The 144,179-nt window shown below is 40.0% G+C and overlaps 3 protein-coding genes and 2 long non-coding RNA genes across 10 annotated transcripts; 1 reads left to right on the top strand and 4 right to left on the bottom strand.

Annotated features, from left to right (window-relative positions):
* Positions 1–29,431: 29,431 nt before the first annotated feature.
* TTC32 (tetratricopeptide repeat domain 32) lies at positions 29,432–35,108 on the bottom strand. 2 transcript variants are annotated; one of them, XM_050754188.1, is made up of 3 exons: positions 34,262–35,108; positions 30,547–30,713; positions 29,432–29,804 (listed from the first exon to the last, which is right to left on the bottom strand). In XM_050754188.1, exons 1-3 carry the CDS (start codon positions 34,411–34,413, stop codon positions 29,665–29,667), a joined length of 459 nt encoding a protein of 152 aa, XP_050610145.1. In that variant the 5' UTR covers positions 34,414–35,108; the 3' UTR covers positions 29,432–29,664. The 2 variants fall into 2 exon arrangements, with proteins under 2 accessions (XP_050610145.1, XP_050610146.1); XM_050754189.1 differs by lacking the exon at positions 34,262–35,108 and adding an exon at positions 34,031–34,085.
* A 6,452-nt stretch (positions 35,109–41,560) lies between these two features.
* WDR35 (WD repeat domain 35) lies at positions 41,561–111,430 on the bottom strand. 4 transcript variants are annotated; one of them, XM_050754164.1, is made up of 29 exons: positions 111,270–111,430; positions 110,440–110,557; positions 102,973–103,044; positions 101,199–101,291; positions 98,905–99,033; positions 95,673–95,806; positions 94,621–94,786; positions 93,702–93,847; positions 89,684–89,809; positions 87,020–87,205; positions 83,231–83,263; positions 81,507–81,567; positions 75,668–75,812; positions 73,396–73,465; positions 69,783–69,836; positions 68,114–68,223; positions 67,441–67,651; positions 62,305–62,385; positions 58,835–58,971; positions 57,987–58,190; positions 56,477–56,623; positions 55,699–55,831; positions 53,634–53,744; positions 52,511–52,675; positions 51,497–51,637; positions 50,626–50,782; positions 45,431–45,671; positions 44,932–45,096; positions 41,561–42,594 (listed from the first exon to the last, which is right to left on the bottom strand). In XM_050754164.1, exons 1-28 carry the CDS (start codon positions 111,291–111,293, stop codon positions 44,946–44,948), a joined length of 3,546 nt encoding a protein of 1,181 aa, XP_050610121.1. In that variant the 5' UTR covers positions 111,294–111,430; the 3' UTR covers positions 41,561–42,594; positions 44,932–44,945. The 4 variants fall into 4 exon arrangements, with proteins under 4 accessions (XP_050610121.1, XP_050610120.1, XP_050610122.1 ...); XM_050754163.1 differs by lacking the exon at positions 41,561–42,594 and having other exon boundaries at positions 44,627–45,096; XM_050754165.1 differs by lacking the exons at positions 41,561–42,594; positions 83,231–83,263 and having other exon boundaries at positions 44,627–45,096.
* A 53-nt stretch (positions 111,431–111,483) lies between these two features.
* LOC126933910 (uncharacterized) lies at positions 111,484–126,322 on the top strand. The gene is made up of 3 exons (XR_007718766.1): positions 111,484–111,765; positions 120,452–120,523; positions 125,547–126,322. It is a non-coding gene; the product is annotated as an uncharacterized LOC126933910 (long non-coding RNA).
* MATN3 (matrilin 3) lies at positions 113,410–134,284 on the bottom strand. 2 transcript variants are annotated; one of them, XM_050754183.1, is made up of 8 exons: positions 134,002–134,284; positions 127,265–127,831; positions 124,691–124,816; positions 123,488–123,613; positions 121,660–121,785; positions 118,395–118,520; positions 115,569–115,679; positions 113,410–114,465 (listed from the first exon to the last, which is right to left on the bottom strand). In XM_050754183.1, exons 1-8 carry the CDS (start codon positions 134,225–134,227, stop codon positions 114,410–114,412), a joined length of 1,464 nt encoding a protein of 487 aa, XP_050610140.1. In that variant the 5' UTR covers positions 134,228–134,284; the 3' UTR covers positions 113,410–114,409. The 2 variants fall into 2 exon arrangements, with proteins under 2 accessions (XP_050610140.1, XP_050610139.1); XM_050754182.1 differs by having other exon boundaries at positions 113,410–115,679.
* A 5,145-nt stretch (positions 134,285–139,429) lies between these two features.
* LOC126933909 (uncharacterized) lies at positions 139,430–142,250 on the bottom strand. The gene is made up of 2 exons (XR_007718765.1): positions 140,904–142,250; positions 139,430–140,421 (listed from the first exon to the last, which is right to left on the bottom strand). It is a non-coding gene; the product is annotated as an uncharacterized LOC126933909 (long non-coding RNA).
* Positions 142,251–144,179: the final 1,929 nt, after the last annotated feature.

The raw sequence follows: 144,179 nt of genomic DNA, 5'->3' as shown, positions 1-144,179 counted from the left end.
GGAGAACTACCCCTCCCACTAAGTGTCCTCATCCTCCCTCAGCCACAGCCTGAGATGAGCCCAAAGGACCTTTCCACTCAGTGACTTTAGATAAGGAGAAACAGAGGCCTGGAGACTGTAGGGGAATTGCCCAAAACCACAGAGCAAGTAAATGGTAGCAGCAGGTGAAATTGTTTAATATTATTTTATTTGACCCAGTATATCCAAAATATTATCATCTTGACACAATATGAAAATGTTAGAGGTACTTTACATTATTTTATTTATACCAACTCTTCAAAATCTGGTATATCTTTAACACTTACTCATCTCAATTTGGGTGCTAAATTTTCATCGAAAATACTTTATCTGTATTTAGATTTCATAAATTTTGCAGTGGCAGATTCGCATATGTTAAACGTGAATTCGTTGTTCCAAACAAAGTGCTCACATGAAGTGTGAGTTCACTTCACCCACTCCACGGCCCTACCTCAAAATTTTTTAGTAACTGAATTGTTGGCGTTGGGTTTGTTGTTGTTATTGTTGTTGTTGTTGGAGATAGGGTGTTGCTCTGTCACCCAGGCTGGAGTGCAGTGGTGAGATCATAGCTCACTGCAGCCTTGACTTCCCAGGCTCAAGCAATCCTCCCACCTCAGCTTCCTGAGTAGCTGGGACCACAGGCGTGCACCACCATCCCCAGCTAATTTTTTTCTATTTTTTGTAGACATGAGGTCTCACGATGTTATCCAGGTTGATCTTGAACTCCTGGACTCAAGTGATCCTCCCACCTGGGCCTTCCAAAGTGCTGAGATTGTAGGTGTGAGCCACTGTACCCAGCCAGTATTTTTTATTTTAAATGAATTCAAATGAGAAATTCATTTCCTCAGTAACACTCGTGACACTTCAAGCGTTCAGTAGTTGCATGTGCTAGTGTCTATCAGTGGACAAGCTAGCACTAGATCTTTTTGCAGAATTCTTAAATGAGACCATACCCAGATATACAGCACTTAGAAATCCATGCCTTGGCCGGGCACAGTGGCTCACGCCTGTAATTCCAGCACTTTGAGAGGCTGAGGTGGGCGAATCACCTGAGATTAGGAGTTCGAGACCACCCTGGCCAACACAGTGAAACCCCGTCTCTACTATAAATGCAAAAATCAGCTGGGCATGGTGGTGCCTGCCTGTAATCCCAGCTACTCAGGAGGCTGAAGCAGGAGAATTGCTTGAACCTGGGAGGCAGAGGCTGCAGTGAGCCAAGATTGTACCACTGCACTCCAGCCTGGGCAACAGAGTGAGACTGTGTCTCAAAAAAGAAACGAAATCATGTCTTTTCTTGTCCTGTCCAAGAACTCAGTTTCTACAGGCTTCATGTTGTAGGGTGGTGTGTCCCAAATCCCTCCAGCTAATTTATGGGTATAAGTAACAGTTAAAGCATCAAGAGAAGTAGCAACCAAATAGAAATGAAAGTATGGTACAATTTCTGTTCATGTAGCCACTACCCCTAAAGAGGCAACACTTGTAAAGCATCCATGGAGTAAAACCACTCTGCAGATCTCAACAACTCAAGGGCGCAAAGCAGAGACCATGGAGCTGCAGCAACAGGATGCTATTCAGACTGTTGGGAGGCCCACATGTAACTCATTTGAGAGCACAAGGTTAATAAGTGGCACAGCCAGAACTAGAGGCTCAGTCATTGCACTCGCGGTCTGAGCTCACAAAGTGTGAGCTCACTTCACCCACTCCATTCCTACAGCCTCAGAGTTCCCCGTGGAAGTCTCAGGTGCACACCAGAGAGGCCTCTTGGGTAAAATGTTCCACCTGGTCTCATAGCCTAGGAGACAAAGAACCCTGGATTAGGATCTCAACTCTACCCTGAATAAGCCTGTGCCCTCATATCCTTCCCACCTACAAAATGGTGGCTGTGTCCCTGTTCTAGGCCCGCTGCAACAAAGCATCACAAACTTGGTGGCTTCAAACAACAGAAATGTATTCTCTCCCAGTTCCGGAGGCCAGAAATCTGACATCAACTTGTGGAAAGGGCCTCCAAAGCCTTGAGGAATCTTTCCTGGCCTCTTCCAGCTTTTGGCGAATCCAGGTGTTCCTTGACTTGCGGCAGCAGAACTCCAGTCTCTGCCTCCGTCTTCCCATCGCTGCTGTTCACTCCTATCCCAAGTCTCCCTCTGCCTTTCTCTTAAAAGAACACTTACGCTGGATTTAGGATCCACCCAGATAATCCAGATAAACTCTACTTCTCAAACTCTCAATTACTTCTACAAAGGCTATTTTTCCAAATAAGGTCACATTCACAGGTTCTAAGGGTTAGGTAATGAACATATCTTTGGGGCAGAGTTGGGGGTGTAGGGGGGAGGCACACTGTTCAACCCATGGTAAGGAGTTTGGACCACGTGAATTCCAGGTCTCACTCGCTCTGAAAACACACAAAAATGGCAAAGGGCAACTATCTCTACCACATAAAGAATGCATCCAAGTGTGTCAGGTCAACATCAATATCCCAAGAAATGGACAGTTCACACATACAATTAGAAGATGCTCTAATTAGCAAGCAGACACACGTGGGAGTTTTGCCTTTCTAACGTCAGAGAGATGCAAACTAAAACAAATCTTAGATTTTTTTTAATCTCAGTAAACTAAAACCCAATGCTGGCAAGGATGTGATGAAACCAAGACTTAAACATGGATCTGCCATTTATTCCCTGGGACTGGCTCAGGGTAGGCACCTATTGATTTGACCTGCCGATGGATGGTTAATTGGCAAAACTCTTTCTTTGGGGGAAAACTGTGGCCATATATTCCAAGAACCTTGAAAATAAAGATGGCTATTGGCTGAAAATTCCTCATCTGTACTGAGAATTTATCCTAAGGAAATCATCCTTGTGAACAAATATTTGTCTCAGCATTATTTATAACATCTAAATAGTGCAAGCAACCTAAGCATTCAAGAGAATGGGAACAATTCTGCACAGAAGTTCTGCAGCCGTGAAAATGATGTTAAAACCGGGAGAACAGATCAGGTTAGTTGAATAAATTAGGACCACTGAGGAGGAGGAAGGGGAGGTTTAGGGGTGCCAGCGATGCTTTGATGTGGGTGATCAAGAACATGATGTGATTGCTGTAGAATTATTTCCTTAAACTGCATTTGTATTACGCATTTTTTATGCTTAAAACACATTTTAGGAAAAACCGAAGATAGATTTTTTTCTTTTTAAGAGTTGAATCCAAGAACCCTAGGACACTCTTAATTTGTCCCAGAAGTGTGAAGTCCACCTAGGGCATAGCAGTGAAGGGCTCCCAGAACCGTACGGTGAGTTTTGAGGCTGGGGTGCCAGGGTGAAGTGCAGCTCATCCTGGCAGAGCGCACCTGGCCAGGCTTCCACACCTAGTGGAGTACCTGGCAGGCCTCTCGGATAAAGCCCCGGTCAGCGCGTGCCCCGCTGCAGCCCAGGTGTGGAGTCCCCACTGCGGCCCCTTGCTTGCAGGGCAGGTGTGGCTCAATCGTCCCACTCCCCGCCCCCTCCTCCTCCTCCTCGCCGTGCCCAACCTGCCCACTGCTCCTACGTAGGCTCTTCTTTCTGCCCCTGTGGCCATGGCCCCAAGCGACCCTCTCGCTCAGCCCAGGTCAGTGAAGGATGGGATGCAAGTGCTCGCCAACCCCCCTGTTTCCAATGTGGAGTTCCCAGAGGGCAGCAGGGAGGGGCCGCGCCTTCTCTAACTGACCTGAACTGACCCAGGCTTCACAAGTTTGTGGAGAGCAGCTGCCCCACCAGCATCTTCCGGATGAAGCTCTCTAGACAACAAAGACTTCTACGCGGAAGTTACTGGTGACAGGGGAAGGACTCATGGGTTTTTGCAGCCCAATGTCCTCATAACAACCTCCTGGCCCCCAGCCCACCCAGTTTCCCTGCCAGCCCGCCCAACCCAAAAAGGCCTGCCTGGGGTCCAGCAAGGATAGAGAATCGAGCAGCCGCCCCCCACAGCATGCCTCCCAGCATCGGTTCTCCCACCCATCTGCCCGTCCCCACCCGCCATGAGACACCCTGGGTCTGCTTCCCTAGGATCAGCTCTCACCGTTGCCTTAAGTGATCCTGGTGCCAAGGACTCTGAGGACCTCCGGGCTCCTCCAGGCTGGCAGGTGACCATACTCCTTCCACTGCAGACCCCTAGATGCCCAGCTGTCCCACCCCGTGGCCCCCCGCTGTGGCTACGTGTTGTCTGAAGACGCCTGGGGAAACCCTGTGTTCAGGGCCGCTGTACTGGCCTGTCATGTGGTCAACCAGGTGAGCAAGCTCCTGAGATGCCCTGTTCAACTGCCCCAGGAAACAGGTGTCAAGACTCATATGGAAGAAATCTGGCCCTGCCCTCAGCACTGAGGACATCTGGGGAATCCAGCATCCCCTCCTGGATGCAGATCGCTTCCGTTTGGCACAGGCTGTCTTCACAGCTGCAGAGTCCTCTTGTGTCTAAGAGCAGAGACCACAATTCTATCTTTGCCTTGCTGGGGTTGACCTCTAATGAATGCAGCACCTTTGTGAAGTGGACCAAAAAAAAAAAGGCACTTCCAGTTGGCTGTAACTGACAGCTGGGGACTGCCAAAGCCTGGCAGGAGGCCCAACGCTGTAGCAGTTTAGAGGAAGCTGCCTGCAGGCACGTTGCACTCAGGTGAGGTGTGGGGTAGAACTGCAGGTGAGAGCAATCAGGAGCCTCAGGTGGGATAGCAGGGTTTAACCTGGCTACAATGGCAGCAAGGTGGACAGGGAGATTGGAGCCCCAGCTATGCCTGGATTTAGGAGTCCAAAGGTGTAAGGAGCTAGCAGGAGCACTTGAACAGAACAGAGGTGAGATTAGCGTCAGATCACTAAATCCTGAGTCTCTTCTGTGCATCTACCTGCTCTATTTCATCATGCTCCCTTCCCTGCACACCTCCAGCTGTCTATCTACTAACCAGAGCCAGGTGGGACTGAGCCAAACCTCCCTATTCAATTCTTGCCTCGTCTTCCCTGGGACTTCGGTGCTCTTTTGCCCGTCTTCCAGGATAATATATGGTTTTCCCTCAGTGTGAACATCAAAGTGTCTGGGTACATGGAACCTGGCGAAGAAACCACCTACAGCTATACCGTGTCCTGTCCATATTTCACATGGGCCTCGAGGGAGATTCTCTGAAGAGAACTACATGGCGGTGAGCACAGGTAACCCCAGCCAGAATGCCGGGTCTCCTGGGGCCAAAACTACCTCCTTCATTCTATGAAGTGAGGCCACACTTGATATTTTCATGGAACCAAGTCCCTTAGTACTTAAGCCTTATCAGCCATAAAATAGACCCTTTTCTGGAAACAAGATCTGATTAAGTTAAAAGGAAAGGAAATCAGAATGTCGAAGAGATCTCTGCACTCCTATGGTGATTGCAGCACTCTTCACAATGAGATGGAATCCCCCTAAGTGCCCCTCCGTCCCATGAATGGATAAAATGTGAGATAGATATATTAGATACACACACATACACACAGGAATACCATTCAGCCACTTTTAAAAAAAATGAAATCCTGTCCCTTGCAGCAACGTGGATGAACCTGGAGGTCATTATGTTAAGTGAAACAAGCTGGGTACAGAAAGACAAATACCACATGACCCTACTCATTTGTGGAATCTGAAAAAGCTGATCTCAGAAGTAGAAACTATAGAATAGTGGTTCCAGGAGGCTGGGAAGTGTAGGAGAGAGGTTAAAAGGTACAAAATTACAGTTAGGAGGAATAAGTTCTAATGTTCTATTGTACAGTAGGGTGACTATGGTTAACAATAGTATATTGTATATTTATAATTATATAAGAGGATTTTGAATGCTCTTACCACAAAGAAATGATAAAGGTTTGAGGTGATGGATACACATTACCCTGACTGGATCATTGCACATTGTAAACTTCACACTGTACCCCATAAATATGTATAGTTTCTATGAGTCAATTAAAAATACAACTTCAAGTCTTGATTTAGGTTGGCAGGGGAGTGTTTCAGGCAAAGCAACAGAGGCCTAAAGGTAGGTGGGCTGCACACAGTCATCACCCAACCATGTGGCTCATTGCTGTTGCCCTGGGCTCAGAAGTAGCATCAAAGCTGGTGCCCTAACCGGGCCCTCGGCCCTTAGGATATCTCAGGAGAACCTTGGTCCCAATAAGAAAGGCCATTCCTATTAATGATGCGATCTTTAGGCTGCATCCCTGCTCCAGGAGATGTAACTGGGTCTGTGTGGTTATCTGCTGGACCAGGTCCTGGGAATCTGCATTTACAACCATGTAGTGGAGGGAGCCCAAAGGAGAGGCTAAGACCCTCGTAAATGGAAGAGGGGAGGGGAGTCAGCAGACAGAGCTGCATGAAGAGCCTGCTTGTTGGCAGGTGTCTGTGAGGATCAAAGTGCTCGTGGTTTGTGAAGCCCGGGACCCTAAGCAATGGATATCAGCGTTGGCTGGATGCACTCCCCATGGTAGGACTGAGGACTGACCAAGCAATCCCTGGCCAGCCCAGATGGACCTGCCCACCACTCCCATACAGTTGCAGGTAGCCTGCAGGCGACATCACAGTCTTCAAATTCCCTGTAGCCTATTGAGATCCTGGAGACAGGAGCCCCACCTGTCTCATCTTGCCTACCTGGGGAGGTGCCCCTGTCTTTGCCAGTCTTGCCTCCAACTGGGAGCCTCTTCTGCCAGTCCTGTCCTCTGACCCCTGCTCACACCGAGCCAGGGGGTGGAGGGACAGTGAGGGTTGCTGAGTACAGCTGTGTAGCTTGTACAGCCTGCATGACTCCAAGCAGTGGCCCTGTGTCTAGTATTTTTGGGGGGAGATTCCAGTCAGCCTTGATCTTTGGGCCTTTTAGTGTTCTCTTATCAACTTAGTAAAAGATCTGGTTGCCTTACATTTGAGAGGAGGTGAGAGAAGCAAGTACCTCTTTTTTTGTAAGAACAAGTGAGTGAACAAGTCCCTTTTTCCTGCCTTGCATTCAACTCCTTAGATCTCAAACTTGATTGCATGGTCAACCCTGCTTCTGTCTGCCAGGCTCAGGAACCACTTACAAGCTGTAGCAGTTGGTGTTCCAGCATCCCACAGGGAGGAAGGTTATGCTGGTGATCCACGTGGCCGATCTGGGCTATGGCTTCAACAGCTCTGGGGTCTGCATGTTCCTGCATTAGCCCTACTCCAGCAACGAGGCTGAAGTCACCTGGGTGAGTTTCTTCTACCCCACTCTAACCTTTGGGAGAGCGAGAGAGGAGACAGATCAGGAGGACGTTCTTTAACTGACATTTGTGAGCTCTGAGCACAGATTACTATTAGGTTGATGCAAAAGTAATCTCAGCTTGGTCAAATAGCTTAAACCTGCTTTTATCTTTATGAGCAATTCTAACCAAAATGGCCATGTCCCAGGGAGCAAATAGATGAATGTTTTCAGGATTGAGGCATCTGGTCTTACAGGAAGTTTATTTCATCTCAACTCCTCTATCGTCTTCTCTAGGTTTTAACGTAACTCGATACCCGCCTCTCTCTAAAGAGTGCCCCTGGGTAGGACCCAGGTGTGATCTCATGGGGTGGTATAACATCACAACTGTAACTCCAGCTAGAAATTTGTCTCAATCCCAACTGGGTGGCCAGCGATGGTTTTCTAGGGAAGGCAGTTGGCGAAGTGCCTCATCCACAGTGCACCTCTCATCTGCTGCCTCTTTGTTTCTCCTAGAGTGACATCATGGTGTCTGTGGTGCAAGCTATAGCATCCACCTACTCTTGGAGCACAGGTGGTCACTGATTGGCATGTGACCAAGTTGATGGTAGTCAAAACAGAACGCCTTTCATGCCCACAAGGTTCAGTGTTACTATGTTCCCTGCCACTTTAGCTGAAGGCATGCAGGCTTAGGATGATCCTTTGGTGTGAACTAAGCCCCAGAGAGGACCATGGGGAGAGTGCCTGCTACATCTTAGTGTGCACAGCAGGAATACTGACTTGGCACAGAGGCTCAAGTTTTAGCAAGTACAGCCCATCCCATCTGGGCCAGCTTCTACCTTTAGGCCTCAATATGCCCATAGACTGATTCAGTTTGAGTTCTGATCACTTGTAGGCTGTAACTAAGGGCTGGGTACGTGGATTCAGACTTCTGTCAAAAGTATGATCTTGATATTTAGAAGTAAAAGCTTCAGAACATCAACTTTCTAGCCTATCATCTAAATAAAGCTTAAAAACATGATATAGACATTCCTTTAGAACTATTATTCAGGCTGGGTACAGTGGCTCATGCCTGTAATCCCAACACTTTGGGAGACTGAGGCAGGCAGTTCACCTGAGGTCAGGAGTTTGAGACCAGCCTGGCCAGCATGGTGAAACCCCATCTCTATTAAAAAATACAGACATTAGCTGGATTTGGTGGTACACGCCTGTAATCCCAGCTACTCAGGAGGCTGAGGCAGGAGAATCACTTGAACCCAGGAGGCGGAGGTTGCAGTGAGTTGAGATCATGCCACTGCACTCCAACCTGGGCAACAGAGCGAGACTCTGTCTCCCAGCGGGGGGAAAAAGAACTATCATTCAGACTCTCATGTGATTGGATAACTTTCGGTCCTGAGGAGAGACAACAGTAGTAAGGATTCTTTTGACCTCCATGAGCCTATAATCTACACAAAGAAGACTGTGGTTAGCCCTCACATGCGAGCTTATTTTTTTATGTTCAGCTACTTAAGCCAACATACAAAGGGACAAAGCTGGGTAAACTGCACTCAAACCTGGGATGGAAAGGCTAGTATGTTAGTGGTTATTTGCATGAGGAATGGCTGACAATTCTTGACCCATGCTGCTGGGTTGCCCTCGGGTTTATGAATGGGCTTATGTTCTCACAATGGCCCTCGCTGATCCCATCCTTCCTGTGGCTCCCCACTCGGCCTTGTTCTTGAGTTACTGGCTAAGGAAGAATTGACTCTTTAAGAGACAAGAGCATCTTTGAGGGGATAGGGGAGAAGATTATCGAAGGACACAGACACCCCTAGTCCTTTCTAGTCCCTTCACATGAAAGAGAAAACAGGATGCTCTTAGCTCTGAAGACTTAATTAAGGGAGACTGGGAGAGTCTGTTGCCGGTAAACCACAGGCCTGTAACAGATGAGAACTTCCAACAGACATAGTCCCTGGGCAAGACTCTTCAGCATCACCTTTGGAGCTGTCTTCCCTGGTGACCAGTTAGTGGCAATAGGGATCAGAACTGTGCCCTATCCTATTTCAGAAGTGGATGAACCTGGGTATAAGATTTGGGAAATTCCCTTTCCAGATGGAACACAAGGGTTTGTGCTTGAAGTGTCCTTGATGACACAAATGTGATTAAAGAGGTAAGCTAGTGCTCATGTCCATGTAAGAAGCTGTCAGTTTGGACAGATCCTCTGCCCAGCAGACAGCTTACCAGATAGTGTTACCTGCTGGGCAGGTAACATACTTCATAGGCAGAGCTCTCACCCACCCCACCCTCACAGGTCATTAAATTACATGAGCATGTCTTATCTAATCCAGCTTGGCAGGCTGGAGCAGTTTGAAACGCTGTAAAGGAGAGACCAGTAGCCACTCAAGTGCGTGACCAGAGTGGACATCCTCATCGGATTGAGGTCTCAAGCCCCCCATCCAGGTGGTGGGCACACAAGGACAGGGCCTACTCTGCTATGCTGTCCAGCCTGAGCAGATGCTGTAAGGGGGTAGGAGACTGTGCTAGGGTCACTACCCAGAAGTAGCTTTGTAAATTCAGCAGCCTTTTGCTCAGCATGGCTCTAAGCTATTTTCAACCTGAAATAATTGAAAGGATCAGAATCCAGTTTTAAAGAGTTTATTCAAGCAAAAAGCTGGGAATGATCATACAGGAAACAGACTTCAGAGAAATGGAGTAAGTGCTCCAAAGTTAAAAGTTAAGGTCTTGCTTATATAGGCAAAAAAGAAATTTAGTAGGATTTTATCATTTTCTATGCAAGGCTACTGTATGAGTTACAATTTAGTTTGTTTTCTTTTAAATAAGCTTGTTTTCTTTACAGCTTGTTTTCATTTCCTTTCCAATTTAAGAGTAGTTAACATTCCATCTTAGACAATCCCATAGCCACGAAGTCTTTGTGTGGAAGAGGAAAGAGGGAAGTTAGTCTGTACCAAATATCAACAGTTAAGAGGGAAGTGGTCTTCCCTGGCACCCTTTAGTCGTTTACAACATTTTACAAAAGTGTAGGTAAGAAAAATGACCAATCTGTAATCAGAAACAAAGGTTACAGCTGCATGTATGTTTCTGTGGCTCAGGTCCTATAATCACATTCCCTTAAGGCTCAAAATGTTTTAAGGTTCTAACAGCTTAGATTTTGAATTACTTATTTTTACTCTATCCATCACTTGCAGACTGTTCCTGTGATATCTTCTAGTACATGAACAGGAATGAAACCTACTATGTCCTCTACGTGAACTATATACTGAGCGTGGGTGCAGATGGGAAACCATTCTCCTATCCTGCAGAAATGGAATATACTTTCGAGGATGTTGGTAAGTACACCACGTAAGGTGCTGGTCCTGGACTCATAGATGGTCTTGGTGCCCAACAAATTGCATTGGCTCTGCCCAAACAACAGCTGTGGAAGCCCCTCCCATGGGGGGGCTCCCACTGGGGCTACACAGAACTAACTCCTCACAAGTGGCTTGTCTGCACGCTGGGATCGGAAGCCCAGTATAGAAGCAGCTGTTGGAAGACACATAAAGTAATAACAGAGAATGGGTGGCTGCTCATACAATCAGCAATTAGACTTCACTTAAATCATGCCAGGAATGACATGAACAGGACTCAAGGTGCCCCACACAGTCTTCCCTCCCAGGTGCCACCACCCCTGAAATGTTAACCTTGGTAGACTTCTCATGTCAAGGTCATGGTAAGGGTAGCCAGTGGTATCAAGACCTTGGTATATATCAGACATGGCCTTCTTCCCAGCAAGGTCATTAGGTACCCAATGTAGAGATAGCAGGGAAAGGATATAAGAAGAACAGGGAGGTTCAGGTGAGTCATTTTTTGCCTACGACTAGGCCTCTGCCTATAGGTTTTACATCTCCAGGAAGTAACAAAACAGGTGTATTGTCTTCCTTCCTATAGCTCTGCTAGGTGTCATCCTCTTAAGGTCACTAGGATTCTAGTGTTGAAGGCTTGCTGCCACACAGATGGCACTGTTCTATCCTCCAAGCACTTTCAGGGTGCCCTCTAGTGGGTCTGAATCCTGGTTCCACTGCGAACTTTAGGCAAGGAGCTTAGCATTATCCAATCCTCATTTTCTCCAACTACTGGCCCCCTCTAAGGAGGCTGAAGAGTGAAAGCATGTTGAACACCAAGATGCTCTCCAAAGATGGAGTCCTTCTCTTCTGAGCCCCACAGCTCTGCAAGATGGGTAGAACTCAAGGTGGCATTAGGCTCTGAGAGGAGCTCCATCACACAGCTGGCATGGTATGGAGCTGGACCAGAGCCCAAGTCCCCTATCTCCCCACTGTCTTAACCAAAAGCTTACACTTCAGAACCCAAGGCTGACAGCACAGACCTCACACAGCTGTGACCCGAGAAACTGCCATTGCTGATCTAGTGCCAGAACTGCTTCCCCATCCCTGGCTCTCCTACTGACTTCCCACGAGATAAGCCTTTTGTTTAAAAAAGCGGCCTTCTCGGCCATGCGCAGTGGCTCACATTGTAACCTCAGCACTTTGGGAGGCTGAGGCAGGTGGATTACTTGAGGCCAGGAGTTCGAGATCAGCCTGGCCAACATGGTGAAAACCCATCTGTACTAAAAATAAAAATAAAAGGCAGGGCGTGATGGCACACACCTGTAATCACAGCTACCCAGGAGGCACAAGAATTGCTTGAACCCAAGTTGCAGAGGTTGCAGTGAGCCTGTTTGTACTCCTGTACTCCAGCCTGGGTGACACAGTGTCTCAAAAAAAAAAAAACTTTGGCCGGACACGGTGGCTCACACCTGTACCAGCACTTTGGGAGGCTGAGTGGGGTAGATCACCTGGGGTCAGGAGTTTGAAACCAACCTGGCCAATATAGTAAAACCCTGTCTCTATTAAAAATACAAAAATTAGCCAGGAGTGGTGGCATACATCTGTAGTCCCAGCTACTCAGGAGGCTGAGGTGGGAGAGCCTCTTGAACCCTGGAGGTGGAGGTTGCAGTGAGCCGAGATCACGCAATTGCACTCCAGCCTGGGCAACAAGAATGAAACTCCATCTCAAAAAAAAAAAAGGAGGCTTCTTGGGCTGACCAAGGTGGTTCCTATAGTCCCAGCACTTTGGGAGGCCTAGGCAGCAGGATTCCTTGAGCCCGAAGGTTCAAGACCAGCTTGGGCAAGATAGTGGGACCCTGTCTCTATAAAAAAAATTTTAAAATTACCATGGCATGCTGGTACACGCCTGTAGTCCCATCTACTCGTGAGGCTAAGGCAGGAGGATCGCTTGAGCCCAGGAGATGGAGGCTGCAGCGAGCTATGATTGTGCCACTGCACTCCAGCCTGGGCGAGAGTGAGACACTGAATCAAAAATAAAAGCCATCTCACTTAAGGGCCTTCACACTAGGGCTCCAGTGGAAAAGTAAAAGGGCCAAAGGGGAGTGATGAGAAATGAATACTTGGGAAAGAATAGGCCTCCAACAAGATTCTTCAGTCTTGGTATGCCAAGGCTGGACAATAAGGAGAATCGGACCCCAACCTGAGTCCCATTTACCCCTTCTGTACTTTTCACAGAACTTCCCCAGGTCATTGGCACCTGTGACAGTGAGAACCTATACTTGACCATCCCAGTAACTGACCTGCTCTCCTGTTGGGAGCTCTACATGGGACACCAGCTGCCATGCATTTATCCCTCTTCAGACCTCACTGGTGAGAAGCCGGGCTTCTGGGTCCCCATGATGCTTTGTCCCACCTCCCAACCCTGCTGATCCCAGTCTAGAACCACAGCACCGCCCCCATCCTGCATGAAGAAGGCCTTGTGCATCTGCCTTGGTGAGATCTTCCCGGGCTCACTGGTCTCTACCCTCTGGGGAGATGATCGAGACCAGCTCACACTGCTGTGTGTCACATCCATACCTTCTAGGGGAAAACTAACCCCCCTCACCTCCTATGTGAAGTCTTAGGCTTCAGAGCCCATTTCAAATGCTGTTTCTCCTATAACCACATAGCCTACCAACCAGAGGATTTCCTTTCTGGTTCTTCCCTCTCCCGCAACTTTTTCCTTTTGAACTCTCGTAATCAGAGCCATAATCATATTCTGCCTTCCACTAGTTACTTGTCCTTGACTGTTTCTTTATTTTCCCTTCTGAGCTGACTTTCTTGAAGGCAGGGCCCCCAGCCTGATCACCATACCTCATGTGGTAGTATCCAGGTTTTGCCTTCTGCCCTTCAAATAATACATATAAAAATGAACGAACTTCAATATTTATCCACAACCTAGTTGATGGCCTAAGAATACATTTTAAATGGGTATGTCTGAGGTCACTTGTGACAAGCCCTGGGGTCAGGAGCCAAGTCCTACCTCAAGGAGCAGCATAGAGGCCTAGTCCAGCCTAGTCCAAGGACTGCCAGATAAAATAGAGAACAGGCTTTGATCAAAATATGGCTGGAAACAGGATGGTTGTGAGAACTATGGTTGTGTTCCTAGTGTGCTTCCCTAGTGGGACTGTGGCCATCTCTACCATGATGGCCACAGACCTTCCATTGACATGTGCAAGGCCACACTGAAGGACCACACCTGTAAGCCAACAGAGTCTAGCAAGAACCAAGCTGCCTTCCAGTTTGACATCACCAGCCGTGTTATCTCAGTGAGGGTGAGTAAGGCAAAAGGGCCACCTGCTCCTGCCAGGCCTTAGTGTACCATCTAAGCTTTTGCTTCTCAGTCCTGTGTTATTGTTCCATTTTCAAACTGCTGATAAAGACACACCTGAGACTGGGCAATTTACAAAAGAAAAAGGGTTAATGGACCCACAGTTCCACGTGGCTGCGGAGGCCTCATGATCATGTCAGAAGGTGAAAGGCATGTCTCACATGGCAGCAGATGAGAAGAGAGAACTTGTGCAGGGTAACTCCCCTTTACAAAACCATCAGATCTCATGAGACTTATTCACTATCACAAGAATAGCACAGGAAAGACCTGCCCCCATGATTCAATTACCTCCCACTGGGTTCCTTCTACAACATGTGGGAATTGTGGGAGCTACAATTCAAGATGAGATTTGGGTGGAGACACAGCCAAACCATATCACCCGTGTTCTCCATATGCTCTAAAATCCTGGGTTATTTAGTTTGAAGGTGACTTTATTATATATGAAAAGGGAATCTTGTATGAGAAGGAAACCCTTGCTGTGAAGGGCTGGCCCACAATTACAAGCTGTCCAGACTACAGGTGAGATGGCCGCTGTATGAATGGAAGTCACCTGTGCCCCTGAACTTCATCTCACTGTTGTCCCCACCCCCCTCCTCAGGAAATTCCGGCTGACTAGGGAAGAGAATCCCAATGTATAGTTTGCAGCAGGAACTCAAAACATCAGTGACAGTGCCCCAAAATGCTTCAGTTTCCATGTTTTTTTTCATTTTTGATGTCCTATTTTACTTCCTTACCTAATACTTATTATATTGGAGGTATGATGTAAATTGGAGTAATATTGACAGACCTTCTTCTTTGATAAAGCAATGTTGCTAGAAACAAATCATCGCATAACTAGATCATGATCCACCATGCACATAGCCCACCAACCAATGGAGAAGACCAGCAGAACAGATAGTAGACTATCTCTTCCAGCCTTAAGCCCCAATGCTGTCATTCCGAAGTTGAGACTTTGAAGTCTCTTTGTCCCCCTGGTCCAGAGTCTCTTTGCCTCATCTTGTCCATGAACTAGAGTTCCCTTGAGTCCTTTCTTGCTCTGCAGTTCTACAAACCAGTGAGCCTGATCTTGCCTCCATGCTTGCCCTAGGCTGATGCTGCTCTGCTACTACTCAGTTAAAGAAACATTGGCCCAAGAGGACAGGCACAAGGATGGGTGGAGGAAGAAAGCTGTTGTGCCACCAGGAGATGGCACGGTGGTATGGCAGTCCCAGATCCGAGGTCAAGGGGTGGCTGGGGAACAGAGGGAGAACTTTGAGTATTTCTGCCTGGGTGCCCTAGGCTTGACATTCTCTCATTCAGCAGGGCCTCGGAGGGAGCAGACAGACACTGGAGATCCAGGCAAGAGTAGCTAAAGGTAAGGGGTGTTCTGGAGTTTACTTTGGGGAACAAAGGGCAGAAGAAGAAAGTTGTCCATGAGTTCACCAAGCCCCTCCTCTCTTAAGATGAGCCATTCAGTTTCACCATGGGGAGATGGTCATTGTGAATCAGCCATAGTCAACACTCTTTGAGGCAGAACTGATGAGCTTTGCAGATGCCTCAGCAGAATTACTCCTGGACAAGTGTTGGGTGTCAGAGTCACCAGAATTTGATGGCAGCCCCCAGTGGAATGTCATAATAAATATGTATCCTCAGCTAGCAGCTGAGAGGGCAGAACTAGAACCCCAATCCTACCAGATATAGCCCAAGATTCTGTAAGAATATCTTATGTGCCAGAGCAAGATCCCCAAAGTGAGGACCTGATATGGTTAGGCTGTGTCCCCACCCAAAATCTCATCTTGAATTATCCCCACAATCCCCACATGTCAAGGGTGGGACCAAGGGTGGAGGTATGAGGGCAGTTTCCCCCATGCTGTTCTTCATGATAGTGACTCTCACGAGATCTGATGGTTTTATAAGTGTCTGACATGTCCCCTGCTTGCACTCCCTCCGTCCTACCACCCTGCGAAGAAGGTGTCTGCTTCTCATTTGCCTTCTGCCATGATTGTAAGTTTCCTGAGGCCTCCACAGCCATGCAGAACTGTGAATCCATTAAACCTCTTTCCTTTATAAATTACCCAGTCTCGGGTATTTCTTTATAGTAGTGTGAGAAGGGACTAATACAGGACCCAGTCTCCCAATAGATCTGAGTGTCATCTGAGCCTACCAAAAGAGACTTCCATCACTTCTGTGCAGCTTCTCAGTTAGGAACTTCCCCTGACTTCTAATAGCTCAAGCCCCTGCCCCAGTCCTACTCACACTTCCTTGTGTATAAGAAAGGGTCAGCTAGTCCTCACCAGTCCTGGGATAACTACTGGAATGGACACAAGGTTTCTCCAGAGTGCCTCACTCCTTGTTTGTCTCCAAATTCTTCCTGACAGCTGCAAAAAGAATAACCTGTTGGAGGTAGACTTTTCCCCTATCTCCCAGGGTGAGAGGGTCCTAAACCCCTCATTGATCAAGAAGCTGGTGAAGTTTGTGGCATCCAGATTCAAAGAGGTGAGATCTCAGAGAACCAGAAAGGGCTAAATAGGAACCTAGATTCCCAGTTATATGGCCAGTATGAGGACACTGAGCAAAGTCCCTGGGAGCCCCAGGTCCCAAGTACTTCCTAGACTTTTATAAAGAGATCTGGATGACAGGTCCTGCTTGGTGACTTGGCATCAACATTTAGAAGTCAAGTCTGACAGATGGCAACTGGTAACCAGATTAAGCATGGAGGGTGGGGACAAGGCAGTGTAGCATGAGTGGGACGCTAGCTGATCCTCTGCTTAGTCAGTTGTTGCCTGTGTGACCTAAACAGGTCACGTCTCCTTTTTGAACCTTACCACCTTCTGCAAAATGGAGCATTAACATTAAAGTCACTGAAGACTTCAGAAGTAATAGTAAAGCATCCAGTAAGTAGACTTCCTAATAGGAAACGAAACTGACTCATTCCCGACCAACACCCTCAGAATAACCCCATTTCATGCCTAGATGCAGGAGGAAGCTCATTGTCTTCCCCATCCCATTCTCACACTTTAACTCCTCCTTTTGTCTCCTTGAAGAAAGCCTGCCCTCTTACTAAAGCCAGGTGGGATGAGGTCCCATAAGGCTTCTGTCTTAGGACAAAGTGTGGGTGGGAAGGAATTGGTGTTGGGTCACTCTTGGTTTCCCAAGGCCCTGACATGGGAACTTTTGTTCCTGCTAGAACAGAATGGCCTCTGCCTGCACAGAGCTTGAGATGCTGTGGAAGCTTCCAGATCCTTGGCCCCTTAAGGTTTGTCCTGCTGTAATGCTTAGTCTTCTGCTGTTCACCCACTTCTATTCTCAGGTGTATCTGTACCACCTGACCCAATCCTGCCTACACTTGGACCCTGATGGGCATTGTAGTGGCCAGTACTATCCAGAGGAGAGAGGAGGAGGTAAGAGCAGGCCCCTAGCCACGTATCCAGTAGCAACACTGAGACGTTTCGCCCCAAAGGTCCTGCCCACAAAGTCCTCTGCACTTTCTCCCTCTGTCCCTCCAAACAAAGTCAACCTTCTGAAAGCTGCCTCAAGTCCTGACCAGATGGCACCCTCCTGCAGAAGTCCTGAACAGCACTCTGCACATCATGCCTACGTCTCAGCCTGAGGAACTCTTGAAGAGGCCTTTCTTCCAGAGCTGAGTGAGTTCTAAGAGCTCTTTGGCCAAAAACCCCTGGCTCTTGCCCATCACACTTGCCTAGTGTCTGGCTATAATTTTCAGGCGTTTTATGAAACATTTAACAAGTCTGATTACCCTTCTAGGAGACAGTCCTAGAATAGAGGTCATATGAACCCAGATCTTAGTCCTCCTGCCTCAGTGACTCCCTCACTCCATACACACCTTGAACTCAGGCCACAAGAGAGCACTTGACCATCTGGCTCTGGTTCCAGTGACTCCAGGACTTATATGCCCATACGCCAGAAGATCAAGATCTGAGTGGGAACTGTGGAAAGCATGTCACATGAGCCCCTGCCGCCCTTGAAACTCTGCCTTCCTCCTCCTTAAGGAACAGTACCTGAAGGTACTGGCGGTGGCCCTGGCTGGCCATCTTGCTTCCTGGTCATGGTGATGGCCACTGTGCTGGTCCTGTCCAAGATGACCTGTACATCATTCCATGAATGACACGTGACAACAGATTCCCAGTGTAATAAGCACATTTAACCCAGCACATGTCAGCCCCACTGTTCTGTTGGAAGTGTTCTATTTCACTGATCTTGCCTCTCCTAAAACAAGGGACAACTCCTGGCACTCTGCTGCAGAGGCCCTTGAAGCCTGTTGGAATTTTAGTGAAATGAGATGCCTGACTTAAGCGTGTTGCCTGGCTTCTCAAGTACCAGCAGACCTATTACTAGCAAGGAAGAAAGCAAGAATGGTTATTGCATCCTAGAGGCATTTAGTGGAGGAGAAAACTGCCCTGGTACCACCGTAGCCCTAAGTGCTGCCCAGAGTTCTGAGCTCTCAATGAGCACTTGGAACACGTCTGCCTGCAGCCTCCCTACCCTTTCTTATGACTTGTCCTACTTGTCAAGCCCAGGTTGTCCCACTTCTCCACATGAATCTTTCAGTGACATCTGTGTGACCATCTCCACCCCCTGGGTAAATGCTCTGTGCTGGGAGTCCATAGAACACAGTCTGACTTAGAGATTCTCTGGCATGACTTTCTTCCCCATTGTGTGCGCTGATGGCCTTAGATGTAGGCCTCTTGTTTGGGGCCCTTCCTGGCCAGACCCTGAGGCAGCCTCCAAGGAGGGTGGTAAGAATGGTTCCCTAGAGCCCAGTTACGGAGTCTGCCTCCTTTCCAGATCATGCTGTAATGGACTGAGATCTCAACTCGGCCCACACTCTTTCCTGGCCTACACAGCCGTCTCAGAAGGGCAATGTTTCTCGCTGTTAAAGCGGGTGGTCCCTCTTGCTAACCTAGCTGAGCAATCAGGTACTGGTTAGCTGTAAGGCCTGGGAAGTGGGGGGTGTACCCATTGGCCTTGGTGATGAAGACAGCCAGGTCTCCAAGTCCCAGCCGGGACTCCTGCTGGGCCATAAAGGCTTCAATATGCTGGCTTCTCCCCCACTGAGGACCTCAGGCCCCAGTTCATTATCAGGATTTTAGAAATACCAAGAGCATCAAAAGAACAGAAAAGAGGCCCTTAAGGGACCCCTAATAAGATAGAATTTGCATGTCCTCATTGGACTAGAACCCGAACTGCTTTAAAAAGCAAAAGGCCCTTGGTACAATCTGATGGATGTGAGTGTACAGAGAAGAGAAAACACCTCTGAGAGGAGTGAGAGGCCTCAGTAAGGAAGTTGCAATCTGGAGCCACCTGGACGGGTCAGAGCTCTATAAGCAGGAGAAGCCAAGGGCATAACACACAGTAGTGCAGGTGTCAGCCAGGAATCAAGGCTATGACAGCTGGAGTCCGGGGCCAAGAACTGCGGGGGGGAAGGAGAAATGCTTGTTCCCCCAACTCCTATCTCCTGCCATGGGTGTGGACCTCTACTAGCTATGACATTCCTACCATCTCTCTGCCTCTTCCCTCTCTCTTCTCTCTGCCCCACCCTGGGGCAGACACAGTGACTTCCCTGATGCTAGGGGGAGGGGATGGTGTGGGTTAGTGTAAAAAAAAAAGAAGAAAAAAACAAGCTGCATAGCTCAGCCCCTTCCTGTCTCCCCTCACTCTCCTGGGGGTGCCTGCTTTCAGAGTCTGTGCAGCTCGTCTCCTTCTTACCATAAACCTTACCTGAGCAGCAGCAGCTGCCACCCACACCCTCCCCTGCCCTCACGGCAGTGCCTGCCACATCCAGGACCATGTCCGAATTCTGAGGCTCTGTTGTTTGAGTTCCCCCTCTAAGCTGCATCCTGCAACCCAGTCCTATTCCCAAAGAAGCCCAACATCCCCTCTGGATCTGGCTGTCTGCATTACCATTTGGTTCAAAACCCAATGCTGTTTACTGGGCCTCTCAGGACACCAGAGAGGCTGGGTTGGGGAGGACTGGTGGGCAAGCAGTCCCCTCCATTCTGCTAATGCCTGGGACATGAAAGTTGTTCCTGTTTCCATGAAACTTGTATCCTTAATGTTCCTTTTGACTTGAGCTAATTCTGAGTAAGTTTTTGACCCTTGCACCTAAATTTGGCCCGAGGCAGAAACAGCGGGGATTGGCTTCTCTGATGGCTGAGTCACTTGTCTTCCTGTTTTCTCCCTCATGTTCCACTTCTTGTAGGCGTGAATTAAAGTAGAACCAGGCAGGCAGCACTCTCCTGTTGGTGACCAGCGTTCCACAGTAAAATGGGGTGTGACAGCAGCTGGCAGAGCAGCAGCCTGCCTGGGGCTGTGGGCCACATTCCCCCCTCTACCCCAACCAAGCAGCCAGCCCTGCCCTGGTGCCAGGCGCCAATCAGCTGAGCAAAACAGGCTGAACTCAGGCCCTGCAAGGCCAGGACGGTGCCTGTCAAGAACTCCTATTCCCTCCAGGGCAAAAAGAGGGAGGACCAAGGCTTGCGCTGAGCCGAGGGGCTTCCCAGGATGCGAGACTTTGTTTCAAAACTGAGCCCTGGGCAAAATGGGGCAAGTTGGTCACCCTCCACGGAGCTTAGGTTTAAGGAAAAGAATCTGGGACCCTCTAGCTTTGACTCCAGTCTAACATAACTCTGTGATTGTCCCTTTAGTAAAACAGAAATAATGTCAGTCTTGAAAGAATGTCATGAGGCTTACTTGGGGACACATGGAAATGGCAGGCATTTGTCTTGCTGGAAGGTTCTCCAGTTTCCCCACCCCCTATTCCAGGTAGGTTGCTGTCCTCAGTACCTGAGGTTTTGTGTGAAATCACCATTCTCCTTCCCATGATTGTAAGTCAGATTACAAGCAGCATTTGAAATGTGATTAGGTCTATGTCCCTTGTCCCAACATTCTTTATGCCAGCTTTCATTCCCACAGCTCCAGCTGGAGACATGCACCCTGCAACTTAGCTGCACCTTGGGGTGTCCTGTCTACTGCAGGATGTCTTCAGTGCCTGTAACATTCTTCTCCAAATTAGGTTTCTGGGCCTTTGCATATTTCATCACAGGGCTGGGCCCATGGGACTCCAATCTGGGAGGATGATCCTGGGCACAAAATTGAATCTTGAAATAGCTCTAAGCTTTGCCATCAGGATTAATGAAAGTAAGTGTACACTGGGGAATGCTTCACTAACTGGAAATCACTATTATTCTTAAACTGAGAACCGGAAGGGCTAGATGTGGTCATAATTCTGTTAACCAACTGCATAACCTTTAAGCCAGAACCTTTACCTGTAAAATAAAGAAGTAGATGATTTCTCTAGTTCCTTCCCACTCAAGTGTCCTATGACTGATTAAAATTGTATGTCCATTAAGCAATTCAAAAGAAATTATGTCTGGCTATCTTAAAGCTCACAGCCAGCCCAAGGAGGAAGCGCACTAAAGGCAAGGCCCGGCTACTCCCCAGCCCAGGACTGCTTGCTGCTGTGTTAATTGACGATGATGGAACAAAGCGCATTTTATGAGAGTTCATGAGTAGGAAGTCCAAGGAGCCTATACATTAGTCACGTCTGAAAATCTTCCTTGCTGGTCCTGCAAGCCAGAGGAGCTGGCCACTGCTACTTGCCCAGATGAAGGACATATCGATCCAGAAAAGGGAACAGTTAGCCAACATTGCTTTATTTGCTCAATCGCAATAAAAACTTTTTCCAGGGAGAAAACCCACATAAAACTATTGGAGACAGAATTCTGGATCAAGTCAGGCCACAACATAAAATTACATGGTAACAATGGTCTCCAATTTGAGAGAAGCAGCATAATGTGCCCCAACCTCCCACAAAAACCTCAAACCCTTGAGAGACTCGGGAAAACAAAAGAAGGTCATCTTCCATCAGCCCTTTCCTCCTCTCTCCTTCTCCCCAGACTCCCTTGTGCTTGTACAGGGCAGGGAGGGGAAAGGAAAACTGATCAGTTACCCTGGGGCGTCAATCACCCTGTTGAAACTGGTCTGAGTGCCAGAGAGACAACCAGCATGGCTCCTGCCTTCAGGGTCCACATCTTGAAGAGGGAGACAAACACATGAAATGGAAAAGCATCCTGGAATTAGATGCTGGGCCAGATGAACTGGAAGTAGTGCTCAAATTTGAGTGTGCCTTAGACTCCCCAGGGGCCTTGTTAAAACACAGATGGCTGGATTCACTTGGTTTGGGGTAGGGCCAATATTCTGCAGTTCTAACACCGTCCTAGGTGCTGCTGGTCCATAGATCATGCGCTGAGAACCAGTGCTACAGACAGTGCTCCCCATACCTTAATGTGCATACGAACCACACTAAGTCTGGGGGCCTGGGTAAAGTATAAGCTGATTCAGCAGGTCTGGTACAGGGCTGGGGGTCTGCATTTCTAACAAGCTCCCAGGTGATGCCAATGCTGCCAGTCCATGGTCCCCATTCAGTAGCAAGGGTGCTCCATCTAGACCAGAGTGCGATGGAAGTTAGAGAATGAGATGAGTTTGGGTTGATATTGGCAGGGAAGGTTAATGGTAGTTCCTGGGACTTGGGCTGGTCCCTGAAGAATGAGCACGATTTAAATAAATGAAAAGGCTATATTCTGGGAGAGAAACTTGAGCACAGACAGGGCAGTGGGATTGAGAATAGCAAGGATAGAGGAGTGGATACTGGCCATTGTCACAGATGAGTGACAGACCGAGGCTTGGGGCCCTGCATGCAGGCGCCTCACTCCGTCTGCCTCCACCCCACCCTCCCCAAGCAAGAGGCTGGTGCAGTTCCAGTAAGTCTACTGGCAGCCAGTCTTCATAATGGAAATAATTATTGTTCTGCGAGTCCCAGACTGACAGCTCCCAATCCTGCTTGCTCAGCCAACTGGGTTATTTTTTCACCTGGCTTGTTAGTAATGGTTTGTTGTTCAGCAGCATGAAGTGACTCCCACTTTTCCTTTCCAATCTCAAGTCAGAGAAGCCTCAGTTCTCCAAGAGTTGAGTGTCTCGAAGCCACATAGGGTGGTTATGAATTTCTCAGCAGGCAGCCAGAGCAACGAGCATGTTCTATACGGTGCTTAGTCATGGGTTCCTCTCCTGATCCAGTGAGGGCCATGATCAGATAAAGGAATAATAGCCCCTTCTTTCCCCTCCCCTGCCTCGGAAGTCTTTCGTTTTCAGGTTTGTTCTAACAAAAGGCTCACCTTTTCTTCAACAGAGTTGCATTTGTAGGTACAGAAACATGAGAGCTCATGTGCAAAAAGCCTGTCATTTGAAAATGAAACTAATATTTATTGGGTTTCCCAGCAATGCTGTAACAAGGCACTACAAACTGAGTGGCTTATAACAGAAATTTTCTCAGTCTTGGAGACTGGGAAGTCCAAAACCAAGGTGTTGGCAAGGCCATGCTCCCTCTGAAGCCTCTAGGGGATGGACCTCACCCCTGGGGAGCTGGAAACCCTTCCTTGTTTTTTCCAGTTTCTGGCATCCCTGAGTGTTCCTTGGCTTGTGGCAGAACCACTCCAGTCTCAACCTCTGTCTTCACAAGACATTCTCCCCAGTGTCTGTGTCCAAATTTCCTTTTCCTTGTAAGGACATCAGTCACACAAGGTATCTGTAAGGACCCACCCTACTCCACCTGCATCTTCTTAACTAATTAGATCTGTCATAACTTTATTCCCAAATAAGGTCACATTCTGAGGTACTGGTAGTTAAAACTCCAACATATCTTTTTGGGGGGCCCAATTCAACTCCTAACAGGTACCTTCATAGTTTATAACGTTATATTATCTGCTGAATTTGACCTTGTCTTTTAGAGGGGCTTTTTCCTCTAAACTAGAATAGCCACTCAGGTGAACAGAACTAACAGTAATTTTTTTAAGATGTGACTAGCAGCAATAGGAAAGGGAGCCTTTAACCCTTTGTTTCTAGTTATTCTGGCTAAAAATGGTTAGCTCTAGAGAAAAATATGAAAGGCGGGGGGTCTTTTTATTTATACCTCCTGCATTTTTTTATTACCATAGCCATGTATTAATTGTATATCAAGAAATTGGCAAGCACTTTTCATGCGGCTTTAAAATTTATGTGTCAAAGCAGAATAAGGTAGACTTCTAAGTTCTTACACAAAAGAATGTTCAAAATAATGTGATTTAAATTACTAAATATGTATACCATAATTCTGTGCATATACCTGCATACATGTGCCCATGTATTTGTACAAAGAAAAAGGCCTAGAAGGATAGACAGGAACTGCTTTTTACCTTATATTCTGCAGGTTTTGCCACTTTTAAAAGGAGTACTTTTTGCATGTGTTTAAATTTAATGTGATGACCTTCCCTATACTTCAGCCAGAGCTCAATTAAGCCTCCACAGACTCCAAACAAGAATTGTTGAATAGTTTAAAGATATAGGCGGGCCGGGCACGGTGGCTCACACCTGTAATCCCAGCACTTTGGAAGGCCGAGGCAGGCGGATCATGAGGTCAGGAGTTTGAGACCAGCCTGACCAACATGGTGAAACTCTGTATTTACTAAAAATACAAAAATGAGCTGGGCTTGGTGGCACATGCCTGTAATCCCAGCTACTCAGGAGGCTGAGGCAGGAGAATCCCTTGAACCCAAGAGGTGGAGGTTGTAGTGAGCTGAGATCACGCCACTGCATTCCAGCCTGGGCGACAGAGCAAGACTCCGTCTCAAAAAAAAAAAAAAAAAAAAAAAAAAAAAAGAAATAGGTAACAGAAAAAAAAAAAAAAAACTGAAGCTTTTCAGTCCCCCTTGGCTCTTATTCCTGCTAGAAATAATGTGACTATGTAATAATAAATTCTGCTTAAGGGTTGTATTAGTCCGTTTTCACACTGCTATAAGGAACTGCCCGAGTCTGGGTAATTTATAAAGAAAAGAGGTTTAATTGACTCACAGTTCAGCATGGCTGGGAAGGCCGCAGGAAACTTACAATCATGGCAGAAGGGGAAGTCAGACGCCTTCCTCACAAGGCGGTAGAAAGAAGAATGACAGAAGGAGGAACTTGCCAAACACTTAAAAACCATTAGATCTCGTGAGAACTCACTCACTATCACGAGAACAGCATCCGGGAAACCGCACCATGATTCAATTACCTCCACCTGGTCTCTCCCTTGACACGAGGGGATTATGGGGCTTACAATTCAAGATGAGATTTTGGGTGGGGGCACAGCCAAACCATACCAAGGGTTTTTTGTTGTTTCTTCAGTAGTAGGGCCAAAATGTTTTTTAAAGTTAAGCATGATTCTTACAAGAATATAGAATGAAAACCTGAAAAATGTTTAACTCATTAATAGAGAACCGCCAGCGTGGTAAAAGAGCATTAGCATAACTGAGTACTTATGGCCCATGAGGAAAGAATTTGAGAATAAAGTTGCTAGGTTAAATACAAAACTGGTTAAAGTTCTTCAGGGCAATACAGCCAAAACCTTCGGGGTTATCTTTTCTACCAGAGTTCATTTGCATCTCCTCTGGACAAAAATCTGCAAGTTATATGCAACCTCCCAGAGTCTGGGCCCTAATCAAGAGTAAATAGAAAATCAAAGAAAGGCACACACACGGCCCCCCGAGAGAATTAAACAGTCGTTGACTGGGTCTGCTGGTATGATATTGAAATGACATGCAAATCCTTTTGCCTTATTTCTAAGTATTGGATGCTTTTTTTGACGTAAGATAAAATTTACATATTGGCAGCTGTAGCAATCTAGTTTCCAAATGGAGTTTGCTCTTAAAATTAATCTGCTTTTCACCATATTTTGTGTCTGTTTTTAATAAGAAAAATGACCACCAAGCAATGTGGGCATTGCAATAACATTCCATTATTTAAAAACGTATTTTAACATTATCTTGATTCTCACTTTGCTGGGTACTAAAACATTTTATGAGCAATTTAAATTTTGTATCAGTACCAAAAAAAAAAAAAAATAGTCCACATATCTGCTGTGAGTTGATGCCAGCAGCAAAAACATTGATACCCAAGGCAGTTTCAAATATTTATAGGGATTTTGGACATAACCTTGCACAAGTTACTGAATTTCTTAGCTTCATCCTCTATGCAAAATAAGACCTTCACTAAACTGCTGTATTTATAATTTTGTGATGACACATATAAACCTGGAATCACACTGCTGTGTTCCTATTTTACTTTTATATCCACATTCATAATTTGAGTTTCAGGGCTTCCTTACAGGTTGCTTGCTTTATAATTTGTCTTGCTACGTGATGTGTTCTTTTACCTTGTGATTTTAAAAAGGATAAACTATGTGTTTTAATTGTATCAATTGCTTTGTTTTTCCAAAAACAGAAATTATACTTATCCTTCTCTCCTTTCTGTAGAGTGAAATGGTGTCCTTTGAAGTCCCCTAACATTAGATATGAAATTTAACAAATCTCTCTCTCCTTCTCTTACCAACTGCCATTTTAAATTATGGGCATTCTGTTCTCACAATTTACTGTCACTTTTAAAAAATACAGAAAACACCAAAATGTGAACTTATATAGAAATTGTTAAAATTACACACCTAGCTTAAATAGCAAATATTCAGTCAACTTTTCACTGTGCTCTTGAAAAGCTATTCCACGTTTGTCAACAATTTGTTTAGCATAGCAATATGTTAACCTAAACACACTAAATTCAGCATCCATTTCAGGCAGAGATGAGCTGTCTGATTTACTCAACACGTTTCTAGTTAGAGAACATCACATGAGACAAAGTGGAATCGTGCCACATATTTGGATGAAGCCAGAAGCAGCACCTTTTAGGATTCTTAGATCTGTTTTGTGCATGAGCTGTTTTTGAAGCACTCTCATGTTTAGTCATTAATTTGCATAAAATTTTTTCTGTGTTGTAACTTTAAGTGCAGTTTGCATTCAAGACCAGGATACCCAAAAACCTTGAAAAAATGGTGCCGAAACTCTGTATTTACCTTCAAACCACTGAACTGTATACTTTAAATGGGTGAACTACATGATATGTGAATTATTCTCAATAAAACAAAAAACTGCATAGTAAACATTTATGCTCAGCCTAGGCAATGTGGTGAAACCCCATCTCTACAAAATATACAAAAATTAGCTGGGCATGATGGTGCATGCCTATAGTCCAAGCTACTTAGGAGGCTGAGGTGGGAGGATCACCTGAGCCCAGGGAGGTCAAGCCTGCAGTGAGCTGTCATCAAGCCACTGCAATCCAGCCTGGGCAATAGAGTGAGACCTTGTCTCAAAAAAGAAAAAAAAAAATCATGCTATTACGGTTTATATAGGAACTGTTTACTTTCAAGTTAAATTTTTAAGGGGGCTGGACTTGGCAGAAAGGGAGACACTGAGACACGAATCAGTGTAAATGCTGAGTGGTAGGTGGGGTTGAAATATATCAGGCCCACCGAGAAAGATTTAAGACCTGCAAAATGGCAGGGAGCCAAGACTACATTTAGGATTGAGAGGGTAGAGAAGCCAGTGAAAACAGAAAACCAAAAAAGAGCAAAAGAGCAAGTAGATAATGACTAAAGACTGACTTGGATATTTGCTTTGCTATCATAAAGTAAAGGGTTTTATTCAGTTCCAAATTTCAGGAAAAAAATAGCTCCACACTTTCCAACTACTGTTAGGAGTAATATTCTAAACTCAAAAGTAACTTAAATCCATTTTATCCTATCTTACCTCACTTTGTGAAAGAGAAACCTTAAACCACAATTCTTTTGTTTTTACAAAGGAAAAAAATGGAAAACATACTTTTCTACTAGAAAAAGGAAATAACAAATACTGAAATGTGGGAACTATGAATGGTAATGAATGTCTTTTAAGGTAAATATCCAGGGTATTATTTGGTCAGTCAGAAACTTAGAATCTGAATAATGCCTAAAGTTTCAATGCTAAACTAGGTAAATGAATTATTCTTTATTTCCAGTAACAAGACAAGAGAAAATGAATGCCTGGGTCTCCAATCAGCAACTGCTGATTCTAAACTTCAGTGACTGTTTTTTTTTTTCTGATAAAGGATGAAGAAATTTTGAATAAAATCTAACCACATGAAAATTTTAAACAATTTTTCCTTTTCATATTCCATCTGATCCCAGTCAAGAGTAAAGAGAATATGAGTCAAGAGACAATAAAATTAAACATTAAGCATTTGCTTCTCTGGGTGGAATGGCTTAAAGCTTTCCCTCCCAAGGTCTAGGGAACTTTTTAAAGAGTTTTCCTAAGAGGGATTTTTCTACATTTTCATGCAATTTTAGAACTTTTTTTAGATTTCCAATATAAGATAAAGCATTTTGGAAAGTGTGAATAATTCCAGAAACACACTTTATTTCTAGGCCATGAAACTTAATTTCCTCTTAATATTCACTTACCTACAGCCCAAATTCTCCATGTATTTTGCCAGATATTGCTTATGAGCTACAAACAGGGCAATTACTTTTTCTGCCTCATGAGATTACTCATACACATACAAAAAAAAATATTTTAAGGCTGCTGATGATTACATCTGAGGCCACAGAAGTTACTCTGCGCCTTCCTCTGGAGACACGAAGCAAAGACACTTTCCTTTCTCCTGATTAGGGTAATTTCCACTACAGAACAGCTTTTCCATAGCAGTAATAAACTAGTTTGGGAGATCTGAGATGCAGGGTCTAAATCTCTGGAAGCCAAACAATAAAGAACAAAAAATATAGATAGCATATGGCTGCCTTTAGTTTGTTTTCCCTTCAAGTTCTTCCCGGTGTTTGATGGCCTCATAAGGGCCTAATTGTTGGCAGCACCCAAATAAGAGATTTTTTTTAAGCTTTATATTTAGTAAGTGCTTTTTGTCATTTCCTCACTTTTTTATACATTCCTACCTGATCACCAAATTATTATGATTTGAACAGTGCTTGGCTTATAGTATTCAGTAAATGTTGATAACAATTGCCATTATCCAGAGACAGAAAACTATGTTCAATATTTAAATCTTAACCCATTTTATCAATGATTACTTGAGAAAATCAAGTGTAATTCAAGCTGAACTCTTTCAAATTGTTCTCTGGTAGGACATGTTTATTTTTAACCCTAAATATTATGTCCCTCTAGCCTAGCTATATAAAACAGCCTTACTCTCAAAGCCAATGCTAGGGGGAGAAAATGGACAGGTGACTAGATTAAAAGAACTGAGAGAGACATTAAAAATAAAAAATGCAATGAAACCTGATTGACTCTAGATCCAAATAAAAATCTACACACTTTGGAATATGGGCTGGATATGGCTGACATTACAGAATTATTCATTTTATTAGGTATTATAATGGTGTTGTGGTTATAAAGGAGGATGTCTTCAATCTTAGAAAATGTAGGCTGAAATATTTAGGGGCAAAGTACTGTGACCTCGGCACCTTATTTTCAAATGGTTCAGCAAAAAGTTATATATTTAAATAGAAAAAGCAAATATGGCACAATATTAACAACTCATGAATTTAACTGAAGAGTTTATTTTATTATACTTTCAACTTTTCTGTAGATGTAACATTTTTAAAATAGTTGAGAATAAAAAAATCACAAAAATAGTTTTACTGAGGAAAACACACATTCCTTTTTACTGTAATATTTAATATAATAATATACACTTATACATTGGTATTATTTACACTTCATAAAAAAAATCCATTCAACCTGAAATTACCTTAAACACACTATTTAACTTTCAGTGCTAATGTATTAATTTCTTAAATATAAATCAAAATAGCTCAATATCTATTTTAAATTACTGATAACCAGATGCAGATGTAAGGATCATGAATCAATACTTCCATTAAGTTAAAAACCTCAATAATTTTTTTCAACATTTCTTCTTTGTTTTTCTTCTTTGTCTAGAATAGTCTGTTTTAAGCTCAAAGTAGCATCTTGAAATCCAGGATTTAAGTCTAAGACCTTCTTGAAATCTTCCAAAGCATCATCAAAATATCCTGTACCAGAACCCAAAAAATGGAAAAGAGAAAAGAAACTGAGTATTTCTATATATTATTCATGGCAAAGCTTTGATACACGTACTTTTGCTTTTATATTTATGAGCTTTCAGTCACTTCTAGTAAAGGAACTTTTTTATCTTAATAATATAGAGATGTGTATATCAAAGTAATTTTGTGTGCCCTTAGGGAATAATACACCTAAAATTAGTTATGGGTTTATTTATTGAGATTTAACAGGTAAATATTATCAATCATCTTAAAATTTTAACAAAACTGTATCGCCTGTTTTACATAACTGCAGTAAAATTAAGAAACAGGAAACTAATTTTCTTTTTGACACTTTAAATGAGAAACAGTACCTATGGTCCCTTTAATCCAAGAATCTAAACTTCACTTTCTATTGTCTTGTGTGTCTTCAAAGATTTTAACTCAGAAAAGTTTCACAGGCGATCATCTGAATTGCCTTCATTTCACAGCTGGGAATGCACAAGCACAAAGTAATGGGGTCACCCTGGCTCCTGCGCCCAGGTCCAATTCCCACCCCAGTGCTCTGCTGTGATCTATAACGCCTATCAAAAGCCTAAAATAAACTCAGGGACGCTTCCTTTGTTCCAAGCTCTAAACCTAAATTTCACAGAACTTTAAAATTTGATTACTACGTTAGTTTTACAATATTTGAGACCTCTGAAGTAACAGAATACAGTCAATGACAAAACCCAAAAAGAAAAAAAATTCTTACCCAGCCTATACAGTATCAACCCTCTGTTGTAATATGGTACTTCAAAATTGGGTTGGACTTCTATGGCAGATGTGTAGTCATCCATGGCTTCATAAAAATCAACCCTGAAGTACTTGATTTGCCCCCTGTTGTTATATGCAGTAGCCAAATCCTCAGGGCTGCATTTGCTTTAAACAAAAAGTTCACATTAAAAACACTGTGTTACCAAATTCCTCTCATTTCCACTTTCATTCTCTTTTGGGTATTGTCAAACTTCACAGCCTTATAACATGCAGCATCAACACTGAAAATCCAAGCTGAAGAAAAACCATACAAATAAATAAAGAGCTAAAAGCAATTTCTGTGTAACCCTGTTATCTACTTTTGTAGGGTTATACCACTACAATGTCAACCTGAAAAGCATACTAACTTTCTAGTGTGTTCACTACCAACTTGTCCTGCTGAATATAACATTAAAATGATTCTTCATTTTTCTAAGCACACACCAGCAGGGCAAAGAAGACAGATCAGTTAAATGCTAAGCAATGAGGGAAAAGCCCAAGTATGCTATGGACATGTCACAATGTGAATCAATTTCATTCTCAAATTTTTAAGTGATCTTAAAACAATGAGATTTGAAATCATTTTCCACCAATAAAGAACTAAAGTTAACGCTAGGTGAAAATTCAACATGCTATGATCCCCAGGAAGTTATCTCTGGGGACAGAGTTGCCCTCCCTCCAGCCTCAGCTGGCATCCTCCCCAATGCCAGGCTGGCTTCCTGCTAGGAGGGTGGGCTCCTTTAGCCCCCTCAGGGCTTCAGTCAGTTTGGATGTCCTTTGTGCGGAACTGGCTCTGCACCTGAGGGCACTAGAGGTTGCCCAAAGAGCTTTAAATTAGCAGCCTTTCCTGGGCTGGACACCCAGGTAGCTCTGACCAGCCGCCAGCTCAACAGGTCACAGCCCCTGGCCGCCCTGAACCTTTCTATGCACAGGACAAATAGTCTGCACAGAGAGCATTAGTGGCTCTGCTCTGAGTCAGGGATAATTCTGTTTCCCTTTCTTTTTTCCCAAAGCAATTCTCAAATTAGAACCAAACACAGAACTCATCTGTCACTTCTTTGTAATACCCCGTAGCAAAAAGTATAGTCCTCCAAAAATATCTGTGAATGCAGTTAGTGTAAGTAAAAGGTACTTCTCTTGAGTAGTGTCTTGAGATTTCAGACAGGCACTGTAACTACTGCTACCCTAAGAGGCACTCACAGCCCAAGGGCCTCCTTCAGCCAAGTTTGCTAACGATGGAGAGGAACTGTTGCAATTTTAGAAATTGTCTATTCTATGAGCTGTGATAGAGACTGGGTGTAAGGATACTTCTGAATGCCACTAAGCACCCCTGTTAAAACCTAGATTACAAGAGGGCACCACTCCCCTTCACCTATGTCTGACATGACACTAGTTGAACTGCTCCCAGTAGAGAGTTTGAAGAAAAACGCAATCTCAGGATGCCAGTAAGGTTTTAGTCATTAAATCGAAGTTTCAGAATTATTGTTATAAGTTTTTAATACTAATTATATATTCGTAATATATTCAGAGAATCATAAAATGTTAGATTTAGAATTAGATCTTATTAAATCAACTTCTAAAAGGCTTTTTCATGTGGAAATTTTGTTTCATATTTTAAAGAAATGGACCAACAGTTGAAGCTGAAATATTTTGTAATATTAAAATTTTTGTAATGATAGCATTTATTATAATGGAATTCATTTAAGTTACCTAGCCCAAATGTGAATTTTTAGGATTTGCTAACTTTCGCAAAAAAAATAGTATTTTGGAAATTAGGTTTATGACTAAAGCTATACTTTAGATATTAAAAGAAAACATCACAAACTGTTCAAAACGCAAGGCATTCAAAAATTGCAAATATTGTTTCAAAATGATTCAGTGACCCAATACTTAAAAAATAAATGTAAGCTCCAGAATATAAATCGAAGGGAAAAAGTTGAAATGACAGAATTCAGTTTCAATCCATGAGTTCCTAGAATTTTACCAAAGCTTATTTTACAGATGAAAAACAGGCTGAGACATTAGCCATGTGGCAGTGCCAAGACTGGAATTCAAATCCCTTCGACTGGGCTATGACAAACTGTCTTTCCTGTGCTGGTAAGGCATAGCTATTACATTTGCTACAGACACTTGTGTTCTTAGGCTGAGATGTGCAAAGAAGGAAGAATAACAAGACTAGACAGCATCAGTATACCTGGTGCTTATGAATACTTTTTTAAATCTACTAGATAAGTCTATTCTTAGAGCTCGAAACATGAATAGTTTAGCTTTCTAAAGGTGCATTGAGGAAAGTAGATGGTATCATCTTATTATCTGTTCAGAAACGTCTATTATTATTCTCGTGTGTTATTGAAATGAGAAGGTAATTTTATCTTTCCGGTTTAATTTCATACAAGTGTAACAAACAGGGTAAGAATCAAGTCCTCAGTGAAGCCTCATACAAAAGACAAGCTGGCATCCTGTCTAGAAAACTCAACTCCACAACAGACAACTCACAACTGTTCAAAAAGCTGTTCAATCAACCCCTCTGTTCTTTTCTCATCCTGGTCCACTCCGTACCATCAACAAGCCCCATCAAGCAAGACTTGGAGTATAAACAAATGCTACACATCCAGGCACAAGCCGAAAAGATGCTTTGGGTAAGCAGATAGTAGCAGGTGAATCTGCTAACATCACAAGAAGAAAGCTAGCCAATCATTATGTGCTTCCTGGTGAAAGTATACACGTGTACCCACCTAAAAAGTAGTCTTGCCATGATACTGAATCTGAATTCAATTGGATCAAACCTCAAGGTTTAACTACCAATTCACAGCAGTATGAGACAGATGACCACATTAAATGACAGAAGAGATTCAGTCAGCAAGTCCAAAACGCGGAATCTCAAAGGACACAAGAATCGGTTTCCTTAACAAAGGAAAAACTGTGTTGGGAAGAGAAGGTGGAGAGACTTAAAAAGACTTGCTGTGTATCCTGACTTGAACCAAATGCGAAAAGCGAACCAAAGAACAAAACACCTTATTAGTCGATCAGAAAGGTTCCAACACTGACTACTTGATATTAAGTAACTATTCGATGATACGGAAGTTCCTTCTGAAACACCCATGGATGAATACTATGGGCAAACTGATAATGCTTAAGCCAAGCGATAAACACCTAGACGTTCGTTATGCTCTTTTCTACATAAACGTTTTTCATACCACCACCAAAAGCCAGCGCTGTGACACTGAGGTGGGAGTCGCGGTACCGTGGCCCTACGCAGCCGTGACCCCTTCCCTTCCCAGGTCGCGGATTTCCCGCCAGCTAAAATCACAAGTGGAAAATCCCTATCTGTCCTAAGTCTTTGCGTGGGAATGAGGAACGTGGAAGGAGAGACGGCGGGTGAAGAGCGGCGGCCCGCGTCCGAGGAGCCCTCAGGGAGTTCGGTTCCCGGAAGCTCCCCGCACCGTCGCGGCAGACGGCTCTTCGCGGGTGGGCTCCCTCCCCGCGTTCTCCGCCGCCCTCATCCTAGGCCTCGCCTAGGCCTTTCTAGAAAGACGAACGTCGGCCCGCTCAGTCCTAGTGCTGGGTTACGACACTCGCCGCCCGTGAGCTCCAGCAGCGAAAACACGAGCCCAGAGAGCCGCAACGTCGCCTCCACCCGGGGTCGCTGCGGCCCCAGGTCTCGCGATAGTTACCTCCCGGGACTCTCGCCGCTGGAGGCCGCGCAGGCGCACTGGCGAATGTAAGCGGAGTACAGCGTCTCGGCCTCCGCGTACTCGCCCTTGTTGAAATGAGCCTGGGCGAGTGTTAGGGTTGCGTGGCTTTTTTCCCCCTGCTGTCCTTCCATAGCAGCCAAGGCCTAGTTTTCGGTGTAGAATGGGTGTTGACCTCTGAGCGGCCAAAGGTGGCACCACAAAGCCACTTCCGCACCCTGGACTCTACTTTGACAGCCAATCTTGGCGCTAGGTTTGTGACTTCTGGGGACCCGTCGTCTCGCGAGATAACTGTTCCGCTGCAGGGAGGGCGTTTGCAGTGCGCCTTGTGAAGTATGTTGTTACCGCGCTTGGACCTGCCTTCCTCGTTTGTTAGAAGAGGCGCAGATGCGTGGTCTCAAACTGATTTCCAAGTCCCTTGTCTGATGGTGCGAGACACTATCCGTTTGTTACAGTGGATTGGGGGCCGATGACGCTGGAGGTGGGAGAAGCCACGGTTCTGTTTCTTAATGGCGAATTAGCCTGCGGGCTTCCTGTCGCTCCCTTGCCTTTCAGCGTCCCCTACTTAGCAAAACTCCGCGTTTAGGGTGTTCTCAGCAGGCTTTGTCTACCCTGAAACGCTTTGGGTCGACATTCCACCAGGTCTGTTCCGCGGTCCAAACGTCTCTACCTTTTTTGATTCTCTAGAACTATGTTACGATTAGTAGTATATTGTGTCGAGAGTCTGGAATCTTTGATGTTAGTTATATTCCCTGTTTATGGCAAAGGGAAATCTAAAAAGTTATTAGTTACATTACGTTTAATTCAAATTAAAATTATGTAAGAACAGTTGCCACCCACGCTACCCTACATGCCTGCTGTGTATCTTTTCGGGGTCTGTCAATTCTGTTTTGCTTCCCAAAGTACTTGAGCCCTTTCCGTCAGAAAAAGTAAAGATGAAAAATATATTTGGAGCATGATACTTGCATGCAGAAGTCTTAACAGGACATAAATTGTGTGCTTTTTGGCTGCTTTCATTAGATTTTTAATTTTTTCCATTTACCACCACTGAAAAAATACAAATACAGTGGATTAATGTTAAATTAAATAAACACTGATAGAAATTGAAAGATTGGAAAACTACAAAAAATAAACTGGCATTTCTGGTGTAAGCAAATGGACAGCTCAATAGAACAAAAGCCCAGAAACATGCCCCAAATAGGCTGTATTTTGTAAAAGACATGTAACATATATGGAGAAAAGGACAGATTATTCAAATGAGTGCTATTGGGAGGATTAGTTAACCATTTGGGGTAAAATACATTTAAGCATTTAAGCTCCCAGTTGACACAATATTCATTCCAGGTGATTTAAGAGATTAAATAAATAAAAATTTTTTTAAGAAAATTTTTTTCAGTTCCCATTTATTTTTGCTTCTTGGGGCAGTGTCATCTTTTCAATATAAAAAAAAAAACACGAAACAGAAATCTGAAGTGTAGGATAGAAGAAAACCAAGTGTGTGTGGGGGGAAGCAACAGCAAAAGGAAGATGAGATGTTGCAAAAAAAAAAAAAAATGGAGGGGTAGTTCCCCTCTCCTCTGGGGAATGACTCAAACACTGATGTGGCAGTATACACTATTCTACATAAAGCCAAAGATGTTATTTCTTTTGAGAGACAAGAAAAGGTGGAGATGGCCGGGCGCTGTGACTTATGCCTGTAATCGCAGCACTTTGGGAGGCCGAGATGGGCGGATCACCTGAGGTCAGGAGTTCGAGAACAGCCCGGCCAACATGGCAAAACCCCGTCTCTACTAAAAATGCAAAAAATTCGCCGGGCATAGTGGCAGGTGCCTGTAATCACAGCCTACTCCGCAGTCTGAGGCACGAGAATCCCTTGAACTTGGGTGGAAGTGGTTGGCAGTGAGCCAATTTTTGTATTTTTTGTAGGGATGTAGTTTCCCCATGTTGTCCAAGCTAATCTCCAACTCCTGGGTTCAAGACATCTGCCCACCTCAGCCTCCCAAAGTGCTAGGACTACAGGCATGAGCCCCTGCACCTGAGTAGAAGTTATGCTTTGTTCTGTTCAAGGAACAACAGGGATATTTATGTGTCTAAAAACCAGTGATCTAAGAGGAAAATAGCAGTATATGTAATGAAAATTGGGGGTTTGGGAAGGGGGGTTCTAAATAGGAGTAAAAATCTTAACCTTTTTTGTGCTATGGCACCTTTGCAAGTGTGGTGAAGCCTATGTCGTTTCAGTGTTTTCAAGTGTTTTAAAACAGGATTACAAAGGAAAGCAATTATATTAAAAAACAGTTGGAATATTAACAGATTTATAAAAAAGTAAAACATGTTAACATTAAATATCAAGAACCAATGGCAAACACAAAGCTAGCAGAGGAATAAAATAATACAAAATCAAAACAGATAAAACAGAAAAATGGAATCAACAAAACCAAAAGTTGGTTCTTAAAAAGATTAACAAAAATTAGTAAAATTTGGGCTAAATTGACTAAGAAAAAAAAGACTCAGATTACTGAAATCAGAAATGAAAATGGGAACATTACCATCAATTCTACAGAAATAAAGAGGATTATAAGAGAGTACTATGAACAATTGTGTGCCGAAAAATGGGACAAACTAGATGAACAAATGCCTAGAAACAAAAAACCTACCAAGATTGTATCATGAAGAAATAGAAAATATGAATAGACCTGTGTAGTAGTCTGTTCCACGCTGCTAGTAAAGATATACCCAAGACTGGGTTTTTTGTTTTTTTAAGAAAAAAGAGGTTTAATGGACTCACAGTTCCACGTGGCTGGGGAGGCCTCACAATCATGGCAGAAAGCAAACGGCGTGTCTTACATGGCGGCAGACAAGAGAAAATGAAAGAACAGTGAAGGGAGAAATCCCTTATAACACCATCAGATTTTGTGAGACTTATTCACTATCACGAGAACAGTATGGGGGAAACTGCCCCCATGATTCAATTATCTCCCACTGGCTCCCTCCCACAACATGTGGGAATTATGGGAGCTACTGTTCAAGATGAGATTTGGGTGAGGACACAGACAAACCATATTAACCTGTAATTTGTAAGGAGATTCAATCAGTAATCTAAAAATAACCTCTTGACAAAGAAAAGCCCTGGACCTGGTGGCTGCACTGATGAATTCTACTAAATGTTTAAGGAAGAACCAACACGAGTCCTTCTTAAACTCTTCCAAAACACTGAAAAGGAAAGAAAACTCTAAATCACTCTATAAAGCGAGCACTGCTCTGACACCAAAGCCAAACACAGACACTAGAAGAAAACTGCAGATCAATATCATTTATGACTTTGATGCAAAAATCTTCAATAAAATACTAGCAAATTGAATTTAGTCGCATAATTAAAGGATTATACACCATGACCAAGTGGAATTTATTCCTAGAAATGCAAGGATAATTCAACACATGAAAATCAATCAATAGCAGTTGAGGAAAAAAAATCAATGTAATACAGCACAGTAACAGAACGGAGGGAAAAAACTTTATGATCACCTCCATTTAGGTAGAGAAAGCATTTGACAAAATTCAAAACCCTTTCATGACAAAAACACTCACGCAGGGAATAGAAGGGGTCTGCCTCAACATAATAAAAGACGTGTATAAAACACAGTGAACATCATATTCAATGGTGAAAAACTGAAAGATTATCCTACAAAATCAGGAACAAGACAAGGAAGCTCACTTTCGTATTCCTATTCAACACAGCACTGGAAGTTCTAGCCACAGTAATTAAGCGAGAAAATAATTTAAAAATAAGCCATCCACATTGGAAAGGAAGAGGTAAAATTATCTCTTCACAAATGATATGCTCTTACATATAGATAACACTAAATATTCTATTTAAAAATGGTTATAACTAATAAATGAATTCAGCAAGGTAGGAGGATATGAAAGTAGGAGGATATGAAATCAACATGCAAAAATCAATTGCATTTTTATTCACTAACAATGAAGCTATCCCAAAAGGGGAAATTAAGAAAATTCCAGCCAGGCACGGTGGCTCACACCTGTAATCCCAGCACTTTGGGAGGCCAAGATGGGTGGATCACTTGAGGTCAGAAGTTTGAAACCAGCCTGGCCAACATGGCAAAACCCTGTATCTATGAAAAATACAAAAATTAATCACATGTGGTGGCAGGCACCTGTAATCCCAGTTACTCAAGGGGCTGAGGCAGGAGACTCGCTTGAACCTGGGAGGTGGAGGTTGCAGTGAGCCAAGACTGTGCCTCGCACCACTGCACTCCGGCCGGGGCAACAGAGCAAGACTCCCTCTCACAAAAAGAAAGAAAAAAGAAAACAATTCCGTCTACAGTAACATCAAAAACAAAAAAAAATATTTAGGAATTAACCAAGAAAGTAAAAGAGTTGTACAATTAAAACTATAAAACATTGCTAAAAGAAATTAAAGAAGACATAAATGGAAAGACATCTCATGTTCATGGATTAGAAGACAATATTGTTTAGATGTTAATATTATATAAACCAATCTTCAGATTCTATGGAATCCTTATCAAAATCCCAATGATGTTTTTGCAGAAATAGAAAACTCCATCCTAAAATTCATATGGAATTACAAGGGCTCTCAAATAGCCAAAACAATTTTGGAAAAAGAACAAAGTTTAAGGACTCACTCCTGATTTCAAAACTTACTACAAAGCTACATTACCCAAAACAAGTGTGTTATTGGCATAAAGACAGTTTTTTAAACAAATGGTGCTAGGAAAATTGGATATCCACTGCAAAATAATGAAGTTGGACTGTTACAACACATACAAAAATTAAATCAAAATGGATCATGACCTAAATGTAAGAATTAAATTACGAACTCTTAGGAAAAAACATATGGCAAAAACTTAGCAACACTGAATTTGGCAATGATTTTGTGAATATGACATCAGTGGCACAGGCAACAAAAGAAAAAACTAGACAAATTGGGCTTGATGAGAATTTAAAAACTTTTGTGCATAAAAGACTCCGTCAGAGTAAAAAAGCAACCCACGGAATAAAACAAAATATTTACAAGTCATATATCTGATAAGGGATTAATACCCAGAATATACAAAGAACTTCCAAAAACAACAACAACAAAGCAAAACAACCCAATGTAGAAATGGGCAAAGGATTTGCATAGACTTTTCTCTAAAGAAGATACACATATGGCCAATAAGAACATGAAAAAATGCTCAATGTCACTAATAATTAGGAAAATGCAAATCGAAGCTACAATCAAATACCACTTCTCACCATTCCAGTAGGATGGAAACTATTAAGAAGAAATAAGTATTGGTGAGGATGTGAAGAAACTGGAATCTTTGTGCACTATTGGTGAGAATGTAAAATGGTGCAATCACATGGTATGACACTTCTTCAAATACTAAGAATAAAATTACTATTTGATTCAGCAATTCCACTTCTAAGTATATACCCAAAATATCTGACAGCATGGTCTTAAAGAGATATTTACACATCCAGGTTCATAGCGGTATTGTTTGCACTAGGTAAAAGGTGGAAGCAATCCAAGTGTCTATCAACAGATGAGTGGATAAGCGAAATGTGGTATACTCATACAATGGAATATTATTCAGTCTTTAAAAGAACAGAAATTCTGCCACATGTTACAACATGGATGAACCTTGAGGACATTACATGAAGTGAATTAAGCCAACCACAAAAAGACTGAATGATTCCGTTTTTATGAGGTACCTAGAGTAGTCAAATTCATAAAGACAGAAAGTAGAATGTGGTTGCCAGGGACAGCTTTAAGGGGGATAGGGAGTTATTGTTCAATGAGCATACAGTTTCAGTTTTGCAAGATAAAGAATTCTGAGATGGATGGATGGATGGTGGTGGTGGTGGTGGTAGTGGTGAAATATGTACAATATGAATGTATTTAATAAATATAGTTAATTCCACTTTAACTGTACACTTAAAATGATTAATATAGGCAAGGTGCAAGAGTTCATGCCTGTAATCCCAGCACTTTGGGAAGCTGAGGTGGGAGGATTACTGTGCTCAGGAGTTTGAGGCTGCAGTGAGCTATGATTGTGCCACTGCACTCCAGCCTGGGTGACAGAGCTAGACCATGTCTTGTAAAATCTTAAATTTAAACACAATTAAAAATGGTTAAGATAGTAAATTTTATGCCATGTGTATTTCATCACATAAAAAATAGGGAAAAATCAAGTGGCAAGTGTGTTTTCTATAAGAGATCATCACAACATTGCATTGAAGTCATTATTACTGTATTTCTATTAATTGATTTTGTTGCATCCACTGCAGTTTCTGCTTTATAAAGGTGGTTGCTATGAGCATACATATTAGGTGTTATGTCTACAGATACTCTTACATGTTACATTGTTATTGTGAATAGCAGTTTTTAGCATTATCAAGTATTCTTGCTTGTAGTACTTAACTCACCACATCAACAAATTGAAGAAAAATCTCAACAGATGTAGAAAATTCAGTTAATAAAATTCAACTCCCTAGCAAACTAGGACAAGAAGACATACTTATTAAAACCTACCGACAAAATGTCTACAGAAAATATAATAAGCAATGATTTCTTAAAATATTGAAAAATTTCCTTTGAGATTAAGAATAAGACAAGGATGCCCAGTATCATCACTTTAATTATTCAGCATTGTTTTGGGTATCCTAGCCAATGCAATAAGATGATAAAAAGAAATAACAGATATGACAATTGAGAAGTATTTTTTTTAAAAAAGCAGTCATTAAGCACGGTTATATGGTTGTATATGTAAAAAAGAAGTGCAAAGGACTGAGAGTGACAAAACATTTTTGAAGAAGAAAAACAAAGTAGGACTTGTACCAGATAGCAGGACCTATTTTAAAAACTATAATAACTGAGACATTCTGCTTTGGGCCAAAGAAAGACAAACAGATCAATGGAACAGAAAAAGAAACCAGAAATTGGTACCTGCTTATATGGACTTGTTTTTTTGTTTTGTTTTGTTTTTGGGTTTTTTTTTTTTTTTTTTTTTTTCCATATAATTGCACATCAGTGTGGAAAGGGTGGACTTCAATCAGCTGGAGGTATAATTTAATTTTTTTTAACTTTAGAGAAATATCTTAGGAGCTGATAGCTCTCATTATAAAGACATAATACAGCAATTTATTCAGTCTCTTGGGGTTTTTTCCCCCTTGTTTGGTAGCAAAAGTGGTACTGTATATCTATTGTACCTCCTGCTCCCTCTTCCCCTTCTCCACTCTGGAGCCCAATACCCTCCTAACCAACCCCCATCAGCATACTTAAATCAAGACAAAGCAAACACCATGTTCTCCATAAGTTATAAAGAAAACGTGGAATAAACACAAGTTATTTTTTCTTCAATGTTTATTATTTTCGCATTTTTTCACTTAATACTACATAAAATCTAAGATCTCAGCTCTTGGAATACAGAAAAATAATTTCAAAGTGTACTTTAGCAAAATAATTTATAATGAAATTAGCATTTGTGAATTAAGCATGTCAACATTACTGTGTTGCTTGTTAGGCACACTGCTTATTTGTACAGCTTCATCAGTCAGTTCCATCATTTCAATACTTTGGCCCACCACACCACTTTGAAACATGTAATTAAGGGCAAGTTTTATAATAAAAAAACAACTTGGCATTACTCAAAGGGAGTCAGTACATGTTTTTTGCAAGGAGAACAACATAACTGTTTAATGATGCTGTCTTCAGTATACTACCTAATTCTGTTTATGCAACTTCTCACCGGGTAATTGTTTTTTATGGTCAATTTTGCTTTTCTTTGTCCCCCTAGTCAAGGGAGAGTTTGTTAGTGTTGTTATCTTGAAATTGCCTTCATGTCGAATAAAACCAACTAGATCAATTCATAATACAGGTTTTTTCTCTAGTACTATTTACATACAAGACAAAGGTCCCCAAGACATTATGGCAGATCATTAAAACTTTAACAGATATAGATACCAAAGAGGCATAAGCTTTTACAAAAGTAAAAAAGATGTGTCTGTCCATATACATACGCGCACACACACACACATATACATATATGATAATTAGGTCCACAAGGTATGAGAGGTTGTTTTAAAAGATACTGGTTTCTGGATCCAACTGAATTAGAAATATCAACTACATATTGTTTAAATATCAACTAGATCCAGCAACTCAGAATCTACCTGGAGTAATTCATTGGTGGGAAAATTCTAGGGCTCAGGCAGCACAGAATTAGGGGGAAATGAGAAGGCTCCAAAAGAGAGTTTCCAAAGTTAGGTGAAGTCTGAGGAGTCAACAGGTGATCCTAGAATTAAAGTAAATGAAAGTGTAACCAACAAATCACAGTAAGGGGCCAGAGGCATGACAATCAAATGAATTCTCAGCTGATTCCTGAGATAGGAAAGGGAAGGAAGAAATACTCAAGCATTCAACCATGGACCAAGAATTGCAGCTCTGACCAAACTGTCCTGCAGGAACCTTTCAGACAGGCAAAGCTAGTAAGTGTGCCATCCCTACAACCCTGAACATTTATCTTTCCTTGATGAAGCAGAGAATAGTCTCATCCCTAAAAATAGAAGTCCTGTGGAAAGATGTAAGTTCAACAGGAGATGTATTGTCTTAGACTTCTTTGTTAGAATGTGATTTTCTGATTTGGGGAAATTTTCCATTCTGATATAGAAGAAAACAAATGAGAAAGCTGAAATTCATTGTGTTAAATTTAGATAAGTAAGTTAGTAACTTAGGAGACATATTAGACAAAAGTTAATAGAGCATGTATGTGTGACCACAGATAGAAAGGAGAAAGAGATATCAAATATTCATGAAGCATTAAAAATATGAAAAGCCACAAAGATATCAAATATTCATGACACACTAAGTATGCATGAGACATATAAAGCCCTCAATATGTGTGAGAAGTTGATTCAGTTACCCACTGGTGACACTCATTCTGGCCTGTCCTTACCCAAGAAATACAATAAAATTCATGGCTGCTCAGCAGACTAATAGGCAAGCTATTACTGTGGTAAAAGTGTACTGGCCCCTGAGACCCTTCTAGAGAACAAGTGTACGTCGTTGGCCTCAGGCACATTTCATCTGATTGAGTTGTCTGGCTCAAACGGCCACTCTGGTCCTCCTTGTAACCCCACTATTAGGGGAAAGCTTATGTGACAGAGTGTGAGTCAGGACATAAAAACATTACATAACCTATGATTCAGGTGTTGTGGTCTTTCCACCTCACTGGCACGCTACACTAACAGTGTTAATCTATCATTGCTTTCTGCTTGTTCCTCACTGTGTATTGCAAATTGGTTTAATAAACCAATGTATTTTGAGAATTTTTATTTGGTTTGTAAGGCTTTCTGTTCCTTGACCTCTGGGATAGCTTGCTAGGTAATGTATTTAGAGGCTTCCATTGTACAAAGGTAATTTTCCACAAGGTACATGAATAGAGACAGAGACCTCAAAGACTTCTGGTCTCCTCTTTTTATTTAGGCCTATGAGCCCACTATCTATCCTAAGCTCATCTAGGCTCTAAATCTCTTCTCATAGCTCACTATTCCCAATCTGCAACATGCTGAACTTGCCTTGGTCTCTACAAGACAAAAACATCAGATTGAGAAAGTGTATTGTAGCTGCAATAACAAAGTTGCGTATCTCTATGTATTGCCTCTACTAAAGGTAAGCCAAACCTCAATAAAATAATCTTGATGAAATAGTGCAAAGTTCTGTCTTTAGCCACAAAATGGGAATTCATGAGAAATAAACAGAGAACATTATTTGCTATATAAAAGACATAAGAAATGGTCCATTACAGATCACAACTGTTTATCTTCTAAATTAATAATCCATGAAAACAGATGCATATCAAGAAAGAATCACTCCCTCAACAATACTTGTGTAAATGAAGGGTCCAGCTTAGTGACAATGTTTCAATAGAAGCTATAACTACAAAATGGATATTTTTGTTTGTTATTTTCATTATAAATAGAGCCAAGTTTTCTGCACAATCATATGAAAGTATAAATTCCAAATGCCATCTCTTGAATGAAACTAAAAGGACAGGTTTTAAAATAGAGGAATAGGGCTATTAGAAACAATTTAGATTGTAAAAAATGTCTTAAAATGCCATCGCCTCACTTCTGAATATATAATAAAGAAGACATTCAACGCTTATTTAATTAACTATGGCTACAGAGAAAGCTCATTTCGCTATTACAATTGTTTAACTTCCTTGTAACATGGGTTATAAAAATTCTCTAAATTCAACTTTGCCCCACTCCCATGCCTCCCCTGCTCCCCACTCCCTTCAAGATTTTTTAACGAATTCAGTTACCTTGACATTGTGAGAAAAATATTTATTTGGAATATTCCCATGGTATCATGTAACTAAATACAAGACAGACAAAAGAGAGAGGCAGACAGAAAATATGGTTGATTTTCATACATTTATATGAAAATCAGCCTTATTATTTCACAGTTGTATTGCTTTAAAAAATTATTTTATTAACATGTATTTTGTGCAAAAATTCAACTATAAATAATGAGGCTTATTTTCATACAAAACTCATAGAAATAAACCTTATTACACATACAGCATATAGCCATGTATATATGTTACCTATATTTTACAGTTACATACAGTTTATCATTCCTTTAAGCCACTGGACTATGGCATAAGGGGCAGAAGCTGTAGTGGCTTATTTCCTGGGCAAGGACACCATGCTTGCATACACTGCACATCCAGAATTGATACTCAGTGATCGGGCTTCCTGTGGCAACGCATGTTGGCAGTTTCCCTTCTCCACTGTAAAACAAGGGGAGAAACAATTCATTATACTTTAAAACTTCTCATTAGTCTAACTTAATTTATTTAATACACTTAAAAAAACCTAAAGAATAAAAATTCCAAGATTAATGTCAAATACTTTCATTTAAAAAAGTTTTTTCAAGAAAAAACCTTTCTTACAATGAAAAAATAAAAGCATGAATACACTTGTAAGAATAAATAAAATAGGGTATAATGTTAACGTGAATTGCTTCAAAATTTAGTGCTTTACTTCCTACATTAAACATTGTACATCTAGAAATCCAAGCTTCTAATAAGGTAGAATGACATCCACTAATTAAAATTAGCCTACCCTTCCATAAGGCTGTCCAATTCAGGTTTTCTGTTATCTTTTGAAGTATGTTTGGTGAATATTTCTAAAGCGAGGTCTTCATACTGCTGTTTCTGTTCTGAACTGAGGGTCTCTAAAGATTTAAGTTTAATGAAAGCTTTTGAACAAGTCCCAAAGGCTCTGCTGGCACATGCGCAGAGTGCTAGCAGAGAGTAGATCTCCACAGGAGGGATGATGTCTTCATAGTCTTTCAGATGAAGAGCTAAGAAAACAGGACAATGTGGGTTTTTAAAAATAATTATTATGGTATTATAAACATGCATAAGGAAGAATCTAAGTTAAGGTGTTTTCGTTGAACTTGCATGAACAAACTGAAAGCAAACAGTGTTGAGAGATGGGAGCACTAGGAGGAGGAACTAGGCTACATGATATCCAAGGGTCTGTGAAGCTGGCTAACAGCTCATCCTGTGAAAAGAACCACCACCAAATGCTACACATGGCTGTGCCAGCTCAGAAATACACACACACACACACACACACACACACACACAATTTTGGTGTCAATTTTTCTTCAATTTATGTTAGAAATTTCTGTGGCACTTCAGAAACAGCAAATGAGTATTATATTATGTTAGTCATAAACTGCAAGATAATACCAGGTTTCCTTTTGTTAAAAAAAAAAAGCAAAACAATATAAGCAAAACAGTATAAAATAATATGTTTTTTTCTTTATGTTTCTTTGGACAGATCATTGCTTTTGTATTACTGATTTTGTTGTTTGTCTCACTGAAACAATAGGATTTTGTGAAAAAGTGAAAATGAGTCTCCAAGTTGTCAGTTCAGACAATTCGAGTTACAGCATCTTATTTGCAATTATACTGGAGATAAAAATCTTTCTTTAAAATGCACTATAGACTTGGGCCTGTCGGGGGTGGGGACTAGGGGCGGCATAGCATTAGGAGAAATACCTAATGTAGATGACGGTTGAGGGGTGCAGCAAACCACCATGGCACATGTATACCTATGCAACAAACCTGCACGCTCTGCACATGTACCCCAGAACTTAAAGTATAATTTAAAAAATGCAGACTTAATATTCGATTTAATATTAAGACAATATTAGACTTGACATTAGATTTATAACCAATTTGTATCTTTTTCTTCTCTAGACCTTGGAATCTTAAAAATACTTTGTTATAGTATGTCAAAAATTTCATAAAACAAGCTTAAAACAATATATTCAAGTGTTTTACAATCAGAATCCTATAAACTGGTTCTGGGGTCAAGTATTTACAACAAAGTTTAGTAGAATAAATGTATATAAAATGTAATCATTCAGTTATAATAAACAATATCCTCTAATTTCATATCCAAAGCATAATAGGTTCAAGGGTAATACTTTACAGGTCATACATTGTTTCAGATCATTTTACCACTGACAAAAAAAAAAAATGAGGCATATAGAGATCTTCACCCAGTAGGTGAAGCATCTCAAGTTAAAGATCTAACTGTTCTTTTAAGTCTAAAAATGGTGTATAAATTGAATACGATACAGCTATTTTAAAAAGTGTATAATTTATATCATATACTAGTCAAAACTAAATGAAGGTCAGTTATAAAATAAACAAATAGAAAAATAATTTTTATATATAATAACCAATTAGAAAAAAAATTATACGTTATCATTAACATTGTTAATGTTAGGAATAAACTGAAAAATAAACGTTTAGAGCCAACAAGAAGAAAACTACAAATCTTTAGAAACACAGATACACAAGTGATTTCTAAAATGGACATTTCTGACAAATATCACATGTTCTCACTCATATGTGGGATCTAAAAAAGTTGACCTTGCAGAGCTTGCAGTGAGCCGAGATTGCGCCACTGTAACTCTAGCCAGGGCGACAGAGCAAGACTCTGTCTCAAAAAAAAAAAAAAAAAAAAAAAAAAAAAAAAAAAAAAAAAAAAGTTGACCTTGGCTGGCAACATGGCCGAATAGGAACAGCTCCCAGCAAGATCGATGCAAAGGTGAGTGATTTCTGCATTTCCAACTGAGGTATCAGGTTCATCTCATTGGGACTGATTGGACAGTGGGTGAAGCCCAAGGAGGATGAGCCAAAGCAGGGTGGGGCGTCACCTAACCTGGGAAGTGCAAGGGCATGGGGAAATAAATCCCTCTCCCAGCCAAGGGAAGCCATTAGGGACTGTACCATGCACTCCAGCCCAGATACTGCACTTTTAACACAGTCTTCACAACCTGCAAACCAGGAGATTCCTTCCGGTGCCCACGCCACCAGGGCCCTGGGTTTCCAGCACAAAACTGGGCGGCCATTTGGGCTGACACCAAGCTAGCTGCAGGAGTTTTTTTTTCATACCCCAGTGGCACCTGGAACACCAGCGAGACAGAACCGTTCACTCCCCCGGAAAGGGGGCTGAAGCCAGGGAGCCAAGTGGTCTGGCTCAGCAGGTCCCACCCCCACGGAGCCCAGTAAGCTCAAGATTCACTGGCTTGAAAGTCTCGTGGTTAGCACAGCAGTCTGAGCTCAACCTGGGATGCTTGAGCTTGGTGGGGGAAGGGGCATCCACCATTGCTGAGGCTTAAGTAGGTGGTTTCACCCTCACAGTGTAAACAAAGCTGCTGGGAAGTTGAAACTGGGCGGAGCCCACCCCAGCTCGGCAAGGCCCCTGCAGCCAGACCGCCTCCTCTCCAGGCAGGACAACTCTGAAAAAAAGCCAGCAGCCCCAATCAGGGACTTATAGATAAAACTTCCACCTCCCTGGGACAGAGTACCTGGGGGAAGGGGCGGTTGTGGGCGCAGCTTCAGCAGACTTAGATGTCCCTAACTGGCAGCTCTGAAGACAGCAGCGGATCAACCAGCACAGCGTTCGAGCTCTGATAAGGGACAGACTGCCTCCTCAAGTGTGTCTCTGACCCCCGTGTATCCTGACTAGGAGACATCTCCTAGTGGGTCCCTGGCCCCCACGTATCCTGACTAGGAGACACCTCCCAGTAGAGGCCAACAGAGACCACATACAGGAGAGCGTTGGCTGGTATCTGGCAGGTGCCCCTCTGGGACAAAGCTTCCAAAGGAGGAATAGGCAGCAATCTCTGCTGGTCTGCAGCCTCCACTGGTGATATCCAGGCAAACAGGGTCTGGAGTGGACCTCCAGCAAACTCCAGCAGACCTGCAGCAGAGGGGCCTGACTGTTAGAAGGAAAACTAACAAACAGAAAGGAATAGCATCAACATCAACAAAAAGGATGTCTACTCAGAGACCCCATCCAAAGGTCACTGACTTCAAAGACCAAAGGTAGATAAATCCATGAAGATGGGGAGAAACCAGCACAAAAAGGCTGAAAATTCCAAAAACCAAAATGCCTCTTCTCCTACAAAGGATCACAACTCCTCACCAGCAAGGGAACAAAACTGGATGGAGAATGAGTTTGATTAATTGACAGAAGCAGGTTTCAGAAGGTGGGTAATAACAAACTCCTCCCAGCTAAAGGAGCATGTTCTAACCCAATGCAAGGAAGCTAAGAACCTTGAAAAAAGGTTAGACGAATTGCTAACTAGAATTACCAGTTTTGAGAAGAACGTAAATGACCTGATGGAGCTGAAAAACACAGCACGAAAACTTTGTGAGGCATACACAAGTATCAATAGCCAAATTGATCAAGCAGAAGAAAGGATATCAAAGATTGAAGATCAACTCAATGAAATAAAGCAAGAAAACAAGATTAGAGTAAAAAGAGTGAAAAGACGTGAACAAAGCCTCAAGAAATACGGGACTATGTGAAAAGGCCAAATCTACGTTTGATTGGTGTACTTGAAAGTGATGGGGAGAATGGAACCAAGCTGGAAAACATTCTTCAGGATATTATCCAGGAGAATTTCCCCAACCTAGCAAGGCAGGCCAACATTCAAATTCAGGAAATATAGAGAACACCACAAAGATACTCCTTGAGAAGAGCAACCCCAAGACACATATCGTCAGATTCACCAAGGTTGAAATGAAGGAAAAAATGTTAAGGGCAACCAGAGAGAAAGGTCGGATTACCCAAAAAGGGAAGCCCATCGGACTAACAGCAGATCTCTCGGCAGAAACCCTACAAGCCAGAAGAGAGTGGGGGCCAATATTCAACATTCTTAAAGAATTTTCAACCCAGAATTTCATATCCAGTCAAACTAAGCTTCATAAGCAAAGGAGAAATAAAATCAATGTGCAAAAATAACAAGCATTCCTCTACCCCAATGTCATGACAGTGCTTGCCACAGCCAAGCTGAAAGACCAGTAATGATTTAGTCATTCATATGCTTTGGCTTGTAACATAATTATCATAATTACACTCTCTGGAGTTCATATATCTAAACTCTAGAATATTGTTATTGTTAAGAAGAGATTGAGATCCTGATTACTACATGTAAATAATCTTCTATCAATTACAGTACACAAATACCATGCAATATTAGGTAGAATGTTTACATAGATCTCTGTTTAAGAATGAGGAAAGAACTATAATATACTGCTGAGGGGAAAAATCATAATCCTGTATGTAGAAACATCTAAAAGGAAGTTTACCCAAACCTTAGCAACGATTACCTCTGAGTTATAGGATTATTTTATAAATTATTAGATTATTTTACTTTTTCTTCATATTTTTGTTTTGGTTGAAATTATTAAAGTATCACTTTTATAAAACACAAGATAAATGCTATAGCAATGTATATGTAATATATGGAAATATTTTAAAACATGGTTTTGAAAAAGTACATAAAAGTATGCCATGTTATACTCCCAATATTGTAAAGAATAAAATTATCTTAATGTATGTATTAAATATATTTTATGATTTTAAATATATGTATTAAGTATATTTAATATATACATGTATATATATTTTTCTCCAAAAAAATACTTAGCTATGAAGTATTTAACTTTGAATGGCTAGCCATATGAATGCTATACACGTTCTTTTTGCTTATCTCAAATTTCTGACGTTTCTGTGAACTATGTGTTTTCTCTGCATTAAAAAAAAAACTTCAAAAATGGGTATGCATAAGACAAATTATATATAGCATAATCTCAAACGTAAGAAAATAAATCCATAGGAAAAAATGTTATTGAAGGCCACATAAAGGCAAATTGAAGAAGCTGGCCCTTCACACTCAATTTATAATATTCAGACATACTATACACATTAGGTGACATGCCCACCTGTCTTCAGTGCAGTGTCCACATATCCCTCATAGAGCTGCCTCTGTGCAAGTATAAAGAAGTGGTAAGCCTCTGCCCCTCTCCATGCATTATCTGTGAAACGATCTGTTGTAGACAGAACTTCCTCTTCCAGCAAACCAGCCAAAGCAGAAGTGGCCTACAAGTAAAGTCAGCCCACACTTTGCATCAGTACAAACACACACACAGCATCAACTCCCGAATAACAACAGTCATTAAAGTATCTAAACGAGCAGATTTTATCATTACTAAACTATGATTACAGACTTTTTTTTAAGAGATGAGGTATTACTGTCACCCAAGCTGGAATGCAGTTGCATGGTCATAGCTCACTGCAGTCTCAAACTCACGGACTCAAGTGATCCTCCCACCTAAGCCTCCCTAGTCACTGAGATTACTGGTGTGAGCCACTGCACCCAAAACAGACTTAATTTTTTAGTATAATTCATAGTTTGTTAAACTGGTATGAATAAATTTTAAAATATAACTAATTAGATTTTAAGTTAATCAGACATTCTTTTACGCATTAAAATAATATATCTAGGAAAGTTTTAAAACTCACTGATGAGAAAGGAGGATTTCCCAGGTAAGTAAATTTTTTTAACAAAAATAAGACATTAAAGCAAAGACTACAGATTAGTATTATAGAAAAACAATTTCAATATTTCTAGGTAGAAATTTCTAAATTTGAATACTAATTCTAAATCAGTCATTATTTTTCTTCATATCATTTAAAGAAACAAATGCAGACACGCAAATTAAATGACCTGTCCATAAGAGAAGTTTGACAGTCTCTTTCTCTTTTTTCTTAAACACTTCGGATGATTTAATGTTATTTAACCTGCTACTTTACCTCTGAACTTTTTCCTTTAACTTTTCCTCGCTGGGCATTCTTCATCTGTTCATGATATTGCTCTATAAGTAAGGCTGACAGTACATAGAGCTTCTTGACACGTAAAGGTTTACTTCCTTTCTTTGCCTCTTCATCTGCAATCTTAAACATTTTTAAAAATTGAGGGAAGTTACTTCTTATCTATATTTGTACAAATATAATCATTTCCAAAACTAACAAATTTGATTCCCTAAAAAAGGAGGAAAATCAGTAAGATGGAATATAAATACCACCTATTTAAGATAAATATTTTAAAACCTATCTTCGTTTCATTAGTACCTATACGTATTTAGTTCTTTCCTTAGTGTTTAGCCCTAGGAGTTGCAACTCAGATCACTCTTAGAAAATGAGAGGTGCTGTTAGATAACTACATCAGAATAAAGAAAGTGTTGATGAAATGCTGGTATTTTCCATAACACAAAGATTTTTAAAATAATGTTCCAAGTACACAAAGAAATCATGGTGTTAACACGGTGCATTCTTCAGAAGCTGAAACTTATTTAAATGATTTTGAGAGAAATTTTTCCTTTTTCATTAAATTAAACGGGAATAGAATAGAACGTAAAATGTGTATACATTAATACTATACTAATTATCTTCCCTCCAAATAAATATTATGTAAAGTGTAATATTTAAAACTTGTACATTTAAAATAACTCAAAACTCTATTATCAACAAAATTTAATTCCCTGTTGTAGAAATTTGTACTTTGTAGTTTCAGCACTTTCTTTAACTCTTTGTTAACTCCAGTATTCAACATACAATTGTTTAGGTATTAGTAAGTTGCTAATATTAATAAACATCTTTGTTGGTAAAAGGCAGTAACACTAAAATAATGTATACAGAAGCAATAAAACCAGAGTGGTTTTTTTGTAATAAATATTTGTTTCCAAAGAAAATGGAGAATGTGCTCTTTCATATATTAAAGTATTGTGACTGGAACAAATCAAATATTCACCAAGATTTTTACATTACCTTAAACATCAGTTTAGCAGCATCAAAAAAGTAATTGGCTTTCCGATAGAGTTCTATGGCATCAAGAGTTTTATTCTTTTCCAGTAAATGAGATGCATACCTAGCTAATAGAGATCCAATTTCTTTCATACTATGATTTTGAGCCAATTCGACAGCTTTGTTCCACTAGGAGAAAAATTACACCATTCAGTCACCCAAGTATTTACAGTCACATATATCATAAAATTCACACAAGAAAGCTTTAACTTTATAATAAAAGCCCAATTTCCAAATTAAAAATGGTTATATTTTTAAAATAGCATTTAAAATCACAGCAACACAAGTTCTATAAGCATACGTCAAAATGATTAAGTGAACTCTAAGACTCTGATTTGCTTAAGAAATACATGTGAAAATGAAAGTTTCAAAGTTTATAATTATATTAATCTTGTAATTCTCATCTTACAAAACGTCAAGCAAGAAAAAGATATACTTGTTTACATTGTATAATAAAACAAAATATGCAATTTCAGTTGTGAAAAAATCCTATCAGATTTGACATTTAAAAATTATTTTTATAAAGCAAATGAGGTTTTAAAAATACTTTAAGAAAAATATTAAAAGAATACATTGATTGTCAATAGTTTCTGTAATAACTCTGTACTTTTAGTTTAATTTCAGCTCTTAAAAATATCAAATGTATGTTTTCTATAAAGGAAAAGGAAAACAGATTTGCCAAAATAAATATTGATAAAGTAACTCGATTCCTTCCTCAGGCAATGACCGACTATTAACTGGTCCTTCTTTGGAAACAAAACCCAACCCTAATAAAATGCAGAAAATTATGAAATTACTTCCAGACAAAAACTTGCCAGACTAAAAGCACAGGGTTTGTTCATGCTCCCATACTGAGCTGGCTATAAGTGGGTCACCCCTCACGGTAGCACTTTAAGAGGTAAGTGTAACTTTCTTGGTCCTCAATTAAGAGAATACCTGCCTGGCTCCTTTCATAAAATTCATGTCAGGCTCTCCAACCTTTACATTGCCAATAATCTTTAAAAGATCACTAGGGTGACTTTAATTTGGCTTGACTTAAAAATTCCTAAGACAACAAGCTGCACAGACAGAAAGTTTCAGTTCCTACTTGGTTGAGATGTACGCAGGTATCTACCGCTGCCTTTGGTTGATTACATTTCAAAAATGCAGTCACTGCTTGTTCACACATCCCAACTCTGACAAACATTTGTGCTATTTCCTGTACAAACAAAACAATACTATCAGATTTCATAGAGCAAAGGAATTACTTATATTTTAATTTAACAAAACTCCGTAGGGACGTATGAGTATTAAATTTACTGGTAGTTACAGATTTTTCTTGTAAACAGACGCAAGGGCAGAGGGTACAATTGAGAACGGATGCTAAGGCCTCACTTCTATAAAACCAGAGCTTCACTGGCTCAAGCTGTGGATGTGATTTTTAACAAGGCCCTGAAGACACTGCACTCCTTTCTTTTCTCAGTTCAGTAGCTAGTACACAGAAATGTCAAGCTCCAAAACAAATCCCCCACAACTGCGTGAAAAAAACCTTTATGTCAATTGGTGGTATACTCAGGGCTAATTATTAACTAGAGACTTAAGGGAAATCTCACATCCATAGAGTTCTCAAATACCTCTGTAAAGAAATGTCCTAGAGAAGTCTGCCATTAATCAATTCAGGAAGCTAGACCCAAAACAGAGCTCCCTTGGAAAGTGGTGGCAGTAAGGAAGAACCACCACCACCACCACCACCACCACCACCACCACCACCACCACAACAAATCTTACTTGTTCAGCTGCACTGGCCATTTTCAGAACACCATTTTTTTTCTTTCAGAATATCTAATTAGCCAGAGGTTTTCCCTCCCCAACCCTTCTACAATATTTTTAGAAGTATGAAAATATATTTTATATCCAACTATCTTTTTAAAAGCAATGCTTATATTTTTCTGATTATAAGGGAATATATTCTAATTGTAAAAAAAAAAATTACAAAACATGAAAAAGTGAAATTACTCATAATCTTATCATTTATAAGAAACCTCTCTCAATAGTCTGGTGTAATTTCTTAACATCTTTGTCCTATGAATATATATGTATATGTTTATGTTGTACACAATCATACAATACATAATTTTGTATCCCGTATTTCCTATTTAAATATTATGTACACTTTCCCACAATATTAAAAATTCCTCTATAACTCTATTTAAAACTTATAATACTAAAATCTTTACTATTTTAGTTATTTAATTATTATTATAGTTATAATTACTTAGTATTTACTCAGGAATATTACTATTCTGGATACTCTACAGCAAAATGTTTGTTGGCGTCATCAGACACATCTAACAGACGACACTAATGGAGGATACACTCTTCGCTATACCCCAGGGTTCTAAGTAATTTCAGTTTCTTTCCTACTCAAGAAAACCCATAGGATTGAAAATAAGGGGGAGTGAAAATACCATTACAGAGATAACTGCTCAAATTCACAATAGGGAAAACTGAATTGCCATAATTCTATACTTATCTATTAGCTAATAGGCAAAATCTTTGAAGTAGAACTCACAACTGATATACGTTCAGACTCTGCAGTTGAGAGCCGCCAGCTGTACAAGTATTGTACAGCTCAGTGATTTACATATTAAACACATAAAATACAAACTTATTTACAGTATTCAACAATTAATTAAGAGGCTCTAAAAGAACATTCGAAAGCAAGAGAACTCTTTCGATTTCTCTTTTAACTTGAAATACTTTATTGTTATATAACATAATAAAAGTTGAGCAATCATTTTAAACTTAAGTTACAGCAAATTTCAAACAATTTCAGATTATTTTGAAGCAAATCCCTAGCAACATATCATTTCGTCTGTAAATATTTCATGTATTCAGCTAACATTTAAAAAGCAACTTTATAAATCTTAACAGACAACATGAGACTGTGATAATGTTAAAGTAGTAGGAATGTGACTGACTTTCCCCCTCCATTTTCAAGCATTCTATATAATTTATATATTGTTTTATAATTAAAAGCATCATTCCATGTCTAAGAAACTGTAAAATTATAGATTTTTAATTTTCTTTATTGTGGGAGATATTTCCTGACTATAACATAAAATTTTATAAAGTAACCTAACAATTCCAAAACCTAAAATTTCAATACCTACTGGAAGTAACTTGTGGTTTTCTGGAAGCGAAACGGCAAGGTTCTCTAATCCCTCATAATCCTCTAACATATAGTAACATTCAGCTAAGCGTTCCTGGTTCCGCCCTTGTACATAATATTGTACAGCATTCAACCTACAGAAAGAAAAAAGGAAAAACTTTTAGAACTAATGTGAATCTCCTGATAAATAAGCCCTTTCAACCAAAATGTTCCTTCATCAGAATTCCCAGTGCTAGTATTACTGTTCATTATCTTCAGCTCCAGAGTAACTTTCAAACATATAAATGGGGAAAAAAATCTAAAGCATATTCTAGTTGTAACATTCCTTGGCTATTCTTAAGAAATACCACTGCTTTACTCCCAAACACCGACATAAATAAGCATACTAATCAAAATGAAAAGAACAAAAGTCAATGATTTCTGAAAATAATATATAATAAAGCAAATAAAAACATTTATTAAACTTTGTTCAAAAATAAGTCATAAAACATTGTAGAATTATATACTCACAGTATCTCTTTGACTACTATCCAAGTAGTCTCAAAGAGAAAACTGCGTGGAGCTAAGTGCAAGTTTTGTGTTTATACACTCCAAATTTTTGTAGTGCTCATCTCACAACTTCACAGGATCTCTGCCTTTCCAAGATGAATCTAGAGGTATCTGCATCTTAGAATTCAAGAACATGATCTTAATTTCCCCAGGATTACTTCCTAGAGAAGTACTCAGGCAGCTACTAAGTGTTGCACAAATGCTTGAGGAGCTCCAGGTAAGTTACATACCACTTTTGTCGATCAGCAAAGTAGTCTCCAATGGCATTGTTGGCTTGTTCCATGAGACTGTCATCTGCATCACCAGATCCAGTTTTCAGGAGCTGGAGTACTCTAAACCAATCCCCTAATTTCAGCCGGAGGCCAATAGCAAGATCCCTACAAACAAAGGCATTCATTCATTTGACAAATATTTACCAAGAGCCTACTATGTGTTAGACACAGTTCTAGGTGCTGAGACTACACAGCAGTGAACAATGTCAAACATTTTAGAAACTTAGCCTGACTAGGTAAGAGGAAATGAGGAGCACCTGGAGGTTATGGTTTGAATGTGTGTCCCCTCCAAAATTCATGTTAAAACTTAATCTCCATTGTGATAGTATTAAGAGGTGGGGTTTTGGGGAAGTCATTATGTCTGCCCTTATGAATTCATTAACACCCTTATAAAAGACTCTTCAGAGAATTTGCCCCTTTTGCCCTTTTCACTTTCCACTGTGTAAAGGCATAACATTCAAAGCACCATCTTGGAAGTAAGACAGGGCCCTCAACAGACACTAAAACTGTTGATGCCTTGACCTTAGACTTCCTAGTCTCCAGAACTGTGAGAAAAATATTTCCATTCTTTATAAATTATCCAGTCTCAGGTATCTTGTTATAGCAGTCCAAATGGTCTAAGATACCAGACTAGGGAAAATAAAACAATGTTGTGCCTTTACTTTCCTGGACTTTCAATTTATTTAGCAAAATAATGATTTAAATAATAATCATTTCTTTTCAGCAGTGTCTTAGACGTGATCAGGTTTATTTCAAAACAAAACACGGTGTAAACACATGTGGTTTTATAATTCTTTTCAGAGCCTAAGTCATATTAGAGATCTCCTGGGAGTATAAATAACATTAATGAAAATGAGATACAATGTTAACAGCTGAAATGAAGTTCAGACAGACTCTCCACCTTGAGGTTCAGTGGCTAAGATTCTCTGCTTTCACAGCAGCTGCCTGGGTTTGATTCCTGGCGAGGGAGACAGGCCTTACAGTTCTTTAATTCAAAAGAAGAAGTATTTATGAAGTTCATACATTATTTTATATAAATCAAAAATGAAATCTAAAGAACTAATCTCACTCCCTAACTACTTCTGATTTTTATTTTATGCCTCTTGACAACAGAAAATTAAATAATGACCTAAACAAACAAAGAAAGAAAGAACTGGAATAATGAGCTATGTCATAAATCTGAAAGATCTCAGTCTCTGTTGTTCTATCATTTTTTCCCACCAAATAAAAAGAAAACCTCCCATAGTCAGCCATTATTAAATTTAAAAACAGAGAATAAAACTGCCTCCAGACTATGAAACACAAATAAATGAGGGGCATGTAGAATATCTAGGTTGTAATCCAAACGTAAAATTAATTTCTGAAAGAAACTGTATGACACACCTAATCTATTTATAGTCCCCATTTGTAAAAAATACAATGATGAACTGACAGAGCACTCAGGGATGCCTGCACCTTCGTAATTTACCTTCTGTCCATCTCGAGATACGTTCTTTCAGCCTCTTCAAACCTGCCAAAGTAGCCAACAACTTCAGCCTGTTTCATTGACTCACTCAGTAGTTTGCCCAAGCGCTTCACAAACTTAATGCCTTGGTAATCTTTGCAGCGCACAAATGCTTGCTCTGCAGTGTATAGATCCAGTTTCTGAAGAGCTGCTTCAGCCAGTAGGCGCCTTTATTTTAAAAGAAACAAAAACATAAATGCATATTGCAAATTACTGATAAACTAGTCTTGAATCACAATTATCAATTATTATGTCTATTGTTTCTAGAGAAACATGGTGGAAAGTAACACATGCAAACATTTTTCAAATAATATTCTGCTTATTTTGAGGACTTCCAAATCTAAAATGAATTTCTATATTTTATTTATTTATTTTTTTTTTTTTTGAGATGGAGTCTCGCTCTGTTGCCCAGGCTGGAGTGCAGTGGCCGGATCTCAGCTCACTGCAAGCTCCGCCTCCCGGGTTCCCGCCATTCTCCTGCCTCAGCCTCCCGAGCAGCTGGGACTACAGGCGCCCGCCACCTCGCCCAGCTAGTTTTTTTTTTTGGATTTTTTTAGTAGAGACGGGGTTTCACTGGGTTAGCCAGGATGGTCTCGATCTCCTGACCTCGTGATCCGCCCACCTCGGCCTCCCAAAGTGCTGGGATTACAGGCTTGAGCCACCGCGCCCGGCCAAATTTCTATATTTTAAAAAGAAGAGCAAGAATGGAAGTTTGTTCCCATCACGAGGATAGTAGGGGAGCAGACGGACAGAGCTGAGACTTTAAAAGCCTACACCTGACATCTTGGGAGAGTTTGCTTTTTTTTAAATACCAAAGTCGGGGGTGTGGATTGTCCTCTATGAACTGAGATGCATCTTTAATTCCAACCTTCTCAATCAGTGCTCGGCTATCTCGCAGAGACCGAATCTCAAAGTTAATTAGGTAATCCTTGTTTGGATGTTCTGGATCCTGAAAGTAAAGATGGAAACAAAAAAAAATTCAAATACTTGCTGTTAGAGTATGTGTTTCTTTTTTATATTAAAAACCAGAACAAAACAAAACAAGAAAAAAAACAGCATCGTATTGTGAGCAAAATAAGGAAGAGAAATCTTCATGTTTGGGTCTTCTGAGTTATTTGAAAAACACCCAAAACCCACAAGTGAAGTCCCTCCTGAGGCAATCAGGTAGCCTATGAGGAAAAGGGGACAGAGGAAAATGGCAGAAGGGGTCCCTCACAGTTACGCATCCCTGTTTCCCTCTGCTCAGATTGGTTTTTCACCTTAAATAAGATAACATATCTCAAAGATTCAGCACAATGCCTAGCTGTCCTATTTACAGTATTCAATATTCATTATCTCAGAACTGATCTAACGCTCTCCTGCTTCAGAACTTTGAACAGGTAAACCATCGTGACTGAATCACAGCACCCCAACTCTTTTCCGGCAACTGAATTACTTATTCATCTCCTCAACTCTTCTACCTGAGGCCAAGAATTGTGTCTTATTGGCTCTTAATAGTTGCTGAATTGATGAACAGATGAACTTTGGGTAAATCATTTTACCATTGAGAGCCTTCTTTATCTAAAAAACTTCACAAAATTCAATATAATCATCAATTACAGCAACAACACCACAGGCATTTTCATGCATTCTAGAGCTTAAGGCAATTGGAAATTTATCAGCCTTTCTTGAAAAACACTACTAATGATGAAATCCAGCCAACTAAAAGATTAATCAAAATTAAGAACTTATGTACAGAGAAAATGTAGTAAAAAGCTTTGAATTCATTTAAATATTAAGACTAAACAACTGGAAATTAGGATTATAAGACAAAATTAAAATGTTCTAAATCTTGACCATGTAAAAATAATATATCCACAAAAGGAAAAACAGAAGAAAATGTAAGAATGTTATCTTTTAGAGTGGAAAGACAATACTATTAAAAATTAAAATATAATTTAGACTAATAACTTCCTGTTTTTTCATAATTTTTCTTCTCAACCCAGGAAAATGGTATTGTTTGTAGTGGAAAAATACTATCAAAAAGTCTAGAATTCCTTTAAACTCACTTTCAGGTTATCTAATTAAATTAACACTAAAAAAGTAGATTGTACAATGATGCCATTTTTATAAAATTACTTCTGTTCATCCATCTAAATCTATCAAATCCATATTTCCATATATAACATGCAGCTGTTAGGAATGATGTTCTGATGTTTAATCTAATGGTAAAAACTAAAATATCTGAGTTGTGGGATTTACGTTTTTTTTAAACTTTTTTCAGTACTTTTCTGTACTGCTTGAATTCTACATAACTGTGCCATTTTTTTAAGCAATAAAGTATTCATTTTTAAAAATCAATTTAACCAACACTTTCTGAAAACCAACTCTATATCAGATGTTTGCTAGAGGTTAGGGATTCAAGAAGCTCACTCTCTATCAAACCATTAAATATATAAAAACAGACAAAATATTTCAGTCACCTTAGTTTGACTCTACCCATTTATGACTGCTTTTTTAAAGGGCACTGGAAAAACCACATATTCGGGGGGGAAAAAAAAAAGAAAGAAAGAAACAAGGTCTTCTTTCCCTGAATCTTTTTGGGAAAGAAGACAAGCAGGAAACATGTTCTGGCTGGGCATGGTGGCTCACACCTGTAATCCTAACATTTTGGGAGGGCAAAGCGAGAGTTTCACTTGAACCCAGGAGTTCAAGACCAGCCTTGGCCAACATGGCGAAACCCCATCTCTACAAAAAGAAAAAAACACAAAAAATTAGCCAAGCATGGTGGCCTGTGCCTGGGACCCCAGCTACTCATGAGGCTGAGGTGGGAGGATCACTTGAGCTGGGGAGGCAGAGGCTACAGTGAGCCATGATGGCACCACTGCACTCCAGCCTGGGTGACAGAGAGAAACCCTGCTGAAAAAAAAAAAAAAAAAAAAAAGACAACTTTCTTCACATGTGAGGAAAAGGAAAAAATATTATCTGGTGGTACTGTATTCAAGTTAAACAGGCAATGAAATAAGTTCATTAGTTTTACAAGTCATATACCTTAAACAAGGACAAGAAAAGTGCTATCCATATAGAGGAGAGTCAAATAGTCAAATCTGGAGGTTACATAATCCTAGGTAATAACAGCCCAGACTCCATTTTTGATGGCTGGCTGCTGACAGCTTTTAAACCTCACCCCTTCTTCTTCCCCTCTGCCTCATATGGGGCAAGCTAATGAGGAAGTCCAGATGCTCCTTACTTTGGGGCGCCAGTGAGTTTCAAACCACATAAGTCCCTATCCATTAAAATCCTTACCCCAGACCCACTCCCTAACTACTAAACAACAAAACAACAACAAAAACACCCTCGAGCCAGTCTCCTGTCCCTGTGCTTTCCAGACATTTCAGACAGCTTGGGAAGCCTGCCCTTCTCTCTCCTAAAAAACCTCATTATGGAAGATACATTCTTGGTGTCTCTATGGTATCATCAATCTTTACATCCAAACCAAATTTTGGGTGGGGGCCCATCCTGTTGCTGCATGGTGGTTACGATATAGAAAAATGAAACTGGTTCACAAGAAAAGAGCCATAATTTACATATCAAACCCAAATATGAAAACCTGTTTCAAATTGCCACTAACTTCTGGAAATTTTAAATCTACTATCTCAATTCAAAAACTATATATATTATATAGAAAAAGTTAATGCTTTGACTAAAATGAAGGTAAAACTTATCTCAGTATATTCTTAGAGGAAAAAAATTCTCAAACGATGGTCAATGAAGGCCAATGCAGGGGTTCAAAATCATGTCTTGAATTTAAAAAAAGAATTATTTTACAAATCCTGGAAAAAATGAAAAGATAGATCTCTAAAAAAAAGTTACTCGAGTATCTTAGAACTAGAAAAAGGCTAAACTCCTAAATAGTTCTTCAGTACATCATTATTACTACAAAAACAATAACAGCAATTAGCACTCTTTTTTTTAAGCTCTCGCTTGGCCGTAGCATTGTGCTAATTGCTTTTCACACATTATCTTAAATGATGACAATCCTATAAGTAGTCGTATTATCCATATTTTATAAAGGCAATAACTGAGACTCATACATTTTTAACACCATTTACAGGAAAGGAAAGTGAAGCTCAAAAAGATGAGGGCACCCACCTAAAGGCTGAACAATAAGAGAGCAGGGCTGGACCTGAGATACATCTGACTCCTGGGTCCACACTGCTAACGAGGATACTACACTGCCTGGTCCAGAAATAAATAATCCCCAGTCAAGCTAGCAACAGAAATGTAACTTTTTAGGAATTACCTTTAATATCTCATCCAAAAGAACAGATTTAATTTCTAAATCCTCAAAATTACAAATATATCCAGAGGTCTGAATGGGTTCCTTTAAAGACAAAAACAAATATTATGTTTCATTATGTAAAATTTCCTCTCTTCTAACAAATCATGCTTTTAAATTTTATTATCAGAGGTTTCCGGTAAACAGAAGAGAGAATGTCATTAAAACCTATATACCCATAACCTAAGTAATTAACATTATGGTAAATATGCTTCATTTAACTTCTTGGCTGAAGTATTGTAAAGTAAGTGCAGTAAATTACGAACATCATGATATTTTACCCCTAACTATTTCGTACATATCTTTAAAACATAAGAATTTTCTCTTACATGGCCACATTACTATGATCACACCTTATATAATTAATATTAATTCCCTAATAGCATGTAATATTCAATTCAATTTTCTCAATTAATAAAAAGTCTTACATAGCTTGAAAATTCTAATTCATGCAATTCAATATTAAAGTTAATTCTTCATAAAACTGATAAATGCTATATTTGTATGTAAGCCCATCTATCAAAGAAATCCCACACCACACTGAACAGTCTCTCCTCTGTAACATGAACCAGAGTGCATTCCCGATATATTTCCTACTCTTAAGACTTATTTGCCAATATGTAAGTGCATGAGACTGTTATACGTCTGCCTCTTAGTGTTATACAGGCTTGTTGAAGTAAAAAATAGGATATGCATATTATAAAGTAAAGTAGCTACCCTAGATCTTTAGTAGAAAAAAAGGTATCAATATTATATAGACAAAAATAAATAAACTGCCAATATACTTAATACCTCTAAGAATACTGTAAAAAAAATAGAATAATGTTGTCTGGTAATAGAAACAGTATCAGATTGCAATTTTTAAAACTATGTGTATGTATATATTTCATAAAGTAGAAAGTAACCAAAATCCAAATGAAATAACATTTCAAATTTGTAACTCTGAAAGTTGGTCCTTCACATATGATTCAGAAATTATAATAAAAAGAAGACACCAAAAAGATGAAAACAAGAGGTAAAAACGGAATCATATTTAGTTTGACTTTAGTATGTTTAAGAATGAGGCTCTTGTATGCATACTATAAGTGTTTTGAGGGTTTTTAAATGTTTTTCAGACTGGGCCTGATGGCTCATGCCTTTAATCCCAGCACTTTGGAAGGCTGAGACAAGAGGATCATTTCTGGCCTAGAGTTTGAGATCAGCTTGGCCAACACAGTGAAACACCATCTTTAAAAAAATAATAAAATAAAATAACTTTTTTTTTTTTTTTTTTTTTGAGACGGAGTCTCGCTCTGTTGCCCAGGCTGGAGTACAGTGGCCGGATCTCGGCTCACTGCAAGCTCCGTCTCCTGGGTTCACGCCATTCTCCTGCCTCAGCCTCCCAAGTAGCTGGGACTACAGGCACCCGCCACCTCGCCCGGCTAGTTTTTTGTATTGTTTTAGTAGAGACGGGGTTTCATCGGGTTAGCCAGGATGGTCTCGATCTCCTGACCTCGTGATCCGCCCGTCTCAGCCTCCCAAAGTGCTGGGATTACAGGCTTGAGCCACTGCACCCGGCCAAAAAAGTTGTTTTTCTTTTAAAAATTACAAATTGTTGAATAAAATATTCAAGTTACATAAGAAAATTTCATAAAACCCCTTTATTACCTTAAAAAAGGGTTGTATTACATAAAGGTAAATAATATGCTTTAAGAGCAAAAAACAAAGAATCAGAACAAAATTTAATTTAAAAAGGAAGCATATATAATAAGATATTTCTTATAGGGTATAGGGGCCTTTTGTATACCTCGATTATTTTGATACTATATGTAAATCAAATATATTTGTATAAACATGTTTATCATTAGAAATTTTTTTTATTTTTGGCTAGACAGTGCAACAAAACAAGATAATCAAAAGATAAACTCACGAAAGTTGATCTATGGAAAAAAAAATACTACCAAAGAGAAAGGGAGAAAGATGGAGAGAGAGAAATTAAAAACTAAGAGTTTCAAAAATAATCTGATTATTAATGCATAAGTAAATACACACATTCATGCAATTCAGATTTTAAAAATTCAACTTCTGCTGGAATTAACCAATTTTCTTTAGTTTCCAAAATTCATTAGCTAACTATTCACACACTTCATTTAAATACGAAGTTTCAGACCAGCAGGGTCTCACCTAAGCAGTATACAAGATATTTCTTTTTATTAAAAAAGTTTCCAAAGCTTTAATAATCTATACTACACCAAGAAATATTGGCACCTTTATTCAGCACACAAATCAGAAGGCCTCATAATATGTACCACATAATGAATATCCTGAAGTACCCTTATTTGTCCTATAATTTTAGTGTATTGTGACATACTGAGGTTTGCATATACCTAAGTGAATTTAGGGATTACATTACCTAATTTTAGCTAACCCTCACAAACTGGACAAGCAGCTTAAAAAGCTTCTTGCAAAGAATTTGTAAATTAAAAGTAATATTAATAATGTAAGCACAAGCCAACAAGGAAAGGTAGAACTGACACCTCTCTTACTCCTAGTACAGATCCTTGTGTCAGTCATATTATGACATGAAAACAATGACAATCCTATCAGTTCTGACCAAAAGTCAGCAAGGTCAAAGTTATCAAGTAGACTATTTGAAACGTGAGACTTTTATCCACTAAGTTAACAAAACCTTGCTCTAAAATCTGCATTATGCTGACATACTAGCTAATGTAACATTAGCATGAACCATAGCAATTAGCATGACTTATAAAAATAAAGTTATATCATCCAGTAAAATTTATTTTTCTCATTCTTTTAAAATTTCTATTTTGGCCCATGATTCATAATATATTAATATGGTAGGTCATGTAAATAATTTCTAAATAAATATGTATATATAAAAGCATATATTCAAAAGTTTGGGAGCACCTTGTTTGAAAAAGAAGCAAATGTACAAAAATGAGAGTCTGATTGATGAAATTATGAGATATGAAAGAAACGTGAATATGAAATTGTAGTGCCAATGAGAAGGAAGAGCCAAGAAAAAGAACAAAAGAGCACAATCAGTACCTTCAGAGGGTCACTGGAGAGGAAAATGATCAAGCAGGGAATATCAACATTAAATATTCATCTCCTAATTCTCAAAAAAAATGTACTTTATCAGTGAATTAAAACTTTGCACACAGATGGCATCTTTTTCTCTCAAATAATCTGAAGACTTACAGCTTAAATAAAGGTATGAATTTAGAATTCTTAACAACACTCAAAAGGATAAAAATATATTCTACTATTACCTGTCAAACAATAACTTATCTCCTAAACAATAACACAGAATATATGTCCTGAAGGAACATACTATTAAATGTAGCTCAGCAGATCCTGTAAAACAGATCTTCTCTGTTTTGAAGAGATCATGTTCTTACATGATCAATTAGCAGCTAGAAAAGCAAATGAGCAGAGCAGCTAAACCAGTTGCGACCACAGAAAGCCAGTGTCCTTGTGAATGAAAAGAACAGAACAGCATCATTTATAAAGAAATCCAGACAGTGGGAAGGTTGTAAGAAATCCATCTAGCTCTAAATCTAACAGAAATCGAACTACATGCCAAACCAGAAAACAAATTCAAATTAAAAAATAGTATGTTTTTAAAAGGTTGTTCTGTTAAAACTACTTAAGAAACTCTTTCCACCAGGCAAAAATTTCACTTGTACCAGACTGACCATGTGTGCTATAGACACATTATGAGCAGCCAGATATAACAAACATTCTCCCTTTTCCAGGCATATGATTTGTGACTTAGTATGAGCAGGGCAAAGGATAGAAAAGACTCTTAACATTCAAAAAGTATTCTACTCCCATCCTCAAGGTTATCCTGTGATTACCTGTCAAATTCCCACAATTGTTTTGTGGCAAGGATTAAATTTCCCTTGGACCCCTGAAAGAAGCCCATGCTTACAGGTCAAATGCAACAGCCCTGAATCTGAATGCCTTTCCTTTGAACCATTTCTCAGGGTCGAAGAATCACAAAGATCCTAAGACTTGCAAAAGCCTTAACAGAACCTTTGACAGCACTTTACATCAGGGCATTTTACATCCAAAATTCCTGAGTAGGGCTCAAATGGGGAAATGTGAAAATAATTTAGGATATGAAAGGAGCAAACAGTTTACCACTAAATAAATTACTCCAGAAACCCTTTGGCAGCTCAGGGGCCCAAGCATGCAATTTCTTCCCAAGAAGGAAGCTATACATGCAAACAAATGGAAATTAACGATATAAAGCATTTATTAACTTATTCCTTATTATTTACAAGAGTAGAGTGCAGCAGGAGTACAGAAAATTCCAAATTGAAATCCATTACTAATTCAAAAGTCATTTAAAAGATTTATCTTCTTAATGATATTTTGATTAGATTACCACTCAGATTATTTTGTATTTCCTAAATACAACAGCTGACAGTTGGCCAGAGTCAACTAAGTGACAGGAAAATCCAGAGCATAGAAATTAGCTGATGTGAGCCACAAGCAGAAAATCAAAATATAACCTTAAAAATGGGAACAGAGGGGGCTTCCTCATACCCAAAAAAGAGATTAATCACTGCCTGGACTTGCATACTTTTAAGAATATCTGGGTTAAGAAAGAACACAGATTTGTGAGCAATATGATAAATGTAAACAGAAATAAGACAAAGTAAGCACAGAATAAAGTGAATAAAGAGACAGAAAAGAATGAATGGACAAGGAAATTTGAAAACTGTATTTTTTTTATTAGGTTCTTTTAAGAAATTCTGGTAGATAAGACTACTGACTTTCTTTGTTTTCTTAAGTTTGACAAGGAAAAAAAAGGACTAGTGACCATGGCTCCACCTTTTTAGAACAGATAAATAAATGCCTAGGAAGTACTTTTCGGAGAAACTAGAGAATATTTAATAGATAAGCATTTTCTCACCTAAGACCGAATATTTTTAAAATCCACAGAAATGTTCCTATTTATTTTCAGAAATTCATGCAGCCATGTTGGCACTGCTGTTCAACAAACTTCTTAAAGAAACAAGGGGGAATCATCCAGGTTTTTATATTTGGCTCATTATTTATAGACTGTTAACACTCATTTCTTGTTTTTACCTCAGGATCCAAGTTTCTGAAAACATACATTCTTGTCTTCTCCATCATTGCAAACAAATCAGGATTATCTTTGGCCCACTTCATATCCCAGACATCTCTTCGCTCCAATTTTAACAACTCTCCAACTACTTGCTGTCCTGTACTGTCCATTACTCGAGCATCCAAGTCAAAGAAAGTCAGAACTCCTGAGATATCTATGATAGCAAGACGGCTAAAAATAATGCAATTGGAGAAAAGGAAAAAACTATAAAATTACTATCAGCAATCATGAGAATAATTACCTACAGCCATTCTTCTTCAAAATCAGATTATCAGAAGCCTGGAATACAGTAGAAATGGCTTAAATTTTTTTAAATAAATTTGATACAAGATATGGACTGCTCTCCATTTTGCTCTCTTCTGAGGAAAATGTATCCAAAGAGATGAAACCAACGGGTATTAAATATAAAATAATCTCAATGCTTTTAAGTTTTATGAGTAAAAATTACACTAGTACTTCCATATGCCCCATTAAAGATATTTAAACCAAATGCAGTATAAAATAAAACCATACTGAATTTTAAGACAAGTTCAATAGACACACCCATCTTCACATTTATTACATATAAATCTAACAATCCCAACTGATAATTCCTAAGTCTAACATCTACATGAGCAGAGTTTTCAGGCTTACCTAGAGTTGCAATTCAAGGATAACTGGTAGCCTCGACAATTAAGGGAATATTTTTGAATCAAACCAACATTAGGTAGACTGTATCTCTGAATGGTGCCAGATTCACGACCCTATGGAAATTACTTTTGATTACTTAATTAAGCATACGTGTATCATAATATTAAACTACAACTATCTCTCTATATGTCTATACATTTGTCTTAAAACCAAAGTGATGTCACAGCAAATTCTCAATTCTAATAACAAATCATGTTCTTAAGTATATATTTATCTACTAATTTAATTAAACCTTTTTCAAACAGCTGAAGTATTCTAATTTTTTTTCATGTAATACTTTAGTAATACACAAATTCTTCTATCACAAGGAAAAAAATCTAAAGTTATTTATATTTGTTATCTAGGTTAATATTCAGGGCACATTAAAAGCTAAAACATAAAGTACTTGTTGAGTTAAATTACATACATATATGAAAAATCAACAGAAGATCATATGAAATAACTGTTATGAAAGTCTAGGTTTTTATCCTATAGCCATCCATCTGATACTAGTTTTTAGCAAAAGGAAAGATGATCTGAATGCAGTGATACCATGAGTATTAGTTTAAATATGTTTAAAAAAAAAAGCAGCATATAATTGTCTACACAACTCAGGGCAAATCTTAAAGTTGACAGATCAACAGTAAGTACAATGCCATGAGAGAACTGTGGGTTTTAAACCTTGGCTGCCTCAGGCCATGGCAATGGGACAAAGTGGAAGCCTCCACACAGCTGATCTTTACCTCTCCTCTTTTTAATCAGAGAACCACTGCTTTTGCAGCTGGGTCTCATGAGGGCTTATCAGAAACAAGGAAATACTATAGAAATATTATGCTCTTAAGATTTTCCTCCCATAAAATTAGCTAATGGCTGAGGAATGTAACTAGAACTGGAATATATACTATTAAGGTTTTGTTTACATAATTCAAATGCAATAACTCCAGCAGCATTACTGTATTAAATATTTATTTCTAAAATTAATATTTTCAAATCTTAGAGGTCAAGAGAAGACACTATGTCATTGATTCTATCTGAAAAATTCAGCTGAAATTTGCCATAGGTTTCTCTATTTTACTGGCTGGCAAACATGTTACCTCGTCATTCTAAGTCTTACGAAAGTAGCTGAGCCAAAGCACTTTCTCCAACATAAAATACCCGGCTACACAGAGGAAGAAACTTTCTAATACCTACTACCACCATGCAATCTGCCCCACATCCATCAACCTCCCACAGGACTCATTCCACTCAGTGTTAGAAACTGTAAGTGTAGCCTGTCTTCTCGTCTGGTCATCATTCTATTGCTTTCATAAATAGCTATTTTTGCAAATGGTTAATAATTTGTGAGGAAAGCTTTAAAACTTTCTTATTTCTTATACTGAACTTATATTCAGGGTACAGTAAAACTTGGGGCGCCCATAAGATGATATTCAAAACTTTACTGTAATTTTTTTTTTTTAGAGACAGGGTTTCACTGTGTTCTCAGTCTGGTTAGCAACTCCTGGCCTCAAGCAATCCTCCTGCTTCAGCTTCTCAAGTAATTGTGATTACAGACATGGGGCACACATCTGGCTCCTAGAGTATTTTTATAATTTAAACAATTATTATTCATAAAATAAGTTTTTGCAAAACTTACCACAATCAATATCTTATCTGATGCAGTTATGGCACAAATTGGATCCCTTGTGCCCTAAAATAAGTTAATCAATCATTACTATTCAACAAACATTTATTGAATAACTAATCTGGTACAAGGTAATATGCAATTCACTAAGCAGTCAATGTTTATTAACTTAACCAACATTTATTTACTGAGCACCTACTATGTGCCAAACACTGAACTAAGCACTAGAGATATTCCGATGAAATCTTTACCCTCAGAGATTACTCAAAAGTCTATTGGGGAAGACAGTGAACTAAACACCTCCTTGCAGGACAGTATGATAAAAGAAGAGGTAGAAACAGAGGTTATGAGAGCACAGAGAAAGGAGTATCTAACTTACACCAAGACAGGCAAAAAGCTGAGCTCAGGCCTAAAAGAGAAACAGACAGCAGAAGGGTCAGCACATATTAAATTGAGGAAATGTAGGAAGGCATTGCACTGCAACAACCTGGACAAGTCTCTAGGGCATTACATTTAGTGAAAAAAGCCAACCTCAAAAGGTGACATACTATATGATTCTATTCATAAAACATTCTCAAAGTAACAAAACTACAGAGATGGAGAACATATTAGTGATTGCGAGGGGACAAGGATGGGGCTGGGCCCAGCTACTTGGGAGGCTGAGGCAGGAGAATCGCTTGAACCCAGGAGGCGGAGGTTGCAGTGAGCTGAGATCACGCCACTGCACTCCAGCCTGGGCAACAGTGCAAGACTCTGTCTCAGAAAAAAAAAAAAAAAAAAAAAAAAAGAAAAAGAAAAAAAAGAAAAAGAAAAAGAAAATAGAAAAGAAAAGAAAAGAAGAGATAAGATCCCTTATGGTGATAAAACTAGATAAACCTACACACACACCTATTAGCACATATAAAAACGGCTGAAAACTGAATAAGCTCATAGTCTAGTTACAGTACTGTGCCAACGTCAGTTTCCTGGTTTTGATACTCTACCGCACGTATATAAGATGTCACCACTGAAGAAAGCTGAGTGATGGGACTCTTTCTGCAATTTTCTATTAGCCTACAATTATTTCAAGATAAAATGTTTTTTATTAAAAATTTAAAAAACCAGTGTGATATATTCAGGAAATCTCAAGTTGTTTGCCACAGCTGGTATCTGAGGAATATGCTGGGAAGTGGGCCAGGGAGGCGGAGTAGTTGTGGCTATTTATACTTTACTCTGAAAAATATGGGGACTTACAGAAAGCTTATAAATGGGGAGGAACTATATGTAACATGATTAGATTTACATTTTAGAAAGGTTGTAATGGTCAGAAGTATGATAAATGGACTGGCATAGTGGGGATGGGGAAAACTGAAAGTAGAGAGACTATTCTGTTCAATATGGTAGCCACTAACCTGATGTCACCATTTAAATGTAAACTTCCATTAATGAGAGTGAAATACAATTTAAAATTCAGTTCTTCAGCTGAACTAGCGATATTTTAAGTACTCAATAGCCACATATGGCTAGTGGCTACTGCACTGGAGAACAAAGATATATAGTATTTCCATTATCACAAGAAGTTCTATTGGGCAGTGCTGGATGGAAATTATTGCAGTGATGTAGGCAGAAACTAATAGCAGACCAAACTGATACAGAGATGGAAAGGGGAAAGCCAATTTGAAAGAAATTTAAGAGACAGAATCAAGATGACTTGGTGATTTATTAGACATGGAAAGCAAGAGAAAATGAGTTCTCATGATTCTTGCGGAGATAGTGAAGCCAACCACTGATATATAGAATATATATGGAGAAATGAATTGGGAGGGAAGCTGAGTTCAGCCTCAGACAGATTAAACTTGGGGTGCTTTTGAGCTGCTCAATTTCTTGCTATCCAGACGGCAAGAAATACATTATTCAGAAATCAAAAAAACTCAACATTGGAAAAATACATATTAGAGTCATTGGCATATGGTTAAAGGGGTGGATTTCAATAAGAACACTAAGAAGAGTGTATTAATAGGTTTTTTTTTTTTTTTAAAAAAAAAAAGGGTAGATGGCTTAGGGCTAGACATTAGGGAACATCACAATAAGTGATGCACAGATGAACCCTTGACAAAGAAGGCTCAGAAGGAAAAGCTAGAGACAAAGCCAGGAGTGTGGTTTCATGAAAGCCAAGAAGAAAAAAGTAGTCATTAAAAATATTAAATGTAATGTGTAGATCAAATAATACAAAGACAGAAAAAGACCTATTGGACTCGGCAATTCAAAGTCTTCTGAAAACCAGAATGCAATGAAGTGCAGATGGAATGCACAGTAGGGGAAAGATGAATACAGAATAATCTTTCAAGAAACTCAGCTATGAAAGGAGGAAGAGAGAACGCCGTAGCTGGAAGAAAATACATGATTGACAATGGAAACTTCTGTTGTTTTTAAGATGGCATCTATTTTAATTGATGTGAGGGTACAGGGGAAAAGCTGGTTGATGATGAATCAATTTCCCAAAAGTTCCCTATCAAAGAGACTGTTTCTTTTTTTTTTTTTTTTTTTTTTTTTTTGAGACGGAGTCTTGCTCTGTAGCCCGGGCTGGAGTGCAGTGGCCCGATCTCAGCTCACTGCAAGCTCCGCCTCCCGGGTTTGCGCCATTCTCCTGCCTCAGCCTCCTGAGTAGCTGGGACTACAGGCGCCCGCCACCTCGCCCGGCTAGTTTTTTGTATTTTTAGTAGAGACGGGGTTTCACCGTGTTAGCCAGGATGGTCTCGATCTCCTGACCTCGTGATCCGCCCGTCTCGGCCTCCCAAAGTGCTGGGATTACAGGCTTGAGCCACCGCACCCGGCCAAAGAGACTGTTTCTTATTCACCAGTAGATTCCCAGTACCTACTCCAATGTCTCACACTTAACAGACATTCAGAAAATACTTAATTAAAAAAATGGACGGATACATAGATGACTAGATGAACTCTTGCATGTTCTAGCAGATACATCACTAGATCTGCTGTAAAAAAATTAAGCTTGAACCCTTGCTTTGTTACTTAATCATTTTATGATCCTGAGTAAATCAGTGAACTTCTCTATCAGTTTTCTAACCTATAAGAGAGGAGATGGCATGCTGCTTGACTTACAGAGTTTTGAGCATCGGATAAGAAATGAGACAACAGTTTTATAAACAATAGGCACTACTTTAAATACTCTGAGAAAACCATTTCAAAAACTATTGACTGAAATAGCAAATTATATTAGTTTCTAAACAAAAGCACATTTTCATAAAGAAACAGTTAACTATCTGCAAAATATGTGCACTCACTAATACGCCAGGGATGACAGATCAATCCATGGTAGATGGACAGATAAAGACACAGACAGATGGGAAGGTGTGAGGAGGGGAGGAGGAGTTATGTTTTCCAATATTTTTAGATAATACACTTTTCTAAGTAGTATATTAGCCACTTATCACCATCTACCATCTTTATTTCAGTCCAAGAATTTTTAAGATCTAGGAAAAGGTTTTCAGAAGAGAATTATTTTAAATAATTGCTAAAATAATATCCTATTCACTGGGAACAAATTATTTTTCAGGTTTCAAAATAAAATTATAATATTTCAAATCTACAGATATTAACATTTTCTAGAAAAATTAAAATCACCTACTTGAATGGCTTTACTATAATCAAGCACACCATCCATTGATCCAGAAGGGGTATCATCAACATGATAAATTCTGCAAAAAAGATCAGAATTTCAAAGAAAGTTTAAGTATAATTTATACTATTTCATAATCTCTAGAATAAACGACTAGATAACATCAATTAATACTTTTATTTATATAAAAATTCTGATTATTTTAGAGCATTCTCAACACAGTTAAATCTTCATGAAGATAAAAATTATCTACCAGGTGTTTACTAGTTATGCAAATGATATGCTCCTGAAAGCTGTACCAAAAACATATCTGAACATTGAATCATATATTCCCAATGAATTTCATTAAGCCCAGAGAGATATTTTACCTTACGCTCCATATGAACATCAGTGAAGAGTAACATCTAATTCACTAGCTTTCTCTGTTGTTTCTCCATAATTTCTCTTCTATCAGTGTGTTTAATGAAAGTAAACTTAAGTGGATTTAGGAGGTTCTAATTAATGGAACTTCTGCACTGAAGTAAAGAAGCTTTTCCTACCCTTTCCTGTATTAGGAAGAGGTATCACTTCTGGACATCCACTGTCTCTCTAGTACCGGTACCTGTATTATCATTTTTTAAATAAATTTAAGGGGTATAAAAGTACAGTTCTGTTATATGGATATATTGAGTAGTGGTGATGTCTGGGCTTTTAGTGCAACCATGACCCAAGTAATGTACATTGTACACATTAAGTAATTTCTTATCCCTTACCCCCTACAACCCTCCCACCCTTCTGAGTCTCCAATGTCTATTATTCCACATTCTATGTCCATGTGTACACATTATTTAGCTTCCACTGGTGACCTTTGGCAAATAATTTAAGCTCATGTGTCTGTTTCCTCTCTGTAAAACAAGAATAATGAGCACTGATTAGATTTATGAAAGTGTTTCACACATAAGAAGTACCCAATAAATGTTGGCTGTTATCACCATCATCAACTGTACTTTAGAGATGAGGAAACTGAGTTCTAGGGGGAACCTGCTCAAAGTTATTCAAACCAGCACACATATCCCAGGTAGAAATATAAGGAAATGCTGCCTTCTTGATTTAAACAAAAGTCAGAATCTCTTTAGCAGACTACAAGCAGACACTCTGGAGAGGATAGGCTTTTTGCCCCAACTTTGTCCTAAGATCTATGTTCTCCCACAAGATTGTAGGCCTCTGCTCATTACTGCTACCACGGTAAGTCCTACCAGCATGAGGACTACCACATGCTGCCCTCAAAGAAGCCAAAGGTTCTTTCCATTTGGTCTTCCAGCAACACTGAGAACACAAGATATAACATTTTTCAATGTTTTTTTCCTGCCTCCACATGAATTCGCATACCCAACATACTTTTACTGAGGATCCACCTCCTATCCTAGCACATGAGTGAGTCTTAAAGGGAAGACAAGGGGAGTCTGCATTAAGATCTCAAGGGTGTGAAGGAAGATAATGATTTGAAAAAACACCTAGCATTTCTGTCATGACTCTACCACTCACTTCCGCCAACACAGGCCTATGTTCCCATTAAGAATCCTTAGGTTAAAACATTCAACAAAATGCTTTACTTACAGGCTTAGAGTAACAGCAGCAGAACAGCAAACACAGAGTATCACTAATGGAGACAACATAACTTACAAAACACCGTAAATGCGTCTTCAGTTTGAGGGGAATCCCTCTATCCTGGCTTCTAACCTATCTACTATGTGGCAGAGCTCTTTTTACCCCACTTACTAGAAGTAATTCCAACTCCAGACTCCTTGGAAACCAGGGCAAGAAAAAGAAGCTAAGTCCCCAGTTCACCCCACCTAAAGACTTCTTCCATATGTGTGTCTAAAGGCCTGCCTTTCCTCTGGTCACTGATATTAGAATCACCCCACCCTCTTGGGAAGACCTATACCACTAACGTATAGGAATAAAGCCTTAGTTAGATCCTTGGATCTCAAGCAAACAATCATATTTTAGTATAGCATATTAACTCTAATCTGGTGGGAAGGGTGAGTGAGGACAGCCATTTCCTTATAAAAACACAGCCTTCCAATCTTTATCTCTAAGGGCTTTCTTTGATTACACCATGCCACCTCTCTTTATTTTAATAAATTTAAACACATAAATTTTAAAGATAATCAAATTAATTGAAAAAACATTTCTACTAATCAAGACACTACAGTTATTAAGCATGACAATTTATAATTACTATGTCTGACTTAAATGTGGTATGGTTGAGCTACTAAAAAGTATGTATCAAAAGATATACCTTTCTCTCCCTTCTTTTCGAGACCGTGTGATCTGATTAATTTCCAATGCTGTGAGCTTCTTTGCCACACGATATTGCCAGGTATAAAATGCTTCTTTCGAGGCTGCTATCACATGGGTTTTTGTCATTGCAACAAACAGTGGTACTGTTAAAAATAACATTAAGATAATTTACAGTTATACAGAATTGCAAAATGTTTGTGCTGCAAAGGCCTTTAGCAATCACGGAGTTCAACGCCTTATTTTACAGGCAATATACCCCCACATAGTCTCAAAATACCCACACACGGTCTCTGAAATCAGAAAAGAATCAAAAGCTTGTAGAATCATACAAAAATACTAACTCAAAATAAATCAAAGACTCAATTGCAAGAGCTAAAACCATAAACACTAAAAAGAAAACTTGGGAGTACATCTTTATGACCTTTGGTCAGGCAATAATTGGCTTCTTAGATATGACACCAAAAACACAAATGACAAGAGAAAAATTAGACAAATTGGAGTTCATTAAAATTAAAAATATTTGTGCTTCAAGGGACACTATCAAGAAAGAAAAGAAAAATCTCCCAAGTCCCTTCCTAAGGAATATATTCTTCTAAACAAATAATTTTTAATATTCCTAATATGTATTGGAAATATATTCTCCCAAGCAAATAGTTCTTTTCATCTGCCCCATTTCTTAGAGAATATTTAATTGAACTCCTACTGTATATCCTTTTATGAAGTAGATAGTCTCATCAAATCCATCTTATAGATAAATAAACAGAGGTTTAAAGAAGTAGAACAACTTGCCCAAGGTCACAAAACACAAAATAAACAATATAAAATTAAACACTCATACAAAATACATAAAAGCAAAAAACTCCTTCAAAAACAGATTATACTGTTTTCTGAATTCATGAACAATCAAAACAGTGTAAAACTTAATTTTTCTATTATAAATACTATGCAACGTAATCATTAATATGGCCGGAATAAAGACATAATGTTACTAGGAGGTACCATTTATAGAATTCTTGCCAGAGTGCAGACAAAGGGCATGTGAGGCAGCAAGAGACTTAGAAACTGAACAAAGAATTAGAAACTAGTCTGATAGTTCGATGTTAACTGAGTGTGTTAACAACTCAGGGATTCAAATTCAATAATTTTTATATGCTAAATAACTCAGTCCAACTGAGTAATTTTTTTAAAAATTCTTTTTTCACTGTAACTGTCAAGATTTTTTCATTCAAAATACTATTACCAACCTCTGGAGGGAGCTCAAAGCCTTTCTTGGAAGGAGCACTTTGCTGAAAGCCATGCATGGAGAATGACAGCAAAGCCTCCAGGGTATGCTCCTGCCAGGTCAGGCTGCACTCGCCTTTCCCTGACCTGGTCTTCACTAAATCTTAAGACATTTGTTAAATATTCAGTAAATTCCACTATGGATACTTGAATGCTGGTAACTATTACGCCCTTACTGTAATTTGAAGCAAGTTTGTATACCTTAACTGCTTTCTAATAAAATATCATGTTTTCCTAAGTATGTAAAAGCATTCTTCCAACCAATGTTTACCTACAATTATAAATTACACTCATGTTCCTTTCTTTTTGATAGAACCTAAATACTCACAAGGGTTTATCATTAGCCTGACTACTTCAAAATTAAAATGTTAGTGGTTCAAGGTAAGAGTCAGACTTCTTGGATTCAAATGACAGGCACTTGCTAATTCTGTGGTCTTGAATAAATTATTTGTTCTCTCTGAACATCAGTTTACTTACTGTAAGTTGCAGATAATAATAATGCCAACCCTACAGAGCTGTTTTAAAATTTAAGAGAGATAACAATATAAATATCATATAAACATACAGCATAGCACAGAGCCTGGCATAGAGTAAATGCTTAATAATACTTTTAAAAGACAGTATTTATTGAATGTTTAAAAATATACGACAGGCAGTGTTCTAAATATATAACATATATTAACTCACAACTTCCCTATAAGGTAAGCATTATTATCCTCATTCAGCAGATAAAGAAACTGAGGAATGTGAATTTGCCCATATCACACAGCTAGAAAGTAGTAGAGCTGGACACAAACCTGGTCAATCTGGCTCCAGAAACTGCTCTTAACTACTAGAGCAGACTGACCCTCACTAAGGATTAAGAAGTATTAGTTAGACATGGTTGCTATTATTCTTTTCATTTTTATCACCTACATAGGATTTTATAATAAAACTATATATAAATTCTCAGTTACTACAAAAAATACAAATATATCTGAAAAATATGTTCTTTTGAATCAGTAAGTTGGTGATTTCAGCAAATTCATATGGGTAGATAATCCTATCTATATATATTTTGCTAGATCTTTATTAAGATTCATCCCACCTAGACTAAGCTTCTACAAAAAGCAAAATAAAATTGTAACAGATACACTGTTTTAGGACAAGAATACAGCCTAGATGAAAGCCCTCCATGCCCTTTTTGACTGTTCAATATCTGAAAAGAAAAAAATTTAAAATATCTAGAAAGGTTATTGGATTTTTTTTTTTTTTTTTTTTTTTTTTTTTTTTTGAGGCGGGTTCTTGCTGTGTCATCCAGGCTGGAGTGCAGTGGCACGATCTTGGCTCAGTGCAACGTCTGCCTCCTGGGTTCAAGAGATTCCCCTGCCTCCGCCTCTCGAGTAGCTGGGATTACAGGTGCATGCCACCACGCCTGGCTAATTTTTGTATTTTTAGTAGAGATGGGGTTTTGCCATGTTGGCCAGGCTGGTCTCGAACTCCTGACCTCAGGTGATCTACCCGTCTCAGCCTCCCAAAGTGCTGGGATTACAGGAGTGAGCCACCGTGCCCAGCTTGGAAAAAAAGTTTTTAAGAAAATAATTATGCTTTCATTAACTGAACTTTGTAATGCTAATAGGCAGTCATTACTAGCCAAGCAAGAATGTAAAATAATTTAAAACAATCTTGGAATTCACATATAAATAAAACCTGCTTGTAATATTTTAATGCTAAGGCCTGAAATAAATGCCGACATCTGTAATGTTCACCCACTTTCCCATTTATTCATTTCTCAGTCCTTTCAAGTGCCGGTGAATTGAAATTTCACTGAAATGTTTTCATCAAATTAACTCTCTCTGAAATATATGGAAAACCTAGTGCACATGTTAGATACCAGCACTAGAAAGCTGCCCATGTGCTCCCACTAAAACGGCTGCAGCATAGGCAAACGGGTACTTGATGGCCACTTTCTATGCCTTCATTCCTCTGCAAATGCCGTTTTCTTTCCTTGAAATGTCACCTAAAGAAACACTTATTTTTCGAATTTCAGCTCAAATGAAACCTTCTCTAAGTAGAAAGATGTCTCTGACATCCTTATACACCAATAACCATTTGCCTGGCACCGAGGGCAATACCTAGCACGCACCCAGGGCAATACCTCGCACGCAGTAGGGAAGCAGTAAATCACTGTTCAATGAATTAACTAGGCTTTAATTATTTGTTCAGAAATCCCACAGGAAATGTTATAATTAATTTCTTATTATTCCCAGTGACCAGTAGTACCTGAAACAGTGTATACTCATTGATAGTTTGCTAAATAAATGAATCATCATTTTTTATTTACATGATAGAAAATTTCCATGCATTCAATAAACATTTATTATGGGCCAAGGCAGTGTTAGGTCATGGGGATACAGAAGTTAATTACACATAGATCTTTAAAAAGTTCAAAGTCTAGTGGGGAAGATAGATAAGAAAATTAATAAGCACGGTGCAGGTTAAGAGGTATTTTGGATGGAAGCACACCAAAGGTATTATGAGTGCTCAAGAAAAGAGCACCAAAAAAGGATACCTAACTCTCATGTGTAGAGTATAACAGAGTACCACAAACTACACTTCTATAACAATCTATAAAGTTCTTTTTTAAAGTTTCTACAAAAATTGTAAAGAGTAGATGGTAAAAGAAAAATAATAAATCCTAAATTCTAGAAGAGTAGCACTCATATATTTTTTTTGTTTTAGCCTCCAGTCCTCATAAACATTTGGCATAGAAACTTTAAAAAGGAATTTTACAGGATATGTATGAAACAAAAATGTTGAGTCTTTGGCTGTGTTCGCTGCAGGCCAATGAAAGAACTGTTTGTTAAAATCTCAGCCAGCGAGACTACAAAAAAAAAAGTTTTGAGACTCAAAAATACAAATAATCATGCCCTCAAGTATTTGCCATTTTATGAAGAAGGATTTACATTTGCTTTATTTTAAAAAACAGTCTACCTGTGATAAAAATTACTTTGAGATTAACCCTATCACCATTATGATTCTATGTTAAAACTTTAGATATTAAAAGAAAAAGTGGCCGGGCGCGGTGGCTCAAGCCTGTAATCCCAGCACTTTGGGAGGCCGAGACGGGCGGATCACGAGGTCAGGAGATCGAGACCATCCTGGCTAACACGGTGAAACCCCGTCTCTACTAAAAATACAAAAAAAAAAAAAAAACTAGCCGGGCGAGGTGGCGGGCGCCTGTAGTCCCAGCTACTCGGGAGGCTGAGGCAGGAGAATGGCGTAAACCCGGGAGGCAGAGCTTGCAGTGAGCCGAGATCCGGCCACTGCACTCCAGCCTGGGCGACAGAGCGAGACTCCGTCTCAAAAAAAAAAAAAAAAAAAAAAAAGAAAAAGTATATAATCTGAAGACTGACAAAATTTACCTCTTAAAGACTATTATGCTTCTAGTAAACAAGAGATATTTATGTGAAGAGAGTCTGTAATAATTTTAAGCTAAGCTTTTTAACAAGGAACATTAATGTGTATATATATATGTGTGTATATAAACATATACATATATAAAACATATAAACATGTCTATGTAGCAATGAATGTAAGACACGAAGTTGAAATGTGTCAATATATCTAAGTGAGTAGGTTATCAAGACCCTATAAAGTCTTTGAGGTCATTATTTCTCATATTTGCTTTTATCACCCAAAGAGCTTAGCAAAATGCAAACACTCAAAAGGCAACAGGCATTAATATTTAATTGCTTAGGCTAAATGTCCAATCTGAAAAAAAATGACTAGTTCTCAGGTTCTCAGGAATAATGCAATGGGTTTTTAATTTCTTAGATTTAATAATTTTTGCAATACTGTATCCAATATACTACCATACACATTAAAAGAAAATCATTACTTTTGGAAGTTACAGTGAAATGGCAACAAAATACTTGTTAATGATTTTTAATAATCTACTTAGAATAAGATTTGGAATTTTTAATGGGTTACTTTTATAGTTATTGGGTAGAGGGAATAGTAAATCTAAAGTAACAAATGTCCTTTGAAAACAAAGAGTCAGGAATTTTTTAAACTGTCCCTATTAATAGACTCATTTCATTAGAAAAATCTGGAAAGGGCAAACTCACTTTTACAAGCAGCTAAAGTGTTTTTATGGAAGAGAGGTATTTACAAGCAGTTTATTAATAATAAAAGTGGTTTAATAGCAAAATTCTTTCTATAATCCTGTTTATTACATACTAATCATTACACTGCATACCAATTCCTACACAATTATATTTCCCATTTAAAGCGAATGATGGTACCATAGCAGTTGTGAAATTATAGTGGATTTTAGATACAGTAACCTTATAATTTACTGTCTTAACCAGGATGCTTTTGAGAGCAAAATGGGGTATTAAGAATTCTATCATGGTAACAGATATAAACTGGTACTGGATCTGACAAAGTAGGAAGTACGGTCTTCCTCGTTTTAGAAAACACCATTCTAATTAATAATACCAGTGTTAGGTTTTTAAATTAGTGTTACAAATAAAATCTGATTGGAAAAGAAATAAATATTAACATTTCCTTACCAATATCAATGTATTTGGGATCCAAGGGAGTACCAATAGAATTACAAAGAACTAGCACAAACTGTGAACAAATAAAACAAAAAGTATCAGATCTCCTGCTTATGAATAATAAAGGAAATGTGCTTAATATAATCATGCTTATCTCTTTTTCAAATATTGTTAACTGGGAAATAACTGATGAAACTGTTAGGTACAAAAAATAGCAGACAAAAAGAAAAATGATTTACAGCATTAAAGATCAATTAATACTAAACCAAGGCTGCTTTCTCAATGTAATGGAGTAAATGGTTTTCAAGAAGACACAAGAAACACAAGTACTCTGGCTATTTTTCAACATTTATACAAGCGGTCTTCAAAAAGTTTATGGAAAATGTGTATTGTGAAAAAATATGCATGGATTTAAAAATTGTTTGCATCAAAATAAACGTGTACTAACTTGTTAACACATGTCTGAACAGGATCTAGTTTGAAGCACTAAGAAGGAGATGGTAGCAGTTTGAAAAAAAGCCCTGGAAAGCAACATTAATTCTGCTAAAATTGAAGCAAGAAAAAACATCAAATTTATGGTGCAGCTTGGGTGGAAGAATGGTGAAATCATCAATCCTTTATGAAAAGCTTATGGGGACAATGCCCCAAAGAAATCAGCAGTTTACAAATGGACAACTCATTTTCCAAAGGGACAAGACAAAGTAAAGATGAAACCTGCAACAGCAGACCATCCATGTCAATTTGCAAGGAAAAAATTAATCTCATCTTGTTTCTGCCCTAATTGAAGAGGACTAACAATTAACAGCAGAAACAATAGTCAACACCATAGACATCTCAATTGGTTCAGTTCACACAATTCTGACTGAAAAATTTAAGTTAAGCCAACTTCCCACTCAATGGGTGCCAAATCGGTTGCACCCAGATCAGCTGCACACAGGAGCAGAGCAGTCAACAGAAATTTCAAACAGGTGGTATCAAGAACCTGAGGAATTTCTTCAAAAATTGCAACAGGAGATGAAACATGGCTTTACCTGTATGATCCTGAATGCAAGGCACAATCAAAACAATGGTTACCAAGAGGTGGAAATGGTCCAGTCAAAGCAAAAGCAGACTGCCAAGAGCAAAGGTCATGGCGACAGTTTTCAGGGATGCTCAAGGCATTTTGCTTGTTGACTTTCTGAAGGGCCAAAGGACAATAATGTCCACTTATTATGAGAATGTCTTGAGAAAGTTAGCCAAAGCTTTAGCAGAAAAATGCCTGGGAAAACTTCACCAGAGTCTCTCCCCAGCATGACAATGCTCCTGCTCATTCTATTCATCAAACAAGGGCAATTTTGCAAGAGTTTCAGCGGGAAATCATTAGGCATCCACTTTGCAGTACTGATTTGGCTTCAGGCTTCCTTTTGTTTCCTAATCTTAAAAAATCCTTAAAGGGTACCCATTTATCTTTAGTTAATAATGTAAAAAAGACTGCATTGACATGGTTAAATTCCTAGGACCCTCAGTTCTTTAGGGATGGACTATAATATCTGGTATCATTGCTTACAAAAATGTCTTGACCTTGATGGAGCTTATGTTGAAAAATAAAGTTTCTATTTTTATTTTTATCTGTTAATTACATTTTTCCATGAACTTTCTGAAGTCCCCTCATATTTCTAAAGTTTCTGATCAGCTATAACCTCAAAACTCATTTTTATCCTATGATCAGTTATATAAGAGCTAATTTCATTTGTTACCGTTGCACCAAATGTCTCCATCTCGTTCTCCTCCTTGGAAGCAATATATAAATGACATGAGAAATTCAGAAAAATTCAGTTAACTCAAAAAAGACATGATTCAACCTAATGAAAATGGCTTATAGACAAATAATCATCAATGACCAATATTAGGAAAATAATCAAGCATAATGCACATTTTACATCATATTGTTTTAAAGTGATCATTTCCTTTTTCTTACTGTTAGTCTCTGTTTCTGTATCTTGTACTAAGAATATTATTCTACTTAGATGTTTTTCCTGACTAGAACAATTTCAAATAAACCAGTTCTTTATGCACTATTAACTCACTTTCTTTTTTCAGCATTCGATTAAAATTTGTTTAATTACTCAAAACATCTCAGGTACCCCATAGACAATATACATCTACTATTACCCATAACATTTTTTAAAAACTAAAAAGAACTCACTGAATTAATTTCATAAATATAAACCAAATAATAAAAATTATATTTTAAAAAATCATAATTTACTCTTCTACTACTTAAAATAAGCTTATTTACTGTCACAAAATACCACAAATAAATTGCATTTTTTAAATATATGTTTCATTTTTATCAGTTATACATGCTAGTAGTTTCAAAAATCAAATAGATCCACAAGGCTTCTTACTAAAAAATGGCAGTTCCCCCTAAGTTCACATTTCCTGCTCCCTTTACTGATCCTTTTGCTATTACCTCCACAAATCTAAGTAACGTGTTTACACTGCTACTTGTTTTATTTCAATTTAGTCCATTAGCTCTTGCCTCCCCACTACAAATGACAAGTATTTAGCTTCCTTTCATTCCCTTTTCTACCCCATCCCTTCCACACAGGGGCACATCCCTCTCTCTATTTTTAATGCCATTTTGTCAGATCAAAATTTAGGGTTGAGTATGTTTATTATACTTCAGTTAAAAGGTGTTTTAAGTTTTAAAAGGGTGATTACATCATTTTGACTATGTAAATGCTATTCACAACTCAGTCGTCAAGTATATCATGATTTATTTTCTTTTCAAGCATATTCTTTCTCTGTAGTTGATAACTGTATTTTTTCTCTTTGATTCATCTTCTAGGGGCTTATTACTAATGCAAATCCCCAATAATCCCTGAATTATGTATATCTTGCTGCAAGGGCTCAAACATATCAGGTAGTCTATTAATGTCATCCCCCTGAATTTCTCTTGGAGCCTTCTGACCTTCTCTCATCTGACTCACTGGACATGCTGCACCACAGTCAGCTGGTACACTCTTCCTCACTGGTGTCTACTCTACTGTTTCTTCTGCTTTCTTGGTTTATTCCTCATTTTGTTAGACTATTTCCTAAAGTAACTTCCTAAGATAGGGAAGCTTGGAAGGGAAATTTTTAGTGAGTTACACATCTAAAAATGTCTGTATTCTACTTATTTATTTATTTATTTACTTACTTTGAGACAAAGTATCACTCTGTCACCCAGGCTGGAGTGCAGTAGCGTGATTTCGGCCCACTGCAACCTCCGCCTCCTGGGTTCAAGCAGTTCTCCTGCTTCAAGCTCCTGAGTAGCTGGGACTACAGGCGCACGCTGCCATGCCTGGCTATTTTTTCTATTTTAGTAGAGATGGGGTTTCACCGTGTTGCCCAGGCTGGTCTCGAACTCCTGAGCTCAGGCAATCCACCCACCTTGGCCTCCCAAAGTGGTCTGTTCACTCTTTTTAGAAATATTGTTGAAATGCTAAGCTTCCGGGACTGGTCCTCTAATTTTATCCTTTCACTCCTATTTTCCATTTCCTTGTCCTTTTGCTTCACTTTACAGGTGTTTTCCTTCATTTTACCTTCTAATCCTCCAGCCAAAGTTTTCATTATGGTCATCATACTTTTAGTTTCCAAAAACTTCCTCTTCTATAGTATCCTTTTCTTATTTGATGGATGTAATATCTCTTAACTCTCTGAAGGTAATACTGATGGTTCTTTCGAAACAATTTTTTTTCTTTTGAGATAGAGTCTCACTTTCGCCCAGGTTGGAGTGCAATGGCACGATCCTGGCTCACTGCAACCTCCGCCTCCCGGGTTCAAGCAATTCTCCTGCCTCAGCCTCCTGAGTAGCTGGGATTACAGGCGTGCGCCACCATGCCCAGCTAATTTTGTAAATTTAGTAGAGACAGGGTTTCACCATGTTAGCCAGGCTGATCTCGAACTCCTGACCTCAGGTAATCCGCCCGCCTCGATCTCTCAAAGTGCTGGGATTACAGGCGTGAGCCATCACGTCTAGCCCCAAAATAATGTTTTTCAGACGTGTCCTTCCTGCACAGTCTTTGCTTCTTCCAAGTTCATTTCTACTTGTGTTTAGCTGCCTTTCTCAAATGTCTGGTAATCTTTGTCTAACTGCTTATATTTAAGAGTCAGACATTGAAACGCTGTTTGGAACAGAGTTGTCTATAAGTGAGCCTCACTGACTGGTGTCTTTACTGTAAGGTGATGTAAGGTGATGGGCAGGGCTACTTCCTTGGGGACTCCCGATCTCAGTATCTTTAGAAGGCTTTTCTCTTGAACAGGTCGAGTTCTCTTGAGAAGACTTCCCACCTCAAAGCTCAATGCTTGGCTGCCAGTGTTCTGGGAACCAGGTAGGAAAAGAAGACTGGGGTCATGTTGAATAGGAAACTTTTAATGTAATTGTCCTGTTTTCAGCAGAGTTCCCCCATCCTCAGCTCTGCTTGATGCTCTTCAGCGCAGACTCTTTGATCCTCTCTGGAGAGTAAACCCCAGTTGTTGCAGGTGGCAGAAGGGCAGCTGCCTACGGACTCAGTATAGGGGAGTGGGATCTCCTTCTTATGTTTTTTTAAAAAGTTTTCTCTTTTCTGCATAATCTCTGGTACTTCCAAATTGCTTTTATGCTTGTTTCTTTCTCCTACCAGGTACCCCCAAGTCCTGTGCCTCTTTGGGATCCCGTGATATAAGCCAGTTGCCTCTGTTTTCTCCCTGAATGGCTTATGATTCAGCTTTCTTAGGTCTGCTAAGGTAATTACCGCTAATCCACCTACTCTAACCTACAAAATGTTGTTGCCATTTCCTTTCCCTTTCTGGTCCCTATGGGCTTATGACTTTTTAAGAAACATCTTTACTGTCATTTAGCAAGTTTCAGGAGAGAACACCATCAAACATGGCTGTTCAAAGAGTCACCTTTAAGAAAAAACTCTTTACTTTTTAACAGAATAAAATAATTGATAACACAGCTAAAGACATCGGTAGTCCTTTTCAGAAATATTTACATACTTCTGCAAATATTTAAGTTGTTAGTATACTTTTTTAAAAGACATACTTATATTATTTATGTTATGCTATGATATATTAATTTTTAAAGCAATATAACTCCAAATAAAAGTAGATTTCTCAATGTCAAAAGCTACCCAAACTGTCATAAGTGTTCATTGCTGCATAATTTCTTCAGCATTTATGCATAGTAGACATCTGGATGTTCATTTTTGCTCATGAAATTTTAACTTGAAAAAGGACTGTGGTATTTTAAATATATTTCAGAAACAAAAAGCTTCAGTATTGAACCAGTCAGTATGAATTGCCGTGTGATTAGCTGCTTGAAGAAAAAAAAATCAGGGACACGGCATCAATGGAGTCACAGAGTTTTCCAAAATTGGTCTAGACCAATATGGCCAACAGACCAAATGTTTTGATGTACTTGCCAGTGTAGAGGCCATGCTTGAGAAGGTAGAAAAATATAACCCAATTCTGCCAAGCAGTTAGCCCATCTATGTCTTAAGATATCAAGAAACACCTACCTGAGGATGATTTTCATCAGCTTTTGTAGCCAAAATGCAGAAATCGCCACAGGTAGTAATAGAAATGAGACCCTTCACATATTTAACATGTTTTTCATTGTTTTTTGTATCCCAGAAGACAACACAGTGCTCTGGACGATCAGGTCTGGTATATGCATAAACCACAGTATTTGAGCAATAACCCCACTAGGAAGAAAGGAAGGAGGAAAGGGAAGGAGTTTGAAAGGCAGAAGAATTATTTAGCATTAGGAAGGAAAATAGTATTATTTTATTTTTACTCTCGAAATATTGCAGATATTTATCACTGCTGACAAAATATATTCTTCAGAAATAGAAGACAGATTCAACCTTTTATAAAAATAATAGAGATTTATAAAACAAAGAATGTACTGCAAATATAAATTTAGTTTGTCTAACTTTCCTTATTTTAATTGGTAAGATTTAAGCTTCAATGGTAAAAAATTTTCAATTATCAATAATAGCTGCTGGAGAGGGGACAACAGGTAGCATGATCCCTGTCAAAGTTTCAATTCTGGATCTCCAAGTCAAAATTCAAAAATAGTCACTTTGCCTTTTTACCCCATCCATATTTTTTATATTTGCTTTTATCAGAGTAATATATTCACATAATATATGGTCAAATAATCCTACCTGGCTTATTTAAAACAAAAACAAATGCAGAACCCCCTGCCAAATTTCCTGTCTGGAATGGCCGTGTACAACTTCTTTCACTGCAACTGTTCCGGCATTTATTTCTGAATCACATTATCTATTGATTATGGAACTTACACACTTACAGCTTTCCCTTCTAATCCTCCCAACATGTTTATATTTAATTTTGAATTAAAAAATGAAAATATATAAATTATATTAAAAATATAAAAAATAAAATAATATGTTGATATTACCATGATTGTGTCTACCATTCAAACTAAGCTAAACCATGTTTAGCTTTTTGTATCCTGATTACTTTCTAAAATACATTTTTTACTTTAAAATAGTTTTAGATGGACAGAAAAGTTGCAAAGATAGCACAGAGTTCCCATATACCCCTCATCCATTTCCCTTATTGTTAACATTTTACATTACCGTGGTATATTTGTCACAACTAGGAAATCAACATCATACTTTATTTAGATTTCATTAGTTTTTCCCGAATGTCCTTTTACTATTCCAGAATCCCATTTGGGATACTTAGACTTAGTCATGTCACCTTAGGCTCCTCTGGGGTGTGACAATTTATCAGTCTTTCCTTGTTTTTAATGACCTCAACAGTTTTGAGGAGTACTGGTCAAGTATTTTGTAGACTGTCCCTCAATTTGGGTTTGTCTGATGTTTTTCTCATGCTTAGATTGGACTTCAGGTTTTTAGGAAGACCAGCACAGAACTGAAGTGCACTTCTTTATCATTCCTAATGATGTTAACCTTTATCACTTGGCCAAGGTTGGATTGCCAAGTTTCACCAATATAAAGCTACTTTATTTTTTTCCCCTCTCCATACCCTACTCTTTGGAAACTAAGTGTAGCCACACTCAAGCCAGGGGAACAGGGGACTATGTTCCACCTCCTGGAGAAGGCAATACCTAAGTAAACTGGAATAATTCTGTAAGGAAGATTTGTTTCTTCTCTCCCATTTATTTATTTATTCAAATAATCCATCTATATCAGCATCAACTCTTGGCATTTATACTTTGGGTCACAATAAAATAATACATCATTTATTTGATTCTTCAAAGTGCTCCAGCTTTGGCCATTGGGAGGCTCTTTCATGTTCTTTTGACATTCCCCCATCCTTTTGTTGTCTGAGCACTTCCTTACTTGCTGGGACTATAAACTGTTTCAGGCTTACCTTGTATTTTCCCTGCCCTAGTCCTAGAATCAGCCATTTCTCTAAGGTCCTTTACCTTTTAAAAATTAAATATAGAAGATTTTTATAACAAATAGTCTACCAGATCAATCTCATATTTGAGAGCTTGCTTTTGGATCAAATGTTAAATTCAAGATAAAATACTGATTATATATTACGTTGCTTATTCTCATTTTCTCCTTCTAATCTATTCTCTGCCCTTCTCTACCCTGCTGTGAGCCTTGCAGCCTAGTTTCTATGAACTCCATCACCTGGGCTACCTGGCCATCTGGCTCCCCATTGGGTTTCGCCAATAGAAAGCACCAGCAAGTGGAGAGGTGAGTTGGAATATTTATTCCCCAAATCCCTCTCTGCCTGGCCGGTTGGCATGGTCTGGGCTCCTGCAGAGCAGCCCCTCTTGCACAGCCACAGCTCTTGTGGGTTCCAGGAGCCTGACTCCCTTGTCTTGCCCCTTCAGGCCCAGGGCTGGTGATGGCTTCTCATTGATGCTAATCTTTGGGTGCTACTTTTTATCATTCCTTGCTGTTCCCCTTAGTCCTGCCCATATCTCTGTAATAAGCCTTTCATCAGTCTCTCTTCAATTACTCCTTTGAGTGTACCATCTATTTCTGGCTAAGACATTGACTCATGGAGTAATTTTACTAACTATACATAGTATTCTAGAAAAGTTTACTAGGTCTGAGGTCTTTACACAAAAAGGCTTCCTTTCTGCTAGCTCCTAAAACAAGAGAGCTTTGAATACACTTTGAGCGATAGTAAGAAACACTGTTTATTTTACAACTGCTGTTAATATTTACCTTATAATTAGGTCGAATGTTTGCAAAATATATAAAGGAATCAACAGCTAGTGCAATTTTCAGTCCACCTCCTTCCCAAGATAGTGCAGATATTTCCTTCCCAGGAACTTTCAAAGTACCCAGATGCTGAAAAAGAAAGTTATCTTTAACCTAAAGTATAACAATTAAATACAAATTACCACCAATCACTTCATAGAGGTCAAAAGTGGTATGAACATTATTTTGTGAAAAGTTACTACTCACTTTAAAATCACGTTTCTTGAATTTTTATAATGAAAAACATGCATATAAGAAAAACTTACAAACTATATCCAAAGAATTCAATAGCAAATTTCATCAAATCTAAAATGCCATAGACTGAAACATGCATTTTTATGTACAACTAAGGAAAGGAAAAAACACATTGCTAATTAAAATATAGCAACTTTGATTATAAGATGCCTCCTCATTTTAAGTTGTAAAAAATTACATTTCTTAGAATCAATGAAATATTATATTAGCAAATTCAATCATAAAATCTTGTCTTTCTCTTTCATCCCCTCACACCCAACTAGTCACCAAATCCTATTGCTTTTACTCCTTTCCACTCTCTATAATTACCTTTTTAATGGATTGAATTGTGGTAATAGCTTCCTAACTTTAAGTCTTACCTTTCATCTGTTTCCTTACTCTCTCCCTCTGCCCTCTCAATTCAATCTCTACTCTGCTGTCACAACTATCTTTCTGGAACACAGATCTAATCATAACTTACCCTGCTTTTTAAAAGGTTTAATAACTTTTAAAAATCAGTAACTCCCCACCATCACATTCTTTAGCATGGCATACAATGCCTGTTTCCCATCTTATCCAAAACCATAGTATGTGGCTTAATATCCCACTATTTAGCCATAACTGCTGTGTGCCTGCTCATGAAGGAACTACTCTGCCTCCACACCTTTGGCCTATACAATATCCCTTCTGCCTGAAATCCCCCTCTCCTTTCCTCACAGCTCCCCTGTCCTTACTGGTCCTTGTCCTCCTGGAGCACGCCTATTCATCCATCAAGATACAGCTCAAATACTGCTTCCTCAATGAGTCCTGCCTTCTTCTCCAACTCTATGGTTCCAGAGAATTAGAGAATGTGCTCCTTAAGAGTATAACTGCATCATATTCACATTTATTTCCCTTTCCATTAATAGATTATTTGATAAACTGATAGTCAATATGTATCTCCAATAAATATACATTCAAATTAATTTTTTCATATACTAATAGTACTTGTTATGACCAAATTAATGAGTGAATAAATGAATACAAACACTTTTTTAATGTGGCTATAAAACAACCAAACATTTTTAATCTATACCTTTCATTTGACAGAATGATATAATCCCAAAATTTCAACGAACTTTGCTGGTATACCTTGTTCTAAGCAGATATCCTCTAGGGTCAAATTTAATGTTACTATAGTTTGAATGTCTGTCCTCTCCAAAACTCAGGTTGAAATTAATTGCCATTTTGACAGTATTGAGAGATGAGACCTTTCGGCAGTGATCAGCGCCTGAGGCCCTCATGGCTGGGACTACTGCCATTTTACAAAGGGGAATTAGGTCTCCTCTTGTCTCTCTGTTGCACTCTCTTTGCCCTTCTTCCTTCCACCATGCAATGATGCAGCAGGAAAGCCCTCACCAGATGTCAGCAGCTCAATACTGGACTTCTCATCCTCCAAAACTGTAAGCCAATAAGTTTCTATTAACATACACTATGCAGTCTGGTATTCTTCATAGCAGCACATAATAGAGTAAGACAAATGTATTGAGCTCCATTTTGCCAAGGAAACCAATGGAAGAAAAAACCCAAAGTTTTAACCTAGGAGGGTCTGATCTATCTGTCTTGCTACCTGTATGAAATTAAAGGGGAACCAGCAAGCTCTCTACATCCATAAGAGGAGAAGAATACGGCCATCTTCTAACTACAAACCAGCCAAGATGTAGCAGTAGCAAGGAAAGAAAACCACCTTTTAGTAAGCCTTCATTACGTGCCAGGCACTGTGTAGGCATTTCCTCATTGTAATCTCCTTTAATCTTTACAACAGCACCATGACATATTTCCTTTATTTCTGAAAATAACTAAACTGTGTCTTAGAGGCTAAATAACTTCTCTATGTCAAACTACACTGTAGAAAATGAATTCAATGCCAGATCAACTTGACTACAAACCCTATGCTCTGTTATCTCCTACCATGGCTAAGACCACAGTGCAAAAACCAGGAGCCCCTGGCCCTCAGAATTTAAAAGCAAATTCTTCTCTGAGGTTTCCTTAAGTTTAAATCGTTAAGTTTAAATTGTTAGATAACTTCCATCCAGGTTATCTTTCCTACCTTAACAATAACACAGATCCAAATAATTCCCCATATATTCACTCACTCAGAAAATACTGACTACTATGCCCTGAGGAACTATGCTAGATACTTTTAGTTACAGCTAGACCAAAACCCACTTACAGTTTCAGTTTAACACTTAACACATTGTTTTGCAAGATAAAAAAACAGACTTTAGAACCCATGTTTTTCTACCTGGGGAAGGCTGAACTAACAAAAATAAGCAGATAAAACATGATGATAAGGCCAGGCACGGTGGCTCAAGCCTGTAATCCCAGCACTTTGGGAGGCCGAGGCGGGCAGATCACAAGGTCAGGAGATCGAGACCATCCTGGCTAACACGGTGAAACCCTCTCTCTACTAAAAATACAAGAAAATTAGCCGGGCGAGGTGGCGGGCGCCTGTAGTCCCAGCTACTTGGGAGGCTGAGGCAGGAGAATGGCGTCAACCCGGGGGAGCGGAGCTTGCAGTGAGCCGAGATCGCGCCACTGCACTCCAGCCTGGGGCACAGAGCAAGACTCTGTCTCAAAAACAAACAAACAAAAAAAAAAAAGGTGATAAATAAGTAAATGGCAATCAACAAAAATAACCAATAAAGAACATTAATTAAGAAGGAGGTTATAAATATAGAAATAATTAGAATGCAGATTTTTAATTATCTAGGAACCTTGAAAACTATGCGTTTTTTTTTTCCCTTCACTTTTACATCTACCAGAAATATTGTCGTTTGACAATGTATAGAGAGCATCTACTTTCTACAGTACATTCTACTGGGTAACTTTGAGATACTGATTCAAAAGCATCAGAAGACATCATTTCTTGCCCTAAAAGAAATTATTAAAATACACAAAAATAATATTTAAACAACTGGTACAGGCTTTTATGCAGCCAAAAATACATATTACTGTAGTCTATGGTGAATTTATAAAAGCCAACAGGGTATCCAAAAGGGACAAAATATAGTATTGGGTTAGAAAATAAGATATTCAAAAAATGTATTAAGCTTAGTTATTAATAAGCTCTCACTTTCTAAATTATTTAAAATTCACAATATATTAATTCTCCTACTTGACATTTTCCAATGCTACTTCTGAAAATTCTCTTTTAAAATTAAATTTATTTAAAATACTATTGAGAAGAATAATACCCATAGGTACATTTATGAAAACAATGCTTGTATTTTAATGTAGCATCACTGAAGATTAATTATTAAATTTTCTTCAAATAATTGATTACTTTGCAACAAATGAAAAGTATTAGAAGTTTGGAGAAAGGACAGACAGATATGTATGTTTAACATCTAAACACATGTAAAATGTCACACTAAAAATCCGAAAAATTAATCTGAAACAACTATATTACACTAAATACTACTCAAAAGCTGGCTATGAAAAGAGACACATATTCGGATCACAGAGAATTCAAAATAACTGCTCCACGGTGACTTCTTATGTCAAACTTCTCGTTTTCTGAATGTATAAAATTGTAACTTTTATTTTATAATTATAAAACTACAAGATTATGAAATTCCATGATAAAATACAACAAATGAAATGTCCCTAAAAGAAATTATACCATTTCCTTTGTTCTTTTTTCCCCTACCTTACTCACCGCACATTTAAATAGAAAGAAAGAAAGAACAAATTTGAATGTATTTACCTCACCAAACGGAGTGTAAAACTGCACAATGTTCACATCTTTGTCCTGCGCGGCCGCCTTCTGGAAGCCCGCCACAGCTAACACACTGCCCATGTGGTTCCACTGGATGCCTACTACGTACATGCCAGTGTCAATCAAAACGGGATCTAGTCAAAAAGAGAAAAATGAGGTCTCTGTGGGAAAATACGTAGCCTACAGAATGTTATACTCTTAACAACAACTTTTAAATACTTTTAAAACTTTCCACGTTTTTAAAAAAACAGGGCTGGGTACAATGGCTCACGCCTATAATCCCAACACTTTAGGAGGCTGAGGCGGGCGAATCACTTGAGTCCAGGAGTTCACGATCAGCCTGGGCAACATGGCGAAACTCTGTCTCTACAAAAAATATAAAAATTAGCCAGGGGTGGTGATGCACACTTGTGATCCCAGCTCCTCAGGAGGCTGAGATGGGTGGATCCCTGGAGCCCTGGAGGCCAAGGCTGCAGTGAGCCAAAAATGCACCACTGCACTCCAGCCTCGGCAACAGAGCAAGACCCTGTCGCGCAAAAAAAAAAAAAAAAAGTTAAAAATTAGAAATTGAGGCCGGGCACTGTGGCTCACGCCTGTAATCCCAGCACTTTGGGAGGCTGAGGCAGGCGGATCACGAGCTCAGGAGATCAAGACCATCCTGGCTAACATGGTGAAACCCCATCTCTACTAAAAATACAAAAAATTAGTCAGGTGTGGTGGCATGCACCTGTAGTCCCAGCTACTCAGGAGGCTGAGGTAGGAAAATCGTTTGATCCCAGGAGGTAGAAGTTGCAGTGAGCCAAGATCGTGCCACTGCACTCCAGCCTGGGTGACAGAGTGAGACTCTATCTCAAAAAGAAAAAAATAAATAAATTTTAAAAAGTTTTTAAACAGAAAAATTCCTTACTTTGGTCATTCTCATGTCTCATTATTTGGCATCTTCCATTGTCGAAGCAAACAGCAAGGCAAGGGCAATCAGGCTCCACATAGCCTTCTGTGCCATGGTACCAATGAATCCCAGCAATGCTGATAGCTCCAGTGACATTCACCAAACAACTCAGCTTCATTTTCATCTAAATAAAATTGTCTAGATTTAATATTTTACGTTTTAAAACAGAACAGTATAGATACAATCTCAATAGAGTATTGTAGAAAGAATGCTGAAAATACAATCTAAAAATCAGGTGGCAAATTAAAGCTTAATCACTTTACTGGTATACAGGCCATGGACAAATCACCTAAATGTCCATTTTCCCCACATGTAAAAAATGAGGATTAAAAAACACTGAGTTTTTATGAGACTCAAATAACAAGTATATGAAAGTACTTTGAAAACAGCAAAATGTCATATAAAAGTTCATTATTTTACTTCCACCAGTGAGTGGATTTACTTAGTGTCCTAAACCTTGCTAAAAAACAAAACTGTCCCATCAGTAATCATAGATTATAGCTAAACCTTGCAAAGCCAGAATTTTTCTTCAGATTATGCTGCCTGATCCTATTCTATTTTACCTTCTTTCCAGGGATTGATTTTTCTCACTTACCAGTTAAGTCTGTCATTCTTTTTACAAACAACCATTGGTAGCTTGCTACAAAAATACCCTTTGGTATCTACATGTAAACTTTGGCTTCAGATACCAGAAGACACTTAAAAAACTTAAACTGCACATTGCCCTACTCATTATCCCTCTGCTTAAATGCACTGACATCTTGTCCTTTCTACCTACCAAAAAAAATTGGAACTAAAAGTTACACTCTAACTTGTGGCACTAATTTGCTTTGAGAAAACCAAAATTTTATTTAATTTAAAAAAAATTTAGATGATTGGGAAAAAGAAAAAAAATCTGAATTGACTTTAATTACACGAACCATCATAACAAATAAATGTATATACAAAGATGAATGATATGTACAATCATATAAAATTATATAAACAAGACTGATGATACACATACTTACTATAAAATTTCCTTGATTATCATAAATGTGTATTTCCCCATTTGCCATTCCAAAAAGTAAGACTTTACTGTCCGCAGACCATGTTACATGGGATAGCTGTATACCCTTCAGGTCTTTTCCCCAAATACGATTGCCTAAAACAAAACATTATTAAAAGTTGTTCAAGGCCATGATCCTCCAACAACTGCTTTCGAAATGTTTGTTTTCCTAAAGATCTTGCAAATTCTTCACAGCATTCATGCATTCATTCAATTTATTTGGCCAATAAATATTTACTGAGCACCTATATGTGCCAAATACCTGAAAAGACATTTGAAATAGTAGCTGTTTCAAACTTTCTCCCCTTTCTTCTAAACTCTGATGCTGGATCTCACTCCCAATTAGCAGTTGAGCACATCTTCTACTTTGGAAAGAAAATAAAAGCACCCAAAAAACAAATTCCTCATTCCCATCTTCAACAATTCAGAACATAACTGAATCCATGCTTACACTTTCTGCTCTACCCACTAATACAAAAGAAGAGGTATTTCCCCAGTCAGTCCCCTGTCTAAGGCTAATTCCTCTATGTATTCTCTGATCTAATCCCTTCCTACCTTTGCAAAGATCTCCCTTTACTGACTCCTCTCATTTTCTCTTTCCCATTAAACTCTTCACTCCAGGGCCTTTCTTATGTGGATTTAAACACATGCAGATCTATTTCTCTGTGAAACCACCACCTTAAATAAAGTAAAATAAAATAAAATAAACACTTTTATTAACCCCAAGTTCCCCCTGTAACTACTATCTATCTCTACCATTCCTTTCCCAATCAAACTTCATGAAAGAGTTCTTCACACCTATAGTCTCCACTTCAACTCCGAGTCAACCCTTAACCCCTCCCAATCTGGCTTCTGCCCCACAACTCCATTGAAACTGCCTACAACATACACTATTTGGGTGATGGTTATATACTAATAGTCCAGACCTCACCAATATTCAATATATCCATATAACAAACCTGCACTTGTACCCCCTAAATCTATAAAAATAATAAATAAAAAAAGAAGAAACCAAACCTGTTGACACCTTGATCTTGGACTTCCAGAGTCTAGAGCTCCAAGAAAATAAATTTCTGTTGTTTAAGAAAAAGAAAGAAACTGCCTTCATGGACGTCACTGATGGCCTGTTGCTAAAGTCAATTGACACATTTTTTTTCTCACCACTCCCTCCTTCTTGAACTCTCTTTGCTGCCATTAGCCCATATACTCCTTTATCTCCAAGACTCCTACTTTTTAACATCCTTCTTCTGCCCATCCCTGAAATGTTGCTGATTTTTTTTCCCCCCACCGGGACAGGGTCTCACTCTGTGGCCCAGGCTAGAGTGTAGTGGTAAGATCATGGCTCACTGCAGCCTCAACCTCTCAGGCTCAAGCAATCCTCCTACTTTGGCCTCCCAGGTGATTGAGACTACAGGAGTGTGCCACCACACCCAGATAATTTACTTTTTTATTTTCAGCAGAGACAAGGTCTTGCTATGTTGTCCAAGCTGGTCTCAAACTCCTGAGCTCAAACAATCCTCCTGCCTTGGCCTCCCAAAGGCAGGCATAAGCCACCATCCCCAGCCTAAATGTTGCTGATTCTTAACTCTACAAATGCCCTTTAGTTTTGTTCAACTATTTCAATGGTTTAAATTACCATGCATATGCTGGTGGTTCCCAAAATTTTGTGTTCAGCACAGATATTTTTGAGCTGCAGATATGTATGTCTAACTATGGTCTGGATAGATTTACTTGAATGGCCTATGGCATGACAAAATCAACATATCCAATAGAGAAATTTTCCCTTAAAATCATTCTTTCTCCACACTATTTTAATGAAAGGCATTGCCATCCATCCAGCTGCCCAAGCTAAAACTCTGGATACTGCCCTGGGGACTTCCATCCTCTCATCCCCAATCTTAACTATTCTGCCTCCTGAGTATGTCTAAAATCTACTTACTTCCATTCCCTTGTCATTACCTGGATGGCTATTATCCACCATAATCTCTCACCTGAATTGCCAGAGTAGTTTCCTGATACAGCTGCCCATTATCTTTCTTTCCTTTCTCTATTCTTCATATGTAGCACAGAGCTTTTTCTAAGGAACAAGCTTATCACATTGCTCCCATTCTTCAAACTTTTCATTGGCCTCCTAACTGCTGTTGGACTTAAGTCCAAACACCTTAATATAAATTATGATCTGCATGATCTGGCCTCTGTTTCTCTCTCTAGATTTACTGCATAATACTCTTCACCTTTAGTATCATACCCTACTGATAATCATCTTTTTTCAATGGCCCAAACATAGCTAAGTGCAACTCCTCTGGACCTCCTCAAATGCTATTTCTTAGGGCTGAGACATTCTACACACCAATCTACCTTGTGGCTAATGCCTCAGCATCAGCATCACTCCCTCCAGGAAGCCCTTCCTGATCCCTCCACGTCTGCATTAGGTGGCCACTTCTACATGCTCCTGTATTTTCCCCATCTTAGCGCTTATCACAGGGTATTGTAATTTCTTGGTTACTTATCCATCTCTCCTAATCTAGGTCTGGTCATTGCTGTACTCTCAGTTCCTAAAATGATAGCTGTTGCTTTATAGGCTCTCAGAAACATTTGTTGAATACATGAAGTTACACATACATACACACACACACACAGAGAGAGAGAGAGAGCGCGCACGCACGCGAGAGAGAAAATAAAAATGATTTTAAAATATATTATTTCTCTACAGAATTTCAAATTAAAACAAAGGTGCAGACTCTCAGAAGACCCAGTTTTATCTATTACTAGAATTTGAAAAATGTGGGTTTTTAAGGCTATAAACTACAACCAACAATGACATGTTCAGTTCTAATAAAAATGACCACAGACTTTTTGAAACTAAGGTCTACGTATTTGTACAGACTAACCAATAAAAAGAGAAATTACATAATAAGGCAGACATGTTTAAAATAATGCTGAAAAGTTAATTCACTTTTTTCAATGCCACTGCAGAAAATAAAAAATAGACTTTTTTCCTTGAATATACATAAAAACAGATGGTTAAAACCAAAGAACAGTTCTTGAACGTCATCAAATTGTATATCAAATATTTTCTTTTTATGTCTATTTTTCAATCAGAATGCTAACATATGATAACTAACTTAAATCTCTAAAGAAGAAAACTGTCAGCCAGATATTGATCTTAGTTTTATGTCCAATCAATGCATTACCATCCACTGAACCAACTATCACAGCCCCATCTTCATATACAATGCAGATCTTCTGTCCGTCAGCATTCCAGCTCATACTGCGAACAACTGATTTATTTCGATTGTTGATCATCTCCTCAAACCAAGAGCCTGTTTTCACAAATTTAAAAAATTATAAGTCAAAACTTTCACATATATTAAATAGTACTTAAGAATTGAAAGCAATCTGTAAAGTACACCGTGGGATAAATAACTGCAAAGTTTTCTACAACCCGAGACATTAAACTACAAAACTTCCAAATCCAACAAAAACACAATGAAAAATTAACTTGGGCTTAACTGATAACTGCTTCAAAGATTATCACAGAAAACATAATAAATGCCCATCCTTTGTTTCCTCTTTCTTTTTTTTTTTTTTTTTTTTTTTTTTTTGAGACGGAGTCTTGCTCTGTCACCCAGGCTGGAGTGCAGTGGCCGGATCTCAGCTCACTGCAAGCTCCACCTCCCAGGTTCACGCCATTCTCCTGCCTCAGCCTCCCAAGTAGCTGGGACTACAGACGCCCGCCACCTCGCCCGGCTAGTTTTTTTGTATTTTTAGTAGAGACGGGGTTTCACCATGTTAGCCAGGATGGTCTCGATCTCCTGACCTCGTGATCCGCCCGTCTAGGCCTCCCAAAGTGCTGGGATTACAGGCTTGAGCCACCGCGCCCGGCCTGTTTCCTCTTTCTTTCTTTCCCTGTCTCTTTCTTTCTGTCAATTAAAAAATAAACTTAATCTGCTTTTTCAGAGCCAAAACTACTGCTTCTTCTGAAAGCCTAACTTTTCCCACTTGAATAATATGGTTCAGATCATAACCAAGAAAAAAACTCCAAGTAACAATAACTTTATATGTACACATAAACTCTCCAATGAATAATTACAAGCATATTAAATACAGCATATTAGTTACTATCACAAAGAGAATGAAGCCAAAAAACACACAGCATATTAGGTAAAACCCTAAGTAAGCCTGCTTGAAAAAATTCTAATCAGTTTATATTACATTAGTGATACCACATCTCTAATGCTGAATGACAAAAATATTCTAGTTGTATGCAGGGTAGGAATGAGATGTAACTTGTCTTTTAGCATAACCAAATTACAGGCAAAAAAAACAGGTTATTCAGTTTTTGTTTTTCTTAAAGGCTTTTTGACATACCAACATAGGAAACTCTGGCCTGCAGCCAAGAAAATAATCATGTAATTTGGAATAACTGGTCAGAGCAGGGTAACAGAATCCAGACTGAGACCCAGAGAAGACCTGAAGACCTACCTTGGAAACAAAGTTTACTCCAGTCCACTGAACTTTCACATTCTATCCCCTACACACACACATACACACACTTTTTTAAAAATTAAAGTATTATAGCATATCTTTAATGAAGACTTTTTAAATGGTATGCCCTGCCATTTAAAACAGCACACATGAACTTTTCAAAACAGCACACATGAAGTTTTCAAAACAGCACACATGAACTAAGGCACCCTTCCCTTTTGAAGATGATGGCTACAGGCCTCAGGAGAACATGTATGATGAGCTGTTTTTCTCGTAAAAGTGGTATATCTAAGTTAATCCTTCTTTTACTCTCCCTTTCTGTTGTAGACAAGAGGCACAAACCGTGAACCAGTAGTCAGAGTTGAGATAAAATCTGTATCCATAAAAGAAAAGGAAACTAACTGGCCCATGCAGGAAATGAATTATTCCCTTTGACTTCTTACTAAATGTGTTTTCATCTACTGAGATAACTCTAGCCACTCATTTATTCATTCATTCAACAAATATTTATTGAACGTGTACACTGTGCTATGTATTATAAAAAGTTCTACATATAAAACGATGAACAAACAGTCATTTCCCCTTTCCCCTCAGAACTTACAGTCTACTCAGGGACCAATATTAAATACACACTTACATACACATAAATGTAATTATAAACTGGAACTACCTAGGAAGTAATTCTTATTGGAAATCTGGGGGAAAAAAAAGAGCTATCTCAAGTAGAAGCTATTCTTCTGCTAAGAGTCTAACTTCATTTTGGAGATAGCTAACAATCACCTAATTCACTTTCTTAATAACAGGGTTAAAGTAAAAAAAAAAAAAAAAAAAGTGAAAAGTAGGTAGCAATAAATCCAGAAATATTACCACTGTGCAGTCAGGATGAACTCCTGTTGTTAGTAAAAGGGGTCTATTTTGGAGATGTTGTTTATCCATCCAAATACTGTAAGATAGATGCCAACATGTGAAAAATTAAATAAGCTCTCCTAGTAATATATACCTTTATATAACATCCATACTATGATAAGCCCGTTTTCATCACTGGTAGTCAACTTCTGATACTGCTCATTCCATGTTACAACTTGAACAGAACCTAGAACATTATAAAACAATTTAGAAACTTAAAGGTTACAATTGATTTCAAATTTATATTTTTATATAAACACCAAGATCATGTTAAAATCAATATGGTTCCTGCACAGATAACTAGTCTTTAATATTCCTTAAAACCTATTCATAGGATGCAGTTATTGATATCACTAATTTTCTAACAATGCATAATACTGTTTGTCATATCTATCCCTATTTCATCCCAGTGAAGACACCTAACATGGCGAGCTGCAAGAACTACCATATACCTGATGACAGAAACAAATACAAGCATGGTTTACCCAATTGGCCTGACTCCCAAAAATAATGATGTCCAAAGGACACAATATTAGGTACTTGTTTAGGAAATTTTTATCATTTTTGGTAGATATGTCCCATAATCTCTCTTCTGCCCACCCCTCACCCTTGTTTTCCATTCTATTGATAAAACACTCTTGAGCATATCTTAAACCTCCAGGGTACGTGAATAATTGATGACTTTTAATTTTTTAATCCATAAATACTTTAGTGTACATGTCCTAAAAATAAAGACATTCTCTTCCATAACCATATTACAAATTAGGAAGTTTAACACTGATATACTATTATCTAACTCACAGTCCATATACAAATTTTATCAATTGTCTAAATAATGTCCTTTATAGACACTTGTTTTTCTCATTCCAAGATCCAATCTAGGATTATACAATGCATTTATATGTTATACGTCTCAATCTTTAGTCTTTTTTTTTTCTTGAGACAAGATCTTGCCCTGTCACCAAGGCTGGAATGCAGTGGCACAACTGTGGCTCAATGCAGCCTCAAACTCCTGACCTCAAGGGATCCTCCCACCTCAGCCTCCTGAGTACCTGGGACTACAGGTGCACAGCGCCACACCTGGTTAGTTTTTTTTTATTTTTTGTAGAAACAGGGTCTCATTATGTTGCCCAGGGTGGTTCCAAAATCCTAGCCTCATGCAATCCTCCCACTTTGGCCTCCCAAAGTGCTTGAACTACAGGTGTGAGCCACTACGCCCAGTCTCTTCAGTCTCCTTTAATCTGGAATCATAGGACAGATTCTAAAAAGGATTATATATATAACATCCATAGACAGGAGTATTTTCAATATATAAAATAACAGCTACTTTCTTCTAGATTTATTTAAGATGTTGTTTAATCATGTAAAAGTTGAATGACTCTACATTGTATTACTTATGTCTCAACAGAAATTATTACAAACAGCTCCCAACTTACAATAGTACTACTTAAATGGCTTCTCAGTGGTGGGAATGCAATGCGCATTCAGTAGAAAACGTACTTCGATTGCCCATACAACTACTCTGTTTTTCACTTTCAATACAGAAATCAATAAATTACATAAGATATTCAACATTTTATTATAAAATAGGTTTTATGTCAGATGATTGTGCCCAACTGTAGGCTAGTGTTTTCTGGGCACATTTAAGGTAAACTAGGCAGAGCTATGATGTTCAGTAGGTTAGCTGTATTAAATACATTTTCAACTTACAATGGGTTTATTGGAACATATCCCCATCATAACTCAAAGAGCATCTGTACTTTAAATATTACCATTATTTAAAATGTTGACATTTCTGCATTAAGTAGAAACTTCCTAAATGTCTAAATACCACTCAAACATGACTTAAAAGAAATTGCATGACTCACCACTATGACCTTCAAGAGTCTGATTCATAGAAAGGTTACTGGGGGCTGCAAGGCCCCTCAATTTTGCATCATCTAAAACAAAACAAAACAAACTACTATGATAAACATATAAAAGTGACATATTATAAGATTTTGACTCTTTTTGTATTCCTGGGCAGTATTAATCATTTTTCTAAGTATGCCTCATTCTGATCTATTTTTCTCATGGTATAAACATAAACAATAACACATACCCCTTGCAAAGACATTCTGGTAAAATAAAGCAAAATACATAAATGAACATTGTTTACTCATACATTACATATATTAATAATCATCACTGCTTTTTATGCCTTTCCAAAAGACCACAAATAGAAATATTTATGGCCTACAGATTGCAAACTCTACAGCTTACAAGGGATCAAAACAGCATAGACTTTGAAAATGGGTTTTTGCCAGATTACACAGTATCTTATATTCACTCATTTATTCATTCATTCAACAAATATTTATTGAATGTGTACACTGTGCTATGCATTATAAAAGGTTCTACATATAAAATGATAAACAAAACAGTCATTTCCCCTTTCTCCTCAGAGCTTACAGTGTGAGGGACCAATATTAAATACATACTCACACACACATAAATGTAACTATAAACTGGGAATGTGAAAGCATAATAAGAAATAGTAGCAGAAGTGACTTAATTTAGATTGATGGGGAACCAGGGAAGGCTATCAGAAGAATTGGTATTTAAGCTGAGACTGAGAGGTAAACTGGAGATAGCCAGGACAGGTAGAGAAAGAAGGGGAGTATTCCAGGCTAGGACACAGCAATGTAAAGGCTCTGAGGTAGACGCCTAGAGCCCTTGACAAAATCTAAGAAGGCCTATGTGGATGAACAGGGGAGAAAATTGCATCAAACAGGGCTGGAGTGATAGGTACAAGAAAAATTATGAAGTATTTGTAGAAAATAAGAATTTAGGCCGGGCGCGGTGGCTCAAGCCTGTAATCCCAGCACTTTGGGAGGCCGAGGCGGGTGGATCACGAGGTCAGGAGATCGAGACTATCCTGGCTAACATGGTGAAACCCCGTCTCTACTAAAAATACAAAAAACTAGCCGGGCGTGGTGGCGGGCGCCTGTAGTCTCAGCTACTTGGGAGGCTGAGGCGGGAGAATGGCGTGAACCCGGGAGGCGGAGCTTGCAGTGAGCCGAGATCACGCCACTGCACTCCAGCCTGGGAGACACAGCGAGACTCCGTCTCAAAAAAAAAAAAAAAAAAAAAGAATTTTAGACTTTATCCAAAGTGCAATGAAAACCTCTAAAGATGTCTTAAAAATGTACTAACCGGCCGGGCGCGGTGGCTCAAGCCTGTAATCCCAGCACTTTGGGAGGCCGAGACGGGCGGATCACGAGGTCAGGAGATCGAGACCATCCTGGCTAACACGGTGAAACCCCGTCTCTACTAAAAAATACAAAAATCTAGCCGGGCGAGGTGGCGGGCGCCTGTAGTCCCAGCTGCTCGGGAGGCTGAGGCAGGAGAATGGCGTAAACCCGGGAGGCGGAGCTTGCAGTGAGCTGAGATCCGGCCACTGCAGTCCAGCCTGGGCAACAGAGCAAGACTCCGTCTCAAAAAAAAAAAAAAATGTACTAACCATACTACAGAGAATAATATTAAAATGTCATCTCAATAAATTAATCTTGGCTTAGAAATCTGTTACACATAAAACATAGCATTTAAAATTTTCATTTAAATTACAAATTTTATGAAAATCTTAAGAATTTGTGAGGATGGGAATTATACCAATGCTAAAGAAAATTCTACTTTCAGATAACAAGTATCTTAAAATATTATGAAAAATATCCTTTATTCTGAAAACACTGTCAGGAAAAAATACCTAATTTCCTCTAAAATCACTAGTTCCAATTACCCAGTTGTTTTGGTAACACAAGAGTACACATGTACAGTTTAACAATGCAATCATCTGTCAAGATAGAATAAATGTTGCTGACACACACGTTAGGTTGAACATAAATTTTTTAACATAGGGTTCTTTCACTCATTTAATCTTTTAAAAATTGTAAAACATACTTAAACATCATTATAATATTCTAAAATATTTGGTGGAAACATTTTTCTTAACCTCTAGAACTGAAAAATCCATTCTGATGCATATATATATATATTATATATACACACATATTCTGATGTCACTATAACCTAACTAAGTGAAATGGGTGATATGCGATTTAGATTAACCATCCATGTTTTCCCTCTGTTAGACCATAAGGTAGCATATTCTTGGCAAAATACATGCTGACAGTTAAGAATAGGCTTTGAAATTCAGCTTGATATATTGGACAAATATCATCCACATCTGAAAAGGTCTCTTGCTGGAAGCAACTCCATAACTTGATCATGTAAAAAATATTCATAAAACCCACCCGAAAGTTCTCAGATGTCCATAAAAAGGCCAAAAGTTTTAAATGATGTAGAGTAAAGCCAGGATTAATATCCCAAGATTCCATCCAGTTACATTACTAGACTCCAGATAGCCAATAAGGTAATGAAACCAAAGTGGTATGTGAACAAAAATCTGGTAATACTAACATAAATCTTCTAAAAGCACATAACAGTAATCCTTAGATTGAAAAGGCATGATCAAAGAAGTCACCAATAAAATAAAGCATTTTAAACTCATGTAAAGAAATTTCAGAATGAAATCAGTTATTCCAACAATTCAAAGTACATCAAAAAGTCCAAAGAACGCTTTTAAAAAATTAAGGTATAATAACGCAACTGAAAATAAAAGGTATGATACAGAAGAACAGAAGATCATGCTAATAACACCAATAACCAAACACACTAAATCTTTGAAAGTCTTTCTCTTAGAAAAGCATGACTGACAATGCTTTTGTTTGCATTCATAAAAGTTGTCAGCAGCCCAATTTCAACAGAAATTCCTGTTATGTGCTGCAAAATAAGCTTGAAACCTATAATCAAAATATACAGAAGATTGTTTTGCAACACATAGGGATAATACAATTCTGAGAAAGAGATGGTACCACATTCGCCAGACTTTCTGGCAGGATCACCTGGTTGCCTTGCTTCTCTGTGTGAATGACTGACTACAAAGGACTCTGTATGCACCCCTGGGTCTAACTAAGGACACCTTACCTGAGATTTCTGGTAAATTTTGTTGTCCTGGGCATATTGGAAAGTTGAGGCAATGTCAATGCCTGCAGGTACTGGAGGACTGCACAGTCAGCTACAGTTGGCTTGCATGGCCCTATATACTTTTTCTGTGATGGAAATGTTGGCTTCCAGGGCTATTTCCTCTCATGAGGATGAGAGGATGAGGCCTTGGCAGTCAAAGCAGGAAAAGCAAGAAATGCCACCTCAATCCTAGTCAGGGTCATCACCCTCAAACCTTACCACAAGCAACTCCAACCCAGAGTCATCACCCTCAAACCCCACCACAAGCAGCTCCCACCCAGGACCATCACCCTCAAACCCTACCACAAGCAGGTCCCACCCAGGACCATCACCCTCAAACCCTACCACAAGCAGGTCCCACCCAGGACCATCACCCTCAAACCCTACCACAAGCAGGTCCCACCCAGGACCATCACCCTCAAACCCTACCACAAGCACAAGCAGCTCCCATCCAGGGCCATCACCCTCAAACCCTACCACAAGCAGCTCCCACCCAGGGCCATCACCCTCAAACCCTACCACAAGCAGCTCCAACCCAGACTGTCAGCCCTTAAAATTCCTTTTGGCAAGGAAATGACATAATCTGGTCCCTTTAAAAGAAGAAAAAATAAGGACCAGGCGTGGTGGCTCACGCCTGTAATCTCAGCACTTTGGGAGGCCGAGGTGGGCTGATCACTTGAGGTCAGGAGATCAAGACCATCCTGGCTAACACGGTGAAACTCTGTCTCTACTAAAACAAAAAAAGAAAAAAAAATTAGCTGGGCGTGGTGGCACGCGCCTGTAATCCCAGCTACTCAGGAGGCTGAGACAGGAGAATCACTTGAACCCGGGAGGTGGAAGTTGCAATGAGCCGAGATCGCACCACTACACTCCAGCCTGGGCAACAGAGGGAGATCCCATCTCAAAAAACAAAACAAAAAAACAAAAAACCTGACACTGGCTAGAGTGTCAAGAACTAAGAGGAAGCCAGAGACAATGGAAGGAGGGAAACTGACTCTCACAATAGACCAGGTGAGGGATGATGGTAGCTGGAGCTATAGAGGGAGCAGGGGAGACAAAGGAAAGGATGGGTTCAAGATACACTTTGGAGACAAAAGCAACAGGATTGCTGATGCAGATGTTGTTAACGGAAGAAAAGAGAAGATTTCCAGCTTGAGCAAATGAGTGAAACTGAGACATTTGCTGAAATGGAGACAATTGAATGAGATTTGGAAGAATATCAAGAGTTCAGTTTTGAACACAGTAAGTATGAGATACCTGTGAAAAACTCCAGTGGAGACACCCACATCTGAAAAATCAGGACTGGGCTGGAGATATAAATGTGGGGCTCTTCACTTCATACCACAGATGGCATTTAAGGGCATGAGAATGAAAGAATAAATAGAGCAAGTGAATAGAGAGCCCAGAAGCAAGTTCTCAGGAATTCTAATAGAAGAGGGAAATCTAGCAAAGAGACTGAGGACTGACCAGAGAAGGAGAGAAAAGTAGTATGCCTAAATATAACAATAACTTAAACATTCTGAATTCTCTTGTCTTGAAAAATAATGTTTCAAGTCAAATCCTGATGAGTCAATAAAAGCTGTCCATTAGATTTAGAACATGAAAGTCACTGGTGAGGGAGAGAAAAGGAGAGAGGACTGATACTGAAAGGAGAGAGAGAGGATAAATTGGAAGAGAGGTACCTGAGAAGGTGAAGGGAGATGGGCTCCAGCAAAACACTGGAAGCTGGCCTGTGAGAGAAATAAACCTGATATAAAAAGATGGATTGCTGGTTCTAATTCCTTTCCTTCTAGAGCAGGGGACTGAAAACTGGAAATGCAACTTGGTGCAAACTTTCTGGAGGGTAATTTGCGTACACATATTAGGAAACTGTATAAATGTACATATTAGGAACCTGTATAAATGTACACACTCTTTGATCTAGTGAATGCCATTTCTAGAGATTTATCCTAGAAAGTATTAACAATTTATGCAAAGATTTGGATACAAAGATATAGTTGCTTTAATAGTAAAAATGTGGAGACATCTAAATGTCCAATACTAGAATTGGTTAAGCAAATTATGATATATTAATACCAATATAATGAAATACTAAATAGACATTAAAAATGGTGTCATACAAGATGATTTATTGATGTAGAGGATTGCTGTATTATATTGCTGTACCCAAGATACAAAACATTATACTTAAAATGTTGCATCTTTAGCACAACACAGTGCTTGATATAAAGCAGGCATGCAAGATCTATGATAGTTACTGGAGGGATCTGCTGAATCAACATTATTTGTATTAAATACAATATACTGATCTTGTTAGAATCTCGCAGCCATATTCCTCATATTTATTTCTTTCAGCACAATTCATAATCATTAAGTTCGAAAACAAATACTTTACTCCATTTTCCAAACCTCCGAAGAATCGATTTCCCATCTTGCTCACTAATTTCAAAGAATACTCTAGCCACAGCTTATCAAAAGGTTAGAGAAGAAAAAGAAGTTTGTTTTTTAAAAAAGCCTTCAATGTTAAACAAAATGAATGCATTTCTTAATGTAAGTTAAAACTTGCGGGCCAGGCACAATGGCTCAAGCCTGTAATCCCAACACTTTGGGAAGCCGAGGCGGGCGGATCACGAGGTCAGGAGATTGAGACCATCCTGGCTAACACGGTGAAACCCCGTCTCTACTAAAAATACAAAAAATTAGCCAAGCCTTCTGGCGGACGCCTGTAGTCCCAGCTACTTGGGAGGCTGAGGCAGGAGAATGGCGTGAACCCGGGAGGCGGAGCTTGCAGTGAGCAGAGATCGCACCACTGCACTCCAGCCTGGGCGACAGAGTGAGACTCTGTCGCAAAACAAAAACAAAAACTTGCTACGTATTGTAAGCAAAAGTATGTATATATACAGACACATATATATGCATATACACATATACATATAGATACATTTTTAAACTTTATATATAATATATAAACTTTATATATATTTTAAACTTTATACATAAACTTTATATATATTTCAAACTTTATATATATAAAGTTTTTCAGAGAAAAACTTTCTTTTAACACAGTTTTAAAAAACTAAAGCACTGACAGATTGAACTATAAAACAGCCTAAGCCAAACTTTAATTGGTACTCTTCTTAGGCTGTCCACTAGCACTCTGTGTAGTGGTTAAAAACAAGGACTTGAATGTGAGACAAACTTAGTTTCACATCCTTGCTCTGCCACTTACTGGCTGCGTGACCTAAGGCAATTATTAACTGCTCAGAGCCTCAATTTTTTCACCTAGAATACCTACTGCCCAAGATTATTGTGAAGTCAAATAAGATTGTGAAGGTTAAACATCCGGTATATGGAAAATCGTCAATGAGTATTTAAATTATTCATACCACATTCAAAGCTGTAAGGTAATGCTATTCAAAGTGGGGTCTGAGGACGAGCAACTTAGCTTCACTAGAAATGGAAATTCTCAGACCCCATCATGGGTCCACTGTGTGGGGGTAGAGCATGAAATCCATCTTAATAATCTCTTCCAGTGATTCTTATACCTAGTACAGTTTGAGAAGCTATGTTGTAAGGAATCCAAAAATGTAATGCAGTTTAATCCCCTACATTTTCATTTTATGGAAGAGTAAACTAAAGTAGTAAGATCCTTAGCCACTTGTTGAAAGTCATTCAGTAGTCTTGTGGCAGAGCAGAGATTTAACCCTAATTGCCTTATCTAGATCTTCAATCTAGTGCAGCACTGGGGGGCTAAAGAAGTAGGAAACTGTTTGCTGTGATTCCAGACAACTAGATAAAGAAAGAAATCAAACTGCAAAAACAAGGGATCCACTAATAGAAATGTAAAACATATCCCATTTTCTGTTCTTGGACACTAGGTCAATAATTATTAATGTATCTAATAAGCAGAAAGGATAGGCCTGTAAATAATCCGCCAGATTTTCTTACTGAAATGTTGACTCACAGGATTTGTATTAGACTCCTAATAATATAGTACAATAATTAGACATAGCATAACACAGTGACTTATTTTCATTCGTCCTTATTTTTCATTCTCCATTAATAACTCAGCAAAAACCATCTGATGTTTACATTCAACATTCTCTGAACTTTATTGCAAACATACTCCAGAAAAAACACCATAAAATGTTGGTTTTCCCTTTAAAATAATCAGAATTGCATACTGACAGATACCATGAGTAAATCGCATGAACAAATAACATTAGCCAATTTTCTACCAATTTCAAACATGTGGGCTTGCATTCATTTACCTGTCTGCGTCTCTAATTTCAAAACTTTCAGTAATCCATCTTCACCACCGCATGCTATGAACCCTTGTTCCTTGTTCCAGGATACACACTTCAGCTTCACGTTATTGGGAATGGAAATCTGTAAAAGCAACCATAGCCGCACTAGCAACTTTTCACGAAGGAGGTGGGAAATAAGTCTGCAGGAGATGACGGCTGAAGAAAATCTTCCAAGAAGAAAAACGGACGGTCTTGCAGAAAAAAAACGAGCTGTTGTGAAATGGGCATGGTCCCTTGAACTGACTCGGGCTCTAGCATTTGGGAAAGACGGAAAGAAGTGCACAAAAGAGAAGGATAGTGACTGCGGAGGAAGCCAACGCCACAGTCACCGGATGGATTTTTTAAAGGGAGGGCGGGGAGCGGGTATAAATCCATACCACCAGTCCCTCTTCCTTTTCACCCACAACACTCAGGCTATCCTATTGTTATTTCTTTTCTCTTGCCCAATGTTTCGTGGTGATCCAAAGGGTTTAAATCACGTGGATCAGCAACAAGTGGAGGAAGAAACATAGAGTAGCACAGGGCGACTTATCCTCCAGCCACCCAAAAGGACCTAGCCAGGGGCAGGAATGGGAGAGAGCTACGAGAGGGCAGCGGGCTCGGCCAAGGTCTGTCTGGGGCTCTGTGAACCGCAGGAGGAGGTCGGAGGCTGGACCCGGCGGGAAGGATGGCCGCGGAATGCCGAAGCCACGATCAGGACCGGGTGAAGCAGCCTGGCTCCTCTGGAAGGCAGCGGGAATCGCCGCAGGCTGCGGGAATGGCGGGGAAACGAGGACGCCCCGCAGGAAACTCACTTTCTTGGTCAGGTAGAAGAACATCGTGGGATTCCCTAGAGGGTCACGACGGCTGCTAAGGCCCTCGACAGGTAACGGTTCTACGTTTCCAATCCGGAGTACCACCAGCTGCGAGAAGCTCCCGTCGCCCTGGCAACCGCGATGTTGCCCGGTCGCATCCGGGGCTCCGCGGGGCACTTCCGGTGACGCCCTCGCACCGGGTACCGGCGTAGTGCGCCTGCGCGGACGTCGGAGGGTTGGGGGCGCCGGGTGCGAGGCGGTAGCTGGGTAGTCCTGTTTCCTGGCGTCTCGGCCTTTCTGCTCTCCGCAAGGAGCTGGGTCGCCACCTGTCCCTGCCAGCCGTGCACTCGCTCTCTGCGCCCTGTCTCGTGGTCACTGCCGCCCTCCCTCCCGCCACACCTCTGTTGATCGCGATGGAGCCGCTCCTCAGGTGGCAGTACTATAAACCTAGGAGGAAAGGCGCCCGTTCGAATGAGGGCAAATTATTTAGTATTTTGTAAGTTCCAAAGTTCCAACATTCTTGAAAGGAAAAAACCTTTTACTGTATTTGATAGGCTGGCGCCCCGGGCCAGATGAAAGTGCAAATGTGCGTACTGAGATCTCGTAACCCTTCTCTGTGTCTTTGGGGATTGGACAACCTTTAGAGCAATTTAGGAATAGAAGATTTTGTTTATTCCGCTTGTTTTGACATTTTTTAACAGTTTAATTAAGTTAATACCGCAACCCCGAGGGTCCTTTTCAAGGAATTTGTATAAACGTTGGGTAATTAATAGCATACAATTGCTACTGGGGCATAGCCTCCCGTTTTACAATATTTGAGCGTTTGATGCTTTCTCGTCTAGAGTCGACTGTTACATATTCTCTTCTTTTTCTTACCTTATTTCTTTCTTCATTGTCCTTTGTCCTTTTTGAATGCCTGAGAGTTACAAAGCCTCAAAATATAAGGCATAGGGCAGAAATCCAAGTAGAACCAATCTCATGAAATTATTTGGTCTCACCCATGTTTTTATTTCTGGCTTTCCCCTTTACCATACTCTAGCATGTAATTTATGCATCAGTAGTTAATTTCTCCACTTGGAGTCTTTTACCATCTCAGACAAAAATAAAACATGAAAATCCTCCAATCCTTTGACCTCGGTGATTTGTCTCACCCAGCACAATCTATTACAGAATTGACAATAGTCTCTAGTGCCTTTCCTAACAAATCTAAACTCCATCCAAAATCAGATCTTCCCTCAATCCTAAATGTTTTCACTAGGGAGCCCCCACCTTAAGTAAGGCAGTATGCTTTCTGCGGGGCAACCTTCCATCCGGCTCTGCTTCCCAAGCCACTTTATGTATTCCGTGATGGTCCCACCCTCTTAACAGGCCAGTTGTGCCTAGCCAAACCAACACAAATCAGTCTCCCTGAGGAATTATTTCCAAACTTAACCCAATCCCATTCAGATAATACGTTTGTTTTCTATTGTTTGTGTGTCTGTTGAAGATACGTTGGCCCCTGCCCATAGGCTCCCTATACTGGACGCATGAGACAAATAAGTATTATCTAACCCAGGAGTTTCCAATAAACTGGCCAAGACATGATTAGTTGAAGCTAGTTACTAATGGTGACACTTGAAAACTCACCTCTCTTTAAATATTTTTCCCTTCTTGCACATGAACTCTCATTTATTCCTTCTATACCACCATTCCTCTGTGGTATATTAATACGTATTACTGATGTGGGGCTCAAACAAGTCTGGAAAATACTACTGTAGCTCTGTGTCATACCTTTTCAAATTTTTTGAAAAGTAACAGATGTTTTATATATTTCCTTGGTATATTTAGTTTTTGTTCCTTCCTTAAAGTTTATATTTTATGTTTACATGTGTAGGTTATATTTGCTTTTCAGGAGCTTATATTAATGTAAAGGTCATCATTATTTTATCCAAATTTAGGTAATTTTATATTGAGGCCTTTCTTTTGAACCTGAACTTACACTTTTAGCCTCAAGAGTGTGAGGTTAAACTATAGGAGGAGTATCAAACTTCTGTCTTTTGATAAGAAACTGTTGAATGTCAAAATAATTGTTAATTCAGTATAATTTAAAGAAATAATGTTTAATAGACAAAATTGATGAGTCATCAAAAACCAGACATGATAATATGTAAAGGTAATAACTTTTATTAAAGACAATACAAACCAAAAAAAGAATTGAGCAGTGCAAAATTTAAAGGACTGTTTTGTTCTAAAAGTTGCAAGTTTCAAAGCCAAAAGAATTATATGTATCTAATATATAAGTAAAAATGTTAGACTTTCACGCCTGTAATCCCAGCACTTTGGGAGGCTGAGGCAGGCAGATCACTAACATTAAAAAGACAACATTAGATTTTATCAATTTATAGCAATTTTATAAATATATAACTTTATCACTTGGATCCTGAAGCAAAATAATAAAGTCAATTTAGGATTTCTTGTACTTGGTATAAAGTTTAACACCCTAAATTCACAACTAGTGCTCTTTAGTAGTACATTTCTTTCAAAGACCAGAATGAATTAAAAATGGCAATGTAATGTTCACTTGATCTGTGTTAACTATTTTTAGATATGTGTATTGCAAGCTATTATTGATCACATCTTCAATAATACTGCAACAAAATAAGCAAAAAACAAAAAGTGTTAAATAGTTCAAAATTACATTGATCTCAGTTACATGAAGTTGTACGTGTAAATACCTTGTACAATTTGCACTCTCAGTAATAAGATTGATTTATATTATAAATACTATCAAAAGAAACTAGACCTAAAGTTTCCATCGTGAATATGGTTGTCTAATATAAACATTTAAAAATTAAATGGCTCAATTAGTAGATAAGGAAACGTTAAACTTTTCATTCTATTTCCTACCAATCATTTCACAGTCATAACTTAGAGACACTAAAGTTTGCTCTTAATAAGGATCTGCATATTTATTTCCTTGGAAAAATCATTCTGATTCTCCAGAAGATCTTCATACAATTTATCAGGTAATATTCAAGCATTAATACAGGTAATGGCAAATTATTAGCAAGAACATTGGCAATAACAGGTGTGCAAAAGAATGCATGAGTATTAAGTGTATACCAAGCTGTCCCCATTTCCAGGTGAGAAATTGGAGCAATTTAACGATGTATTTGTCCATATTCATTTACTTGCAACTTCTCCAAAATGCCATCAAGTGGCAAGTTGTTAAGGCCAACACCATTTAGTTTTACACATTAGAAAATATAAACACACTTTCAAACTCTTCAACACAAGATAAAACGATAATGTCCTATGATAAGTGGAAAAAAAGAGCAAAACTGCTTTCTCACCAAAAGTTGAATTCAGTCTAAAAGTCAAACATCCTGTTCTTGGCAGAGAGCGCAATAAAAGTATTCAGATGTTTTTGTTCATAGAAAATGTAATTGGAGCAGCATCTTAGTGTGAGGGATGGGGGAAACAATGTTTATGATGTCTTGATTAAAGGGATAGTTGGGTTGTCCCTTTGTTTGGCTCTCTCAAGATTCTGCTCTTCTAAGAAATGCACCTTAGTAGATCTAGGGTAAATGAGAAGTATGCCTTTCTTGTGAAAAGTTAGGAGAATGGTGATACGAAATGAAAGATGGGAAAAGAAGATGCCAACTGATTCCAAGTAGTGTCCTAAGCAAGTGAAGGATTTGGAAATTGATTCTTTCCAATTATCTGTACCTCCCTTAAAAGTCTCTGCATATGCCTAGATGGCACCTACCACAATCTGAATTCCGCTCCTCTAGGGTACATAGGAACAGAGTTGTTAACTTGAACTGTTCTGAGAAACTTTTCCCGAGTTACTCCTTTGGAGAAAGAATTGATTTTGAAAGTTTCTGAGATTGTATCGTGTTACATTTTAAAGTCTGCTTTTTGACTACTTGGCTAGTTAAAGTGTACAACTGTGTAATCTGAGATATCCCCCATTAATCAGCTGACTTGCCTTGTACATTTACAGATTCTGAACTAAGAAAGCCATATTAAGGGATCATTAGCATAAATGTTCCATCTGTTATGTAAGAGCATATACAGTTATGGAAAAGCACTAGGGAACAAAATAGGCAGCTTTTACATGTAAATATTGAATGGGTGAAACAGTCTATTAAATCATTAGAAAAGAACTCTAATTTTTTTTAAGTTGTGTATTACTACTGCTCATACTAAAACCTAACAAATAAGTCACTTGCCTGTGGAATGTCTTAAAGTGTTTGGCTCAATTGTAGTACCTAGGCTGGCTCCAGGCAGAAGCAGAAAACCATCCAGAAAGGATATGTTTAGTGTTCAGTCTTTGAAGAGACGAGCTGACCTTCTCCTGGAATGCCAGCGTAGCTTCACATCCACAAACATCTTCAGTAGAAACAAGTCTTCGTGCTTCCTCAATGGCTGAAGACAACGACAGTACACAAATATACTATCTAGGAATAGCTATATAGGAATCATAACAAATCAGGAAATCCACAACTGAATATTTCCACCATTAAGACTTACCTAAGTGCATTTTCCAAGAGTTAAAGGGATATATGAACAAACAAAAAGATGAGAAAATACTTATCACAGAAAAATTCATCTTAGGAGACATTGGGAAAAATGTTTATAATTGTCAAAGCTGAGTGATTCTTAAATAAGGGTTCATTATTTTATTCTCTGTACTTTTGTGATTGCCAGAAATTATTCATGATAAAAAGTAAATTTAGAAAAACATGGCTGGTATAGAGGGAGGCCAGGGATATAGAGATAAGACAGTGTTCATGTGATACTGTGTAATTAAGAAAGGAAAATGGGCCTGCTGCAGTGCCTTTTTCCTATAATGCCAGCACTTTTGGAGGCTGAGGCAGAAGGATCACTTGAGGCAAGGAGTTCAAGACCACCCTGGGCAACAAAGAAAGGCTCTGACTCTACAAAAAAGTAAAATAGCCAGGCATAGTGGCACAAAACTGTAATCCCAGCTACTCAAGAGGCTGAGGCAGAGGATCACTTGAGCCCAGGAGTTCAAGGCTGCAGTGAGCCATGATCACACCACTGCACTCCAGTCTGGGTCACAGAGTAAGACCCTGTCTCTTAAAAATAAATAAAATAAAACTAGGACAATAGTACTCTATTTGTATGGCCAAAAGGTATCAAAGGTGAAAACCAGGGCCAGGCACGGTGGCTCACACCTGAAATCCCAGCACTTTGGGAGGCTAAGGTGGGTGGATCGCTTGAGGTCAGGAGTTCGAGACCAGCCTGGACAACATAGTGAAACCCCGTCTCTAATAAAAACACAAAAATAAGCTGGGCATGGTGGCACACGCCTGTAATCCCAGCTACTCTGGAGGCTGAGGCAGGAGAATCGCTTGAACCCAGGAGGCAGAGGTTGCAGTGAGCTGAGGTCGCACCACTGCACTCCAATCTGGGTGACAGAGTGAACGCCGTCTCAAAAAACAAACAAAAAAAAGATAAAAATTGGTTAAGTCCTGATTTCCTGTAGAGGGCTGTTATTCTATTGAATGGTTTGAAGTGAGAGTCGTAGTTCTTACCAATAAATACTTTGGAACTGAAAATTCAGGTTTGTATTGACATTTAGCCAAATATAAGAGGTGATAAAAGTAATTCCTATTTCTTTCTGTAATTCAGTGAAGCAGCTACTCCTTTTCAGTATCAGGGCTCCTCCTAAAGTTTTGAATAGAAATAAGAGTAACTTCCCAGGTCTGAAGACTGGTGTATCATCTTCCAATGGAGTAATTCCATTGCCCGAGGACAGGAAATGGTCCTTTGCTGCAACATTTTTACTCTAACATTTTACAAAGATCCAATATAGGGATGGGAGATCATAAATTCATTAAATATAATCTATCATCTATCCACCTGTCTAAATCCTATTGAACCTTTTAGGGACAGCCAGTCCAAATCCCATCTTAATCAGTCAATAAACCAGGAAGTATCTATTGAATATCAACTACCTGTCCATGATCCCTGTATCCATAAGACGGGTACTTATAATACTTGTTCAGTGTCTGTCTTGCCTGATAGTCTCTAAGCTCTAGGAGGGCATGGGCTGAGTAGGATATTCTAATTAAAACACTTCACAGAAAATTGTAAACCTGGATTGTAGAAAAATTGAAAGTTGAGAAATGGATCTGAAACTCCATTTCTCAAACCTGGGTTGTAGCAAAATTGAAAGTTGAGAAATGGAGAAATGGTGCTTATAATAGCACCAGAAGGAATAAAATAGTTAGAATAAATATTTTTAAAAGTACAAGACTTATACACCGAAAACTACAAAACAATTTTGAAAGAAATTAAAGAAGACCTAAAATAAAATAAAATTAAATTAAATTAAAATAAAAGACATACCATGTTAATGGAATGAAAGACTGTTAAAATGGCAGTACTCCCCAGGAAAAGATGCCTCACCTCATTAGTAACCAGGAAATGAAAAAAGCATCCACTAGATTGGCAAAAATGTAATTCAGCAAAACCAGATGTTGGCAAGAATGTGGTTCTTGGATTCTGACAAGCAAAAGCATTGAGGGGAGGGTGGAAACGAGTGAGTGCAGGGCATGCTCCTGGACCATCAAACAGCCCACTGTGGCTGGACCAGGATGCAGGAAGAATCAGTGAATCTGGGGGCAAATGTAGTAGAAAAGTTTTAAAAGCCAGGATGAGAGAAGTAGTTACCATGGGCTGAGGGGAGCGGGTGATGAGCAGTTATTGTTTCATTGGTACAGAGTTTTATTTTGGGATGATAAAAAATTTCTGGAGATGGATAGTGGTGGTTGTTGCCCAACAATGTAAATGTACTTAATGCCACCGAACTATACACTTGAAAATAATTGAAATGGTAAATTTTATGTGTATTTTACCACAATAAAAAAATCCAGATTTAGGCAGAAAGTTTAATTATTAAGAAAAATGTGAAAAAGAGAGAAGACAGAAACAGCTCATGGAGGGTAGGCTGCCTGGTGGAGGGGTATCACTGTTTTATTCTGTAGACCAGTGGGAGCCACTGGAGAATTCTGACAAGGAGAAAGAATCACAACTGTGTCTTAGAAAGAAAAAGGCTCGCTCCTGAAAAAATTTTTCTACCGAAGGAAATGGGCTTAAAGGGCTGATCCTCACCTGAGCATGTTTTCTTGTCCTCATTTAAGGTGTAGCCAGGATAACAATCACAGTGGTACGATGCAGCGCCATCACTCACACAAATGTGCTGGCAACCATGAGAGCCTAGAGCACACTTGTCACGGACTGACCGCACGTGGTGCAGGAAAGAAAATATTCACACATTAAATAGAAAAGTAAACACAAATGTCTGAGAGAAGAAGTTTCCATTTGGTCCCCGCAAGTGCTGAGAATGCAGTAGTAGTCAGTAGTCAGCAACAGGCCCCATGCTGCAGGAGCAAGCCTGTTTTCTCTTCCCATACCTCTCATCCCTTTGGCCTCACATCACACACATTCCTTTCCTTTATATCTCTCGCAGATATCTAAGGGTACCTTTTCTTTTTTTCTACCCACAGCATTGGGTGGCACTGAGTCTTGACTGTATTCCAGAACTTACCTCCAGCCTTTCCTGCTTCCATCATCCCCAGCTACTCATGGATAATCATCATCACCACCAAAAATAATGTTTGAGGGACCTAGTCATACATGGAACTAAGTTTGATGCTGCACAAAAGGCACTATATTGACCAAGTGCCTGCCTTCATAGCTTACAAAGTGGAACAGAAAACATTGACCTGGAGACACACGCACACACACATAAGCACAGATGGGAAAATGATACAGTATTAGTAATGATGATGTGTATGATTAGAGAGTGAAGTACGTACTATCTATCACAAATAACATTTCAGGGACAAATGCAGTTTGCCCAAATTTGAGTGGAGAGCAGAGCAAAGTGCCATACTCATCTCATGTTCAGACTGGCCTAGGACAAATAAAACAGCAATTCTCCTTTAAAACCCAGAAAGCCTTCCTAGAAGACATAGGTTCCTCCTCTGCCATTGCAGGAACCAAAACAGTTTATTTCCCTCTAACTTTCCTCTTAAATGTCATTTCACATGCAGAACCTTTTGTGGCTTACTAATGCCTATAGAATAGCTTTGTGTGAAATGCAAGGCAATATATAATCTATACATAAAGTGCCTTTCTAACCTTAATATGGCTATTCCCTTTCAGTGCTACAATTTAGATTTTTTTTTTTTTTTCAGCAAAATGCCTTCTAGCAGGGTGTTTCATTTTTTTCACCTCATTCCAGCTTAGTATCCACTCTACAGGTAGCAAATGGACATCCTTCCAGCCCCTGGGCCTGATCTGGGGCTCCACGTTTAATTTACAAGCCTTCCTACCACTAGCAAGGGAAAAGCAGACCATTAGAAGGGATCCGATCCATGGGATGTTCCTCAGCTTTATAGCAGTATTCACTATTACTTTAAAACATATAAATAGGCCAGGCACAGTGGCTCACACCTGTAATCCCAGCACAAGGCAGGTGTATTGCTTGAGCTCAGGAATTCAAGACAAGCTTGGACAAAATGTCAAAACCCCATCTCTACAAAAAATACAAAAATTAGCCAGGTGTGGTGGCGTGCGCCTGTAGTCCTAGCTACTCAGGAGGCTGAGGTGGGAGAATCACTTGAGCCTGGGAGGTAGAGGCTGTAGTGAGCCGAGATCACACCACCACACTCTAGCCTGGGTGACAGAGTGAGACCCTGTCTCAAAAAAGAGAAGAAAAAAAAAAAAATATATATATATATATAAAAAACTAACTTTCCCACTAGTATGTCTTTCTCTTCTGTCCCTCTTCACTCTCCTGTGCTTTGTACACTAAGACAGTATGGCTTAGTGGTTAACAGCCTATGTAACCACTAGAGCAAGTACCTGGGTTTGAACCCTGGGTCTGCTACTTGCTAGTGGAGTAACCATGGGCAGATTACTTAATCAGTTTCCTTCTAAAGTTGCTGTCAGTATTAAGGGGCATTAGTGTAGCTAAAATGCCTAGAATCCTGCATGGCCTACAGTAGGCTTTGAAGAATACGGGATACTGGCATCTGGCAGTGTTGTCTGCCTTCAGTAAAAATTTTCTTTGATTTATGTTTTTTTAAAAAATAAATTGCTTCACTGTATTCCATACTATCTGTTAGTTTGAATGGAAATTTGTTTTTGGTTTGTTTTCCCAGGTCTTCAATGTTCCTGGCAGCTTAAAGTACCAACTGGGACACTTGTCACTAGTTCGAGAAATACAGCCATAGGTGAATTCTCTCCACCCCAACCTTCTTAGTCATCCTGCCCTGAACAAATTAGCTCAAGCCAGTCCCTGGCCAGTGCCACTTTCCACTTCTCTCCATTGAAACCTTCACCCTCCTTCAAGGCCCAACACCAGCCCTTCGCAGATGCCCACCTCCCCAGCCTCTACAGCCCTTCGTTTCCATCCGTCCCTCTCCCTGGCTCGGTCTCTGCTTTCCTAAGGAGCCGGCTGTCTGTTCACCCAGGCTTAACTTGCTCAGAGGCAGAAACTTAGGCTTCTTTATATGCTCACAATGCTTAGTACCATCCTGGGAACAAAGTAGGTGCCCAGTATTTTTTTATTGGTTTCACCCATGGGACTGGGTGACATGCCATTTCCCTTTGTCTTGATGAAGTCTGTATCTCCTCAAGGGAGAGGAAAATAAACATCAAATCTAAAACACATTCAATATGCCAAAGCTAAACAACACCTTGAGAGCTTGGAATTTCTCTCGGGAGTGTTTTTACATTTATAAATGCCACCCTGTCCTGCCAGTAAGTTTAAATCAGTTTAATGAGGATTAACAGCACTGGCCTGGGTTCATTGGCCAACGTATAAGGCTGAGTTTCACCGATGATTGATCGTCTAGAAACTGCCAGGGAGTGACCGGCCTCAAACTTACTGGAAGATCTGTGTGGGTCTAATTCATGCATTCACAAAGTCTTCTTTACTAAAATCATCCAGCTTTAAGATTAACACTACAGAAAAGTTCCAGGCCAAGTTTTAACTGGAAAAAGATCAGTTCATCCTATCACACCAAATAGTTACTGTCCAGCTGATTTCCACTAAAGTTTTCTCTTTGCTTAAAAGTCTTCAGTGTACAGAGCTATAATATTTTCCTGGATAAGGACCCTACATTTAATTAGCTTTTCTCATATCCCCCACTCCCTACCTATTTCCCAGTAATTTTCTGAAGTAATCTATGTTTGCTCCAGTGAGCTCACCACCCTCTGAGCAATGTGTGCCTTCATCTAAAAATGTGGTTGAATGTCTGAACCTTGATTCCTTAAGTTACCTTTAAAAACCTCTTTGCTGGTTAGTTGCAAGTTGGTTTCACTGTAAAAGACCCAAGAATGAAAGAATTTTTTGAATGGATCTTACCTGAACATGTTTTTTTATCTGCATTCAGAGTGTAGCCATCATAGCATTCACAATGATAGGACCCTGTTCTGTCATTCACACAAATGTGCTGACACCCATGGGTACCCAAAGCACATTTATCTTGAGCTGTGAAACAAAAATTCAGGAGACAAGAAATAAAAGGTGGAAGAATATTTTATTACCCATGGATAGAAACCTTATTTGCAGCTGGAAACATATGAGGAAAACTTACTGGAAACTATTCAAAGCCATTGGCACTGTTTTTTTCTAACTAGAAGTTAACTGAGTTAAGTGAAATCCTGCACATACAATAATTAGTCTCTGACCTTCCACAATTGCTTTTCAAAATCATCAGTATTGAGTTTTTATAACCTAAGTATCTCATAAATACTTTCTAAAGCACTCCTTTTAGCCTTATTGTACTTATCCCAACTCAGCAGGACACCAACAGTTGTGTGGCTGATTACGCTAGATTCAGAAAAACACAGAATTAGAGTTTGAAAAAATTGTAGTTCAACCCTCTCCTGTTTTTTTAAATGAGGGAAAGGAGCACAAGGGAGACCAATTGATTCAGAGCAGCATAAAAACTCAAGACGCAAATTTTCATTCAATGCACTTTCCTCTGTACTGATATATTTTTAAACTATTTTTTACTTTTAAACTTTTCATCTGAGATAATTTCAGATTTATGAAAAAGTTGCAGCCGGGCACAGTGGCTCACGCCTGTAATCCCAACACTTTGGGAGGCCGAGAAGGGCGGATCACGAGGTCAGGAGATGGAGACCATCCTGGCTAACAAAGTGAAACCCCATCTCTACTAAAAATACAAAAAAAAAAAAAATTAGCCAGGCCTGGTGGCAGGCGCCTGTAGTCCCAGCTACTCAGGAGGCTGAGGCAGGAGAATGGCATGAACCTGGGAGGTGGAGCTTGCAGTAAGCCGAGATCGCGCCACTGCACTCCAGCCTGGGTGACTCCATCTCAAAAAGAAAAAAACGTTGTAAAAACAGTGCAAAAAATTCCTGTACTTCACCTTGTTTCCCCAAACAGTAATTTACATAACCATAGTATGATTATCAAGCCAGAAATTAACATTGATACAATATGATTTACTAATCTACAGACTTTATTCAAACGTTGCCATTAATGTCCTTTTTCTGGTCCAGGATCCAATCCAGGATTCCACATTGCATTCAGTTTCACATCTCCTTCATCCTCTCTAATCTGGGACACTTCCTAAGTCTTTCTTTATCTTTTATGACTTTCATGCTTCTGAGAAGTACTGGAAAACTATTTTGTGAACTGAGAATGTCTCTCAGGTTGGGTTTGCCTAATCTTTCCTCATGAAGAGACCTGAATTTTTAGCAAGAATACTACAGGTGTGCTGTTGTGTCCACAGTATTGAGCCCAGCATGTCAGGTCATCCATGATGTCACTATGTGTCATCACTGATGATGTTAACTTTGATCACTTGGTTAAGGTGATGTCTGCCAATTTCGCCACTGTAAAGTTACTGTATTTCCCTTTGTAGGCAACAAGTACCTTGTGGGTTGTTATGTGATTTCAACCTACTAAATTGTCTGTAGCATTTGGGAAAGATTGTTTGGGCTGGATGCAGAGAAGGAAATGAGCAACACATTTATATATTTGGGCGGAGATACATACATGTTACCATTTCTGACGTTTTGGATGAAACTTAAAAATGGGAAAAGCTTATGGTAGCAAGAGAGGAAAACACACCAACTTCCCAGTCAATGTGACCTGCCCTTTCATCACTGGGTAGGTAGGCAGACAGCTAAGTAGCAGTCGTAAAGACTCCTCCCTCACTTACCTGAACAAGTTTTCTTGTCTTCATTCAAGGTATAACCTTCATAGCACTCACAATGATAAGAGCCACTTCTGTCGTTCACACAGATGTGCTCACATCCGTGGATGTTAAGAGCACACTTATCAAGAGCTATCAAAAGATGATTGGGACAAATGTAAATGCATGCAGAGCATGGCAGAAATAAATAATTATGGGCCACGCCACTTACACACACACACACACACACACACCCCACTAATGAAACAAGGGAGGGGCAGCTGGGAGTTGGGAGCCAACCCTCTGGTCTTGGCTCTTTCACTAAGAGATCCTGTGGCATGGGTACGTTTTCTCCCTTACGTACATCTCAATTTCCTTATCTATAAAATTAAGTTATCTCTCAGCTTTCTTCCTCCCAAAAACTTTTTTCTAGGATTAAAAACAAAAAAAAATCTAATTCCCATTCTTCATTGACTTCATGTACGTATCTATGTACCAGACCAGTGAGGACCCCTCTAACTTTTTTGCTACTTCTAGATTCCATGAGCATCTATGACTATAGAGAGGAAGAGGGTAGCTTGTATGTAATTAAATAAAATCCAGGAAAAATTTCAAACCCTCAAAAGGACTAAGAATCTCGGACCCTTTTCTTTTCCTTTTTTTGTGTGTGTTTTTTGCTTTTTGTTTTCTGTGAGACAAGGTCTCCCTCTGCGGCAGTGCAGCAGAGGCTTTATCATAGCTCACTGCAGCCTCGGTCTCCTGGTCTCAAACAATCCTCCCCCCTCAGCCTCCCAAGTAACTAGGACTACAGGCATGCACCACCACACCTGGCTTATTTTTTTTATTATTATTTTTTGTATTTTTTGTCTCACTATGTTGCCCAGGCTAATCTCGAATTAGCCTCAAACTATCCTACCAGCTCCACCCTCCCAAGATGCGGGAATTATAGGCCTGAGCTACCGCACTCAGCCCGGACCTCTTTCTTAGTAGCCTTTTCCCCTACGGTTTTATTTAAAACTTAAAAAGTATGGAAATAAGCTGATTTATGTATCATTTCACTTTTCTCCCTAAGCTCCTTTTCAGGGAAAACTGCTGATGAACAACAGTAAACCAGCCAAAAGGCAGTTAGGTAAAAAGGGGTCAAAGAGTCACAGCACAAGGCCAGTCCAAAACCTGGAGCATAGGTTTCCAAGCATTTGATTCAGTCACGACCCCCTACACAGGTCTCACCTGAACACGTTTTCTTGTCGGCATTCAAGGTGTATCCTTGGCTACACTCACAGTGGTGCTTGCCTTCCCCATCACTGATGCAGACGTGCTGGCACTGGTGTGTTCCAAGCACACAGGGGTCCAACGCTGTGCAGAGGAAGTTTACAACAGTCAGCACTGACACTTAGGAAACATCTGAGATACCTTCTTCCATGTCAGTAGACATTGCTCTCCGGGCTCCTTTCTGAGTCTATCTTTACTTCACTATAAAAAAGGGTTATTTGTTTTCTGCCTCTGGCTTATTAGAAATGCTCCTCTTAAACTAGAAATGTTACTAATGTAAAAGCACACATCTTGCTATATAGACTTTCTCAAGGGAGAAAGGGAATTTGGAGTTTGGAGCTGAAGCCAAGCACATAGGCCAGGCAATTGGATGTTTTATTTGGCTTATCCACCTCCCCATGAAAAAAAAAAGATTTGTGCTTCCCCACCACAAGAAATGGGAGAACAATAAAGCACAGCCTGAAGTGACGCAAGCTACTTGTCCCATGGCAGCCAGAATCTGACTTCCAAGGTTCTATAGTCTGTGTCTAAACAGAATTCTCACACAAGTATGGGTCTAAGCCTAGAATAAACTCACAGGTGGGCAGTGGTACATCTTTGAACATACAAATGGTAGAGGACAGTCTGGGTAACTGTCTTCTGAATATGTAAGGTGGGTGAAGTCATCCATATGCTAAATTCATAGTGAACTCATATGCTAATACAAACAAGTTAAAAGAAAAGAACAAAATAAATGAGATTACATTAGCTAAATTACATCTCCATCTTGTTGCTCCTGGAGCCATTTATATCTCACTGGATATTTTTTTCCTAGTGCTTTTGAAAGATGAATCAATGAATTTAGTCATTTCTGAGAAACCAAGGAGGACTGTTGGAGGAGGCGGGCCCTCCTGTGGCAGGTAACCCAACCTCCACTGCCCTTGGCAACAGGACAAGGCTAATATTTTTCCAAGAAGGGCCTCTTCATGGAATGATCTTTCCAACCCGTTGACTACAACAAGCTGCCACTCAGTCTTTTTTCCATAGAGAGGACATTTTTTCCCCCAGAACAAGCAGGTCTTTTGTACCAGAAGGAAAAGATTGCCACTCACCACTTGTTACTTTATAGCCTTCGAAGCCCAACCCCAGGTGCTAGCTTTGAAACCCAACTTTGCCACAGACCAACATGTTGATGGAAAAGCTCTCACCCACAAGCATGGAGTAGACGAGTGATTTCCTGGGAGAAAGAAAGCCACTTTCTTTTTGGAAATGAATGAATGCCAAGTAGATGCCACCAAAGCCAGTGATGGCTTGTGAAAGCCCAGTGTCCTGGGACAGGAAAGACAAGGGGATCCCAGCCGAGTCTGACTGCAATGAGGCCAAACGTTGCAAGACTTCATCTCCCTTTTCCTGACAAACCATTGATGGCTGGGTTTCACATTAACTTAGATTAAAAGTCTCCTTGAAATTTACAATTGTAATTAATTATTGGTTCATTTGTTTGTCTCATCTCCATCCCCAAAATGTTACTTAATGGTAAGGAGGGATTACCTTTATCTTTGTATCATCAGAGATCAATAAATACATGCTGAATAAATAAGTGTGGAATAAATTATATTGCAAAAAGGTATCTGTGTTTAAAAATTCACCTGAACTAGAAATTTGTCCACAACTGCTTGGATATTCATATAGAGGCATCAAAAGATTCTCCCCAGATAATAAAAAAATAAAGCATGAGTCCCACAGATCATAATTCTGATCAGTGACTAAAAATAAATTCTAGTATTAAATGGATCTGTAGTCCTAGATTTGGTCAGTTCATGCTAAAAATTCCAATAAAATTAGCATGTTCTTATTCAAATTCCATCCTAAAGGATGGAAGGAGTAGCAGAGTAACGGAATGATTTTTTAAGATCACCTTGCTTTCTTTCAAGTGAGCTGAAACCCTAATCTGCCTGCTCCCTGAATCCTGTTCTTCAACAAAGAGTAATCGGATAAAGAGCCCAGTCTGAAAACCAGAGCATTCACTCAATGCACGCTCGGGCTGACGGTGACATTGGAATAGAGGCCTGCTGACTCCCCCAGGGACAGACGCTGCTCCCTGTCTTCTGCAGGAGAACAAACAGAGTTCTGTTAGATCTAGAGATGGTAAAACTAAAAAAATATGTATCGGGGGAAAAAACGTAGTGGTGGGGCAGAGGGGACAGGACAGGCATCTTGAGTTTTGTTTTTCCTGACCCTGACAGGGAACAGCAGGGTCATTTATCCTGGATATTTGCAGACCTTCACAGTTCTAACGCAAACATGAAGATTTTATGAGCAAACCAAATTCCATATAATGCAGCTCTATATTCCTAAACCAATAGAGTGTGTTTAGGTTGGTCACACACATGTGTGCACGCGCACACGCACATACACACACACAGGATATATTTAAGTTTTTCATTAAATTTCCACACACACACAAAAAAAGAATAATACTCTTTTTCTCTGGGTACATAATGTCTGAACATAACATCCTTTCTAGTTGGAAGCAAAGACTGACCAACTTACCACAGAAGGTTTCCTGGAATCTAGAGGAAAGTTTCTCAATGACCCCATAAGTCTCCACGTAGAAAACATGCTCTTCTAGGGGCTCACTGGCCATCATCTTGAGGGACTGCATGTCTGCCCGGTCCACGCCCACAGCGTAGAGCTCAATACCAGATGCTCGGGCCCGAGCCGCCACCTCGTTCACCTGGTCCTGGGGCCTACCATCTGTCACAATAATGGCCACCTTAGGGATGTTAGAAGAGGGCCCTCGAGCCCCTGCCTCCGCTGTGAAGACTTCATCCATTGCTGTCTGGATGGCCAGCCCTGACATGGTGCCTGTTGACAAAGGTGTGATTCGACCCACAGCCTGCTTCAGGGACTGCTTATCTGTGTAGGCTTGGAGTTGGAACTCGATCTTCACAGTGCTAGCATAGTTCACCACTGCCACCCGCGTGTCAGCCGGCCCAATGTCCAGAGTGTCAATTATCCGGGAGACAAAAGTTTTCACTTTGGTGAATTCCAGGGGCCGTACACTACGAGAACTATCAATGAGAAACACCAGGTCCAAGGGCCTGCTCTTACAAACACCTGCAAAAGACCAGGCAATGATCAGACCACAGTTAGAAATGCGATAATCCTCCCTTCCAGAGAACTCTGGGATTCCAGGAGGCCAGGCAAGGCAGCATCTCCTGACCCCAACATCGCCACTGCCTGCGACCTTCCCCAAGACCATTGGGGTGTTGAAAGCACCAAGGACTTCAGAATTCCCTAGTGAGAATTCACCTAGAGGTGTGAAGTTTCCCCAAATACCTCACCTGCAGGCTGGCTGAACCCTGAAATTTCACTTAGAACCTCATCCCTCTGCTTAAGTTTTGCTCCCAAGGACCCTCATGATTCCTGAGAATTAAAGGATTCTAGATGTTTCTTAAACACCTTGGCTATCTGGAGCAATTGGACAATGTGTCCCTGAACCATGTAAAAGGCCTTGGGCCCTCAGGGACAGCCTCACTGCCAACCACTGTGCCCAGGCCTCAGGCAATGGAAGTCTGAGGCAAGGCACTCAGGGGCTCTTCTGGTGGCCCCCCTCTTTTACTCCACTTCCAAGTGGGTGAAAACTGCTCCAGAGTATCCCTGAATCCCCCCTCCATCTGGCCATCATTCCTGTTTAGTGAATTTGGGGGCTCACTGAAGCCCTGAAAATTGTCACTCAAGGCTCTTTCCTTTCCTAATTAAAAGTAGAAATAGGGACCCGGGTGCAGTGGCTCACGTCTGTAATCCCAGCACTTGGGAGGCTGGGTGGATCAGCTGAGGTCAGGAGTTCGAGACCAGCCTGGCCAACATGGTGAAACCCCGTCTCTACTAAAACTACAAAAATTAGCAGGGCATGGTGGCATGCGCCTGTAATCCCAGCTACTCGAGAGACTGAGGCAGGAGAATCGCTTGAACCTGGGAGGTGGAGGTTGCAGTGAGCTGAGATCACGCCATTGCACTCCAGCCTGGGTGACAAGAGCGAGACTTCATCTCAAAAAAAAAAAAAAAAAAAAAAAATAGAAAGAAGGATGCCAACTTAATCTTGTATCTGTTTGGTGCACTTCCATCTTCGTGAGCATGTCTCGTAAGAAGCAGGGATTGTGATCTGGTATCTACCCTACTGCCCCATCAAACTCTCTTGGTCATCTCTCTTTCACGTATTCATTCACCAGAAACATTTTTTGAGGGCCTACCTGTACGAAGTCCTGGAGCTACAAAAGCAAATAAGCCAGATTCCCCACCTTCAAGGAACTTATCTCTTTTCTACATAAAAGTACCTGACATACTATAGTATCACAGTACATCAGTACGTTTTAGTGTTCATCTATTCTTTCCCAGTCTTTCCTGTTTCCCCCAACCCCTGTTTGCACACCCTCTCTCCTCGATACAAAAATCAAATCCACAAGTCAGGACGAGACAAGAAAAAAGCCAATTACTAAACTTCTTTTTCTCTTTTCTTTTTTTTTTTTTTTGAGGTGGAGTCTTGCTCCGTCACCCAGACTGGAGTGCAGTGATGCGGTCTCGGCTCACTGCAACGTCTGCCTCCCGGGTTCAAGCAATTCTCCTGCCTCAGCCTCCTGAGTAGCTAGGACTGCAGGTGCGCACCACCACACCCAGCTAATTTTTTTGTTTTTAGTAGAGATGGGGTTTCACCATGTTGGCCAGGCTTGGCTCAAACTCCTTACCTCAGATGATTCTCCCACCTCGGCCTCCCAAAGTGCTGGGATTACAGGTGTGAGCCACGGTGCCCAGCCCTAAACTTCTTTTTCAAGCCATTCCCCCTTCTCACCCAACACACATGCACATGCAAACAGGCGTTACACACATGCAGCCCTCAATGGAAATGAGGTCCTGGGGCATGAAGTGTCATTCAAGGCTCTTTCCTTTCCTAATAAGGAGGCAGAAGTTGACGCTACTCTAAGAAGGTAATTTACTTAGTGAGTAGGAAAAAAAAGGTAGATTCAAAATTAATGCCTAGACTAAGCACTTTATAGGAAAAAAAAAAAAAAAAAAAACACCCTTACCTGGAACAGCCGACCTTATGTCTCTGTCTAGTTTTCTTTTAAAAGCAGAAAATTATCTTCTTATTTTTAGCCTGCTGCTTGGAGGTATTTAATTAACAAAAATAAAATCTTCCTTTCAGTAACACTTTAGGAATCACAAGGTACCAACACATCAACCCTGTGAAACTGGAGGTGCAGAGGTGGTTTTTATACCCATTTTACAGGTGAGAAACCTGAGGTTCAAGGAGTTGTGAGAACTAGAAAGTGGTAGAGCATGGATTGGACTCCAGGTTTCCAGACTCCAAGCCCCTGGGCGCTTGCTACTGAATCCCAGTTACCTCTCTCTGAGGCAACATTTTCCTCCACAAAAGTCAACATTCTCTCATGTATTCAGTAAACATCCTGCTTGTTGACTTTGAGCCACAGCCCTGAAATATGCTGTACGTCATGTATTTAGTTAAGTCAAAAGGAATTAAACCCAGGCGCAGTGGCTTGCGCCTGTAATCCCAGCATTTTGAGAGGCCGAGGGAGAAGGATCACTTGAGCTCAGGAGTTCTAGACCAGTCTGGGCAACATAGGGAGATCTCATCTCTACAAAAAATTTAAAAATTAGCCAGGCATGGTGGCAGGCACCTGTAGTCCCAGTTTCTCAGGGGGCTGAGGCAGGAGGATCACTTAAAGCTAGAGAGTCAAGACTGCAGTGAGCCACGATCGCACCACTGCACTCCAGCCTGGATGATAGAATGAGACCCTGTCTCTAAAAGCAAAAAAAAAAAAAAAGGAATTAAAATTCTTTCTTTAAAAAAAAAAAAAACTCCAGCAGCCATAAAAAAGAATGAGTTCATGTCCTTTGCAGGGACATAAAGGCTGGAAGCCATCATTCTCAGCAGACTGTCACAAATACCACATGTTCTCACTCATAAGTGGGAGTTGAACAATGAGAACACATGGACATAGGGAGGGGAACATCACACACCAGGGCCAGTCAGGGGTGGGGGACAAGGGGAGGGAGAACATTAGGACAAATGCCTAATCTATGTGGGGCTTAAAACCTAGATGATGGGTTGATAGGTGTAGCAAACTACCAGGGCACATCTATAACTATGTAACAAACATGTACATTCTGCACATGTATCCCAGAACTTAAAGTAAAATAATAATAATAATAAAGATCTGAATAGGAAATATTTGTCATCTATTGTCTCTAAGGTTAGCCACTATCAGACTTCAAAAGAACCTTGGTCTCTACAGTCTTTTATCTTAACCTGAACATTTCCTTTTTATGGATCCCAGGTCTTTAGACAAACTCAACCAATTGTCAACCAGAAAATGTTTAAATTTACCTATAGCCTGGAAGCCCCGCCCCCCCACCCACCACAGGCTTTGAGTTGTCCCACCTTTTAGGACCAAACCAATGTATTTCTTAAATGTATTTGATTGATGTCTCATGCCTCCTTAAATTGTATAAAAACAAGCTGCACCCTGGCCACCTTGGGCACATGTTCTCAGGACTCTTGAGGGCTGTGTCACGGGCCATGGTCACTCATGTTTGTCTCAGAATAAATCTCTTCAAATATTTAAAAAAAAAAAAAAAAAAAAAAAAAAACTCCAGAATTTTACTTCATTCCTGGAAAGTCCCATAGATCTAGAGCTAGGATGAAGAATTATGTTAAAAATCTTTCCTGGAGATGGGTCAAAGTATTTTTGCATAATTAGAAAAAGAAAGGATGGGGGCAACAAGAAGATATGAACTCCGTAATTGACAGTGCTTTCACCAACACCCAAATGGTCTCCTTATAAATATCACAGCTATGTTCTTATAACTACATGTGCATGATTCCTTCCTTCTCCACTTGGTTATTCACACCGAATCCTCTATTCGGGGTGTGGTATGCAGAATAATGCCCCCCCAAAGACATCCACATCCTAATTCCAGAAACGTGTTGCTTTTACATGGCAAAGGGCAGAGACTTTGCAGGTGTGATTAAGTTAAAGACCTCTACATGAGAGGTTATCCTGGATTATTCAGTGAGTCAATGTAATTATAAAGTAGAAGAGGAAGGCAGAGGAAAGAAATGTGAGTAACTCAATGTGAGAAGGCCTCAACCTGCTTTAGCTGGCTCTGATGATGGAAGAAAAAAGCCATAAGCTAAGGAACTCAGCAGCCTTCATGTGCTGGAAAGGGAAGGGAAATGGCGTCTCCCCTAGAGACTCCTGAAAGGAATGCAGCCCTGCCAACACCTTAATCTTAGCCCAGTGAGACCAGTGTCAGACTTCTGACCCACAGAACTCTCAGATAATAAATGTGTGTTGTTTTAAGCCACTAAATTCACGGTAAGTTGTTACAGCGGCCGTAGAAAACTAATACCTGAGGGAGGCTTGACCAGGGTGGCAGAAAATTCTGTGAACATCTGGTTCCTTCCTGATTGGTACTCACTCGGCATCAGTCATTAGTTGTTTTTGAATCTCACTCCCATTTACTAAATAGCAGCAATTTGATTCCCAAGAACAAAGAAAGAATCTGAATCTCCTAAAATGTTCCCATACTCACAATACCACTGAGTCCTTATAGTCCTGCTTCCATAGCAAAGCTTAGCAATTTCTGGTTGCTAAAAGGAGAGAATTTGGAACAGAGTGGAATCTGGCTTTTTTTAAATTTTTTTTTTGAGACAGAGTCTCGCTCTGTCGCCCAGGCTGGAGTGCGGTGGTGAGATCTCAGCTCACTACAAGCTCCACCTCCCGGGTTCACACCATTCTCCCGCCTCAGCCTCCTGAGTAGCTGGGGCTACGGGCACCGGCCACGACGCCCGGCTAATTTTTTGTATTTTTAGTAGAGATGGGGTTTCACCGTGTTAGCCAGGATGGTCTCGATCTCCTGACCTCGTGATCTGCCTGCCTCGGCCTCCCAAAGTGCTTGGATTACAGGCGTGAGCCACGACGCCAGGCTGGAATCTGGCATATATTAAGGGATTATCATTCATGATCAGTTTCGAATTCCAGGTAATAAAAGACTAGTGCAGCTCAGGGGGTCATGGCCACCTGATGCTGAATCTCTCCTTCCTTTTCCAGTCCCATCCCAGAGGGAGGCGGGTCAGGACTAGAGTAAGGTTAACTTCCAGAAGAAAGACTTTCCCTCAATTCCCGGCCTGCAGCAACCAGCCACCAGCTGAATCTAACCCTGTGGACCCCAGCACCTCCTGCCTCAGCAGCAATGCTTTTGCATTTCAAATCTGCCACTTCAAATACGGGGACTGAGTATTTGAGTCAGGAAGAAGTCCCTTGAGCTCCTTCTCAGCTCATCCAGAAAGATGCAGTAGGGGATAGACAATTCAAATCAGCCTGAGGCATGCAGCGTGGCTGGCCAGATGAGACTGCATACCCAGAAATGGCCTGGCACAGACTCTCTTTAGCAAGACTGAAGCTGGGCTTTTTGGAAATGAAGATACAATCTTATGTAAACCATATTAAGAGGTTGGTAGGCTAGGGCGGTAGAAAGAGACCCTGCTTGGGATTTCGGAGCCCTGAATTTTATTGTGGGCTCTGACACTGATTCACAGAGTCCCTTCACCTTGATACGCCTCAGTTTCCCTTCATGTGCTGTCAGGGGCTGTGTCAAACGACCTGCCCGCCTCGCTGCACTATGAGCTTTGCTCTGCTTCAAGAATCAATTGCTGACCAAAAAGAGAAATAGAATTGTTCGCCAAAGACCCAGAACGTCTTGGTCCTGGGGTATCCAGCGGCTCCTCGGGTCTCCTCCTGGTCTCACACCCCCATCCTTTACCTTCCAGTCTGAGGCAGCCTGAGGGCTGTGGGAGGGGAGGAAGGGTCACGCCCTGATATTGGATGGAGATAGAGGGATTCCATGAGAACTAACAGCAGTCTCGGGAAGGGTTTGCTCACTGAATGGAGAGGTCAGGATTGGGACGGAGCTGGGCAGCAGCCCCTGCGCTCCCCAGCTGCCCTGTGCTCCTGGCCAAATCACAGGGGAGGTTGCCGGAGTGAGAGCTTCAGGAGACCCACATTCTAGCCTGGACACATGAGTGATACGGGGCATCTCCCTCCCCTTCTCTGGACCTCAGTTTCCCCTACAGGATTCATCCGGGAGGGGCCTCTCTCTCCCGCACCACGGTCGGCCTGAGGCCGGGATGTAGCGCGCTTGGTGGATGCCCCGGGCTTCTCCTCCTCCTTCGATGCTCACACGTCCCTCCCGCTGCCCGCCTGTACCTGCACCGCTGGCGCGGCCGGGCTCGCTGGCCCCGGAACCGGGCGCGCCGTCGGGAGCCACAGAAGAGGGGCGGCGTCCAGGGCTGCCCTCGGGACCTCGGGTCCCCAGTCTCCGAAAGCCCGGGCGGGCCACGGGGTCGGGGGCGGCGAGGGGCAGCAGCAGCAGCAGCGGCCAGAGCAGCAGGAGGAGTCCCGGGAGGCGGCGCGCGGGGGCCGGGCGCGGCATGGTGGGCTCCGCGGGCCTGGCGGTGTCCGTCGGGGGCCGGGAGCCCACGCGAGGCGCAGATTTAAAGGTCCCGCGGCCTCGGGCTCCGCCCCGTCCAGCCCCGCCCCGGGGCCTAGAGCGCCAGGCAGGCCCGGGGAACCCAGCCCAAGGCCAACAAGGAGCCTTGTCCGCGCATTCCAGCGGCAGAAACGGAATGTCCGAGCGAGGCGGCCAGCGGCGCGGTGGTCACCTCCCGCCCCTGCCCTGAGCCCCGAGCCCCGAGCTGGCTGCAGCTGGGTGGGCTCGGCTGCTGTCGCAACCTCCCTCCTCCGAGTAACACCAGGGCAGTGGGGGCAGCCATCCGCTGCTGCAGCCTGCCCGGCCCTCCACTCTCCCTCCCACCCCAGTGGGGCCTGCGCCCCAGGTCCGGGATGGGGACCCCTGGGCTCTGCCTTCCCTTCCGCCACTGGGTCGCCCGCCTGGGGCTGAAGATGAAACCCGGTTCCTCACTCTACATTCTTTTTCTCAGCCAAGTAACCCAAGTTTTGCTGTGGGCTCTTGGTTTAAAAAAAAAAGAAAGAAAAGGCCTCACAGATTCTAGGGGCATGAATAAGAACGCTTTCATCCGAGCTTCAAATATCCACAAACATTTGAACTTATATTCCCGGGAATAGAAAGTCAAACATACATTCCCCAGAGAGCCCCGTTAGCTGGAAGGACAGCCTGTACCAACGCAGGCTTCAAAGGCTCTCCCGAGACCCCATTTCCTCTCCGGAAGAGTTATCATGGTACAGGGCTGGAGGCTGCCAGGGGACCCCCATGGAACTCACTGTCTATGAGAAGGAGATTTGCATAAATGCGGTATCTGTCTACGGGAACGTGGTGGATTTAGGAAACAGACACTGACTGCCTGCGGAGACCGGAAGACTTCTAAAACCAGGTGACATTTGAGCCGAGTCTTAAAACAATGAGCGCGAGTTCCAACAGAACCTATCTGGTCGTCCTATTTCACTATTTCCCCTCTCCAAGCGATCCTCCTCGCAGGATCCTAACCCTCACTTCTCATATTTGTACCCCACGTTAGTAGTAGCATTATACACAATAGCCAAGAGGCGGAAGCAACCCAGTGTCTCTCTTTGTATGAATGGAAAAGCAAAATGCAGTATCTACGGACAATGGAATACTATTCAGCCTTAAAAGGGAGGACATTTTGGCACATGCTACAGCATGGATGAACCTTGAGGGTATTATGTTAAGTGAAATAAGCTAGTCACAAAAAGACAAATACTGTATGATTCCATTTATATGGGGAATCTAGAGTAGCCAAATTCATAGAGACAGAAAGAATGGTTACCAGGAGCTGAGGGGAAGTGAGGATGGGGAGTTAGTTGTATAATGTATCAATGACATTGGGCAGTGATAGTCACTGCCTGAGAGAAAATGTTGCTCAACTCCCAGTGAAAACTCACCAATTTAGAAGGACCTTAGAAGAAACGAGAAGTTTGTAATAATGGGAAAAGGACACTAAGAAGTCTGAAAGAAACTATGCCAAGAAGAGGAGGGATTGATAAACACGGTATTTGCAAGCTCCGGTGGACATTTGTCATTTGTCTTGCTTTTAGGATGATCCCCAAAGCCTTTGAACCCTTCATTAGTCAGGGTTCTTGAGAGAAACGAAACCAATAAATTTTATATATACATACATATATAGAGAGGGTGGGGGGAGTAATTGAGATTACGAGGGATTGGCTCATGCAATTATGAAGGCTGAGAAGTACACAATCTGCTGTCTGCAAGCTGGGGGCCCAGGAAAGCCAGTGGTCCAGTCCAAGCCTGAAGGCCCAAAAGCAAGAGAGCCAATGACATAAGGCCCAGTCTGAGTCCAGAGACCCAAGAACCAGGAATGCTGATGTCCAAGGACAGGAGAAGGTGGTTGGCCCAGCTCGAGCAGAGAACACATTTACCTTCCACTGTCTTTTTGCTCTATTCAGGCCCTCAACAGATTGGATGATGCCCACTCCACTCACATTGATGAAAGTGATCTTCTTTGCTCAGTCTACTGATTCAAATGCTAACCTCTTCCAGAAACATCCTCCCAGACACACCCAGAAATAATACTTAATAGCTACCTGGGCATCCATTAGCCCCGTCAAGATGACACATTAAAATTCACCATCACAAATACCTTCCTAAATTTAGGGATTTCCAACTTCATGAGTCAGCACCTCCCCAAGTTGACTCCAAGAACTTGCTTCCCCAGTGTCTCTTACAGCTGGGATGTACGTAAGGGGTCCAGACTTCATCGATCATATGTGGTGTCTATGCCAAGCAGCAGTGACTCTGGGTCTCCCATAGAGCAAACCTGCAATATAATTTTGGGAATGGTTGATGACTGTGTGGCTTCCAAGTTTGATTCTTAAACCTTTCCAGAAATTATTTGACCCACTTATATCCAGGGCTACATATGGATGGTGCAGGTGTACACTGCACAACTTCACAGGGGCACTTTTCACATTCATAGTCAATACATATTGGTTATAACATTTGGAATTCCACTTCAACTGGGGAGTGATGTTTCTGAGGAATGGTTGGCTTTTCCATTTGCACTTTGAGCTAGTAGTGGGGCAAATAATACCCTTAATATATACTTTTTCTGTTTATTCTTTATTATTATTATTATTATAATAAATAGGGTCTCATTCTGCCACCCAGGCTGGAGTGCAGTGGTGCCATCAGAGCTCACTGCAACCTCAACCTCCCAGGTTCAAGCAATTCTTCTGCCTCAGCCTCCCGAGTAGCTGGGACCACAGGTGTGCACCACCACGCCCAACTAATTTTTTTTTATTCTTTGTAGAGACAGGGTATAATTATGTTGCCCAGGCTGATTTTGAACTCCTGGGCTCAAGCGATCCTCCCACCACAGTTTGCCAAAATGCTAGGATTACACATGTGAGCCACCACGCTTAGCATCTTTTTCGGCTTATTCTAGCAGGAATAGGTTCCGTTCGCACCAACAATGAGGATATATTAATCTTGTGATATTTTCCTATTGCATACCACTGGGGGGCACTGTTTTAAAGAGCTCAAAATAAAAATCTCAGCTCCTAGGTGAATGTCCCTACACATTCGTTGTCAATAACTCAGACAATTTCAGATGCTGGTGTATGAAAGTCATGCCATCTTGAATGACATAGAAATTGTCTGATAAGTTTGTATCTCCAGTGTTCACACTGCAAGACAGTTGTCTTACATCCGACGTCCAAAGATTGTAAAATAAAATAAAGGTAGCTCTTCCAACAGAGGAATTCAGGTGGCTGCAGGGTCTTCTTGCATGTCACCAACTCAACTGGCTGCTGGCCCAGATGGTAACTTTGCTTTCAGGTGGTTACATGGGAATACTGCAAAAGCTATGTTTCTCTACCACTGCATATTATCTTATACTACTTGGTCAAGATAAAGACTAGAATAATTTTTTGATAACCTAAAGACTTAGGTCATTAAAAAACCAAACAAAGGTTTTTTGAACTATTCAAAAATTTAAGAAATACAATAAAGATTTATATATACACTTTACATTGCTTTTAGAATTTTATTATTTTAAAATAGGTAATACATGTACTCGGTCTAAACTTTGAAAAAAGAAACCAACCAAATGTTAGGATTACTTTCAACTTTGCATCACTTCTTACAAGCAATACATTCAACATGTTGGGAGAATTATTTTTCTCACAACTAAGATTTCAGCAGTAGAATAAGACTTGCAAGCTACTTAAGGAAGCACTTTTCTCCTGCTTTGCTGCCCTTAATGTGTGGATTTTGTTCCCAAGGCTGCTGGAACTCCAAGTATCATGTTGGCATTCCAGGATGAAGGAAGAGGGAAGGCCAAAGGCCAAAGAGCAAAGGACCAAAAGAGGTTTGCTGCTGACATCTCATGGCCATGCCTGGCCACAAGGGAGTCTTGGAAGGTAAGTTTTTAGCTTCTTTGATCCACAGTGAAGAAGGCAAAGGAAAACATGGATTGGAATGGGAGTTGACAGCTAACCTGTGGCATATATTACAGTATACAGTAAAAAGGAACTATCCCAACCACGCTTGCCAATGACACCACTGTTGCCAATGTCTTGCATGTGCATAGACTTGTAGGTGTAAACATTGAAAAATACGTGTGCAGACATCCACTGTTCTATTGAAGGAAGACATATGTTTCCAACTTTAGACCAAAAAAACCTACCCCCAAACAAGTTGAAAAGGCCTTCGATTCCATGGATGCATTGGAGAAAATGTTGTCAAAAGATGTCCCAAGGCTTCTTAAATCTGATAAATGACAGACCATGTACTTGGAGAAAAAATTTGTTTTGTTTTATTTTCAAAACTATCTCAGTCCCAAAGTGGAAGTCTTTTCCAGAAAGTATAGAACTCTTTACCTATGTTTTTTGCAACTTACCCACCTGAAAAAAAGTTATGAAAAATGAATATGTTCAATAGCCTACAAGTTGTATTGCCATCTTTGTTTCTTAATTGCCACAGGGATTAAGATAGTACAAATTATGGATTGGTACTATACACTAATATTTATGCTATTAAATATATATTTCTAGACTGGGTGTGGTAGCTCATGCCTGTAATCCCAGGACTTTGGGAGGTGGGAGGATCGCTTGAGCCCAGCAGTTCAAGACCAGCCTGGGCAACATAGTGAGACTCCATCTTTATGAAAAATTTTTTAAAAATTAGCCGGATGTGGTGGCACACACCTGTGGTCCCAACTACTCGGGAGACTGAGGTAGGAGGACTGCTTCAGCTCAGGAGGTTGAGGCTACAGTAAGCCATGATTGTAGCACTGCACTCTAGCCTGGGCAACAGAGTGAGACCCTGTCTCAATCTATCAGTCAGTCAATGTTTCTGTGAATAAGCAGAAAACATGGAAACTAAATCTAAACTCTTCTGTTTTAAGGCCTGTGCCTATTTTTAATATGAAATTCTTAGCTATATGAGAGTAGCCTGCGAGTGAGATGAGGTTGAAGGCAAAGTTTGGCTTGCTCTAAAAAAAGAAGAAAAAAAAAACACTATTTCTGAAACATAGCAAGCACATTTCATCATTGCCAGTAAGTTCTGAAGAGGGCTATTAATGACCTACTATTATTAACTAACATTTACAACTTAAGACATACTTCTATTCAAAATAGTAGAATCAATATTTGAAAGAGCAACTCATAACACTTTTGCTTCCTTTAATAAAAGATTGGTTTTAATTTTTATTGTTTCATTTTAGAAGTACAAGCATGAGCATTAAGTTTCACTGGTAAATAAAAATATAATTATCAAGTCAGCCAATTCACTGTAATGTCTTCCCCAGATTCTCTGAAACCATATTGTAAATTAGGTTTTTCAAATGTTTTACCACAATTCACTATAACAACTACATTTTATATTATGAGCCAATTACTGCACAAATACATAATACATATATACAACAGAAACGAGTTTTATAAAGCAATATTGACAACATATGTGATGCACTCTAATGATTCCTATTTTTTTCAACTCCATTCATTTCTATTTCATTTTCTTAAAAATCTGGCTATAAACATCTAAATAGAATTCATGATTCACTAATGTTTGAAAACCCCTGTATTAAATAGATTTTTTTTCTGCTGCTTCTGCCCTTTCAATCTATTACAAGTGTCCAGTTTGTTGCTTCAGTGGGCCTTACTCACTTTGTAATTATTTAATATGTATTAAATGCATTTATTCCATCAGACTGCACTAGAGTGTAGGCTCCAGGAGGGCAGAGGCAATGCTTGCATTGTTTGCTACTAAATTCCAAGAAATTCTACCTTACCACATGCAGGTTCACAACCTGTGTTAGGACTGAGACTTCAGGAAATGGGAGATCATAGAACAGAGCTGATATTCAGCCTTTCCTTGGCAGACTAGTCAACAGGCATGATAGATTGTTTGTAGGAAGAGAAACAGCTTGGCACTACTTTTTCCAGGAATCGAGTGGTGGCGAGGAAAGGCTTTGGTCTGTTTCGCTTCACTGACCGACGACAGACTGCCCTGTGCTGGGCATTGGCTCCACAGACCATCTCTTCCTTGGCCTTCTCCAGCAGTGGAGTGAGATCCTGCTCCAACACCAGGCTCCTTCTAGGGAAGGAGTTCGGGGGAGACGCAGCCTCAAGTGTAATGTCTGTTTCAGCACATTGGCATCTGAGCATCTGTGGAAATTAAAACTATTTAACCAAGGCTAGAAAGTAATAAGAGTTGCTTTAAAAAAAAAAAAATTCACTGTAATATTGCTATAATGTTTCTTACAATTCTAAAAAACTATTTATTAGTCAACTTTGGCTAGGTTATGCTATGGTAACAAATGGCCTCACATCTCATGTTCTTATAACGAATCTTTTTTTTTTTTTTTTTTGAGACGGAGTCTAGCTCTGTTGCCCAGTCTGGAGTGCAGTGGTGCCATCTTGGCTCACTGCAAGCTCTGCCTCTCCGGTTCACGCCATTCTCCTGCCTCAGCCTCCTGAGTATCTGGTACTACAGGAGCCCGCCACCATGCCTGGCTAATTTTTTGGTATTTTTAGTAGAGATGGGGTTTCAACGTGTTAGCCAGGATGGTCTCAATCTCCTGACCTCGTGATCTGCCCATCTCGGCCTCCCAAAGTGAGGAGCGAGCCACTGGCGCCCAGCCAAGAACCTTTATTGCTTGCTGTGTTATGTGTCCTGCATAGGTTGGCTGCAGCTCTCCTCCATGGCTTCTTCATTCAGGCACCCAGACACAGGAGCAGGTCCAATCTGGAATGTGCTGCTCTTGAGGCAAAGGAAGGAAAAAAGATGGTGGAATCATGCATCTGCAAGAATGTGGCAAATCAATTTCACTCACGTTATTGGCTGAAGCAAGTCACGTGGCCAAGCCTGATGGCAGCAGTTGGGGAATATTAATATCAACTTTTTGCTGGAGAAACGGCAAATATTTTGGAAACTATAACAGGATCTGGCACAATTTACTTAGACATTGCTTATGATGGGCATAGATGGGTGCCCTCAGAGGGCCCTTCTCTTAGAAGATTCAAGAACCCTTCGTCTCTCATTCCAGGTTGGCTTCTCCTCAAGAGGCTACTCGTGCTGGCTGATCGAATCCTAACCACTTTCAAACAGTTTTTCAGCTTCGTAAGTAGATAGCCTTGGTGGAGCAATTTCTTTGTTCTTGTTGACTGGTGTCCTGCCAGTAGGGAAACCGTGCTAGCTCTCAGTTCAGGCCACATGGGAAGCATGGTTGGAATCTGCTTCCAACAAGTTGTCACTCCCAGGAGTCATGCCCTTTCTTGACTTCGGGTTGTGCAGAGCCTGGCTCTAAAATCTCCCAGGACACACACAAGGCCATGGATCCCAAGATATATTTTTTTTCCACATCCTGGACTTACTAATTTATGACAAAACATGCAGTTGTGCTATTTACAGAAACCTCCAATGGAAGCCTTTTCATATCTCTCAGAGGTTCAGTTTGTCCAACCCTGGGTGCAAAGGAAACAAAGGGGAAGGAGGCCTGTAGTCCCCATGCCCTGATGCAGTGGTCCTACAACTGAACTGTGAGAATCACCCGGGAGGCCTTATCAAAGACAGATTCCTGGGGCCCCACCCTATATGTCCTGAATCAGATGGTTGGGTTCTGGACCCACGAATTTCCAGTTTCTGGAGGTGTATTAGTCTGTTCTCATGCTGCTAATAAAGACATACCTGAGTGAGACTGGGCAATTTATAAAGAAAAGAGGTTCAATGGACTCACAGTTCCACATGGCTGGGGAGCCCTCACAATCATGGCAGAAGCTAAAAGAGAAGCAAAGGCACATCTTACATGGTAGCAGGCAAGAAAGCTTATGCAGGGGAGCTCCAATTTATAAAACCATCAGATCTCATGAGACTTACTCACTACAAGAACAGTATGGGGGAAACCACTCCCATGACTCAGTTGTCTCTGACTGGCCCCAACCTCAACACATGGGGATTATTACAATTCAAGGTAAGATTTGGGTGGGGACACAGCCAAACCATATCATTCCACCCCTGGCCCCTCCCAAATCTCATGTACTCATATTTCAAAACCAATCATGCCTTCCCAACAGTCCCCTAAAGTTTTAACTCATTTCAGCATTAACTCAAAAGTCCACAGTCCAAAGTCTCATCTGAAAGAAGGTAAGTCGGCCGGGCGCGGTGGCTCAAGCCTGTAATCCCCCAGCACTCTGGGAGGCCGAGACGGGCGGATCACGAGGTCAGGAGATCGAGACCATCCTGGCTAACACGGTGAAACCCCGTCTCTACTTTAAAAATACAAAAAACTAGCCGGGCGAGGTGGCGGGCGCCTATAGTCCCAGCTACTCGGGAGGCTGAGGCAGGAGAATGGCGTGAACCCAGGAGGCGGAGCTTGCAGCGAGCTGAGATCCGGCCACTGTACTCCAGCCTGGGCGGCAGAGCGAGACTCCATCTCAAAAAAAAAAAAAAAAAAAAAAAAGAAAGAAGGTAAGTCCCTTCAGCCTATGAGCCTGTAAGATCAAAAGCAACTTAGTTACTTCCTAGATACAAGGGTGGTACAGACAATGAGTAAATACACCTGTGCCAAATGGGAGAAACTGACCAAAATGAAAGGGCTAGAGGCCCCATGCAAGTCCAAAATCCGGGGGAGGGGTAGTCAAATCTTAAAGCTCCAAAATGATCTCCTTTTACTCTGTGTCTCACATTCCAGGTCACACTGATGCAAGAGGTAGGTTCCCATGGTCTTGAGCAGCTCCACCCCCATGGCTTTGCAGGGTACAGCCTCCTCTTGGTTGCTCTCACAGGCTGACACTGAGTGTCTGCAGTTTTTCCGGGTGCATAGCGCAAGCTGTCAGTGGATCTACCATTCTGGGGTCTGGAGGATAGAGCCCTCTTCTCACAGCTCCACTAGGCAGTGCCCCAGTGGGGACTCTGTGTAGGGGCTCGTACCCCACATTTCCCTTCTGCACTGCCCTAGTAGAAATTTTCCATGAGGGCCCTGCCCCTGCAGCAAACTTTTATCTGGACATCCAGGCATTTCCATACATTCTCTGAAATCTAGGTGGAGGTTCTCAAACCTCAATTCTTGATTTCTTTTTTTTTTTTTTTTTTTTGAGACGGAGTCTTGCTCTGTCGCCCAGGCTGGAGTGCAGTGGCCAGATCTCGGCTCACTGCAAGCTCCGCCTCCCGGGTTCACGCCATTCTCCTGCCTCAGCCTCCGGAGTAGCTGGGACTACAGGCGCCCGCCACCTCGCCCGGCTCACCGTGTTAGCCAGGATGGTCTCGATCTCCTGACCTCGTGATCCACCTGTCTCGGCCTCCCAAAGTGCTGGGATTACAGGCGTGAGCCACCACGCCCGGCCAATTCTTGATTTCTATGCACCTGCAGGCTCAACACCACATGGAAGCCAACAAGGCTTGGGGCTTGCACCATCTGAAGCAATGGCCTGAGCTCTATGTTGGCCCCTTTTAGCCACAGGTGGGATGCAGGGCACCAAGTACCCAGACTGCACAAAGCAGCAAGGCCCTGGGCTGGGGCCACAAAAACATTTTTTCCTCCTAGGCCTCTGGGCCTGTGGTGGAAGGGGCTGCCATGAAGACCTCTGACATGCCCTGGATATATTTTCCCCATTGTTGTGGTGGTTAACATTTGGCTCCTCATCACTTATGCAAATTTCTGCAGTGGTTTGATTTTCTCCTCAGGAAATGGGTTTTTCTTTTGTATTGTATCATCAGGCTGCAAATTTTTGGAACTTGCATGCTCTGCTTCCCTTTTAAATATAAGTTCCTATTCCAAACCATATCTTTGTGAATACATAAAACAAAATACTTTTAACAGCACCCAAGTCACCTCTTGAACACTCTGCTGCTTAGAAATTTCTTCCATCAGATGCCCTGAATCATCTTTCTCAAGTTAAAAATTCCAAAAATCTCTAGGACAGGG

This window comes from Macaca thibetana, chromosome 13 (genome assembly GCF_024542745.1).
Source record: "Macaca thibetana thibetana isolate TM-01 chromosome 13, ASM2454274v1, whole genome shotgun sequence".
In the NCBI taxonomy this organism is placed as follows: domain Eukaryota; kingdom Metazoa; phylum Chordata; class Mammalia; order Primates; family Cercopithecidae; genus Macaca; species Macaca thibetana.
Note: the sequence above shows the minus strand (reverse complement) of the source record. Positions and strands in the feature narration are given on the sequence as shown.

Bases quoted from the DNA above. Each gene is read 5' to 3' on its own strand.
- TTC32 (XM_050754188.1), bottom strand. From the start codon at position 34,413: ATGGAAGGACAGCAGGGGGAAAAAAGCCACGCAACCCTAACACTCGCC. The intron at 30,714-34,261 runs GTAACTATCGCG...TTTTGTTTAAAG, and splicing joins AGCGGCGAGAGTCCCGGGAG to CAAATGCAGCCCTGAGGATT. The intron at 29,805-30,546 runs GTAAGAATTTTT...GTTCTGGTACAG, and splicing joins GTTGATACTGTATAGGCTGG to GATATTTTGATGATGCTTTG.
- WDR35 (XM_050754164.1), bottom strand. From the start codon at position 111,293: ATGTTCTTCTACCTGACCAAGAAA. The intron at 93,848-94,620 runs GTAAGGAATTTT...CTTTTTGACTAG, and splicing joins GAGACATGAGAATGACCAAA to ATCCCGTTTTGATTGACACT. The intron at 53,745-55,698 runs GTAGGTATTGAA...TTGTTTGTACAG, and splicing joins AAAACCACAAGTTACTTCCA to GAAATAGCACAAATGTTTGT.
- MATN3 (XM_050754182.1), bottom strand. From the start codon at position 134,227: ATGCCGCGCCCGGCCCCCGCGCGCCGCCTCCCGGGACTCCTCCTGCTG. The intron at 121,786-123,487 runs GTAAGTGAGGGA...TTTGTTTCACAG, and splicing joins AGACAAGAAAACTTGTTCAG to CTCAAGATAAATGTGCTTTG. The intron at 118,521-121,659 runs GTAAGATCCATT...ACGTGCGGTCAG, and splicing joins AGATAAAAAAACATGTTCAG to TCCGTGACAAGTGTGCTCTA.